Source organism: Rhinopithecus bieti, unplaced genomic scaffold (assembly GCF_001698545.2).
Source record: "Rhinopithecus bieti isolate Rb0 unplaced genomic scaffold, ASM169854v2 scaffold_29928, whole genome shotgun sequence".
NCBI lineage: Eukaryota > Metazoa > Chordata > Mammalia > Primates > Cercopithecidae > Rhinopithecus > Rhinopithecus bieti.
The window spans coordinates 5,005,589-5,125,933 of NW_016814053.1; the positions used below are offsets into that span (position 1 = coordinate 5,005,589).

The 120,345-nt window shown below is 39.7% G+C and overlaps 1 long non-coding RNA gene across 1 annotated transcript; it reads left to right on the top strand.

The window, feature by feature from the left end:
• The first annotated feature begins 49,073 nt into the window (after nucleotides 1–49,073).
• LOC108513642 (uncharacterized) lies at nucleotides 49,074–86,928 on the top strand. The gene is made up of 3 exons (XR_001880966.1): nucleotides 49,074–49,145; nucleotides 72,342–72,462; nucleotides 86,662–86,928. It is a non-coding gene; the product is annotated as an uncharacterized LOC108513642 (long non-coding RNA).
• The last annotated feature ends 33,417 nt before the right edge of the window (nucleotides 86,929–120,345 follow it).

Consider the following 120,345-nt stretch of genomic DNA (forward strand, 5'->3'; position numbering starts at 1 on the left):
CCCCCCCCCCCCCCCCTTATAAAACCATCAAATCTCTTGAGACTTATTCAGTACCAGAGAATAGCATGGGAAAGACCTGCCCCCATGATTCAGTTACCTCCCACCAGGTCCCTCCCACAACACACAGGAATTCGAGATGAGATTTGGGTGGGGACACAGCCAAACCATATCAGGTGATATTTTGGCTTTATAGAATGATTTAGGGAGGATTCTTTCTTTGTCTATCTTTTGGAATAATTTCCAAAGATTGGTACTAATTCTTCTTTGATTGTCTGACAGAATTCAGCTATGAATCTATCTGGTCCTGGACTTTTTTTTGTTGTTGGCGATTTTTAAATCAGTGTTTCAATCTTGCTGTTGTTATTGGTCTGTTCAGAGTTTCTATTTCTTCCTAAATTAATCTAGGAGGGTTGTATATTTCTAGGAATTTATCCATCTCCTCTGGATTTTCTAGTTTGTGCACATAAAAGTGTTCATAGGAGTCTCAAATGATCTTTTGTATTTCTGTGGTTTTGGTTATAATGTTTCCTGTTTGTTTTTGGATCTTCTCTCTTTTATTCTTGGTTAATGTTGCTAATGTTCTATCATTTTTTTTTTATCTTTTCAAAGGACCAGCTTTTAGTTTCAGTTATCTTGTGTATTTTTTGTTGTTGTTGTTTCAATTTCATTTAGTTCTGCTGTGATCTTGGTTATCACTTTTCTTCTTCTGGGTTTGGGTTGGTTTGTTCTTGTTTCTCAGCTCCTTGAGGTCTGACCTTAGATTGTCTATTTTTGCTGTTTCAGACTTTTTGATGTAGGCATTTAATGTTATGAACTTTCCTCTTAGCATCAATTTTGCTGTAGCCCAGAGGTTTTGATAGGTTATGTCACTATTATTGTTCAGTTCAAAGAATATTTAAATTTCCATCTTGATTTCATTGTTGACCCAAGGATCATTCTGGAGCAGATTATTTAATTTTTTTTTTGGAATGGAGTTTCACTCTTGTTGCACAGGCTGGCATACAATGGCACGATCTTGGCTCACCGCAACCTCCGCCTCCTAGGTTCAAGTGATTCTCCTACCTCAGCCTCCCAAGTAGCTGGGATTGCAGGCATGTGCCACCACGCCTGGCTAATTTTATATTTTTAGTAGAGATGGGCTTTCTCCATGTTGGCCAGGCTGGTCTTGAACTCCCGACCTCAGGTGATCTGCCCGCCTCAGCCTCCCAAAGTGCTGAGATTACAGGTGTGAGCCACCACGCCTGGCAGATTATTTAATTTCTATGTATTTGTATAATTTTGAGGGTTCCTTTGGAGTTAATTTCCAGTTTTAGTCTACTCTGCTCTGAGAGGGTACTTGATATAATTTCAGCTTTCTTAAATTTATTGAGACTTGTTTCGTGGCCTAACATGTGGTCTATCTTGAATAATGTTCTATGTGCCAGATGAAAAGAATGTGTTTATTCTGCAGTTGTTGGGTATAATGTTCTTTAAATATCTGTTAAGTCCATTTGTTTTAGGGTATAGTTTAAGACCATTTTTTCTTTGTTGACTTTCTGTCTTGTTGCCCTGTCTAGTGCTGTCAGTGGAGTACTGAAGTCTCCACTATTAGTATATTGCTGTCTATCTCATTTCTTAGGTATAGTATAATTTGAGACTCCAGTGTTAGGCACATATATATTTAGGATTGTGATATTTTCCTTTTGGACTGTTATTTTATCATTATATAATGTACCTCTTTGTCTTTTTTAACTGTTGTTGCTTTAAAGTCTCTTTTGTCTAATATAAGAATAGGGACTCCTGCTCACTTTTGGTGTGTGTTTGCATGGAATATCATTTTCCCACCCCTTTACCTTAAGTTTATGTGAGTCCTTATGTGTCAAGTGAGTCTCTTGAAGACAGTAGATACTTGGTTGATGGATTTTTATCCATTCTGCCATTCTGTATCTTTTAAGTGGAGCATTTAGACCATTTACATTCAACATTAGTATTAGCATGTGAGGTACTGTTTTACTCATTGTGCTAGCTGTTACCTGAATACCTTGTGTGTGTGTGTGTGTGTGTATGTGTTTTGTTCATTGTGCTGTTGTTTTATAGACCCTGTGAGATTTATGCTTTAAAGATATTCTATTTTGGTGTATTTAGAGGTTTTGTTTCAAGGTTTAGAATTCCTTGTGGCATTTCTTGTCGTGCTGCTTGGTAGTGGCGAATTCTCTCCGCATTTTTTTTTTTTTTTTTTTGTCTGAAAAAGACTGTATCTTTCCTTTATTTATGAAGCTTAGTTTTGCTGGATACAAAGTTACTGACTGGCAATTACTTTTTTTGAGGAAGCTAAAGATAGGACCCCAGTTACCTTCTGGTTTTCAGGGTTCTGCTGAGAAATTTGCTGTTATTCTGATATGTTTTCATTTATAGGTTATCTGATGCTTTTGCCTCACAGCTCTTAAGATTCTTTCCTTCATCTTGACTTTAGATAACCCGATGACTATGTGCCTAGGTGATGATCTTTTTGTGATGAATTTCCCAGGTTTTCTTTGAGCTTCCTATATTTGGATTTCCAGATCTCTACTGAGGCCAGGGAAGTTTTCCTTGATTACTCCCTCAAATAAGTTTTCCAAACTTAGATTTCTCTTCTTCCTCAGGAAGACCAGTTGTTCTTAGGTTTAGTGATTTAACATGATTCCAAATTTTATAGAGGCTTTGTTCATTTTTTAATATTCTTTTTTCTTTATCTTTGTCTGATTGGGTGAATTCAAAAACCTTGTCTTTGAGTTCTGAAGTTCTTTCTTCTACTTGTTCTAGTCTATTATTGACACTTTTCAGTGTACTTTTTTATTTTTTCTGAGTATGTCTTTCATTTCCAGAATTTGTGATTGTTTTTTTTTCTCTATGATATCTGTTTCTCTGGAGAACTTTTCATCCATATCCTTTATTATTTTTTTTTAAATTCATTTAAGCAGGTTTTCACCTTTCTCTGGTATCTCTTGAGTAGCATGATAATCAACCATCAGAATTCTTTATCTGGCAATTCAGAGATTTCTTCTTGGTTTGGATCCATTGCTGTGGAGCTAGTGTGGTCTTCGGGGGGTGTTGTAGAACCTTGTTTTGTCATATTACCAGAATTACTTTTCTGATTCCTTTTCATTTGGGTAGACTATGTCAGAGGGAAGATCTGGGACTCAAGGGCTGCTGTTCAGATTCTTTTGTTCCAAGAGGTGATCCCTTGATGTGGTGGTATCTTACTTCCCCTTGGGATGGGGCTTCCTGAGAGCCAGACTGCAGTGATTGTTGTTGCTCTTCTGGGTCTAGTCACCCAGTGGGGCTACTAGGCTACGGGTTGGTGCTGGGCAATGTCTGCAGAGTCCTATGATGTGATCCATCTTCAGGTCTCCCAGCCATAGATACCTGGACTGCTCTGGTGGAGGTGGCGGTAATGTTCTGAGTTGGTTGGCCTTCAGCCAGGAGGTGGCGCTTTCAAGAGAGCACCAGCTGCAATAGTAGAAGGGAGACATAAGCTCACCCTAAGTTGGCCAGGATTAGTATTTGGGTTATGGCAGGGCCATAAAGTTCCCAAGAGTTTATGTTTTTTTGTGATCAGCTACCAGGCAGATAGAGAAATACCATCAGGTGGGGGTAGGGTTAGGTGAGTCTGAGCTCAGACTCTTCTCGGGCTTACTATGGCCACTGTGGGGGCTGGGGAGTGGTTCTCTGTCCAATGGGGTTATGTTCCAGAGGGGGTTATGGCTGTCTCTTTTGCCAGGGATGTGGGGGAAAGCCGGTAGCAATAGGTCTCCTCCAACTCCCATGCAGTCAGTGAGGCCAGTCTCGCTCCTGCAGTGCCCAAGTAACAGTTTATCTCCAGGCAGCCTGCATTCTGGGCTCAGACCTTGCCCCAGGCACAAACTTCCCCACTGACAAAGCAGGCACAGCTTTCAGGCCTTGCTTCTCCTCCTCAGCCCCCGTTGTTGGCCACAGCTCCTGTGCTCCTCTCTGCAGCAGTTCCCATTTACTCCTTGCATTCTGCTCAAGAGAGTTTGTGCCCAGCTGAAATTATTACAAAGTTCAGTTGGAAGCTCCTTTCACCCTGTGACCCCTCCCAAATTCCACCAGCTGCCTTCCCCAAGGGCCACTGTGAGATACAGTCAGAGATGGCTTCCCTGGGCTAGAACTAGAAAATGGAGTGCCTATAAGACTCTTCCCACTGCTGCTTCTACTTTTATATTTCACACTAAATCCATTTCAGCTCCAGGTAAGGTTAAATCCTTCTCCCATAGTCTGGATTTTCAGGTTCCCCAGTGGGGGTATGTTTTCAGAGGCAGGGTTTTCCCTTCTCACACTTTAGAAACTCAGTTTTTCATCTGTCTTGTGGAATTTGCAGTGGTGTGCTGCTTCTTTCAAAGGATGTGTGAATTCTTTCAGTTTTCCTGGTACGTTCCTGTGGCGGTTCTTGGAGCAAAAGTCCATGGTGTGAGTCTCTTCATGCTGTTTTGTCCATCCAAATGGGAGCTACATGTTAGCCCTTTCTTCTATCGTCCATCTTTTTGAAAATCCCCCTCTTGTATAGGTCTTAAACTATAAATTGTACCTCTGTCTCAAGCTCTTTATCCGTAGATCTCTTGAGACACACACTCTCACACATAGAAGTATTTGACACATCTGCCAGGTATTTATTAGCACTTTATGTACATTCAGTCCTCAGATGGTCTCTAGGAGATGATATGAAGGATTTGAGGACTATGGTTGCCACTGTAGTATCCATTCTGCCCCTCTTCTATTGCAGTTTGTTCTAATTCCCAGATCCCATTTATCTTGCCAGCTGGTGGCATATGAACAAAGATGACCCAATTAAAGGGAGGTCCAGAACTTTTGTTAGATGGTTAGGGAAGACACCTCTGTTTATTAAATATGAATAAGGAAATATGAAAGTCCAGAAGCTTCTGACAGCCAACTTTTCCATCACAGTACAGCCAGCCTTGTGGTGGGTAGATGTTCCCAAGAGCAGAGCAGACAATGGAAAAAAGCTGGTTATTTAGTGAGATTGTTGAGCCACTGAAGACTTCCATACTACTGGGCTTTTCAGTTATATAAGACATTAAATTCCATTATTCATTTGGGTCTTATGATCTATTACCCAGGGCATATTAACTGAAACATGTAAACATTTTCTGCATTTTACTGTGAAACCAAATCTCAGAAAGGTCGAGAGTGGCTAGATACACTGATCCTTTAGAAAATGTCCAAGGCACCATTAAGGCCAAACTGGGATTGAAACCCAGGATATCTGACTCTAAAGTCCATGCACGTAACAGCTACCTTATTTTTCTCTTCAAGAAAACTGTTGCACAATTCGGATGTCAGCCATTTAACATTGGTTTACTCTCTGCTTAGGGATGACATCTAGAATCCTAAAAGTGAAGCTAGGCAATTAGAAAGAATAAGACTCGGGCTGCCTGCTACAGGGGCTGTTGTTTCTTCCTGCCCAAATCCTCTTCTCCCCTTTTCTGCTAACAACCCTCCCACTCTCCTCTCTTTCTGCACTGCCTCTCCTTGGCTATGTGCAGATTCCTAGCCCCAATCCCTCAGGAATCTGGAGTCTCCCTGTAGGTAGAGAGTGAATGCAACAGTGATCTGCCTGAAGTATCTCAGAGAGGGACCCACACACTGCTGCAGGTGCAGCTGAGGCTGTTCATGTTCTTCCTGAAGCCTGGTCATTCATCTGTTCTTATAGTTCTGTGAACTCTTGCCACATCCCTTTCACAAATCCCTTTTGGCCTTATGTTAGCCAGAGTTGGTTCCCATTACTTATAACAAAACATCCTCAGCTTATATGTATGGCAATATTCAAGGCATCATTCTCAAGGCCACTTAAATATTTGACATTTGGATAATCAGTAGACTTAAGGACCATGAGATTTTTTTCCATACACCAAGAAGATGATATCAGCTGGCAATTCAGTCTATCTATCCTCAGGAGTTTCCATTTTAGTAACATTTGAAAGGATTCTTTTAACATGGATTGTGAAAACTTCAAATTCATTGAAAAGACACAAAATTACAATGAATGAATTATATTTTATACTTAATAATCAATGTAGCTATATATCACTAATGAGTGAATCGTGTATTTTATACTTAATAATCAATGTAGATGAACTGTCATTAATTATAGTATTGGGAATTCTTATTTACTTTTTAACTTATTTTAGGTTCAGGGGTACATGTGCAGGTTTGTTATATTGTGTAAATTACATGTCATGGGGCGTTTGGTGTACAGATTATTACGTCACCCAGGTAATAAGCACAGTACCTGATAGGTAGTTTTTCAGTCCTCATCCTTCTCCCACTCTCCACCCTCAGGATGAAATTGTGCTGCCACCAGGGAGGGATCTAGTGAGTAGGGATGAGCTCTAGGAGCCTATAGAGACTTCTGATTCACAGTGTTAGCCTGGTTTAATTCCCTACTCTCATAGAGGATGTTTTTTTCAGGAGACTTGGTGGTCTTTACTGCCATCTAGCTTCAGTAAGGGGCACCCTAGTCTCAGAGAGATTTTAATAAATTTAAACCTCAGAGTAAAGGGATTGGGGTCTCTGTTTCTTTTATCTTTCAGAAAGTCCCTCTATTTTTACCTACATTATTGGGAGCAAACTGAAACTGAGGTAAAGCAGCTCTGTTGACTTCCCCAGGAGCATCTGTGCTCTAAGTTGAATTAAAAAGTCCTGTTATACCAGTGCCTTGTAGCATTAAGTGAACAAACTATTCTTTACTGCAAACATTCTGATGATGTAATTTCCTATAACACACATGCCTCATCTCACATAAAAGGGCTAACTCCTTTTATTTTAGAAGGTGAATAGATGATATCTAACATGAAAACATTCAGAAATATTCATACAGGCATATTAGTTAGAAATACGAAGGTAATTAATAAAATTAGCTAAAGGAGCTAAAGATGCTTGCTCCTGAAAAGTTATTTTATATATCATGAATTATTTTAGTTTTAAACTTATAACTTTTAGAAAATTAACTTTTAAAACAGCATCTTTTCTTTTGATGAATGCAAAGTTTGCATTGGCTCCATGGAGTATGTATGTGGTTTCAGAGCCACATACATACTTTTTCAATCTCATGCTTCCATGTTTGTAGCTTTCCTTAAATATGTGATGGTTCATGGATCTTAGCTTTTATTCAAAAGCCTGATGATTGAAAAAAAAAAAGAGGGCTGGATGTTAGTTCTGTGTGGTATGGGTAAGCCTTATTGGGAGGTAGCCTGACCTGTGGAGTAATTGAAATGGACTTCCTCATTGGGGTCCTCAAAATGACATTACCTATAGGGTTTTTTTCTTTGGGCTGGTCAGTTTTTTTCAGAGAGGTTTTCTCTCAGAAAATGAGCGTAGCTACCAGCATTCTGGGAACAAGGAATGAGGAATTGGGAGTTACGGGTTTCACTATTCATCATATAAACTTCGCTTGGTTTTTTGTTTTCCATTCAGCATCTCTACCTTCAACTTAGCCTGCTGTCCCTGAATCCACAGACCCTCTCCAGAGAACATCTCATTTTTTCCTTGGGTGAATGAGTGATGGTTCCCTGACTGTAGGGGAGCGGTCTAACTGCCTGTGGCATATGTTCTTTTCTAAAATGGCCAGAACAATATTTCTCATTCTATATGCTGTGTGTTGTATGTTGGGTATTTGTGGGGGGCAGATTACTTATCTCTATAGTTTACAGATCTTCAGTTCCAGAGAACTGAGTTTAAGAAGCTGTACCTGGGAAATTGTGCCTGAAGCTGTTCCTGAGGAATCTATACCTGGATCTAATGCACATGCTGAGATCCTGGATTTGAGCTGATGCTATAATGGGACGAGACTTTGCCGTCTTGGGTGTGGGGTGGATGTATTTTGCACTGGGAATGATGTGAAGTACTGTGGTTAAAAGGTGGACTGTAGTTCTTTGCATTTTTCAACAATGGCCACAACAGCATCTCTCATCCTATGTGCTCTTCCTCCAATGTGACTGTGTCCTCTCTCATTAAAATGTGGAGTCTATTTCTCCACTCTCTCAAATCTGGTGGACCCTGGGACTTCTTCGACCAACAGAGTACAGTGGAAATGATGCTGGGCCACTTCTGGGTTTGGTTTTTAATTAGTCTGGCAACTTCTCCTTGCTGCTTCTTGGAAGGCAGTAAGAAGTGCAAGTATCCTGAGGCTTCTGCTGTGAGAAACCCAAGCCATGGGAGAGGCTCTGGAGAATAAGATTTCACTGGGAGAGTGAAGAGAGGAGCGAAGAGAAAGAGAGAGGCACCAAGGATCACTGAGTTGCCAGAATGTGAGTGCTAAGGCCATATTGGAAATGGATTCTCCTGCTTCAGCTGCCCCAGCTGATGCCACCAGGATCAGAGATGATCTGGCCAGCTGAGCCCTTCCTTAATTCCTAACCCATAAAATTGTGTGCAAAACAAAATGGTTGTTTTCAACCACTAAGTTTTGGCGTAGGTTTTATGCAGCAGCAGATAATGGAAATACTGCTTTGTATAGACTTTCAACAAAATCCATTTGTTTTCAGGCTTGTCTTCACTGCTTCTTTAAGAGGTGCTAAGACACTCCAGTTCTTGAGTCCAGATCAATGTGTTTCTGGCTTTTTCCCACTGCTAGCTTAGATTTTATTTTTTTCACGTCTGCTAAGACAGTAGTCCATTTGCTTTTCAGCTTCTAAAACTTAATTATTCTAATTTTCCTTATTGTTCTCTTCCTTGGGGATTTACGCATTTTATTTGCTCCTTTCTGTAATTTTTGTGGCATTTGGCAAACAGTAAAGGTAAATATACACATTCAATCTGCCACATTTAACTGAATGTCCCGTATGCCTTTTATTGACTACTTAGAATGGCAATGGTAATTTTGGCCTCTAGGCACACAGAAATAAGAGTTGTTTTTTTTTTTTTTTTGTGAGTCACATTGGCCCAGAGCTCCTCCACTCCTCCACAAAAGGTGAGAACTTTGTAGGGCTGACTCAGAGACCAAGCCTGATTCCGATTCTGGCTGGAACATGCCTTGGGGGTGTGATTACTGTGGGGACATAGTAGGTGCTACAGCTGGCTCTGGAAAATAGGCTCTGGGTTGCCAAAAATGGACACACACACACACACACACTCTAATCTCTTCTCTTTCTGTCCCTCTCCCTCTCTCCATTATGTGGTCACATTTGGGTAAGTTCATGAAGATTCTTGAAGAAAAAACTAGTATGGTGAGGCTTTCTAGTGTCGAGATCTCTTGATATTCAAGTGTGAGCTCACTAGGAGGGAGGGAGACATGACATGTTAAATGTTACCATGGAAAAGAAAAAAAGTCACTCCCAATTAAAAGGACTGAAAAAAGAGAACCAAAGTAAAATAGGATTTTGTAGGTCAATGAAAAAGCTGACAACAGCTCTGTCACTTGGACTGTTCCAAGTTCTCAGGCAAGGATCTGAGAAGTTCCCTGAAAATATGGTTTAGGGTTCTGAGAGGAAAAGGAATCAGGCTTTTGTTATTGAAATAAACAAACAAAGATCTGAAATGGGTCATTTACAATTTTTTTAATACTTCAAAAAGCAAGACTGAAACTTCCATTGAATTTCTGTAAAAAAGCCCTTCACATTGGCTGGTTGAATTGCCTCACAATAAAAAACAAATCTGCCAAACTGAAGACATTTGCAGCCCCCAGTGTTACTAATTTTTTCCCCAATTTCACCCTAGCCTCTTCAAGATGAAGGTCGTGTGGACCTAAGTTAGAGCAATTTTAAACATAAGTGTTAGGTTTTAAAGGTGTTATTTCTCAAGGGAGAAAGAAAAGTAATAGATTGCAAGACAGAGCCTTAAAACAGTGTTTCAGGAAGAGAGTGAGTAGGAGAGATTTGTGACATCTCAGTGTTTGGGAGAGCTCTATGGAAAGTGACAGGACATTTTGAGAAACCTTCTTTTGGACAGGCTCTAAGTTTAACAAAAAATATATTCAGTGACTCAGGCAAGTACATTAAGAAAGACTTGGGTGTGAGGAGCAGCCCCGGGGAGCTGACCTGGGGCTGTGCATCCAAGAAATGAGAGAGCCCAGTTTAAGGAGGTTTTGATGAGTGGGAGATCCAGGGATCATTTCATGGAAAGAAAGAATTGGCTTCAAGCAACAAAGGAATTTTATAGACCCTAGACAATTCCCAAACTAGGGAGTTCCAAGTTCTGTGGTGAGTAGAAACTTCTCTGGCAGTAAGATAAACAACTCAAAGAGGAAAAAAAAACTAATCAAGTCACTATAGCCTAACATAATGGAAGCAGTGTGGAGTAGTGCTGGAGAATGCGGGCTTTATGGTTAGATAGTCTGGGATTTTAGCCCTTGTTTCTTCCTGGCTACTCAGGTGATTTTGGGCAATTAACTTATTCTTCTCTGAGCGTCAGCCTACTTGTCTTTAAAAGTGGGATAATAAAATATCATAGGGTTATTTTGACGATTCAGGGAGAAACCATTTCTCTAGCACTTATCAGGGGCCTAGAACACAGTAAATGGTAGTTGCTACCACCAACTACCGCTGTCTTCATTGTAGCAGATCTAGATTGCTGTCCACACATGACGCATGCTTCTCTTCCATGGAGTACTGTTTCTGGGAAGTTGCTGCTCAAATGGGGACTGCATTTCCCAACCATCTTTGCATTCAGGTGGGACCAGGTGACTGAGTTCTGGCCAATGGAATGCCAGGTGAAGTCATGTACATCACTTCTAGGCCTGGCCCATCAGTGCTTCCTAGGTGACCACCATCATCATTCCCCCTCTGCTGGCTATATGTCAGTGGTCAGGGTGACTTTGGAAACCAGGTGCTGAAGTCAGCAGAGCCTTTGACAGTCTGGTTCCTGAGTGATTGCATGGAACAAAATTTCTGAGTTTATCAGTCATAGCAATTACCTTAATAACACAAATAGCATCATTGTGGCTTAGGACTGCAGTAGCCTGGTTAAGTCCGAGCTCAAGAATAAACCCTGGAGAAATCAGCCAGGAGGAATATTACCTTACTAGGGACCAGAATGGCCAAGGAAGGGGCTGTGGCTCATACTGAAAGATAAACCATAGTTGATCTGTATACTTGTACGTTACTCATTGTAATTAGTGTTTTGTCGTGAAATTTCTCTATACTGTGTCCTAAACTGGTGACTGAATGTTTATCTGGTAGATCTATCACTATAGGTAAGCCCCAGAAGAACGTAGTGAGGAAAAGGTCAAGACCTTTGTGGAAGAGAGCCCAATTTCCTTGGGTATTTGAACATTTATTGCTAGTGACTAATGTCAGGGAGATTTCGATTTTTAGACCTCCCTTGGTTGATTTAAGGGCACTGCAAGTCTTTCTACTCTGTTGGTTGACCGTTCAGGTTTTCTTAAAAACTAAGCAACTTTTGAAAGTGTTGAGTGGGCAGATTCCATATCTAGGATCTAGCTAGGTCAGATTACCTCAAGGAAAACTCAGTGACTAGATGTTCAAGCCATCCAAAGTTACGACTTGCTTTTTTTCTTTTGTTATTCATAAAGGTTGTTCTCTCCTCATTATTTTCTGGCGGGGGGGAAACAAAAAAAAAAACCACTCAAAATACAGGCCACTTCATAAAGTCAAGTGTCTAATTATCCTCTTGCGTAGTCTGATCTATGTAGCAGAACAAACTGAAGTTGTTCTTTAGGTGGGAGTGGGTGGCGTTTCTTAGCTTTCATTTGGGGATGGTGGCTAGGATGTGGGGAGTGAGTTGTAAGACAAGGAATGTCTGAAACTATGCCAAAGAACTGCGGCATGGCTGGGGAGATTGGCATTGTTGGCAGACTCCATTGTTATTTGGTTTTCACCTTCTCATCACTCTCCCTCATATCTTCTCCATCTTTCTGTTCTCTCTTTGGGTTTATGTGATACTAGTGTTAATGGCCAAGCCATAAAGCCAGGTGGGAAGAAAGCAATGGCACAGGACTCATGACCATGGTTTGCCGCTGGCAGGGTCAAAGCTTAGTCCATTAGAGTGGGAGGGAGAGCATTCCAAGAGCAGTGGTCAGGGTCTTGGGAGATCTCAGAATCAGGAAGTGAGTCTGTGAAGTCCTGACTCAAGACTCCTGAGGCATGTACGTCAGAAAAGCCAGCTCTATCATTTGACCCAACCTGAAGGCAAGTGTTATTTTTACAGATGTGAGTCCTGCACCATAGTCTTAACCAGAACCTTCAACTGGGCTGGGAGGTGAGAGTCAGTGACTGTAGGTGCTTGGTAGAAAAAAAAATTGTTTTAAATCCATTTCTCTCATTTATCATCTTTTCTCCAGGTCAGTATTAATGCAGATTTAGGTTTATAGACTCTGATCAAGGATGCTGAGGAAGAAAACCCTTTTTAGTCCTTTTAGAAAATAATTATAGTCAGCTCTTTTGACTTACATGACCGGGAAGAAAGTAAAAAGTATTGAGGACTATTCACTAGTTAATCAATAGTGTAGTTCCCTCAAATGCTATGGTGTGTCATGATTGAACAAGAAAATGATACTGTTTTGGATTTTTTCTCTCTAATGAGTCATATTGATACAGAGTGAGACTCATGATCTGAGAGGTCCGAGCAGTAAAGGTAGTTTATTCTGTGTATAAAGCAGAATTCTAAGATGACATCTAATGACTCATGTCTTGTATAATGCCCTCCCCTTGCGCATGTGAGACACCTATGGACATTATGGGATATCAGCCTTGTAATTAGGTTTCTAATCAGATGACTTTGAGTTAATCAAAAGTTTTCAGAGTTTATCTGTTATAGCATTGGGTGTTACCTTAGCAACACACATGGCATCATCGTGGCTCAGGATGGAAGAGGCCTTGTCAAGTCCAAGCTCAAGAATAAGCTGTAGAGAAAGCCAGAAAGAATCCCACCTTACCACTACCCAGGGGGGCAAAGAAGGGGCTGTCATCCACATTGGAAGACAAACTGTGGCTGATCTGTGTACTTGTACATTACTGATTGTGTTCAGTGTTTTGTCATGAAATTTCTTTACATGTTGCCCTAATCTGCTGCCTGGACATTTGTGTGGTGGATTTGTTACCACAGACAAACCCTAGCAAAGAGGATGAGGAGAAAGGCCATGACCTTTGCAGGAGAAAGCCCTGTTTCTTAATCTGTGTGGGTTCAACCTAATCAGGTAGACACTTAAAAACAGATAAAGCATCAGAGAGCTTTTCCTGATGGGCTGCAGGGGGAGGCATGTGAACTGCCTATGGAGGTCTACAGGGTGAGGACTGAAAGGACCTCCTAGAGGATTCAGCAACATCTAGGATCTGAGGGTGCCCTGGCCCATCTTCAGGGAACTTAATGCCAACAACCTGAATGAGCTTGAGAGAGACCTTCCTCTCCTTGTGAGAATGCAGACTCAGTCACACTTTGAATCCCGCCTGGTTTGAAATCCTGAGCAGAGAACCTAGTTACACTGTGCCTAGATCCCTCACTCACAGAAACTATGAGATAATAAATATGCATTGTTTTAAACCAATGAACTTGTGGTAGTTTGCTACATAGTGATAGAAAACTAATTCACTCTGTTTATCAGCATACTTTTTAAAGTCCGCAGAAGCAACATTTGACTCATACAGTGCTATAGGTCATTTCACTGTCAACATCATACTTTATGACATGATGAAAAGGATGATATTCTGTTTTTCTTTGAAGAATTCACCCAAGCTCTATGTTTCTCATTTAATTACTCCCCACAAAACAATGTGTGAATTTACTTTAAACTACTTTAGTATATACTGCCTTTAGTTTTCACTTTTGAATTACTGTAATGAAAACATTGCATTTAAGTTTTTAGTGTTTTAAAATTTTGAAATAATTTCAAACCTATTGAAAAGTTCCAAGAACTGTATAGAGAACTCCCAAATCCTCGATACCCAAGGTTCCTCACATTTTCTTTGTTTATTTACCTATTTATTTTGTTTTGACATGATGGCTCATAATTCTTAAACACTACAGTGTGTACCTATTAAAAATAAGGATGTTCTCCTTCTTAACCATCATTCAACCCTCACAAATCCTGATTACATCAACAATGACGCAATGTGGCTGTCTGAGGCACAGACCCATCCAGAATTTGCAAACTGTCCTAACAATGTGTCTTTTTATTTTCTGGTCCAGGACTTTATCCAGGAACACACATTGAATATAGTTGTCAGGCACCGTCACTCTCCATCAGTCTGGACCAGTTCTTCTGTCTTAAAGATGACAGGCCTTCACTATGTATGCAGCATGTCCCTCGGCCTGAGTCTGTTTGCTGTTTCCACATGACCAGACTCAGGTCATGTATTTTTAGCAGGAGAACCACAGAAATGATGCTGTGCTCATCTGGAGAAGTCAGATTTTCCCTCTGCATTTGATTAATATTTTGTGGCAGAATTGCCCAATATTATAAATAATATACTGTCTCTATGCAAACCTGTGTCCAGCTTCCATTGGTGACTCCTGTCTATATCAACTACCAAATGGTGCCAGATGGTGATTATCCATTCCCATCATTTGATCTACATTGATTAATTGGCATTATACTGTAAATAAGTGGTTTCCTTTCTACTCATTTCTTTATTTACTCATTTGTTTCTGTAAGTGCAATTTTATGGTTTTCTATTTTGCTTCATGAATTATAATTAGATATGCTAATTTATTTTGATGTACAAATTGTCCTAGATTTGGCCAGTGTGAACCCCCTAAACCTGGCTTCTGTGTCCCTTTGACAGGTCCCTATCATTCCTTAAGCATTTCCTACTTCCTAGCATAACAACGTATTCAAGGCTTACCTTATACTTTCCCTGCCCCGAGCCTGTAATCAGCCATTTCTCCAGAAGTCCTTGTTCCTAGCAGTGGAAGATGGTATTTAAAAATGTAGGTCTGGATGGGATGCTAGATATACTTATTACTATTGGGGTGTTACTGCTCCTAGCCACTCTCAGTGGACAGGACAAGCTCTATATGTAGATATACATACACATACATGCAAATATATACTCACACACAAACATATATTCTATTAGGGATGAACAGAGAAGCAAAACCGGTATACTACACACACACACACACACACACACACACACACACACACACAGGGAATTGGCTTATGCAGTTGTTGGGAGCTGGACACCTGTGGGCACAAACTGAAGTTTTTTCTACATAGGGAGCAGTAAGGAAGGAAGATCAGGGGAAAGGGAGAGGAATTGCGGACCGGATGCTGTTTGATCAGGGTAGGCTTAGGCCTTCTTTTTTTTTAATTAAGAGACATTATTTTTTAGAGTAGTTTTAGGTTCACAGCAAAATTGAGAGGGAAGTACTGTGTTCCCATATGTCTCCATCTCCATATATGCACAAACTTTCTCTCTATTGACATCCTGCACCAGAGTGCTATATTTGTTGCAGTTGACAAATGTACACTGATACATCTTTTGTCACCCAAATTCCATAGTTTATATTAGGGTTCAGTCTTGGTGTTGTACATTCTATGGGTTTGCACAAATGTATAATGACACGTATCCATCATTGTGGTGTCATACAGAACAGTTTCACTGCCTTAAATTCCTCTGTGCTCTATTTATACCTCTCTCCCTCTCAACCCTGGGCAACCACTGATCCTTTCAGTGTTTCCACAGTTTTGCCTTTTTCAGAATGTCATACAGTTGTAATCATAGGCTATGTAGCTTTCTCAGATGGGTTTCTTTCACTTAGTGATGTACTAAGCCTTCTTTTAGACACTTTTCAACTGATTAAGTCAGGCCCAACAAGTAGAATCTCCCATTTGATTAAAGCCAACTGATTAAGGACTTTAATCACATCTGCAAAATTCCTTCACAGCAGCACTTAGCACTTAGATTAGTGTTCGAATAACTGGGAAAAGGTATATATATGCTTCAACACGACTCTGCTTTCTGTCCTTCAATTCTCACAAGAGAATAGCTCTTATAACCCACCCTAATCAGAAACATAGTAGAAAGGGACTTCTGGGGACTGTAGTTTAGCTTAGCCAAACTGATCCATCAGAAAAAGCCATCCCCCCCACACACATCTATGACAGTTTCTCCACCTATCAATCTGTTATTCTATCTATCTACATGTCAATAAAAATTCATGAGTATCTGTCTACCCATCTATAAAAATTCATGAGTTCACACCTAAAATTTCAAACTTATACTCCAGGGTTCATTTTAGCCTGTACCTTTTTCACATTTCAAAATTCCTCCTCAGACAGTAAGAAACCTGGTTCATATTACCCTCAATATATTCATTTATTTGATCAATCAGTTACCTAATCTGCTCAGTATTACCTGTCTCCACATACTTCATCCTCCTCCTCCTGCCCTCTCTTGCTCACCATTTTGCTTCCTGGCTCCTGGGTAAGCTGCTGCACTCCTCACTGCCTCTTCCTTGGATGCTGACATATTTTCACTCTTTCTTGCAATGAAAGAAAGAATTGGAAGAAAGGATGGGAAGGGAAAAAAGGGTGTTGGTTTGACAATATTTTAGAGTTTTCTTTTCACGTTTGTCTTCAATCTTACACCCGTTCAACCAAAGGCCTCCGTTACCTTGGGGAAAATTCAGACCATTTAAGCAGTAATGAAAAGAGGAAAAACAACTCCATATTCAGCCACTGACTTCCAATGTGAGAAGGTTTGCATTCACAGCAACACCACACATCTTTAAATCTTGCTTTTATCAAGACAGCCAAGTGTTTTTTAAAAACTCCAAATACCCGCTTCAAATATTAAGGGCCCAGCTTCGTGGACTATGTGTCAAAGGGTAGAGGAGACAGTTAATATCATGTAAGAGATGTGTCTACCAAGTAGGAAGAAGTGGAAAGCCTTCTTCTACAGAAGGAAGGAGGAGATGAAACAGGGTCAAGAATGGGGTGAAGATGTTGCCTTATATCTCAGCCTGTGTGTGTAAGAGCCAGGTGGTGTTGGAAATAAAGCAGATATATCAGATAGTTGAGGGGATAGCTAGAAGGAGAGGCTACCCATCCCCTGATTCCCACTGATAACTATGAGGAGACTGCCTTCAGGGTTCTCCTTGCGTCTTCATGGGCAAGTGCATTAGGGCAGTAATGGCAGTGTGAAACGCTCAGGCAGAAAGAGGCCTGAGATGGAACCCCTTGTTCTCTAATGCTCATGAATGTCACCTAAGGAATGCAGATGCTCTCACTGTGTCCTGGCCTCCTCCATGATGCATGTAGGAAGTGGCTGAAAGTGCTTGCTGGTAACCTTGCCAACCAGATGACTGACGCAAAAAAAGAAGGAACTTCGTAAGTGGTCTTCCCAGGGTGGGGACTGAGTGGGAGTGGCAGCCACAACTCAGAGGAGCCATGGCACCAGGGAGAGCTGAGAGGGGGCCTATGAGTCCCCTAGAAGCAATTGCCATTCATTGCCTGCCCATCCTGAGAGTACAGGCCTCATATCATGGCAGCTGATGTGACCTGCACAGTGGCAAGAGTGCCAACAGAGACCAAGGCCCAGAAACATTCTGGCTAAGAAACCTTGAGCAGAGAACAACCTGTATATCAGGGGTTCTTTCAGCTGTTCCATGAGGATATTTAAGCTTAGCTCTGCACCAAGATATCATCTTCATGTGGTTGGGACAGGGAGAGGGCAGTCCTCCTAAGGCATGAAGAATCCACTCTATTAGGAGGTTAGCTTTGAAAAGCTAGTGAACCATGAGATTGAGTTGACCAGAGATTCTTTTAAGTGAGAGATTATCATTAATGGATGATTTGAAAATCCTTTCTTTGCCATCTCCTTTTCTCCACCACCACCACTACTCCATCTTCCTTCTCAAGGATTCAGGGAATGAAATTGCAGAAAACAGCTTGAGATTGGTAATAGAAAATAAAGGTACGTTTTAATCATAGTGTATACATTTGGATTCCAACAAATTGCTAAGCAGCCCCATATTCTAGGCCCTGCCTTGGGTTAGTGAGTGCCGTATGGACGCCATGTTGTTCTGTGGAGGCACCAGTTGGAATTCTTTTGGCCAGATTTTAGTCGATTCAGCAAATTGCTTATGAGAGAATGATCCATTGTCAAAGAGATTGTTCTTTCAGGGAATGCATGTCTGGCAAACGTAGCCCTCAATTTGCAGATTGTTGTGGTACCTGTGGTAACGAGGATTCTGTATCTTTTTCCAAGTTAAGAAAATTTTTTGCTGTTCTCTGTGACAATGATGTGTAGTTCTTGACATCCAAATGAGCTGATATAATTCTTACAGTATGCTGTGTATTCCTATGGTGCCAGTGGGTGTTTTGTTTTGTATTGCCTCACAGTTTTTGAGGTGAATTTGACATCGTAAGATGACTAAAATATCAGCTTTACATACCAGGGAACTTTTCCTAATATGGATGATTATCTTAGTTACATTTCTGCTTGTTCTTACAATGGCAGTTTCCATGTGCAACATCTGAAACCATCTCTGCAGGGATTGGGACCTCCTTGGATCCTGTAGCTTCTGTTTGTGCCCTGTGGTGATTTCTAAAGAATGCTATCCTTACCGTGAGTGTCTAGAGAAACTCTATGGACAGTCCTTATTATTTCCAAGGTCACAGAGAGGAGGAATTTTGTCACAAATGACCCAGAAAGTCCCTAGCACATTAGGAATGCCTAACTATAATGAAAAGCAACGAGAGAGGTGAATAGGCCCTGAAATGAAGAAAACTCAGTTCTCCTGCCCCATCAAATCATCTGTCCAAATCTAAATGGAAGATGTAAAAAAAAATTGAAGGGAAAAATTGTTCTGGATTGACATCTTAGGGATTTGTTCTTGAATTAACCAATAAAATATTGTAGGTTTGATTTCTTAAGAAAGTAGGCACTGTTGTTGGGAGATGTCTTAGTAGATGAATCACCTGAAACTTAAATTCTACTTCTGAGAATAAATAAAAGTGGTAAATAAGTTGACTTCCTGTTATGTTTGTTTCTTGGCAACTCCAAGTCCCCTTACCAATCCAGTTTCACTGAATATGAGCTAATTTCCCCCTTTGATATTTTCCTTAAAGGCTTTAATTTTAATGGTTGAATCATCTTGAATAAAAGAAATATTGGATAAAAAAGTATGGCGAAGGCTTTAAGAGGGAGGGGACAAAATGTAGTTTTCCTGGATGTTGTTCAGAGTATTTGTGAAGAAATGATAAACACCATGGCAACAAGAAAAATAATGATTTGTACGCAAAGACTGTTCCATGTAGTCATGTACTAAGACATAAAAGAAAAAAAAAACTTAACCAAATTTTCCCTTGGAAAAGCTTATGAGGCAGAGGGAATAGTTGAGAATCTATTATATAGCCCACTAGAAAAATACAGAATAGATGAACATTTCTAAATTTTACTATCTGCCAGCAAAACCCATAGCACTGTTGTACAGAGGGAAGAGTAGAGCAAAGGGCTTCTGTGTGTCTCTGACCATGTCAGTGAAGAAGGGATGGGGTGTGCGATCACAGCCGGGAGGGTCATGCCAAGTTGGGAAGAGTGAGTCACTCCACAGGAGGGTTAGGCATTTGAAATAACGTGGTCTCAGAGGGTTATGGTTCCACCGGCTCCTACTCTTCACTCTCCTCTAGCCTCTTTCACTTCATATTTTCACCTGGGACTATAAGACATAGAATAACTACTTGATATTGAGCGTTTATCACCCACTTGACACCATTCCCAGTGTTTTATGTCTTTTTCTTAAATAAGAAATTAAGTTATTAGGATGTAGACATGTTGAATAGTAATTAATGACAAACTTTGAATTTACACAGGGTCTGTTCTCCAGGGATTAGCACAGGAAGACAGTGAAATAAGCAATGAGATTCAACTTGAGATCTCAAATTGTTCAGGTTCAAGTTTATCTTATTTGGGAGACTTGAACTCTAGGACTACTACTTATTTGTGTAGAAAAGCTGTCTAACAGATGGCAAAGAAATGAAACATCTGAATACATGACTGTAACTTCTATTCAGAGGGTGAGGCAAGGATGGGTAGCTGTTCACAGGTGCTAGGAGTGGCTTCTCAGCCTGGGGCCAACTACTTTTCCTAGACCCTCTTGCATCGGAGTGGGACCATATGTCCAATGAGTGGAACATGAATGGAAGTAACATATCCCTTTCTTTTTAATGTGGTAAAAAGCCTTTGTGCCTACTCCCTCCTACTTCACACACAGTCATGTACACTGAATAGGAACATCTGTTTTGTTTCATACATAAAATAAGCTCACATAGGTTGGGCACAGTGACTCGTGCTTGTAATCCCAGCACTTTGGGAGGCCGAGGTGGGCAGATCACCCGAGGTCAGGAGTTTGAGACCAGCCTGGCCAACGTGGTGAAACCCCTCCGCTAAAAATACAAAAATCAGCCAGGTGTGGTGACGCATGCCTGTAATTGCAGACACTTGGGAGGCTGAGGCATAAAAATTACTTGAACCAGGGAGGTGGAGGTTGCAGTGAGTCAAGATAATGCCACTGCATTCTAGCCTGGGTGACAGAGTGAGACTCTGTCTCAAAACAAAAAAAAAAAAGAAAAAAAGAGGCTCACATAAATAAACAAAACGTATTAAGTCGCTGAGATTTCTGGGTTTACCTCTTACAGCAGCTAGAACTACCCTAACTAATAAGGAAAATTACCTCGAGCCATTAAAATTATAAAAGGTTATGTTGGTTTCCTTTCCAACAGAAAATTTGGTTGCGAAAGACACAAGTTAGAAAGAGCTCTTTTTCAGATGGATATAAGGCACATTTTAGAAATTTCAGCAAAGAAAAACAAAAGTAAACTTTTATTTTTTCTTGGAAAACTAGCATTTAAATATTTAATTATTTCAAAGAAAAGCAAGGTGATATCGAGTGGTAGCATTTGAGAGTGAAAACTAACAGGCAGAATATAACTTTGATTTCCATAGACCTTTATAATTTGGTGGAAGGTGCCTGTGTGCCATGTTCTGGGCTCTGTGTTAAGAGCTTTACATGTACACCTTCTTTAATTATGACAACCCCCCAGATTGGCACTATAATTATCCCTAGTTTAAAATGAGAAAATTGAGACCCAGGGATGTTAAATAACAAGTTTAATGTCGCACCCTAGGAAGGGGTAAAGTCAGGAACCAAGCATGAGGCTGACTGCTGAGCCTGAGCTCATCACCACTGCACCATGTGGCTTTTCATTTTGCACACGGCATCGTTGCCACTTGTGGATGAAAGTGCTAAGGCCCAGTGAAGGGAAATGAGTAGCTCGGGTCCAAACTGCCAGATTTGTCAAAGTTGGATTTTCTGACTCTGACTTCAGTACTCTCTCAATTTGGAATACCATAAATTAAAGCAAACACTAACTTGGTTATGGGGCAGACAGTCAATATTTTTAGAGTGTTTATAGAAAGGAAGTAATTTTGGCCTGGCAAAAGAGCAAGCTGAAGGTAGTTTTACATTTCTATTTCAAAAAGAATCATTCAAATTGGGAAAATTCGCATGCTCTGGATCACTCTGTGGGATATTCAGGGAGAGCAGACCCCTTCGGCTTCCTCTCCAGCCCTTTTAAAAGCAAATTTTGTAGATTATCTCACCTGGCTTGTTGCCCTCTGAGTCTGATGCACAAAACTGCTTGGTGTTTGGCACGATTTGATTGGCAAGAAAGTGTTCCTGTGGTTAGTTTTTGTGTCTGACCCTTGCTGGGAGGTTAAGGCTAGTTTTTATGCTTGTACTCTCGCACAGGTGAACAACCCTGTTCCCCTCCATTCTCCTCAGTAGGAGAGAAGTGTGCCCAGGAGGAGGGGCACCCAGGGGGGTGGACCTCACAATGGCAAGAGGGCTTTGGAGCCACATTTCCTGGGTTCAAACTCCATGGCCATCATCCTCTGGGAATTGACCTTGGACTCTATGCCTCAGTTTCCTCATCTGTAAAACAGGGATGGGGGTGAGACTTTTGGTTTATGTGATTGAAAAGATAACACATGTCAAGGTCATAGCCTTAGAGCAGATACACACTAGGTGCTCAGTTGAATTTAGCTATAGTATAAATGGCATATTAAAGAAAATACCTGAAAGAAGGTGTGTAGCATTAACGAAGAGCAACATAGCTTTCTTGCTTGTTGTGAATTGTCTAGTCATATTTTCACCAGTGCCTGCTGATACTGAATTTGGCCTAGACACAGTGGTGTGAAAGAACCAGTTGGCAACAGTGTTTGGAAGGAATAGGTCCACATCGAAGATGCAGCATCTGGCCTCCAAGTTCCTGAGAAGAAGCAGGATCCTTGGATGGAACAGCCCATTAAGCATGTAGCTTTGACCACTCCTTCCTCATTCTTGGAAAAAGGCCAACAGGTGACTCCTGGGGAATGTTTCACACTAACCAGGTTTTTCTTTTTTCTCCCTACTCTCAAGTAAAAAAAAAAAAAGTTTATGTTGGTTTCCTTTCCAACAGAAAATTTGGTTGTGAAAGACACAAGTTAGAAAGAGCTCTTTTTCAGATGAATATAAGGCACATTTTAGAAATTTCAGCAAAGAAAAGCAAAGTAAACTCTGAAGTTAAAAAAAAAAAGTCCTGCTGTGGTCATTTTGATCTCATCATGGTTTTTCATGTCGGGCTGGTCCATTCAATATCTAGTTAGTGGTAGGAAACCAGTTGCTTCTCAGGCTGAGGAAGGAAAGCACGAACCTCCAAGTCCTGGTTCCCTCTCTTCCCAATTATGTAGTCTCTTATCTCAAGATTGCCTGGAGGAATGTGGCTGCAGGCACTGAGAGCATCTAGGAAACAGGATTGCTCAGGGGGCCTGAGAAACTGAAGGCAGGCACCCAGTAGGTCTGAAGAGGTGGGAAGGGCTGGTTGTGAAGCAAGGTGGAGGGAAGTGAGTGATGGGGCTGCAGAGCTTTGTCCCAGATGTGGGTGGAAGGTTAGGCTACCTATGGGCCTAGGAGAGCACTACTTTCAGAAAAGGACTGGCACAAAGAATGTAATGAAGCATCAGCACTGGAGCTTTCTACTCCACATGAATGCAGTTGAGCGCTAACAGGTCTTCTCTTATTCCCCATTCTCTTTCTGTGCATCTATTCTGGAAACCCAGGTCCTTGTGCTGTCTTTGAATTTCCTCTTGGCTGATGAGTTTTTAATCGTAGTTCAGAGTCTCTGGGCCTTTTCCTCAGGCTCATTCTTAAGCTTGTAGGATTATCTGGCCAGATCAGTTATTCTTGCTTTTGAACTGTGTAAATTATAAATAACTTTTCTGAGAAAAGAGCACTGGATGGGGATGCAGAAGCTCCAGCATTGTCCTTAATTATGTGATCTTGTAGTCACTGTCCTAGATGCCCCTTTTAGGACTGAGGCACTTACTCTCCCAACTGTTGGGAAGATTGGCTGTGATGGCTTACAGCTGAATTTATTTGTAAGCATTGCCCTTGGCCTAAGGCATTGATTGCTAGTGGGGGTGATTTTGCCCCACAGTGGATATTTGGCAATGTCTAGGGTCATTTTTGGTTGTTACAACTGAGGGGCAGCCCATGCTACTAACATCGAGTGAGTAGAGCTCAGGGATGGTCCTAAAATCCTACAATGCACAGTATCCTACAATAATTATCCATTCCAGAATGTCAAAAGTGCTGAGGTTGAGAAATGCTGTCCTAAGGGAGCCACCATACCCAGGATTAAACCTCCTTCTCAAAGGCAGTCTGGATCCTCTAACAGGTTAATGCAGTGGGCAGGGGTTACAAAGATCTGGCCCCTTGCTTCAATTTAGGGCCATCATAAAAAAGGCCAGCTCCAGAGCTCTCCATGGGATCATCAGAGGCCTCTGTGACTGCATCACACTTCAATTCCTCCCCCTGCCCAATCCAGCTTTGTTCCCTCACAGGAGCTATTCCTGAGAAACACTTCCCAGCAAACCTTCTGCACACAAATCTCTACCAAGAGTCTGTTTCCCAAGGTACTCAAACTAGGACAGTTCATAGCAAAAACAATCCTGAGAAACAGACTGAATGTTGCACTCTTTTGCTCCTTGTTAAAACTGAGGCAGACTTCATTTCACTTACAGACTTCTATTAGTAATGTGTGACAGAAATTGCTAATTGTATCCAGTGTCGCTCCTCTCCCATTTTATCTCAATAATAAAAATTCTAATGGGACATATGCTGCCTATATATTAGTTAGGCTTGATAACATGACCATGTTATCAGGGAGGTAAATGTTTGTGATGTGTGGCTCAATCCAACTTCTGGGTTGGGTTCTTATGGAAAAGGACCATGTCCTCTCCTCCCCTGAGCCCCTTGCCACTGGCTGGACTGCAGAGGTAATGGAGAGACTAGAGCAGTCACCATGAAAGCCTCAAGCAGAGGATATCAAAGCAGCAAAATGGGAGGAACATAGGTCTGTGATAATTGTGGGGTCAGCCAACAAACCCTGGGCTACTTTTCAGGATTTTTTTTTTTTTTTGCTTTTGTTTTTGAGACAGTCTTGCTTTATCGCCCAGGCTGGAGTGCAGTGGTGCGATCTCTGCTCACTGTAACCTCTGCCTCCCGGGTTCAAGCGATTCTCCTGCCTCAGACTACTGAGTAGCTGGGACTACAGGCGAGTGCCACCATGCCCGGCTAATTTTTTGTATTTTTAGTAGAGACGGGGTTTCACTGTGTTAGCCAGAATGGTCTGGATCCCCTGACCTTGTGATCTGCCCGCCTCTGCCTCCTAAAGTGCTGAGATTACAGGTGTGAGCCACCGCGCCCGGCCCACTTTTCAGGCCTTTATGTGAGAGATAAAACTTTTTTCTATGTTACTATATTTTGGAACTCTCTTTTACAGCAGCCAAACTAGTACCTGATAAAAGAAAAACTTCAACTGAATTAAATTTAAAGGCGTTTAATTGATCAATGAACGATTCGCAAATCGGGCGGCCCCCAGAATTACAGCACATTGACAGCAACTCCAGCACAGCCACGTGGTGGAAGATTTATAGACGAAAAACTGGAAATGACATGTAGAAATCAGAAGTGAGGTACAGAACAGCTGGATTGGTTACAGTTTGGCTTTTGCCTTATTTGAACACAGTTTGAACACTCAGCAGTGTATGAATGGTTGAAGTATGGCCACTGGGATTGGCCAAGACTCAGGTATTGTTACAGGTGCATACTCCTAGTTAGGTTTTCAATATAGGTTGCAGTTAGTCCACAAATACAAGTACGGAGTCCTTCTCAGGCCATATTTAGTTCACTTTAACATGCCTAAACTATGCATAGCCTTAGCATACCAAAATGAGCGTGATAAAGCCTATAAAAAGATGTATTATTTTTAATGATGTTTCATTAACCATGTTTTTATTTTCCATTCTTAAGATAGACCACATAATTTTATGATTGAATCTCTATTGTCTGCATCATAGTTCTAACTAGCAATGGAGAGTGGGGCTGGGAATGAGAGTAAGAATATCAGAATCCTCTAGAAAATTGTTTTGAAAATGCACACACTCAGGCCTCTCTTTTATAGAGATTTTAGTATACCTTTGGGGTGGAATATATTTCAGGTAGGTGTTTTGAAAACTTAGGATAGCTTATAAAACTTGGATCTACTCTTATATGTCACCTTGCTCCATAAAGGAAGCACAGAGTAGAAACTCAATTTTTGTCTTTTGAATAACTAAATGAAATTTCTAGGACTAGGGGCATAGTAGTTGCTATGGAACTTTTTCTTCTTCTAGTTGCAAAGCTAACAGCTCCTTATGAGAACTCAAAAGGCACGCCTTATGTTCCCAGCCAATAAAGATCTAAGGCCCAACAGATTTGTGAGTATCCGAGAGAGTAAGAAAGAGTAAGAGGAAAGATAGGTAGAACCCCATCATTTGCTTTTAGTAGGTATATTTTCAAATGGTGTTTGAAATCTAAAACTCCTCATAGACATTCAGATGTATTTCAACTGGGAGGTTATATTGTACATAGGTTGTAGGTACATTAGGTGACCCTATTTTCTTGGCCAAAGAATCACTGGGCATTTATGTAAAATATTTATAGGTGGATGACCTTTCGCTAAAACTTTATAGCCTATAATTTTATTTACTGACTAGCTTTAGTAGAAGTATCAATGCACATTGATTAAAAAGTTATGTGTAGCTAATTCAAATAGCTATGTAAATCCAGATTAGAAAGTAATGAGCATCCTCATGCTACACAGATATTTACTTGTGACTTACTGAGCTCAAGTAGTTGGGTAGGGTGATGCTAACTAAAGCAAGAGTTCTGCCTAGTGCTCATTTGAACTGGTGTCTCCTGCTTTCGGTGCCTCACAGAAGTCAGTGTGAGGGCTTCCCTGCTGTTGTCACTGTGCTGGGGCCCAGGACCCCTCAGCCTGCAGCCCGGTGGTCAGGACAGTGATAGCAGCCCAGGTCCCAAGCTGCTTTTAAGACTTTGGATTTCTCCTTTATGCTGAAGCCCTTTCCTGCATTGTGCTACATTATCAGGGGTTTTCAGGGCCCTGCTGGTCCCTCTAGGCTCTCTATTACTCATAAATATTTTGCTTCATCTCTTCCTGCTAACAGCTTCAATCTTTACATATTCAAATAAGTTCAAAATCTTGAGAGGAAAATTGGCTCATCTTTGTGTCCCAGGCTAGGCCAGAAAACGCCAACTCCCCCAGGGATGAACAGCCCTTGGGTCAGTGATCACCTGGCAGGGGACCCCCGTCTGTCATTTTCCTGAGCTCAGGCAAAATGAAGGGCAGTACTAGCTTAAAAAAGGAAGTTGGGCACTTCTAATGATGTGTGCAGTTCCTACAGAAAGGCTTTCCTGTTGTTCAGAAATCAAATTCCATTGTGCTATAGAGAAAACTATTTATTAAAAAGTCTGTGTTAAGGCCGGGCACGGTGGCTCACGCCTGTAATCCCAGCACTTTGGAAAGTCGAGGTGGGTGGATCACCTGAGGTCAGGAGTTCAAGACCAGCCTGGTTAACATGGTGAAACCCCATCACTACTAAAAATACAAAATTAGCTGGGCGTGGTGGTGCATGCCTTTAGTCCCAGCAACCTGGGAGGCTGAGACAGGAGAATCACTTGAACCCGGGAGGCGGAGGCTGCAATGAACTGAGATCCCACCACTGCACTTCAGCCTGGAAGAGACAGAGGGAGACTCCGTCTTAAAAAAAAAAAAAAATGTGTGTTGAGAGTTATAAGCAGGTCTGTAAGAGGCCTGTACAAGCTGTCCCTTAATTTAGTTGAAGATGGTCTTTCTTGATTCTGCATGTATTTATCAACTTCAGAAGAGATCTAGATGTAAATTCCAGACCTCTGTTATCTATGTGGAAATCCTATGAGGGAAAGCAGGGTCTATGAGCCTTTTAGTATTATAAGAATGTGGAATGTTAAATGGGAAAGGTATCAGAACTAAGAGATTTCACATTTTAGGGATAATAAGGATATTCCCATGGGTTGTCATGGTGATTAGATGAAGTGATCCATGTGTGCACCTGGCATTTAATAGATGATCAGTGTTTGATGGTGGTTATTATTCACTGTGGGATCAAACATCCTGAAATTTTAAAAACATTTATCTTGAGTGGTTTGGTTTTTCTGTTTTCATTGTTTTATTTGCTCAATTTTTGTCATGAAAAAATGCAATCTCTCTAATCACTGAGATACTAAGAAACATGTCCAATATCCAAAGGAAGGTTGAACATCCCAAAAGCTTTCAAGTTCCCCTTAGATGCTTTGACTTTACCGGAAGTTTCCACCAGACAATTCGTGATCTCTTATTAATTCAAAGCGTACAGGCAGTATATGCAAACTTGAATATGATTGGGAATAGCACACATTTATGTGTTTTATCAAAATATTGAGTGGGCATAAGTTAACCTCACCTTCTCCTCCAAAATTGCAAAATATATAATATTCTTTGGCCATTTAAAAGAATGAGGTATAACTTCTACATTGTGAGAGGAAAAAATGTCCACAAAGTATTGTTAAAAATCAAGTTACAGAACAGTTTTATAATATGTTGCTATTTTTATGTAATTGTAATAGTATTATAAAATATATGACTTGTGCATAGAAAATAATCAGAAAATACACAAACTTCATTACAGTTGTCCCTGAGGGCATGGGGATTTTACTGAAAATATTTCAGTGTGGTTTAAATTTTACAAGGAAAGGATATTTTGAGATTACAAAATAAACTTAAAAGTAGATGAGAACTTGCAAAATAGTTTATTTGAAGCAAATCTTGTAAAGTATACAAGGTGATTAAACACAAATAGTGTGTTTTTGTTACTGACTTAAGTCAGCTCTTCTACCACTTGGTTTAGTGTTTCTAATATTTTGGCCACCTCCGGCAATTTTTATTACTTATAAGCTTTTCGCTTTCAGTTTGTTCTCAGCTTCTAGAATACAAGGTGTTAAATAACATCTCATTGCACTTTTGATTGCTCACTCTCCCAAGACATGCTCTCAAGTTATGCTTAAATTCTCCATCTCAAACTATCTGCTTCCCAGCCTCTGGAGACTCTTCTCCCTAGAAGTGATTCTGGGCTGGCTTTGAAGAAGTGTAAGGACCCAGTTGCTCCTGAATCTATTGTGAGGTGATCGCTGTTCTCCTTTCAAACTGTTTTCCTATTGCTCAGGGCCATATGGTGACCCTCAAAATGTAGCGTACCTGAGTATTTATTGAGGTTTGCTTGAAACTCAAAGTCCTAGCTCCAGGGATTCTCCTTCAGTGGGTATGGGATGGGGCCCAGGAACCTGCATTTTAATTAATAATCTTACAGAATTCCATTCTACCCCAGGGGTTCTGTGGAAATGTTTCAGGCACTGCAGTCAGGGAGGGTTCCAGGGTTCATTCACTGTCAATCAAAACATATCTGCTTTTATCTTTTTAAAATGAGGCATCTCGCCAGGCGCAGTGGCTCTAACCTGTAATCCCAGCACTTTGGGAGGCTGAGGCAGGCAGATTGCTTGAGGCCAGGAGTTTAAGACCAGCCTGGCCAAGACATGGCAAAACTCCCCTCTATACTAAAAATACAAGAATTAGCTGGGCATGGTAGTGCATGCCTGTAATCCCAGCTACTCGGGTAGCTGAGACATGAGAATCACTTGAACCCAGGAGGTGGAGGTTGCAGTCAGCCAAGATCGTGCCTCTGCACTCCAGCCTGGGGCAACAGGAACAGACTTTGTAAAAATAAAATAAGATAAGATAAGATAAGATAAAATAAAATAAAATAGTAAGGCATCTGGTAAGATATTACTTGTAGAAATCTGTTCATCCACATCTACAGATCTAAATCTCCCAATCTTCTCCTCTGCATCATGATTTGAAAGGCCTTCTTCAATCCATAATTCTAAGAATAATCAAGCATGCAAACAAACAAGGCTCATCAAAACTCACTTCTTTTTTAGCTTTGTTATGGCTTCCTTTTTTTACAGTATAGCTGGGATTTTTTTTTTTTTTTTTTTTTGGTATTAGGTATAAGGTAAGGATCCATCTTAATTCTTATCCCAAATAATTTACTAATTATATTTATAATTCAATAAGAACAATCTATTTTCCCACAGATTTGAAATGTAGTATTTATCATATGTCACATACCTACTTGGCTCTATTTCTGGGTGTCTTCTTCCCTTGATATAGCTGCTATTCTACTGCTGTCATTCTTTCTTAATTATGATATCTTTATAGTACAATTCATTATTTCGTAGAGCTGATTGTCTTTCATTATTCTTCACCTTGAATATTTTTTCATTGGGTTGACTTTTATATCTAAAAGAATAATGTTTGCTTGGTTCTGGAAAAGTCTTTGAGATCTTAGTCAGATTTTCGTTCAATTTACAAATTAATCTGGTAGAGGAAGAAGCACTGACATTGAGTATTCAGCATGTCCTTCCAGGAATATAGTATGTTTTTCAATGTAATTGGTCCTCTTTTATGTCCCTCAATTAAGCTTCTTTTCTGCCTTTTGGTAGGATCTGCACATTTCTTGTCAGTAATCAGTATAGAGTAGTACAGAGCATGTTTGCTCTGGAATCAGATGCCTGGGTTTAAAGCCTGATCAATCAAGAGACTGCGCAAGTTGCTTAATCTTGCTTGTCTCAGTTTTCTCTTCTGCAAAATGGGTATGATATTAATAGTACCTAGCTCATACAGTTCCTTAAGGAATCAGTAAATCTCATGCAAAGCACCTAGGACATTTCTGGCATACATTAAGTGCACTTTACATTTCAAGTTAAGGTCTCTTTCCATAGCTGTAGCTGTCTTATCCAGAAATTAAGAATGCTCCTTAAGTGTCCTTCACTTGAACACAAGTGAAGTCTTTGAAATGAGAAACACGTAAGCATATAAAGTAGATAGGTTAAATAACAACTCAGAGATGAGTATTTAAAGCACTAAGGATTCAATGGTATAGAAAAGGAAGAACAGCCTCTGTGGAGGCGAACTCCTTGAACAAAGGCAAAGTCAGGGCTTATAATTATAAAAAGCTAAACCCACAACTTTTCACAAGAAAAAGGGATTGATGTAGGCAAATCTAGTTTAGGGTCAGCTGGTTGCAGTGATGCTTTACAGGCTGTTTACTGGCCTATCATCGTTCTGTGGTTTCGGTAGGAATTGTGTTGCCACTAAAGCTCATGCTCTTTATTCAGGCTCCTGCCCAGAACTACTTTCTTTGATTTTAGACAGTCTTCAGTCATTCCCTAGTCTGTACTCCATGGTATAAATGATTGTTATCCTACATTTAACCATAATTTTATTTTTGCAGTTTTAACCCCATAGATTCTGAACTACTCACCACTAACCCGCTGTCTTATTTATCTTTGATCTAGGTGCTTTGACTGGATTCTAGCACACAGTAAGAGCTCAACGAATGTTCCAGTGAATGAAGTAATCTCCTGGCTTATATGCAAGTTGGGGACAAGGATCTTTCAAAGAGGCGTGGTACACTGACTACTGGAAGTTACGTGCTCCTATTTTATACAACCTCTGGATTTGTTTCCTCATCTTAAAAGACAAAGTTAGAGTCCTATCAATGATTTTCAACCCTTGTTGCATATTAGAACCACCTGCCAAAACTAAAGAAAAAAAAAACACCAAAAACCTCTAATGCTCAGGCCACACCTCACATGGATTGAGTCAGAATCTTTGGTATCTTGGCACTGCCTTTTTTTTTTTTTTTGAGACGGAGTCTTGCCCTGTTGCCCAGGCTAGAGTGCAGTGGTGCTCTCTCTGCTCACTGCAAGCTCCGTCTCCCTGGTTCATGCCATTCTCTGCCCCAGACTCCTGAGTAGCTGAGACTACAGGTGCCCACCACCATGCCCGGCTAATTTTTTGTATTTTTAGTAGAGACGGGGGTTTCACCGTATTAACCAGGATGGTCTTGATCTCTTGACCTCCTAATCCACTTGCCTCGGCTTCCCAAAGTGTTGGGATTACAGATGTGAGCCACCGCGCCCGGGCTGGCACTGGTATTTTTAAAAACCTCTCCCTGACCCCCAGTGGGCAATTCTACTCTGCAGCCACATTGAGATCCACTGGGCCAGGTAAACTCATACATCTGTGACTGCGAGGAACAGCTGATAATCTTAAAGAGAGGGAGAAGCTAATTCAAAATCTCTAGTCTTCTGGGATCATCTTGTGAGGTAGCACATATTCAAACCCACTTTGATACTCCCTGAGAGGACATCGCTGTACTATGTAGTCCAGAATATAATTGCTGTCCATAATATGATTCAGAAAGTAGAGAATCAGTTAGTATATTTTGGCAAGACTTACAAAAAAATGCATAAAAACTAAAATATTTAATGCGTAGTAGGGTAAACTAGTTGTCTGCCAAAGCTGTGTATGTGGAATACCTCACACTTCATGGATGCCTGGCCATTGAGCCTTATTGTGGTCACTTTCACATTTTCAGTAGACCGGTATGTGTATGAGGCTTTGTGATTTCTTGTTAAAGGATGGAGATAAAAAAAAAAAAAAAGACCAAAACTAAACAAAACCTTTCTTCTTTGCTACCATAACTTCCTCTATCTGTGGCTGCATTTCTCTGTCCCCACTTCACAGAAAAACATCTTAGATGAGATTTCTGTCCTGTTTTCCACTCTTTGTTGGACTGACTTCAATCTCGTTTCTTTCCTACTACAGGATGGAAACTGCATTTGCAAAGTCATTACCAATCACCTCCAAATCAGTGATTTTTCTTTTTTGTCAGCTTACCTGACCTTTCGGCAACTTTTAACTCCCTTTTAACATTCTTCTTTCCTCTGGTTTCCTTCCTACTTAAGGCTGTTCCCCTTGAGTATCTTTTGCTGGTTTCTACTTCTCTATCTTCTTTCCTTCTCTACCTGATGACTACATATTGGAGTGCTTTGGGGTACCACCCTAGACATTAGTTCCAGGAATTTTTGTCAGAAATAGATGCTGAATACCCTGACTTGCCCTACCACACCACAGTTTGATGGCTTAGCAATAGCATAGTTTTATTGCAATTTTTCAAACTGCAATTGAAATTTTCCTGAACAAGAATACTTGTCCTGAATCACATTATTGAATGTTGAATGGCTTCAAAAACCTTGTTGCAGATATGATAATGTTTCTTAATGGATTTAATCTAAAATTACATTATAAGATAGTGTTTCTATGTGAAATTTATACATGGAAAAGTCATTTTGATGACAACTAATGTTGTTTCAACAATAAGTAATGGCAAGATCAAATACATTTTCCATGCTGTCAAAAGTTAAAATAAGAAGCAGGATCTCTATTTTCACACAAATTTGTGGCAGATATATTTTCTGAGCTCAAACTGCAGTTCCAACAGTGTTTCAGGACCTCATTGCAGTGCACGTTTCACATTTTGAAATCCATTTAATGGGCAGTTGAGGAACTGCCACCTAACCTTCAATTAATCTGAAATGCAAGAATATGCCAAAAGGCAAATATCAAGAGAAGAATCTAGTAGAATTCCATAAATTCTTTCTGAGTGGTGAGTATGCTCAATGAAAATCATATGCTTGTGGGAGATATCGGTGTTTGTTAATATCTTTGTGAAATATATTTTCAAAGATGAAGTATATAAAATCTCATTACAGATCAACAGTAAGAGATGAACACCAACATTTCAACCGATTTTGATAAAGAACACTAATTTCGAACCCCAATTAAGTAAAATGTTACCCCTCCCCAAGAGAATTCCATTCTTCTCATTAGTAGACCTGTATTACAAAAAATTATTCCCAATTATTATATTTTGAATTTCATCAGTAAAAAATTTGTGGAGTTTTATCTTCTCTGTTGTAGAAGTACCTACATAACATCCTTGATTTTGCCTATTGGCCTGCAAAGCCTAAAATATTTTTTATCTGGTACTTTATTGTTTGCCAAACCCTGGTCCACCCCATCAATATCTTTTCTGTGCACAACTCAAAAGACTCCAGGCCATACTTGTTCTGGCTGCTACTTCTTCAACTACTAGGCCTCTTTTCTCTTCCTCAAGCATATCACAGGCTCCCCTGGCTCAGGCCTTTTATTCTTGCTGCATCTTCTGCCTTTAAATGTTTGTTCTCATCCTTCAGGTCTCACTTTGAGTATCACTTTCTAGAGAATTGCCCACACCCAGTTATTCTCTATCACAAATCACCCTCTTTATTTCCTTCATAGTTATCTCACATAGTTTTTACTTAGTCATTGTCTCCTCCATCAGAATGGAAGCTCCACAAGACCAGATACCTTGCTGTTTAGTTCATCAATGACTGGGACAGAGTAGATGTTGAGTGATTATTTTTTGAATTAAAGTGTCACAGTGGTGGCTGGTCAGGCATGAGCAAGGCCGGAGAGGGCTCCCCCACTCTTCACATCAGGACTGTCAGGCAACCATCAGGTGATGGTCAGGTGGTTGTTAACGGTCTCGCTATAATAATTGGTCACAGCTGGCGCCAGGGAAAGACGGGCTCCTAATAGATAGAAAACACCTGAAACTGGTGATTAGCCACTTCCGGAGAAGATCTCAGCAGTTGGGTGAGTGGGCTCAAGCACATGCATGCGGACAACTTACCCCAAGGGAAGAATCAGGACGAAGTAACGCGAGACCCTGGAAGTATCCAACGTATAAAACCACCACGTCAACAGGTCACACTGGGCACTTGATCTCTCAAGTTGCCCATTTGGCCCTCCCCCTTCGGAGTGTACTTTCTTTTCTTCCTTTCATTCTTGCGCTAAAGCTTTTTGACAAACTTTCACGCCTGCTCTAAAACTTGCCTCAGTCTCTCCTTCTGCCTTATGCTCTTCAGTCGAATTCTTTCTTCTGAGGGGGCAAGAATTGGGGTTGCTGCAGACCCCGTATGGAAGTGAATTTGCCACTGGTAACAAAATAGTGGTGCAGGAAGCTAGTGGGTTCTAAAGTTCAAAGGCCGTCTACATAGCAGCAAGCCTCTAAGTCTACCATTCTGACTACTCTCTGCTCATGTTCTCAGTGCTTTTTAACTTTACTATGATGTAGTTATAAAGCATTAAAAAGATGATCAGCCGGGCACGGTGGCTCATGCCTGTGATCCCAGCGCTTTGGGAGGCCAAGGCAAGCGGATCATGAGGTCAGGAGTTTGAGACCAGCCTGGCTAACATGGTGAAACCTCGCTTCTACTAAAAATACAAAAATTAGCCAGACGTGGTGATGCCTGCCTGTAATCTCAGCTACTCAGGAGACTGAGGCAGGAGACTTGCTTGAACCCGGGAGGCAGAGGTTGCAGTGAGCCGAGATCACGCCACTGCATTCGAAAAAAAAAAATCATTTTGTGTTCACTCTTCTGATTCTGAGATGGTTGGATATTTAAGTGTAGGTAGGGCCACTGTTTGCCAGCTTGGGGTTGCAAACGCCTCACCCTTAAGTTCTACAAAGTACAGCAAGTTAGAGTTAATATTTCTCTAATAAGGACCTTAGCTTGTCTTCCCCTGGGGTTGTCCTCCCTGGATATGAATCCAGGGCACGCTTGGGCATGCTTACTTGTGTCTTACCGCCCGTCTGGGTTGTCCTCTCCGCTGGCCGATGAAGCTCCTTCTTAGACTTGAACCTCAGGGCTAGACCTTTGTTACAGGTGTGTGAGGACCAGCAAGCAGCATTAGTATCACCTGGGATCTTGCTAGAACTGCAGACTCTTAGACCCTAATCTAGACCCACTGGGTCAGAACTGGCTATTTAACGAGATCTTCAGGTGAATCTTATGTCCCGTGCAGGCCTAGATGCTGGGTGATCTAGAAGGTAGTTCCAGCTGGTAGTGGTGGCTACCATTATTATCTCTGAGGACCCTCCAGAGATCCTGCCTCATGCAGCACAGCTGGGTCCTGATGGTGACTGCTGCATCACTGTTCCTGTCATTTGGGACAGGGCCATACCTCTTGCTCATCCAAGTCATGGGTGGGATGTAGTTCAGTAAAGTCCAAATGGTAACCTTCAGCAAAATATAACTTGATGAGGAGATACTAGAATATCTTAGAACCTCCCTGAGATGCTCTCAGAACTCTCAGTCTGTCCCTCCTGTGGCCTGGGATGGCTCCACCTCTATTACTGGAACTTCTCCAGGCAGCTCCCTGCCACAAGGTCCTGATCAAACCAAAATTCTGAATGCAGAGAGAGAAGAAAATTATTCCCTGACTTCAGCCTTAGGACTGCTTGTCCAAGCCCTTGTTTCCTGACCCAGAACTGACCCTTGCCCAGGATGATTGATGGGGAAAATAGCCATTCTCTTCAAGGGGAAACCCCACCTCCCACCCACAGAGGTGTGGTCCAGTATAGAATTGATTGACATAAGCACATTCCCTAAAGTCTGGGTTATATGGTCTTGAAGGCACATGTGGGATCTCAGCAGCCTTGGCAACTTTCTTTACAGTTTTTCTCATAAAGTGTTCTGAAACCTGGGAGTGTAGCCTCATTCTGGGTTACCTGGTTACATAAGAATTTACTTGAAATGTTGTTTAAAGCTCATTGAGAACAGCTCATATGCTTACAGGGGAATCTAAGAAGGAAAAGCTGTGATTAAGAACTGGCTGAGATATAAATAATAGTGAGGTGTAATTTTCTCTTGATCTCTGTAAACAACAGGTATTAGAAAGATTACCTGCCACTTTCCAGTTACATATACACTGACACCGAAGAAATGGGCTATTGATGGATCTGAACACAGCTTATAGAATGACTCTGGATCACTTACAGCTGTCTTTGAAACCACCTGATGGCAATTTTTAGCTTTACTTTCCATTTTAGAGCTTTCCTATGTACTTTCAAAATAACCAGTTATGGTGGTTGGAAGGCAGCTCTGCAAAAGATTTTCTAGAGGTTGAAAAGCAGAAAGAACAAATAGTAAGAAATGTTTGCTGCTTATTGAATTTAATAAAAGTATCTTATTTGTATAGCTAACAGGCATTTCATACACACGATCTCATTTTATCTTTATATCAGCCCTGAAGTTATACAAAGCAGTATTTCATTCCCATTTTCAAGATTTAGCAAACTGAAGCCTAGAGAAGTTAAACAGCGAGAAAGTGGTGAAGTTCGGTCTGAAAACTGTCTTTCGAATCTAAATTCAGTCCTCTATCTCTGGTTGAAGTTTGCATTCACGTTAAGGGTGTAGGCAGTAACAAGATGGGGTGATGTACCTAAACTGCTTACATGGTTTATGGAACCACCAGTTTCTTAATACTAGGTCATTTCTGACTCCTTAAGACACTGAGAAAAGTCTCTGGATCAGAGCTCCCCATGCGCACTTCCTTTCTTTTTCCCACTTCCTCTTCTTTCTTCCCTCTCATTTATTTCTCTGATTTGCTTCCTTTCCTCTTCACTCCCTCTGGCTTAGCTTGATTCTTAAAGGACTTCACTATTAACATCCAGGATGACTCAGTGTGAAGGAAACCACAGCAGATGTAGAGAAGGGGAGGAGGGGGTGTGGAAGGAGTGTGGGGAGATGAAGGCCAGGGCAGGTGTGGAGAGCAGCTTAGCACAGATACACTAATTTCCACGTCCAGACTGGTATTCTGAGATGTTCCCTGCTGCTCTGGAATCTCTGTAAACACAGGGATTTGTCTGGAATGACTTTACAGCTCAGCAGGAAGCTTGCTAAGTGCCAGGACTTTCAAACTGTGAGTGCTGCTCAGAAATGGAGGAGGAAGTGCTCTCAGCCCAGGCCCACAGCCCTTGCCTGGGCCTGCCAGGGCCCATTTAGACTGGGAGAGGGGCGGGGAGGCTTGTGCATGCTCCCATCCTTCCATGGTGCCTGCTGCACTCACAGGGCAATGGGCCTGGAAGGAACCTTGCAAAGGCATCAGCTACATCTTTGAGCTGTTATAGTGAGCCAAACCTAAAATGTCCCAGAAAGCCATGAAAAAAACCAGCCTTGTTCTTAAATTTCTTTTAAGGATAGAAACTTTCATGATTTTACTCAGCAATACTTTTTTTTTTTTTTTTTTTTTCCAAAATCCTTTTTTGCAAGAAGACTGTAAATCTTCCCTGCAGCAATTTAATTCTTTCCTCTTTTTTTTCCTTAATGGCACGTGGTTTCCCAAGAGTGACAGGTAGTGTTTCTGTCTCATTGTTGTGATTGAGTAAGCAAAGCTATCGGGAGGGCAAAAGAAGAAAACCATAGAAGATTGTGTCTCTGGGAAGTGAAATGCAGAGTTTCATTTTTGTCACCATCTTGTAAAAGAGGGCACTGGAAAGGGTTTGGGAACCAGGGTAAAGCCATGGGGAATCACTGTTGTGCCGAGGGAGGGCAAAGGGAAGGAGGTCATGCTGAGCTCTCTGCTGCTCAACAACGCCCACAACTGCCCTGTGCCCAGCACAGCTGAACTGTCCTCCAGCCAAATGGCCTGCTCTGTAGACAAACTCTTAGATGCAAGTTGGTAATGTAGCTTATTCTGGTAACAGTTATAAGCAGTGGCTTTACAGAATTCAAATCCTGGTGACACTACTTATTAGGTGTATTAGAGTTTTCCAGAGGAACAAAGCTAGTAGGATCTATATATCTATTTTTGTATACCTATATCTATATAATCTCCACACACAGTCATGTGCTACATGATGACATTTTGATCAATAATGGATGGCATATATTACAGTGGTCCCATAAGATCATATTGGAGCTGAAAAATTCCCATCACCTAGTGACCTTATAGCCGTCATAACTGCATAGCACAACCCATTACTCACATGTTTGTGGTGATGCTGGTGGAAACAAACCTATGTCTAAAAACTGTATGAGCTATATGTTTATACAACTATGTATAGCACATAATACTTGACAATAAACACCTGTTACTGGTTTATATATATACACTAGTATAAATTTTATGGTTATTTTAGAGTATACTACTTAAATAGTTAACTATAAAACAGCCTCAAACAGGTCCTCAGGAGTTTTCCAGAAGCAGGCATTGTTATATAAGATGACAGGTTCCATGTGTTTTATTGCCCTTGGGATGAGATGTGGAGGTGAAAGACAGTGATATGGATAATTCTAATCCTGTGTAGGCCTAATGTGTGTGCCTTAGTTTTTAACAGTTTAAATAGCTGAAAAAATTAAAATGAATAAAAGCTTATAGAACAAGGATATAAAGAAAATATTTTTGTATAGCTGTATAATGTGTTTGTGTTTTAAGCTAAGTGTTATTATAAAAAAGTAAAAAAGTTAAATGTTTATAAAGTAAAAAAGTTATGGTAAGCTAAGGTTTTACTTAGAAGAAAAAAATTAAACGTGTTTAGTGTAGCATAACTAGACAGTGTTTATAAAGTCAACAGTTATGGACAGTAACAGTCCAGGTTTTTATATTCAATCACCACTCACTCACCCAGAACAATTTCTAGTCCTGCAAGCACCATCCACGGTAAGTGCCCTATGCAGGTTTACCATTTTAATCTTTTATACAGTATTTTTACTGTACCTTTTCTATGTTTTAGATACACAAATACTTACCATTGTGTTACAACTGCCTACAGTATTCAGTGTGGTAACAGATTTGTAGCCTAGGAGTAATAGGCTATATCATTTAGTAGGCTATACCATCTAGGCTGATGTCAGTATACTCTGATGTCCACATAACAAATTGCCTAAAGATGCATGTCTTAGAGCATACACACATGTATCTCCTGTTTTTATATATATCCTCTTATATAGTCCATAAATAGATATATACTACATATATAATATAGAAACATAGAAAACATATACAATATCTATACTATGTATAGATACAAATATATAGTAGCGAAAGAGAACGAGCGTGTGCACTGTTGAATCTGAAATCTGTAGGGTAAGCCAGTAGGTTAGAGATTCAGGTAAGAGTGGATATTGCAGTCGTAAGTCTGAAGGCCAGAAACTCAGGCAGAATCTCTGTGTCAGTCTGGAGGCAGAACTGCTTTTTCAGGAAACCTGAGTCTTTGCTATTAAGGCCTTCAACTGATTAAATGAGGCCCACCCACATTATGGATGGTAATTAAAGTCAACTAATTTTAAGTGTTAATCACATAAAAAAAACTTTACAGAGATATCTAGACTAGTGTTTGTCCACACAACTGGTCACCATGGGCAAGCCAAGTTCACACATAAAATCAATCATTACTCTAGCTTTTAACTTACTGGCAAGTCACTCAACTTCTTTACACTGAATTTCTCTTTTGTAAAAAGGAGGTAGTATATCCAGGCACTGAGCAAAGTTTTATTCTAAGTGGTCAGTACATGTTGCCTGTATTATGATTGTTGTGAGTTCTTAAGTAAATTATATTATGTATTGGAAATCAAATAGAGCAATCAGCTCTATCTATTGTGTTTATTGATTTGCCATCAGAACAAATGTTTAAGTTGTTAGATGTTGGCTGATTAATATTAAAAAATATTCATTAGCACAATGGTATGAATATAAATATGCTAATACTAATATAAAAATAACATAGCTCTTCTATGATTTATGTCTATCATCCCAACAGATCAACTGTGTTTTTCTGTTCTCTAGTCCTTCCCCCACATACATAAACATATTATTTACAGAGCTGTATTCAAGATGGATTAATGTTTGCATTTTGCTGTTTTCCAGTGAACACAATAGGTGTTAAGATATTAAACTAGCCAAATTAATTTGTATTCTGGTTGAAAATTACAGTCCATCATCTCTAATTTTTACTAAGGAGCTGAGCTGCTGGAATGATGGTTTTCATGGTGTGCCAGCTTGGCAGATAAGCTGTCTAGGTGTTTTGCATCTCACTGCTTTCCTCAAAAAGGGTAGTTGAAGGACTAAAACTACTGAATGGATTATAGGTGTAATCTATTATTGAAGAGAAAAGGTTAATCCAATTCTGCATCATTATGTTTTTTATTTGTTATTCTTTCATTAATTTAAAATGTGATGGGCTCTTTCAATGTATTGTGCATTGGCCACTGAGCATCTATCCAACCAGCAAACGCACCAGAGACCTGCTCTCCAGAGTTGCAGACTAGAAGGTAAGGCTGGCAGTAGGGAGACACATAAGGTCCACAACAGAGTGGTTCATTTGAGGGTTGGGGGAGGAAAAGAGAGGAAGCATCCTGGATCTTCTAAATTGAGTTCTGAAGGATGAGTAGGAGCTAGCCAGATGAAGGAACAGCGAGGGGGTCAATATCTTTTGGTAGAAGGAAAAAAAACCTGCTTTTGCATAAAACAGAATCCAGATGATTTTCTATTCATTTAGGCAAACCTATGAACCTCAGTGTATTAGTCGGTTTTCATGCTGCTGATAAAGACATACCCAAGACTGGGCAATTTACAAAAGAAAGAGGTTTAATGGACTCACAATTCCACATGGGTGGGGAGGCCTCACAATCACAATGGAAGGCAAAAGGCACATCTCACATGGTAGCAGACAAGAGAAGAGAATGAGAACCAAGGGAAAGGGGTTTCCTCTTATAAAATCATCAGGTTTCATGAGACTTATTCATTACCATGAGAACGGTATGGGAGAATTGCCCCCACAATTCAGTTATCTACCACTGGATCCCTCCCACAACATGTGGGAATTACGAGAGCTAAAATTCAAGATGAGATTTGGGTGGGGACACAGCCAAATCATATCACTCAGGTAAGGCTGTGGGAACATCATGTGCAAAGACCCACTGACTGCATACCAGGGTTTGCAGAACTGAGAATATTCTGGCTATAGGAAGAGTGTGAAGGTGAAAGGCGTCTATAATAAGGTGTTTGGACTGACTTCTGTGGTCAGTGGGAAGCCACTGAAAGTTTTTTTTGTTATTGTTCTTTTGAGACAGGGTTTGGCTCTGTTGCCCAGGCTGGAGTACAGTAGCACTATCTTAGTTCACTCTAACCTCTGCCGCCAAGCTAAGCCATCCTTCCACATGTGCCTCCCAAGTATCTGGGACTAGAGGTGTGTGCCACCACACCCGACTAATTTTTACTTGTTTTTGGTGGAGACGGAGTTTTGCCATGTTACCTAGGCTGGTCTCAAACTCCTGGGCTCAAGCAATCCACCCACCTTGGCCTCTGAAAGCATTAGGATTACTGGCATGAGCCACTTAGCCTGGCTCACTGAGATGTTTTAAGGATGGCAGTGACATGACAGGATCTATACTTTAGGAAAATCACTTAGGCCACAGCATAGAGCATCAGTAGTGAGGGCAGTGCTGGCTGCATGGAGACGTTATGTCACCATTGAGGTAATCCAGGCAGAAGATGCATGATCAGGAATGTAGTAATGGCAGTGCAGATGGAAAGAAATAGATGGAATCAAAAGATATTTAGAAGACAGGAGAAGACTGTAACATGGTTATCAATCAGGTGTATGGAAGAGACAGCAGTTAAAGATGAAGCCCAGGGTCCTTCTAGTCTGTATCTTCATGTTCTTGAGAATGGTGTGTGTGTGTGTGTGTGTGTGTGTGTATGTGTTTAAATCTCAAATTATTTTGACCAGGGCAGTTGCTGTCATGTCATCTAGTCAGACATTCTATCATGACATAGAAATCCTCATGGCATGATGGAAAAAGTCCTTGTCTGGAAGCCTGGGGGCCAGTACAGCTTTACCACAAAACCCCAAATAAGATCCTGGGTCAATCATTTGAGCCCCTTGTGGAGAGAGTGAACAGTTGTAGTGTAAGATAGCATAATTATAAGCTGGGGTGGGGCTTTGAGTTATGATGCCTATACAAAATGAACATGACACTTGGCATAAACTGGGTGAGCCTGCTCTTGGACTAAAGAGACTAGCTTGGGGTTCTGCCTGCCCTAGGTCCTGCCTGATTATTCCAGGGACTGAGAGGAGGATCCATATTTTGTCCCACCTATAACAAATGTAGAGCATACCAGTATGCCGAAGAATACCTTTAAGGAAGCTCTGGCATAGTGATTAAATTCTTGAGTCATGAAGTTCAGACTAGAGTCTTTTTTCCACCATTTACTAGCTGTTTGACTCCAAGAAAATTAATCATTTTGCTTCGATTTTGTCATCTGTGAAACAGGAATAATAATACCTATCCACCAGGATTGTTGTAAAGATTAAGTAATATATGTAAACATTTGAGCTCCTGGATAGAGTAAATGCTCAATACATATTTGCCAGTATTTTTTAATATAATCTTTTCTCCAATGTGTACAATTCAATAATTTTTATTATTTTCATACATTTTTGGGGCACAAGTGGAATTTTGTTATATGCATAGATTGGGTAGTGGTCATGTCAGGGCTTTAAGATATCCCTATCCTGACTAATGAACATTACTCATTCAGTAATTTCTCATAATTCATGCCCTGACCCTTTCACCCTTCCAGGTCTCCACTGTCTATCATACCACTCTCTATGTTCATGTGTACACATTTTTTAGCTCCTACTTATGAATAAGAACATGTAATATCTTTCTGTGTCTGACTTTATTAGTCTGTTTTCACACTGCTGATAAAGACATACCTGACACTGGGAAGAAAAAGAGGTTTAATTGGATTTATAGTTCCACATGGCTGGGGAGGCCTCAGAATCACGGTGGGAGGTGAAAGGCACTTCTTACATGGTGGTGGCAAGAGAAAATGAAGAAGCAAAAGCAGAAACCCCTGATAAACCCATCAGATCTCATGAGACTTAGTCACTATCACAAGAATAGCACAGGAAAGACCAGCCTCTATGATTCAGTTACCTCCTCTGGGTCCCTCTTACAATGTAGGAATTCTGAGAGATACAATTCAAGTTGAGATTTGGGTATGGACACAGCCAAACCATATCATTCTGCTCCTGGCCCTTCCAATTCTCATGCCCTCACATTTCAAAACCAATCATGCCTTTTCAATAGTCCCCCAAAGTCTTAACTCATTTCAGCATTAACCCAAAAGTCCACAGTCCAAAGTCTTGTCTGAGACAAGGCAAGTCCTGTTTGCCTATGAGCCTGTAAAAATCAAAAGCAAGCTAGTTACTTCCTAGATACAATGGGGATACAGGTATTGGGTAAATACAGCCATTCAAAATGGGAGAAATTGGCCAAAACAAAGGGGTAACAGGGCCCATGCAAGTCTGAAATCCAGCAGGGCAGTCAAATTTCAAAGCTCCAAAAATGATCTCCTTTGACTCCAGGTCTCACATCCAGGTCATGCGGATGTAAGAGGCGGGTTCCCGTGGTCTTGGGTAGCTCCTCCCCTGTGGCTTTGCAGGGTACAGCCTCCCTCCCAGCTGCTTTCATGGGCTGGCATTGAATGTCTGCGGCTTTTCCAGGAGCATGGTGCAAGCTGTTGGTGGATCTACCATTCTGGGGTCTGGAGGATGGTGGCCCTCTTCTCACAGCTCCACTAGGCAGTGCCCCAATAGGGACTGTGTGTTGGGAAGCCAAACCCACATTTCCCTTCTACACCTCCCTAGCAGAGGTTCTGTATGAGGGCCCTGCCCCTGCAGCAAACTTTTGCTTGGGCATCCAGGCATTTCCATACGTCTTCTGAAATATAGGTAGAGGTTCCCAAACTCAATTCTTGACTTCTGTGCACCTGCAGGCTCAACACCATGTGGAAGCTGCCAAGGATTGGGGCTTCCACCCTCTGAAGCCACAGCCCAAGCTGTATGTTGGCCCCTTTCAGCCATGACTGGAGTGGCTGGGATGCAGGGTACCAAGTCCCTAGGCTGCACACAGCATGAGGACCCTGGGTCTGGCCCATGAGACCACTTTTTCCTCCTGGGTCTTCAGGCCTGTGATAGGAGGGGCTGCCATGAGAGTCTCTGACATGCCCTGGAGACATTTTCCCCATGGTGTTGGGGATTAACATTAGGCTCCTTGCTACTTAACGTAAATTTCTGCAGCTAGCTTGAATTTATTCTCAGAAAATGGGTTTTTCTTTTCTATTGTATAGTCAAGCTGCAAATTTTCCAGTTTTACACTCTGCTTCCCTTATAAAGCCAAATGCCTTTAACAGCACCCAAGTTACCTCTTGAATGCTTTGCTGCTTAGAAATTTCTTCTGCCAGATACCCTAAATCATCTCTCTCAAGTTCAAAGTTCCACAAATCCCTAGGGCAGGGGCAAAATACTGCCAGTCTCTTTGCTAAAACAACAGAAGAGTCACCTTTGCTCCAGTTTCCAACAAGTTCCTCATCTCCATCTGAGACTACCTTAGCCTGGACCTTATTTTTCATATCGCTATCATTTTGGGCAAAGCCATTCAATAAGTCCCTAGATAGTTCCAAACTTTCTCACATTTTTCTGTCTTCTGAGCCCTCCAAACTGTTCCAACCTCTGCCTGTTACCCAGTTCCAAAGTCTCTTCCACATTTTCAGGTATCATTTCAGCAATGCCCCACTCTACTGGTACGGATTTCCTGTATTAGTCCGTTTTCACGCTGCTGATAAAGATATACCCAAGACTTGGGAAGAAAAAGGTTTAATTGGACTTATAGTTCCACATGGCTGGGGAGGCCCCAGAATCACAGTGGGAGGCGAAAGGCATTTCTTATGTGGCAGCAGCAAGAGAAAATGAGGAAGAAGCAAAAACAGAAACCCCTGATAAACCCATCGGTTTTCATGCGACTTAATCACTCTCACCAGAATAACATGGGAAAGACTAGCCCCCATGATTCAGTTACCTCTCCCTGGGTCTCTCCCATAACATGTGGGAATTCTGGGAGATACAATTCAAGTTGAGATTTGGGTGGGGACACAGCCAAACCATATCACTGACTTATTTCACTTAAGACAACGATTTCCAGTTTCAACTTTGATGCTGCAAAAGATGTGATTCTGTTCTTTTTTATGGCTGAATAGTATCCCTTTGTGTACATACACTACATTTTCTTTATCCAACCATCTGGTGATGGACATTTAGGTTGATTCCTTATTTTTGCTACAGTTTGATGATATTTAAAGTAAACTTAGAGTTGGGAAATCATCACAATCCACTTGGAACATTTTTATATCTGCAACAAGATTGTGTCCATTTGTAGTCACAACCTGTTCCCACCACAACCCCCAGGCTGCCAGGAATCTACTTTCTATTTCTATAAACTTTTTCTGGGCATTTTATATAAATGCAATCATGAAGTCTTTTGTGTCTGGCTTCTTTCACAGTATAATCTTTTTGAGGGTCATCTGTAGTACTTGTGTTTCCTCTTATTGTTGAATAGCAGCCCATTGTATGGGCATACTGCACTTTGTCTATGCATTCACCAGTTTGTGAACACTTGAATTGTTTCCACATTTTGGCAACCATGAATAATGCTGCTATGGACATTCGTGTACAAGTCCTTGTGTAGACATATTAATATATAATCTTGTTCTAAAAGTCTAAAATTCTAAGAATTCATTGAACTTGTGAAGAAAATGACTATTGAAACTAACCTTGGTTCTTATCCCTTGGATATAACTACTTTTTGTCAGAATGTCATGAAGAAGCATAATTATTTATATCCAAGATAGAATTTAACTTTCAATTAAAAAATTTAAAAGTTGATTTTTAATAACATACATGGACAAAAGTAGATCGGGGATTAGGTTGATTGCTTTTAAATTTTAATGTAAAATTTCAAGAAAAGTTAGACTAGATTCCAATGGCTGCAATGCTGCACAGCTGCATTCTGCTTCCTCTCATTGGAGTTATGTGTGCAGGTGTGCCCTTCATGTGGGATGCAGTGGGAATGGTGCTGTCCAGACCTATGTGTGAACAGGTGTCCATACTGTGCTAGTCCTTGAGTCTGGGTAATCTCCACTCTGTCCCTGGAGGGTGGGCCCATTCTGTTTCTAGAGGTCAGTGACAAGTCAGAAAGGGAGTCAAGGCCCAGAATGCCACTCTGCAGACTACTCTAGTTCCAGACTCTAGGGAGTCCTGGGCAGGGGGCTTATCTTAAAACCTAAGGAATTTCAGACTAGAAATGTAGATGGTGCCCTTGAAGAGCTGATGGGACAGTTTGAAAGTCCTGACTTCCAGCTAAAGCAGTATCCTGCACACCCTCCCATCTGGAGAGATTTTGGGCTAGATGCCCCCAGTCTGAGACCCTGACTTTGGAGGGTTGTTCCAGCCCCTGCAATAGTACCTTTTTGTTTAGGTGGGAGTGGATTACAACAGTGGGTAAAGTTTTGGAGTGAAGGAAGCCAACTGGGACATATGTCTTAGGGGGACACATGCTTAGTCCATCCTTTCTCTAAAAGTACTGGGCTGAACCCTCTCAGCAGAGAGTTGTGGAAAATTAGAGACGTTCTGTGGAAAGACCAAGTTAATGTTCAAGTCTCAGAATCTGATCTTAGGTCAAATATCTCTTGCTTTTGCCAGTAAAAAGAGCCCAGATGTTTTTCTATTTACTTAGGCAAACCCTTGAAACACAAGTTAGTCATATAAAACTTTACATTTGCAGTGTTAAGAGCCCATATTTGGAAAGTCACAAGCATAAAATATATACTGTGAAATGGGAGGTCAGGATGGTGAACTCATTTCAGAACCATAGTTTTGACTCAAGAATTTTGATGGGGTCTTCACGTTGGTTGAGCTTCTTGGTCCTAATATCATTGAGAGAATTAAATCATGATATTAAAACATTGAAACACTAATGCTTTGTTTTTATTGGCAAGAACCAAAATGATCTAATACTAATGCCACGAAACATCAGTCACTTTTTTCCTGATGAATAAGATGAACTTTGGCTGCTTATGATAGTAAATTTAATAATGTCAGTGATTTGAACTGTTTCAGTTCTAAATGTGCAGAAATGTGTTTTACTGCATCTCTCTTTCTCTCTCTCACTACTGCTGTCAGGAAGTTTTGTGGCAAATGAGCCCAAATGCATAGATTAGAGCATATCATTCACATGTGCCACGTGTGTGCCAAAGTATGCGTACCCACTGCTAGACTCCCTCTCACAGGTGGTCTGAATTTGCTTCTAGCTGGTCCTGTAAGCAGATTTAATATTTCATAAGCACTGCTCCATCTCATGCCTCCATTATTGACACCACATGGAAGTCAGGAAATTGGTTCTTTCTGGGAACAGTTTGCAGAAATATGCAGCCTGTCAGCCCCTTTCTCATGGGTGCATTAACAGAGCGGCTCACGATTACAAGTAACGAACCTTCTCCAGATGTGTGTAGCAACTCAGCTCCAACTTTATCTTCGGCCCCGAAGATGGACTTGACAAGATGGATTATTTGTGGCTGTATTGTAATAACTTTGTGAAATTGGAATTCCCAGTGATTGTAATGGAGGGTGAGGAAGCGGCAGCAGAGGACAGAGAATTTCTTCTTGCAGTAAACAACGCAAAAGACCAACAACAATAAAAAGGGCAAATCAGCTGTGGCATTTTCCTGCTTTGGACATTTACTCTTCCAGACTGTTCTAATTCTTTCCCTTTTATGATTCTGTTTATGTTACACACATTAAAGTTAAGTCATGTCTTAAATAAGATGGAAACTGGAAGTGAGATTTGGAAATGACTGAATCAGGCTTCTTAACCTTTTTCTTCTCTTGGAGAGCTCCAAAACAACGGACAGAAAGGGATATACCAAAGAAAACAATTTTAATTGTCGGCTTCCATGGAAAATTCAATCCAGTCTTTCATTCATTCTCTTCCCAGTGCAGTGCTAGCAGACTTCTCTCTATATGGCTAAGGGCTTAATTTAGCTGACAAATTTCTGAAGGATAACTAAGTTTTCAGAAAGAAAGATTCTAGCTATAAATGAATCATGTGTGCTCTCTCTCACAAAAGACAGATTTTTCCAGGATAAAGTAATTTGGGGTAAATTTCTCCTGTATTTTATTAGCAGTGATGATTTCAAGGGAGTATTCTTTTAAAGCAAGGCAGTATTTAAATCTTTCTTTTAAATCACAAGTCCCTTGAGCTGATAGTTATAAAACTGGCTTCCGCTGGGAGTTATTTGTACATCTTCAAGGTTGGCACCCTTAGTTGTTTGATGTAGATGTTCTAGATAAAATTCCTAAAGTCCAGCTGTTATGATTTAGCTTAATATGTTTGTACAGAGGGGTTTCCTTTGTCATTGAAGAGATGGAGTCAAAACAGAATTAGTCATTCTTGCATCTTCTATTTATAGCCCACTATTATTCAGATGCATTGTCAAAGAATGATGTGGACAAGAATTTTTCTTCCTTTCTGTTTTTTTTTTTTTTTTTGTAAAAAAAACCTTTTTTATACTCTGGGGATTTAACTTTGGTTGCTAACTTAGTCAGACAAGGCACTTAACAAAAATATTACTTCTTAAATGAAAAATTACCTATTAAGTCATCCCATCTCTATTTGCAAATTAAAGGTTTGTCAGTACAAAGTATGTGGGATGACCAGAAGTCACGGATGACTTACACTGAAGTGGCAAGGGTAGAAAAGGTCAGTCTGAAAAATTATTTGTGTGGGTTGCTCATGACTAATAGTCCAAATCTGGAGAGTTTATAAACAAAATTCTATTCTGTTTATTTAGTTTATGCCAGCATTAAAGCTAGCCTGAAAATTTAGTGAAAGTCATTTAAGGAATTTTTATTTGGAGGAAACTTTAATTATTTTCTTCTTGAGGTCACTGAATAAATGTAGAGGACTTTGTGGCCTGTACTGGAACAAGTAGAACCGCGAAACACGTAAAAAGCAAGTTTAGCGTAACGACAACTGGTGGTTTGACACTCAGCGTCGCTTGGGACCCAAACTGCAGTTTCTTATCATTTTTTATTTTTTTTTTTTAAGTACGAGAGCTGACTTCAGCGGGATCAAGAATAGCTTGCTGGATGAAGGAGGTAAGAAACAGGACTATCAATGTTTTACTGATCTGAGCTGTATAATAATTTGGTGTAGATAATTAAATGAGATGAAGTATGGGACAAGTGTCTTAAACATTCTCAAATCCTCTGCTATTATTGATTACTGCAACATCTGAAACAGCAGGCTTTGTTATGTGATAGCCCTCAAATCAATGTTTGCCAAGTTGTAGTAAGGTTGGACAATTGCAAGTAATAAGTGGAAGTGGAAGGCTGAGAAAGTTGACACTTAGCACAGTTTTCCACAGAGAGTGCTATTAGCAGTGTTGGGTCAGCAGATGGCTTATTTTGGTTGGCAACTCCATGGAAAAGGATTTGCTGGATACAATAATAGTATATTCCCACAAAAATTCTGAAATTTTATTTTTTTGAGAATGTTGACAAGCCAGCAAATTAATGAACAGCTGCCAGGTGTTGAATTTGAATGTCACTCCTGGTGATCCTAAGGGTGAGTATGTCTTTGTTTTTCCTCTGTGCTAAACTCGCCCTAGGGGTCCCATTGTTTTGAGGAGCTATTAAAGTAGCCTTCAGGAGAATCTGAAAATCATCCAAATCCAGTGTATAAGCATGAGAAGTCTGAGCTGAAGACTAAAACTACTCTTCCTGCAACCTGTCAGACATCTGGCCCAATGCTAGCTGTAGGCAGTGGGGCTTCTTGATGGTCATTGGTGAGGATTCAATCTTTGGTACCCAAAGGGTGGGTGAAAGTTTCAGGAAAAGAAATCTCAAGCCTTGAGGCCTCCCATGAAGGCAAGACCAAGATTTCTCTTCCCCAACCCAATCTTTACAATTATTCTGGAGATGGTTGCGAGGAGAGTAGTCATCCTCTTAACTAGAGGATGAGAGACTGTGCAGGAGAAAGCTCTGGAGGAGACTTCACCCTTTGTGACTAGGATGGTGTGCCTCGTTCATCATGAGATGGTGGGTGATGGAGGTGATGAGTTAAAGATAATTAAGCCCATGCTGTGGAATCCCTGGGAGAAGCATGTAGTAGTAGTAATATCAGCAAGGCCTTCCTCAATTCCATGCAGAGGAAGACCCAAAAGGAACAATGGACCCAGGGCCATGGGATACCATGAGAAGGGAGTCCATGGCAGGGATTTAGGTTTTGGGGTTCTTGGAAGGAAGGTATCAAATAGACTTTTGGTGAGGCCCTAGCCTATCATTAGCCAAAATGGCATGACTCTGAGGCTGCTCAAATCACTACATCCAATGAGTCCTGGGGAATGGTGGGAAGGCTCATAATTTAGTGAGTGGTGGTCAATAGCAGAGATCCCTGGAAAGCAGCAATACTTGTACTTACAGAAGCTAGCACTGTCATCAAGGGAGATCTGTTTGGAAGCCTGGAGGAATAGTGACAGGGTCCAAGTCCTTGCAGAAGGGTGCCTGGTGAAGACTAAGTCAAATGTAGGCCCCCAGTCAAGAAGGTGGCTCAGAGCAGGAAGAACTAGAGTGCAAGTTGGGAAGAAGGCAAAGTCATATAAATTGGGTAGAATTTTTCAGCAGGTCTTGGCAAGGAGACTACAGTCAGCAGACATGTGTCTCGGTGGTTCTCTTCAGGGACACTGGATATCATGCTGGCAACATCAAATCAAATCCTAGGCCCTTACATACTGGTGGGAACGAAGCTGCTGAAAGATTACCATGCTGGGAGGGTTAGAAATGGCTCAAGGTCTGACTGGGGCTAAACATGTAGGTTAAATCTTTAACACCTTTGGCTGGATAGAGTGGGGGCAAACATTCTCTCCCTGAAGGTAGTAAAAGGTCTTTGTGACAGAGAACAGCTAGTATTAATGGGGAAAGCATAGAACTATTATCAAGGGTAGATTTGTGATATTTCTGGGTGGCTTTTATACCAAGAAAAGTATGCTGATGTTCCAGAAAAAATTATGGGTTATTTATTCTGGGAAACATATACTTTGAACCAAAAATGAGAACACATGGTGTGATAAGTATGAGCATACTGATGAGGATAATTGGATAAGATACCTGCAATCAAGATTGTTTTGGTAAATAGGAGACTATGTGGTCACCAAGATATGCCTTGCAATTATCAGCACAGAAGGAAGAAGGTATGAACATATGAGAGTAATAGAGGCTGCATGTGAGAAGATTTTACCATAGGAGATTAGGAAAGGGAGAGAGCTCACCCATTTGGAGTAATCAGGGAAGAGTCTGTAAAAGTGGCAGCACATAATTGGATTTTGGTGGTCGTATAGGATTTGAGCAGGGAGCTGTAAGCATGAGGGCCTTTCAGGTGGAGACACAGAATGAATGAAACCCTGAAGTTTGGAAGCAAAAACCATAGGAAGCACAACTGTGAGTACATAATTCATTTGAGAGATGCAGATTTAATCTAAATTCATTAGTGATGTCATTTGTGGAAATAGGTGAGATAAAGGACATTCAGAGAGACAAACTAAGGGCAAAATCTTGTATTTTGTATTTCTATAGGCATAAGGAGATACAGAGGGAGATTTGCTCAGTAATTAGGAGGAACTCTGGGTGGTTCAGCATTCAGGCAACTGAGAGAGGAGTGGGTATGAAAATGGAATGCCAAGTACGACTGAGAGGCCAGGGAGAGCAGAGCAGAGACAGAGCAACCGTTGGAATTGCTGTTTTACAACTATGTGACCCTGAAAAACATGGTTTCAGGTGAGCAGGCAAAGGAGGAAGGGTGAGGCTGGAGTCTGCAGTGCAACAGATTATGGCAGTGGTTCCCAAAATGTAGCCTTTAGATCAGCGGTGTCAGTATCACTCATTTCTGCAAATTCTTGGGCTCCACCCTAGGCCTACTGAATCAGAAACTGAGGGTGGAGCCCAGCAATCTGTGTTTCATCAAGCCCTCCATGTGATTCTCATGACTGACAAAGTTTGAAAACCACTGTGTTATGGGACTACACAGGAGACTCTGAAGCCCTAGAGCTCTTAGGTGTTAAATCTGATTGTTGAAGAGTCTATAAAATTTGCCGGGCATGGTGGTATGTACCTGTAATCCCAGCTACTGGGGAGGCTAAAGTAGGAGGCTCGCTTGAGCCCAAGAGGTCAGGGCTGCAGTGAGCCGTGACAGTACTACTGCACTCCAGCCTGGGAGACAGAGTGAGTCCCTGTCTTAAACAAATTATATATATATATATATATGCACATATATATACACAAACACACGCACATGCACACACACCCCATATATGTGAAAATGAAGGGTCTATACACCTAGGGGACAAAGTTCTTAAAGATATTCCTATTTTATCTTGGCAAGCATAAACTGCCTCTTCGTTAGGATGATATAATTTGAGGGGCAAAATGGCAACCTTGCTGCTTGTTATTTTGCATGCTATTGTCCAAGCCCATTGAGTCAGTGGAGACTTTTGGGGTTCAAGAATTTCACCTCCAGGCTACTTTTTTTTTTTTTTTTTAATTGTGATGCTATCTTAAGGCAGGGATGGCAAACAGTTTTATTTGTGTGGTATGTTGATGAGGAATACTTGTCTGGAGTTCTATATTGATGTAAATTGTGAGGCCACATCCCTTGGGGAGACAATTGTGATTGGCAATGTCTGCAATAGTCACAGGAGGCAGGGAGTCGAGGCACACAGGTTACGCATTTGCCATCCCTCCCATGAGGATTTAGCAGGATGCCTGGGACACAAGATACTTTTAAAGGAAACAGAAGCCTGAAAAAAGCACAGAGGTGTTGAGGAGGTGCTGAGATATGGGAAAGCATCTCATAATTTTTCCTGGGGTTTGCCATGCTGGCTTCTAACATTTGTTACGGATACTCGACACCAACATGAATACCTTGGCAAAGTTCTGGGAAATGTCAGAAACCTTGGGATTTAAGAAAAGAGAGGGAAAACCTGCTATTGCTCATTATAAATGTGAAAAACTATGTAGCTGGGGTCTGCTGTTCTCTTCTGGAATCTACTTTCTGCCATTTGTTTTGCCTGCTGTACAGATACAGCATCCAAATGAGACTGTGGCCAGGAACAATAGTAACTGTTCTCCTGCAGGTCCTCTGGGCTCCCCAAGACACAGCAGAACAGCCCTGTACCCAGAAAGCTTTGTGTATTCATCCACCTATATAAACAGTTGAGTTGGCTCATTGAGTGGTGTTCTTTCAAAGACAGCCTGTTATCCTACTTACCACCCTAGTCAGGGGAGCCAAGTTATTTTACATATTTTTTTTTTGCCCAGTGGTAACATAATGACTATCTTAAAACAAAAATCTTAATGGATACCATGAAGAGTAAATTAAGACACCTGGCATAAAGAAGAACCAAATAATGTTATGCAAAGCGTGAGGTTTAGGCTTTTTTTTTCAGTTATATATGAGCAAATGTTTTCCTATCCAAGCTTTAAAATCGGAGTCAGTGGCAAGTTTTTCAGTTTGTATGGAAGATCATCAATTCAACTGGCAATATAAATAATGAACCTGAGACACAGCTGGAGGAACAAGGAATTTTGGGGGGCAGGAGAAGTGTATTTTAGTCTTGGCTGTAGCACTTGTTTTATGTTCCTGAGAAAGTCCCTTAATCTCTCCTGGTCTCAATTTCTGAATCTGAAAAATAAATGGATTGAACAAAGTACTCAATAAGGTCCCTTCCAGTTCTAGGATATTTATTGTATATCTGGGTTTGTCATTTTTCTCACCTAAGCATGCCTAGATTCAATTGTCCTAGACTCATTAGGTTTAATGTCTAATCTTGCTGCTGGTTCTACTTTGTCTCTTCTTGCCAGGGAATGTTTATTGTCTAAGTCCAATTATCTGAGCCAATGTCTGGCTCCATTTAATCCTGCACACTACTTTGTGATACATGACCTGTTGGGAGAACACGTAAAAACTCTTCCTAGTATAAAAAAATGAAAAATAAAGATCCTATCCATTTCAAGTGTCATCCAGAATACCTGATAGTTTTACTATTATTTACTCCTTTGTCTTAAGCATTCAAGTCTTGTCTGTACATTAATTTACATTTTTCAGGCCATACTATATGAAATGCATTGTGCATCCAATTTCTGCTTTTAGGAGCTCACAACCTAACAAATACATTATCTGAAATAGGTCACATGATAACATTTCTAGAGTTATTTTTGAGCAAAGGAGTGACCATTGAAGGTAAAATGTTAAATGAAAGCAAGCCATTTTGATAGGAGATGGATTTCATTTTGGGATCTTGGCTTTGCATCTGTGGATGGAACCTAAATGAATGACACATATGGTTTTTCCAGCGCTGTTGGAAGTAGAGAAAGTCTGAATTCCCATATGAAAAGCAATGTAGTCTCCTCTGTTCCACATGTAATTTGAATTAATTTTTAAACACATTCTTTCAAGGAGAGATGCTACCAAGTCTGCTTTAATAAATACATATGTAAAACACTTTGGACAAAAAAAGGATGTATTAGTTCTCAGGCAGCGTTATTCTTTTATATATGCCAAATGTACCACCCCTGCTCACGTAGTATTTATTTGAATCTTCATCCATGGAGCAAAGATAAACTTCAGCCCAGGCAACATTACATTCTTAATTAGTGGAATTCAAATGAATGAGATATGAGTATACCTCATGCAGAAAAGTTAGTGGGTAGAAACGAATGCAAAATGCTCAGTCACTAATAGCGTTGAGAGAGTGCATGTGGGAATCTTGTATCTTGTGTAAGTACTAATATTAAGAGCTACTGAACTAAGTACTAATATAGCACTAAGTAGTAATACAGTACTAAGAGCTACTGAATCTTATAAAGAATACTGTTCTAAAGATTAAAGAATATCTTATACTTTTAGCTGGGTTTGAGAAAACATACAAAAGAATCAGACTTAGGTTTTGCTTGGAAATCTGCTGAGCCACTGGAAGGCATGTAAAGGTAAAGATTAGCCGAGGGTTTCAGAAATAGTTAGGATACACTAGCAGGACTCTGAAAAAACTTGTGCACTTGTAAACTTGGCATGAGCTGTGAATGGTTGCACCAGACCAGATGAACTGTTGGGAATGTTGAGAGAGCCAGAGAAAGAAACTTGGTTATTTCTGCCGCCTGAGAGAGGGAAAAAATAATCCAAATGACAGACATCCAACAGGACAGTGGTTCAGTACTTGGAAAGCAGTGAGACTGAAAACCACCTGTGGTTGGTAAAGGAAAGTAAATGTCTTTATTTTTCTTTTTTAATTTTAAGTACTATTTTGGGCTTCACACCCCAAGTAAAATGCCAGGGGTGCAGAGGTAGACAGTAGCTTATGTGACATCGAGAGTGAGTCCTAGTGACTCATACACAATTTGGGGTCTTCATGAATTAGAAAGAATGAATGTACTGGACCAAATTCAAAGAACAGAAATGCAAAAGTGTAAGAGCTGGCTTTAGAGGACAGATTAAGAGGCCTAAATATGTTTGACTTGGATGAAGAATGAAAAAACGGAGATATAATAGCCACCTGCAGGTCCTTGAGGGACTGAAACTCAAACTAAATAAGGAGAGGAACTATTTGGGGTGGTGCACAGAGGCACAGCTATGCCTGACATGATGAAATTGAGAAAAGGAAAACTAAGCCTGAATGTCAGGAAAATATTTCTACCCAAGTTCCATAAATCTGCCAAGGGAAGTGGTACAGTCTTGTTATTTGAAATCACTTAAAACTAGATTGAATAAACCACTCACATTTTTTAGTCCTCCCCCACTCCACTATTTCTCTGTCTAAAAAATCGGTGATTTCTTTGTTCATGCTTGTATTTGTAAGTTCCATAAATTAAATGCTCCCTGTGAAAATCTTGAAGGTATTTTATATCTATTTTAATTTAAAATAAGTAATAAGGGTGAGATTCACTGAAAAAAATCACCAGGATGTTGATTACATTTTTCCTCCTTTGCAGAGTTCATTCCTTAAATTGCTTTGTTCAATTTGGGTACAGGCTTATTGGGGTACAGGCTTTAGTTGTTTGTTTTTACTTTTAGAGTGGAATTGCGACAAAAGTAGTTTTGATTGGATACTTTAAAAATACTTAGAAATGAAAGGACTCCAATGGAATTAAATTAATTAGAATTTAATAACAGAATTAAACTTGGAAAATTCACAAATATATGGAAACTAAACATACTCCCAAGTAATCAATGAGTCAAAGAAATTTCAAGGGAAATTACATAGCACTTTAAGATACATGCAAATGAAAATACAACATACCAAAACTTACAGGGTGCATCCAACACAGTGTTCAGGGAAAACTTATACCTATAAATGCTTTTAAAATGATACAAATCTCAAGCTAATAACCTCACTTCTCCCTTAAGAAACCAGAATAAAAAAGAGCAAAGTAAACCTAAAGTAAGCAGAGGGAAGGAAATAAAGACTCGAGTGGAAATATGTAAAACAGAGAATATAAAACAATAGAAAAGCAATAAAACCAAATGTTGGATATTTAAAATGATCCATAACGTTGATAAACCTTTAAATATATGGGCCAGGAAAAAAAAAAAAAAACTTGAAGACGCAAGTTACTAATATCAGGAATGAAAGAGGGGAATCATTTACTGATACTGCAGAAGTAAGGAGAATAACAGAGAAATACTATAAATGACCATAGGCCAACAAACTCGGTTATTTAGATGAAATGGACAACTTCTCTGAAAGACAAAAGTTTTTGAAACTGCCTCAAGAAGAAATAGAAATTTGAACAAACCTGTAAGAAGTAAAGAGATTGAATTAGTAATCAAAAAATTTCCCACAAAGAAAAGCCTAGGACCAGACAGCTTCACTGGTGAATTCTAACAAACATGTAAAAAAGAGTTAGCACCAATTCTTCACAAATTCTTTCAAAAAATAGAAGGGGCCGGGCGCGGTGGCTCAAGCCTGTAATCCCAGCACTTTGGGAGGCCGAGACGGGCGGATCACGAGGTCAGGAGATCGAGACCATCCTGGCTAACACAGTGAAACCCCGTCTCTACTAAAATACAAAACTAGCCGGGCGAGGTGGCGGGCGCCTGTAGTCCCAGCTACTCGGGAGGCTGAGGCAGGAGAATGGCGTAAACCAGGGAGGCGGAGCTTGCAGAGAGCTGAGATCCGGCCACTGCACTCCAGTCCCGGCAACAGAGCGAGACTCCGCCTCAAAGAAGGGAGTATTTTCTAACTCATCCTATGAGGCGGTCATTACAAACTGAACCAGACAAAGTTATCACAAGGAAACTACTTTTGAATGTAGAAGAACAATTCTCAACAAAAATCCTTTCCCAAAGATCAGGAACAGAACAAGGATATCCACGATCATCACTTCTGTTTAAAATTATACTGGAAGTGTTATCTAGGGCAATTAGGCAAGTAAAAGATATACAGTAGTCACCACTTATCCGGGGTACACTCAAGACCCCTCCAGTGGATGCTTGACAGCATGAATTGTACTGAACCCAGTTGCTGTCAATTGAAACATGTTTCCGTTCATGTCTTTCATTCACAAATTTAATCCCTTTTGAATCTTAAATAAGCACTTACTACACACTATGGCCATACCTTTTGGAGTTTGAGATGTGACAGCAAAACTTGCACAATTTTTTTCTTCACGTGGTTAGATTTTTTTTTTTTATCCATAGATCTTAGCAACCTCAACATACATTTTTTTTCTTTCTTTTATTAAGTCAAGAACATTCACCTTCCCACATAAAGGAAGCACTTTGTGGCTTCTCTTTGGCATATCTGAACTGCCAGCATCACTACTCTTGTGATTTGGGGCCATTATTAAGTAAAATATGGGCTGCTTGAACACAAGCACTTTTGATACCACAACAGCCAATCTGATAACCGAGAAGGCTACTTAAGTGGGTAGTGTATACAGTGTGGATATGCTGGGCAACAGGATGATTCATGTCCCAGGTGGGACAGAGTGGGACTCTGAACAGTTTCATAATGATACTCAGAATGGTGTGCAATTTAAAATGTATGAATTGTTTATTTCTGGAATATTCCATTTAACATTTTTGTTACTTTCTTGACTTTGTGTAACTGAAATTGTAGAAAGTAAAGCCACAGATAAGGGGGAACTACTATAAAATCCAGATGATAAAGGAAAAGGTAAAACTATTTCTGGTTGCAGTAGAAATAGTTGTATATAGAAAATTGTGTTGTATATAGAAAACTCGAAACAAGTTACTAAAAGCAAACAAACTAAAAACACTGTTAGAAATAAGTTTGGCAAAGTTGCAGGATATAAGATCAATATACAAAAATTAAAAATATTTCTGTAGAATGGTAATGAACATTCTAAAATGAGATTAAAATCCATTTATGATAGTATCCAAATAATAAAATTCTTAGGTATAAATTTATCATAAAAGTGCGAAACTTGTACATTGAAAACCATGAAACATATTAAAAGTCATTTAAGAAGATCTATGTAAATGGAAAGACAGCTCATATTCATGAATTGGAAGGCTTAATATTGTGAAGATGACAATATCCCCCAAATTGGCCTACAGATTTAATTCAATACATATCAAAATTGCAGCTAGCTTTTTTCTTTCAGAAATTAATAAGCTGATTCTAAAATTCATATAAGCTGATTCTAAAATTCATATGGAAATGCAAGGGACACAGGATAGCAAACACTCTTAAGAAAGAAGAACACTACAATCAAAGTTGGGGGATTCACACTCCCTAATTTCAAAACTTACTACAAAGTACAGTAATCAAGATAGTGCAGTACTGGTGTAATGCCTTTTGAATTGAACTGGTATAAGAATAGACACATAGATCAATGAAACATAATTGAGTCTATAAATACACCCTTACATTTATGGTCAATTGATCTTTGAGAAGGTGCCAAGACAATTTGATAGGGGAAAGAATAGTAATTTCACAAAATGGTACGGGGACATCTGTATATCCACATGCAACAGAATGAATTTGGATGCTTACCTCACAGCATACACAAAAACGAACACTCAAAATGGGGTATGGATATAAATTTTAGAGCTAAAACTGTAGAGCTCTTGGAAGAAAACATAGGTGTAAATCTTTGTGACCTGGGTTGAGCAACAGCTTTTATTATTAATTATTATTATACTTTAAGTTCTGGGGTACATGTGCACAATGTGCAGGTTTGATACACAGGTATACATATGCCATGTTGGTTTGCTGCACCTATCAACTTGTGGTTTACATTAGGTATTTTTCCTTATGTTATCCCCCGCCCCCAGCCCCACATCCCCTGACAGGCCCCTGTGTGTGATGTTCCCCTGCCTGTGTCCATGTGTTCTCATTGTTCAACTCCCACTTATGAGTGAGAACATGCGGTGTCTGGTTTTCTCTTCTTGTGTTACTTTGCTGAAAATATGACACCATAAAGCATAAGCAACTAAAGAAAAAATAGATAAGTTAGATTTCAGTGAGATTAAAAAGTTTTGTGTTGCAAACAGTACCATTAAGAAAATGAAAAGACAGCCCACAGAATGGGAGAAAATATTTGCAAATTATGTATTTGATAAGGGACTTTTACCCAGAACATGAAAAACATTATTAAAGCTCAATAATAAAAAAGACAACCTAATTAAAAATGAGCAAAATATCTGAATATATATTTCTCCAAAGATTTACAAATGGCTAATAAGCACATGAAAAGATGTTCAAACTATTAGTCATCAGGGAAATATAAATTAAAATCACAAGGAGATATTGCTTCAACCCACTTGGATGGCTATAATGAAAAACACAGATAATAACTGTTGGTAAGGATGTGGAGAAATTGGAAGCCTCATACAAGGCTAGTGGGAATGTAAAATGGTGCAGCTGCTATGGAAAACATGTTAGCAATTCCTTAAATGTTAAATACAGATTTAGCACGTGATTCAGTGATTCTACTCCTAGGATACCACAGAGAATTAAAAACATATGAACACAAAAACTTGTATATGAATATTCACAGCAGCATTATTTATAATAGCCCAAATGTCCATCAGCTGATGAATAGATAAGCAAATATGGTATATCCATATAATGGAATATTATTTGGCAATAAAAGGAATAGAATATTGACACATGCCACAACATGGGTGAAACTTGAAAACATTATGCTAAATGAAAGAAGCCATTCATAAAAAAACACCTACTGTATAATTCCATTTATGTAAAATGTCCAAAATAGGCAAATCTACAGAGACAAAAGTAGATTAGTGGTTGCCATGAATGGGAGTGGAGTGGGGGTATGAAAATGTTCTAAAATTAGATTGTGATAGCATAACTTTGTGAATAGACTAAAAACCATTGAACTGTACATTTTAAGTGGATGAATTGCATGATATGTGAATTATATTTCGATAAAGCTGTTTTAAAAAAGGAAAGGATTCCATTATGCTGGGCATCACTAAAGCTAAATAAAAATGTTGTTCTTTTGATCTTAAAAGAGCTCACACATTTTTTTTTTCAGCCTCTCTCCTCCTACCTCTGTCTGTCTCTTTTCATTTGTTTCTCTCTCCCTTGTGACTTATTCCACAAAAGACATAATTTATGACTCATAAATTTTATGATTGACTCTTAGGTAACCAACTTGAAACTGAGAAAAGGAAAACTCAACCTAGAAATAAGAAAAAATATTTCTTACACAATTTCTATAAATCTTTCAAGAGAATTGGTAGAAGTCTTAGATAGCTGAATAGGTAACTGGGTAAGCCACTCACCCATTCTAGTGTTTGGGATGGGGAGGAGGGGTGCCAGCATAATCTTAAAGTGGGGTGGACTCAGATTCGGGTACTGGACCAGAGGCTGGGGAAGGGACATTGCCACTCCCATCAAGAACAGATACTAAGTTCCTTTCTACCCGGCAGAGGGTTGGAGAGAATTTAGTAGAGCAGCAATACCAGTCCCCAATATTGCAATGAAACAATCCAAATAAGGTCCTAGTATTCGAGATGAAGAAAACCTTTTGGTAACTACCCAAAACATAAACATAAAACAGGAAACAAAGAGGTAATGGAAAAACATAAAATCTGACAGTTCATTAGAAAAAAAACCCAACCACCTCTAGACATTGTAAAATGCAAAATCACACAGGGGAGAGGATGGGGAAGGGCAGGACAGAAGCTAAACACAAGGTGTCTTTTCCTATTACTGTGCCTCAGGTGGTGCTTCACTGGGCGACTTTGTCAGACCACACATGAGACTGGGCAGTCAGAAGAAGCTTTGCTCTCATAAAATCTTGCCTCCCTCCTTTGTTGATGCCTAATATTCCTTAGATAAAAAACAAGGTTGCTTGCTTTATAATTAAAGCTAACAGGCTTGAACATGTGATATAATTGGGAGTTAATACTCACGAGTAAACGTTTTTATCAAGAGGTACCCGATGGTTCCATGCTGGGCCTGAAGGGCTGAAAAAGCGTGAAGACCGTAAGTGCTAAGGAGACAGAGATGAGAAAAGAAGATGGTGGCAGGCCTTGAGTGTTAGGACAAGAAATTTAGTCACTGGTAGAAAAAGAGGAAGATTCTTACAGAGGAGAGTAACATGACGAAATCAATGGCTGAGGTCATTTTGACAGCATAGCCAATAGACAAGCTTGGGCACGATGACAAGGCAGCCACTTTGAAAGATGTTATCATAATCCAGACAGGAGAGATGAGAAATGTTGCAATAAGATTGTGTCTGCAGAAGTGGAAAGGAGAGAGGAACAAATTGAGGACAGATGGTGAAAAAAAACTCTACCTTAAAGGTGGTTCCAGAACCTCATGGGCTCTAAGGGTAGCACAAACCCATAGTAATGGGAAAGGGACTCATACTGCTCATTTTTCTCTTCTTGGCCTTAAGAATTCTCCAGTAGTTCCTCAGTGTGGTCAAGATAAGGTCCAAATTCCACAATAAGATTATGAGGTTCTTCCTAATCTGTTTCCTGACTGCCTCTCCGAACACCCATGTCTCCTTGCTGCTGCCTCTCATTCTAGCCACCCTGAAGAACTCTCTCCACTTCTGGATTTTGTAAGAAATGGCTCTCCTGGGACATTTCTTCTTTTTGTACCTACCCTCTACCTTTTCCACTAAATAGGGGTAATTCCTGTGTATACTTGAGATCTCAATTTAGACATCACTTGGCAGAAAATCTCTCCTGACAAGCCTCCCTTCCCTCAACTAGGGCTAATGTTTTCTTTATTACCCAGCCCAGCACAAGTGCATCCTACTTCAGCACAAACTATTTACTGAATGTCTCTTCAAATTTTGGTGGGCACAAAATTAACCTCCAGTGCTTCCTAAATGCCCACTTCCAGGCTCAGGCTAAAGACTGATGTAGTAGAGCTTGACCAAACCCACACTTTTGGAAACACTGCTGTATTGTAATTGGTTGTTTACTTATTAGTAATCCCAACTGGACTGCAGCTCTGGAAGGGCAGAGGCCATTATAATCCTAATACCCAGGACAAGGCCTAATGTGATACAGGCAGCCATTTAGGTAGTTGTCAAATAAGTGAATAAACAATGTGAGAAGAGGAAGAGCAAGAAAAACCAACTGAGATCTGCAAGCTTAGGAACCAAGAAACTAACAGAAAAAAATGAGAAGAAGTATCTGTTTATGGGGGTAATGATGAAAACCAGTATGCAAATTTCAGACAACAGGTTGGGATTCTAAGGCAGTACCTGGGCCTCCGTGCCTCCTGTCTCGCACTGACTGTAATGTGGAAAATGGCCTGGCTCTTCTTACATTACCTGTGTACTTCCGAGGACTCCAAAATGTGTTTTACCCAAAGGCAGTATATAATTTTGAGAATTGCAATCATTTTTCCATGTTCTTTTGAAGGCTGTAAAATAATTTTAGATGCAATAGTAATTCTAGGTCCTTGCTTACCCTTGACCTTTGAAGTTTTATTCAAAACATCACAAAGCTCCCAGCCCAGATGTTGGCAAGTTAATGATATATTGCTGCAGGAAAGAACTTGGTTTTGTTTGCATGAGGAGCTCGGAATCTTTGGTATATTACCTCAACATTTTTTTTTTTTTAGGATACAACTGAAATATAATTTTGTTAGAGTAAAGGTAAAAGATGAAGTATTAGGAAAAATAATAAAACTTCCCAATGTTTTTGGAACTGAGTGTTATGCTATTGGTGTAAGAACTCTTCAAAACCCATGGTGACTCTTCTAACTTGAATAAAAAAAGATAATTTTCAGCAAAGTGAGTCCACAGTCTTTTTTTTTTTTTATAGAAGAGGTTGAGCTCCTTTTACCCATTTCCTACATCCAGCCTCATTCTTGCTTTCGAAATGGTAGGATTCACACAGAACTAATTACTGAACCCACCCTGCCAACTACTCTTGAAAACTTCTTAGCTTTTTAACTAGCAAAATCAACCTTAAGAAGAATAAGGCCTTTATAAGGCAAGCAGTGAACTAATCCAGCTTATACCATTTGGTGCATCTCACAGAATACCGTAACTCATTGTGATTTACTTATATTTCTTAAGATTCTCTACTGTGGAGCAAGCATCTTGAGGACATGGGACAGGTACCCTTCTCTGGACCTAATCCAATGTTCTACATTGACTAAGTACTTACCAAGTGGCTGTGGAATGGACAAATTAATCCTTAGCACCTTTCTGATCCTGGTTAGCTGGTTAGCACACAGTGCTGGACATGTCCAGTGCAGCGAATACTGGTGAATTAAATGCAATGACATCATTTTCTAACACCTCTTTGTATTTATTTTCTTGGGGATGGGTGACTAATTATGCTCTGGAGAGGTTAGACACCTTCTCCTGGCAGGCATGTTGCAGGTGTGGACAGTGCTGGGCCTGGAGGCATTATTAGCTTCTGTGTGTAGATGGAGAATCTCAGGTTACAAGAGATCAGGAGACTACACCTGAGGTTCCAGGTGGCATAGTGGAGGCCAGAAACCTTCCAGATCAAACACATGACTTCTTGAAGCAGTAACAAATAGCTGCTTTTCGATGAGAGGATGTTTTCTTACATGAAACTTAGTCTTTATCTTCTTTTTCAACTTTTGGAATTGGAAGATGTTTTCCATCTTCTTTCCTTTCACTGGCGTCATATAGGAACCCTGCTTACAAACACTCTGTTCTTTTAAAACTAATTTTCCAGTAAGGTTTCTTCACCCTGGGGAGCCCAACAACCCACACTATGCTCTATTTAGACTTCTACCATCTCCCGGCCTCCCCCAACCACCTCCTCCACGACACACACGTAACACCACACATTCCCAGCCAGGAAGGAGATGCTGTTTCATCTGGGTGTTTGAAGATGTCATCATTTCTTTCCATAATAAATTAATGTTTTTTCCTCCCCACTGTGATCCTTTATATATAACCTCCTCAAAACTCAGAAAATTTTCCGCTGATGTTTAAATATATTTATTTGGTGAGTGTGTGTGTTCTCAATGATGAAGCTGTCTTGACTGACGACTACAATATTATGAGAAAGGCCTCCTCCTAACCCTGATTATGTGTCCATGCTTAAGATAGGCTCACAGTAACATCATAACCCGACTTCTATCTACCAACACAGTGATAAGGCACATTGGCACATTGATAGAATCACTGCCCCTTAGCTGAAAATTTGTCTGTGTAATATTTTCTGGCACTCTTCTTTTCCTGAGACGGTGCCAGAGCAGCAGCCAGCACCTGCAGTTACTGGCAAGGTGTGTCGACAGCTAGACCAGCCAGATGCCAAGGTCTAGCCTGCTCCAATAATAGTTTAGTGTCTGGGTGGCAAGCTGGCTTCCTGCTGACATATAAACCTGCCACTGCCCCATGGAGTGCTCCTGGAGGCTTGCATGAGGGTTGGCTGCTAACTACCCACCTCTAGGGAAGAGAGTGGACTCCCCTTGACCCTTTTCTAGAATGTGGTAACAGTGTGGTAGAAATCTCTCTTAGAATCAGAGAGGTTTTCTGAAGGGTGAGTGCCTGCTCCTTTCAGTGACTGCTGTCTACCCAAACCACCGTGATTCTTCTCTTGGTGCCTTGTTAGCTCAGGCAGAAATGTCCCCCAAATCAGAGCTTATGCTACCATAACTGTGCCTTGCTATGGGAACAGTGGGAGCCCAAGTCTACTGGCCAAGTGACATTGGAAAGGCAGATGGCTCTACTTCTGCATAGATCTTTCACTTCAATTATTCATTTCCCATGCCTAGTAGATACCATAAATACGTATTCTATGGCATTCCTTTGCAAGTGGGCACTTGTCCAGGCAAGTAAGTTCTCTTTAAGCAGATGTTAAATGTGTCTATCTCGTAAATTCTATTCCATTATAATTCACGTTGGGAGGCTGGGCAGTTGATAATGGGAAGTTGAGCCGTTTGGTAGTGAACTATAAGGTATTAGAGTCAAGTGGCCCAAGTTTGAATCCTGCTTGTATACTTACCATGTGGCTTTGGACAAGTTATTGAACCTTTTTGAGTGTTGGTTCCCATATCTATACAATGGTGATAATACAGCTAATCATAATTTTTGAAGGTGTTACATTTGAAGAGAAAATGTGAAAATGCATGGAATGCACTTAGCATAGCACCTGACTTGAAGGTTATACTAATAAATGCTTTAATAATATATATTTTTTTCTGATCCCTTTGCAAAACATCAGTACCAATGTGTGTTTAAGCTCTTCAGGGTAACTGGCAGTTGGCATGGATGGCAGAAGTGCCTTAAGTTGGTTTGAGGTTGAATTCCCTTGTTTGAGCGGGATGCATGGGCCCGTCTTACTGTTGTGTAATTCAAATTTTTTAGCTTCAGCCTTGATGACAGGCTCACATAACATGCTGCAAGCCCCCCTGTAATTGTGGCTGGATGAAAAGAATATATGGGATAATGATATGACTTTTTCCTCTCCTTGCTCAACACTGTGGTATAGAAGGAAGAGGCCTCTTCAGAAAACACTTTCAGAATGACAAGAGCACGTGTGTTGGTTTGTCTTAGAACACATAGTTCTCAGATTCTGTTCCTGATGGACTTGGTTAGGCCTGTGGGGTTGAGGTTCACTGTATAGGAGGTGGTTAGAATTCAGTGCTATGCAAGAAAGTGTGATTCATGGCCACTGAAGCCTTTGCAGAAATGTTAATGTTTGTGAAGTCCTCCAAAGTTCATATTTTCCATGCATCTGGAAATTCCACTTACCTTACCAAAATTGAATTGTTGCTATTTGACCATAATTTCCATTCCTTTCTGAATGGAAAGGACTTTCTGAAGGGTGAGTGCCTGCTCCTCTTAGTGACTGCTGTGACTACCCAAACCACCTTGATTCTTCTCTTGGTGCCTTTGTCAGCTCACACAGAATGTCCCCTAAATCAGAGTTTATGCTTCCATATCTGTGCCTTGCTATGGGAACAGTTGGAGCCCAAGTAACTAGCCTGGGATTGCACTTGATTGAGGGCTCAGACCTTGTCTCCAAATTTCTCCTTCTTCAATCTTCTTTCACTTAACAAACTGAGGAGCTTCCTGGATTTTTTATTGAACTCTGAGAAGGCAAGTTTAGGTATCTGTTCATTCTTAAGTCTAGTGCTGAGCCAGCCACTACTTCCCTTCCTTCCACCCTCCTTGTCAGTGATAATTTTAAAGGCAACAGACTCTTTCATCAGAGTTTCTCAAACTTTAGTGTGCACACAGATCCTCTGGGATCTTTATTAACATGCTGATTCTGATTTAGGAGGTTGGGGGTTGGCCTGAGATTCTGTATTTCTAATAAGTTTCCAGGTAATTCCCATGCTGCCAGTAAACAGATCAAGAGATCAAGTATAACCTCTCTATATATGAGGTTCTATAGGGATTTGATTCTCCAAACATTTATTGAACCTTTCAGCAAATACAGCCATTTTTCCTCCCTGAATCCTCAGTTTGAGCTTTCTGATCATTTTATCTTTTGGCAGTGCTAAACACTACAGCCTTAATCAGCTCCACTCCTCTTGATTAGTTCGTCTTGTATTGGTATTTATCATCCACTTAGAATTTCAATCCTCGTATATGTGGCTATTGCTGTGACAAGCGGTGTATACTATATATAAATGTGAAGTCGGCTGCAGTGACTCTCTTGGGGCCATTTTGCTTGCACTGGCTTTTGGCTCTTACTCTCCCTTTTGTTGATCTCACATTCAGACGCACGGCTTTGTGAAACTCAGTGATACATATCTATCTATCAGAATCCCTTTTTAGGGTATCTACTCTTGACACTTTCCTGGATAACTCTAACCTCATGAAAAATTGGTTAGCATCAATCTTTTTGTCATCTGCTCCCTTGTTTAATAGGCACACAGAAGCAAGCTAAGATTTCTTTGGCTACCTCATGTGATGAAACAATGAATTAACAAAAACCAACCAAGATGCTTAAAAACATCTACCCACCTTTCTCTATTCAAAAACTAGGAACACATCTGAGAGCATATAGGAATGGAAATTTGGGACAGCTAATTTTTTGGAATTTATAGAAAACATCACGTCTTTTGGTTGGAAGCATAAGCTATAGCATCGGACATTTCCTCCTTCCCTGGCTGTCTATTCATAATTCCCATCTCACAAGCACTTTACTAGATTACCTAAAATTAGTGACACAATTAAAAGTACTTTACTAAATTATGACAAGAAGGTGTGTCATTGAGTGCAGGTCTAAGTTTTTCAGTTGTTCCCAAGCTCAACTGTATATTACCATAGTTGGGGAGCTTGTTAAAATATAAATATCTAAACTCAAACTCCCAATATTCTGACTTAGTAGGTATGGGGTTAGGATTTTTCTGCTGCCTCCTTTTCATCTAAAGGTTGGAGAGTCAGCAGGCTCAGAGGTCTTCTGTTCTCCAGCTGTGCTTGCTCCCTAGGTGATTGTATCTGGACTCAGAGATGTAAATACCAGGTATACACTTACACTTATATCTTCAGCCTGCTTCTCTCCCTCACACTTCAGACTAACACATCAACCCCCTTCCAACACCTAAAACTTAATTTGTCTTGATTCCCTTCCAAATCTGTTTTTCCTATAGTCTTCCCCAACTCCGAATATACAACTCTGTGCTTCCTGTAGCTGAGGTCAAATTTTTTTCTCATACACTCCATATAAAATGTGTCAGCAAATTCCCAACTTTCAAAATATATCCCAAATCTTTTTATTTCTCACTGTGGCCACTCCTTCTTACATGGTCTAAATTTGCATAATTTCTCTCCTGAATTATGGCAATAGCCTCCCAACTGATCTCTTGGCTAGACAGTCCACTACCACCTTGCTGACCTTGTCTCCTACCACCATCTCCCTTGCTCCTGCCACTCCTGCCATTTTGCTTTCTTGCTCTTCCTGGAGTACCCAGAGCTTTTGCAGTAGCTCTTCCTTCTGGCAGGAAGGCTCTCTCCTGAGATATTTGCATGTCATACTCCATCACTTTTTTTTAAGTCCTTGCTTACACATGATCCTAGCAGAGGAAGCATCCCTGACCAATCCACGTAGAATAATCAGAGCTCTGCAGCCCGACTTTATTTCTCTCTATAGTATGTATCCCTGCCTGAGGGGTTTTACATTTTGTTTGTTGTCTGGATCCCCCTACCACAATGTAAGCTTCAGGAGAGAAAGACATTTATGCCGGTACTTAGTAGGCACTCAATAAATATTTGGTCGATGAATGAAAGAAAGAAAACGATATTTTCCAGAAAATAGCTTCTTTTCTTTTTCTTTTCTTTCTTTTTTTTTTTGAGACAGAGTCTCGCTCTGTGGCCCAGGCTGGAGTGCAGTGGCCGGATCTCAGCTCACTGCAAGCCCCGCCTCCCGGGTTTACGCCATTCTCCTGCCTCAGCCTCTGGAACAGCTGGGACTACAGGCGCCCGCCACCTCGCCCGGCTAATTTTTTGCATTTTTTTAGTAGAGACGGGGTTTCACCATGTTAGCCAGGATAGTCTCGATCTCCTGACCTTGTGATCCGCCCGTCTCGGCCTCCCAAAGTGCTGGGATTACAGGCTTGAGCCACTGCGCCCGGCCGAAAATAGCTTCTTTTCTAAGCCTCAGTGCCACATTTACAGTTAGAAGTTTGTTGAGGTCAAGTACCCTATCTTGCTCATGTCTGTCTTATGCGGCTGCACTAGGGATTCAATAAACATTCATTGAGTGAATGAATAATTGTAGTGTAGAGGAAATGCCACAGACTTTAGAGACAAGTGAGCCAGACTTAAGTTTCAACTTAGCCTTGTCTTAATCATGTGACTCAGACCGAGTTACTAAGCCTTCTTGAGCTGTTGCTTCCCCATAAAATAAGTTCTGTCTTTATATGATTGTTTTAAGGATTAAATGAGATAGTATATAGAAATCTTTTAAATATAGGGACTTAACGTATTAAGTGGTAGGCACCTGTAATCCCAGCTACTTGGGAGGCTGAGGCAGGAGAATTGCTTGAACCCAGGAGGCAGAGGTTGCAGTGAGCCAAGACCGCACCATTGCACTCCTGCCTGGGTGGCAGAGTGAAACTCCATCTCAAACAAACAAATAAACAAACAAAAACAACAAAAAACATTAGGAACTCAGTATATTGATGCTGCAGTTCCTTATCCTGACCAATATTAACTACTTATCTCCTTTCTTTTTCATTAAACTCCCTGCTTCAGTTTCTTTAAAATCAATAAAAGACACTAACCAAATCCAACCTTTGGTAACTGAGCTCCTCACTGGTCCAAGTTCCTGGACCTTGGATATATGAACATCGCAGATTTAGCCTAAAGACTCAGGGAAAGAATGAATGGCCATAAATTTGTACTCTGGAGGATCTTAAAAATTTGTCTCGAATATATGCAGAATCTGACCTTTTATCGCCTCCAACTCCATCTGTCCTCTGGATTATTGCAATTGATTTCCTTGCTTTTGCACTTGTGCCCCTCCATTCCTTTCTCCATCCACCAGACAGAGCAATCCTTTTTAAAAAGCAAGTCAGAGCATGTCAGTCTTCTGTTCTACTGGTTCCCCATCTCACTCAGAGTAAATGCCAGAGTTCTTAAAAAAGCCCAGAAGGCCCTACAAAATCTCATCTCTCTCACATTTCTGAGCTCATCTCCCACTATTTCTTTCTTACCCTCACTCCACTTCAGTTACCGTAGACCCTTTGCTGTTTGTGGAGCATGTTACAAGGCATGTTGCAACCCGAGGGCCTCTGCACTTGCTGTTCATTCTGGCTGGAATGCTCTTTCCTATTTGTATGCCTCCCACTCTCACCTACTTTAGAGCTTTCCTCAATAGTTCATCTTTACAAAAAAGCTTTCCTTGACCTCTTAAAAAATGTCAGTTATTCTCATCCTAGGAAAATACATGGCCTTTCCTTATATTATTGTTGTTTTTATTCATAACACCATAGTATCATTGGATAAATGATATATTTTGATTTATTTTGGCTATCCTCTTAGACTAGAATATAAACTCCATGACAGTGGGAATTTTTTTCTTTTTAAAAATTCTCTGCTATATCCCTGGTGCCTGGCACACAGTAGGTGATCAATAGTGTCTTTTGTTTGTTTTTTGGGTTTTTTTTAGACAGGATCTTGCTCTGTTGCCCAGGCTGGAGTGCAGTGGTGTGATCATAACTTACTGCAACCTCTAACTCCTGGGCTCAAGCGATCCTCCCACCTCAGCCTCCCAAGCAGCTGGGACTGCAAGCACATATCATCGTGCTTGCCTAATTTAAAAAATATTTTTAGTAGACATGAGGTGTTGCTATGTTACCCAGGCTGGTCTCAAACTCCTGTGCTCAAGCAATCCTCCAGCCTCGGATGGGATTAAAAGTGTGAGTCACTGTGCCCAACCAATAACTGTTTATTAAGTGAAATAATGGATGAATGAATGAATGAGGGGAGAGGGATGGATTAGGTGTGGCCTGTGTGTCCGTGTGGGAGTGTGAGCTGGAAGGAAAGAGAATTTAAATTCTGCATGTTAGGGCTTCCTAAGCCATTTCTTCCTCATAAGGAGGTAGAAGTTCTGTCTTCATATGATCATTCTAAAAATTAAATGAGATAGCACATAGAAGCCTCTTAATTTAGGGACTCAGGCTTTGGTTGCTCCTGTCATCCAGCCCACTGACAGCTGATGCCACAACAAAGCAATGTGCTGGAATGAGGCAGGTTCCAAAATGTTGGAAAACCTCCACATGTCAAGGTGACCTTGAAAGTGGGAATTCACACTCCCTTGTTGCATATTCCCCCTAGATGGTTAACAGTAGGGCAGAGACTCTTTCTGGTATCCCCCTGTCCCCTAAGGAATAGATATGAAGAATAGTGGGTTTCCAAAAACACCTCACTGGTAAATAGAATTGATTTTTCTGTTTCCTATCTTTCTGGATCATACTTTTGCTGGCTTGAATGGGGAAACTGACTGTGTAGGTTTAAAACGTTCCTTTAAGAATTTCATTATATGCCAGAGAGTGACCAAAGGATTAATTAAGCAAAGTAGAACTTGGAAGGTGATTTAACTGCAGTTAGTCATCATCTTTAACCTTGGCATTTTCATTATGCTCAGGAACCACACTCCTCTGGGTCACCTTGTCATGTGATGGCTCACTCCTCATGCAGCTATTCCTAACCCCAAAGGATAAGAGCGATTGACTTAGATCAGCACCGTTGGATGGCTTCCTTCATTTGGAGAGATGCCTGGGGGGTGAAGATGAATTGGATTGCAATCAAAACACAGAACGGGAAAGATAGGGTGGAGTTGGGGAAGAGTCATTTCCTAATTTAAGTTGACTTTCTCTTACCATTTTTTTGTGGTTCTTGAGGATAAAGTTGAGACTGAGTCTTTTCCAAGACTTCAGACCCCACTGGACAGCTTCTTCCTCTACAAGCCTGGTCCTTTGCCGGAAACACCCTTCCTGGCCTAGCTCTAGGGACACCAACTCCTCCTGCTTACCTCCAGCCCAAAGAGTGGCCATGCCTGCTTGCAATTGCTCATCTGGGGGAAGTTGCACCATTTGTTGAGATTCTCAGCTTTTTTTTTTTTTTTTTTTTTATCATATATGAAACCAATTCTCTGTACCAAAAACACTTTTGTTTTCAAAGATACAGAATGATTTTCGTTTTATTGACTGTACCCTCACTGGTCTGCTTAGCTAAAGCAACTTCTAAATTTTATAAATTAGATATTACAAATTATCACATTGTTTTTGAGATTTTTTTTTCAATATATGAAGCTGAAAATATTGATGTTAGTCTGTATGGATGTATATACCTATCCAGTCATGACTTTAATACTTATATACCACTCTGGATTTTCCGCAGGTGGGTATTGGAACATGGAACATTGATTTTCCACTCGTAGATGGAAAGCTCCTAGAGAATGTCTGAATAGTTTTTGACTTGGTCTCCCTTTGTGTCATCAAATCTCTGCCACCAACTAGAGGTATGATTTTGGAATTTTTTGTAACTTCTCTGTGCCTCAATTTATTGTGCATCTGTAAAAGAAGAAATGTGTAATGGGTCATTTAAAAACTTAGACTCAAAACTCCCTTTTTTTTTTTTTTTAAATCTGACCTGAACCTCAACATGTAAAGTGGGACCCCTAAGCTTGCCCGCCTGACCTCCAGATGACCTTCCTCGGTCTCCTACATTGACCTGAGTCACCACTGCCTAAACCTGGAGCACAAAATGACTGGGTGCAGAGTGCTCACATTCTGCTCTGAAAGATTTTGATTTTTTGCTTCTTGAAGGAATCCAGAAATAATGACTGTTTTGCCAGGATTGTATTTCCCAGTTTTTAAATTAAGATATAAACAAGCCCAACATTTTTTAACCTGTTTTCAGTTCTCTTAATTGACTGTGCTGTGAAGGAGGAAAACCTCTATTTCTGCTGTGAAGGAGGAAAACCTCTGTTTCCTTGGAATACATAAGGTGTTATTAGAAAAAGAGCCAACAGATAAGTATCTTACTAAAAGTAAAAAAAAATTGGGCCTGCACTCATAAAAGGATGTTCACGTTTCCTAAGTGTAGTGTCCTATGGATATAGCCATGGCTTGCCCTAGTGCCTGACCACAGGTCTGCTCCTCCTGCTCAGAGAACTTCTTAGCCTCAACTCTGAAGCTAGTAGAGATGGGTTCATGCATTTTAAAAAAAGAAGCTGTTCTTTGTAATGTAAAAGTGCAAGGTGAAGCAGCAAGTGCTCATGCAAAAGCTGCAGCATGTTATACAGAAGATCTAGCTAAGATAACCGATGAAGGTGACTACACTAAACAACAGGTTTTCAATGTAGATGAAAATTTCATCTAGGACTTTCCTAGCTAGAGAGGAGAAATCAATGCTTGGGTTCAAAGTTTCAAAGGACAGATGGACTTTCTTGTTAGGGGCTAATGCAGCTGCTGACTTTAGGTTGAAGCCAGTCCTCATTTACTATCCTGAAAATCCTGGGGCCTTTAAGAGTTATGCTAAATCTGCTCTGTACTCTATAAATGGAACAACAAAGCCTAGATGGTCGGATATCAGTAAGCATGGCTTACTGAAAAAAAGATTTCTTTCAAAATATTACTGCTCATTATCTATGCACCTAGTTACTCAAGAGGTCTAGTGCAGATATACGAGAAGGTGAATGTTTTCATGCCTACCAACACAACATCCATTCTGTAGCTCATAGAGCAAGAAGTAATTTTGACTTTTAAGACTTATTACTTAAGAAATACATTTAATAAGGCTATAGCTGCCATAGATAGTGATTCCTCTGGGTGGATCTTGGCAAAATAAATGGAAAACCTTCTGGAAAGGAGTCACCATTCTAGATGCTATTAAGGACATTTGTGATTCATGGAAAGAGGTCAAAATATCAACAGAAGTTTGGAAGAAGTTGATTTCAATCCTTATGGATGGCTTTGAAGGGTTCAAGACTTCAGTGGCAGATGCAACTTCTAGATGTGTTAGAAATAGCCAGAGAACTAGAATTAGAAGTTGAGCCCAAAGATGTGACTGAATTGCTGCAATCTTATGATAAAACTTTAAAAGATGAGGAGTTGCTTCTTGTAGTTGAGCAAATAAAGTGGTTTATTGAGATGAAATCTTCTCCTGGTAACGATGCTGTGAACATCATTGAAATGACAATAAAGGATTTAGAATATTACATAAACTTTGTTGGTAAAGTAGCAGCAGAGTTTGAGAGGATTGACTCCAATTTTGAAAGATGTTCCACTGTGGTAAAATGATATGAAATAGCATCAGACACTACATAGAAATCTTTTGTAAAAGGAAGAGTCAATCGAAGTGGCAAACTTCACTGCTGTTTTATTTTCAGAAATTGCCACAGCCACCCCAACCTTCACCAGCCGCCACCCTAATCAGTCAGCAGACATCACTATTGAGGCAAGACCCTCCACCAGCAAAAAGATTACAACTTGCTGAAGGCTCAAATGATCATTAGTAATTTTTAGCAATGAAGTATTTTTTAGTTAAGGTACATACATTGTTTTATACACTTAATAAGTGCACACATATTAAGTGTGCAGTAGTATGACTAAAGAAACAATGTGTGCACCACTTTTCTATGTACTGGGAACCAAAAATAATTCATGTGACTTACTTTATTACAATATTTGCTTTATTGTGGTGGTCTGGAACCAAACTGACAATATCTGAGGTATGCTTGTGATGAATTATCACTATCAGATTTGTATTTTAGAAAGGTTCTTTGGAGGAGGGCCTAAAAAGGGGTGAGATTGTATTAGGAAGACCAATGGGGAGAAGCTCTAATGTAATAAAAGAGGAGGCAAGAAATGGTAAGTGCTTAAACTAAAGTAATATCAGTAAAGATGGGCTGGGGTGGGAGCAGAGTTGTAAAGTATTTGAGTTAGAATACACGGGATTGGTGACCAGTTGGAAAGAGAAGTGGTGAAGAGGAGGGAACTGCTGAGGATAATTCCCAGGTTTCTGCTTTGGGAGTTGGATAAGAAGGGGGATACCAATCCCTGAGATGGGGAGTGCAGAAGGAAAAATAGTGAGCTTTGATTTTGACATTTTGTGTGAGAAGTGTTTGGGGGATGCCAGGTGGAGATGTTCCATTGACACTCCACAGTCTAAAAATCACATCCAGCTCAAGAAAGACTTCTTGGCTTGAGATTGATTTGGAAACCATAAATATGTGCAGATGGCCATAAATTCTGGAAACATAGATAATAATATTTTGTCAGGTATTTTAATACTGTATCAATAAATCATTTCTTATGTATTCACCTATGTTTGCAGACTTTGGAGCCATCATTTATAAATTGGCTGGAGCCAGATAGAATACAGATCAGCCAGACAGAATGTATAAAGTGTGAAGAGAAAGGGATTGGATATAGAGTCTTGGGAACAACAATATTTATGGGACAAAGGCAAGTGAGAAAAAGCAGTGGAGATGGGGTGGGGTGGGGTGGGGTGAGATTTAAAATGCAGAGAAGGCTCAAGAGGACAGCAATTCTTCCGCTGAGATGGAAGGGAAAGTGGTGAGGATGAATAAGGATGGGCAGATGTCAGCCAACTTTCCATCAAAACTCCTTCAGACTTGCCCCCAGTGGCCAAAAAGATTACTTTCTCTAGAATGGTGGTTCGTAACCTTTGTTAGGGTAACAAGCTCTTTGAGAATCTGGTAGAAGCCATGGACCATCTTTCACACATGAGTAGTGAGAATGGAATGCTATGTAGCGGGGGTGAAAGACCCAAGCATCCTAGTTGAAGACTCTTGATATTTTGCAACCAGCTTCTTTCTGTAACTACTTCTACATACTCACAGGAAGATCTTAGTTTCCACTGCTTCATTTTCGTCTGAGAAAGCGGAAGAAAAAGAATCAATGTTGTGTAGCACCATAATGTCCATAACTTTGGCTTTTCTTAACACTGTACCTGACTTTTTCGCCTCCTGCCACTTTTGAAATTACTTCCAGGTTTCTGTTTGACAGCCGAGGGGACCTTCTAAAGCTCTTTCCTTTAACTCCCTGCTTTTGTTTACTTTTTATCAACTGCTTTTCATTCAGTTTATTCTAATATTTATTGAGTGTGGACTATGTTTGATACACTTGCTCATTCTCACAACGTAAAAATCCTGTCTTCATGGGGATTTATCCCTCCAACTTATGCCTCAAGCTCTGACATGGTACAACTACACAATTCCCAGAGCAGCCACTCATGTCCCTTGGGGTACACAGTTCTCTTTCCTCTGACTCTTACAATTTGATTCTTCCATACCAATCAGGGTCTCATTCATTTTCAATTTCTCAGCCTGGAAGTCTGGAATTTCTTCAATCTTCAATAATATCTGAAGTGAAAACAAAACAAATCAAGAATCCTTAATATAACTCTGCCAAAAATCCCACAATCTTGTTATGTTTAAAAGCAGTATTTTATTCTGTGAACCTATCAGTTGATCTTTATTTTCTCTTGTGTCTTTAGCAATTCCCCTTTTGGTACTGGTGTTGTTCTGTGTTCTATTTTTTGTGTGTGTGTTGTTTCTCTTCCTCTTCCTTTGTTCCTTTTTGCACATTGTATTTGATGTTCTTCTATGCCATTATTCTGTACTGCTGGATCTCAAATTGCTCTTCTTATGTGCTTTTGTATAAACATATTTTATGTGTGGACTATCCCCAATAGATGTCAATCTTTCTATTCTTTTGCACATAGCTCACATGTTCATTATTTAATGTCATGCATTGGAATTATCCAGTCAGTATCTAGAATTTCTTTTTTATCCAACTGCTCTTCAATACCAGCTGGTTAAGCATGGAAAATTTTATACAGGAAAATTAAAAATGTCAGTGACATCTGGCTGCAGACCTGCTTGTCATGTACAAGTTTTACAAGTTTTTACAATGTTTACAAGTTTTTATGTCACAAGTAAATTTCTCTTCCCATTGGTTCTATGATTTTCACTCTTGAGCATGGCAAAGTTGAGGTCAGAATCACACTCTGGACCTTCTAGACCAACCAGATATCCTGGCAGAAAGCACACACGTTATTGAGGTCCTATTCAGCACATTACAGGCTTGATATTCTGAAGAGGGGCGACTTTGGAAAAGGTGATCAATAGTCAAGAGTCTCATTCCATCATTTTGTTCAGCTTTTGGCTTTTCACTAAAATATATTCTTCATAGGGTATTTATCATAATAGACATATGTTTTTAATGTATCAATCAGGAGGATGTGTGGTCTTGTTTGTTCTTGATTAAAAAGCCTATGTCAAAAAAATTATTTCAAAGTTGCAGTAATAATTGGAGCAATAAGATGGTAAGGGGTAATTAAAGGATGCAGCTTTCTTTTAGAAACAAAAACAAATCTGGTGACCACATGTATTCTTCTTTTCTTCCTTAATGAATATGATGAAACATGTTATAGTGAGATTATGGACACTAGAGATATACCAACTACATGTTAACGTGTCAGATTTGAGCCCAGGTTCCCACATCAACTATACTCAGGAATTTGTACCTCCTAACATTGTAAACTGACTGGTGATGTGTACATTTCATACCATTTTGTGTCATGGTGAGGCCTGGATGTAGTGGTATTGCTAGTTCCCATATCATCCCTTCTCCCCGCCCACCACACACACACAAACATTGTAGATGAGAAGTATATTGCTTACCCTTCCCATTTTGAACTCTTGGACTAAAAACCATAAATTACCCAGGTATTGCTCTTGAATTATTGCTCTTTAATTTAAATACTTTCTATTTCAGCGAATTTGACTTGGAAAACTCAGACCTACTGAGAAGAAGGAATTGTCCTGGGACAAACTGTTTTTACTATATATCATACTGTTTTCTTCTTTCCATAAATATCTTGTTGGACCTACTGGCCAGCAAGGAAAACATAATCCAATGCCAGTGGTCGGTACTGAATGACTTGGCCCTATGTCTTTGTGCCTTTTAAGAACTGTCCGATGGGTCCGTCATAACGCTTTAAACATCTGCTTCTCAGTCCTAGTTTGTGCTTTATAAGCCAATTCCCATTGGTTTAAATAGTTTCTGTGCCTTTAATATGACTGTCTATTTGGATTAATAGTAATGAACACAGTGATGTGGTGATAATGACAATTTTCTACTTAGAATTTGGTTAAATTCAATTGAACTTGATAAATGTTCCCTAAAGTCTAGGTTAAGAAAAATAGAGAAATGAATGTGGTAGTCTGGCAATTGTCTTGCTCACTGGGAAAATAAGATGTATAAACAACAACAAAAAAGGAAAAATTGGGTCAGACATGATGGCTCCCATCTGTAATCCCAGCACTTTGGGAAGCTGAGGTGGACAGATCATTTGAGTTCAGGAGTTCAAGACCAGCCTGGACAACATGGTGAAACCCCCATCTCTACTAAAAATACAAAAATAAGCGTGGTGTAGTGGCACCCACCTATAGTCCCAGCTACTCAGGAGGCTGAGGCATAAGAATTGCTTGAACTCAGGAGGCAGATGTTGCAGTGAGCCGAGATTGTGCCACTGGACTCCAGCCCTTGCAACAGAGTGAGACTCCACCTCAAAAAAAGAAAAGAAAAGAAAAAAGAAATCATACTCTACATGTGGTATAGGAAATAAATTATATCAGAACAACAAGAATAGGTTGTAAGTAGTAGATTTGGATTCTTTCTGCAAGCCTTATAGGAAAGGTTGATGGTATATTGCCACTGCGCAGATGAGGAAAGAATTAGGGGAACACTTAGTCTTCAAAATAAAATGCTTTGCCTCTGACCAGTTACTTATGAGGCTACTAAGTTAAACATTGTTTCTTGCTAAGTATTCTGCTAATTGACTACAGCATATTTTTAACTGTTGAACATTTTTTTAAATTTGAAAACTTATTTAAGAATTAATCGAGGGTAGCATATGCTTTTATTTGGGATATTTCAAGGTTAATTATCTGACTCATGAGAAAATAAATTACAATATTCTTTTTTATATACCCAACATTTGTACTGTATTTTATTCTGAAGTGCTGAAAACACATCTATATCTGTTACCTCATTTAAAGCAGAGAGGCAGGCATTCCCTTTGAGCAGTCTAGGAATGCTTATATTTTAGAAAACTAGATTTCAAAATAATAGGGACACATTTGAGAAATGGTTAATGAAAATCAGGAATGAATACTTTGAGATCACAATGCACAATCGGGAGCAAAGGGTAGGCTTGGCCAGAGACATCAGATGCAAATGGGATTACAGCTGTAGTTTTGTGTCTTTCATTTATACTAGGATAACATTTCTACTTCTGGTATCCCCTAAATCCCCTTGCTTTATAAGGTCCCCCTCCAAACATAATTTTGCAGCACCATCTCACCTCCATTTCTCCAGGTTTAATTGTGGGCCCTGTCTTGTAGAAGGCACCAGTTAACATCTGCCTCTAGCTATGTACAAGTAGTTTTATGGAAGATGTTCTTGACTTCCAAATACAATTCAAATAGCATTCAATTTGAAATGGTTGCTGAATGATACAAACAATTGGAAGAAAAACCTAAAATCAGACTTGATGGGGAGCAAAATGATGTGTAAAAGTAGGTCTAATGGCCCTTTAAAAACAAGTCAACAAAGGTAAGAAGATGTCACAACTCTTTGTTCTACATCCCTCTACCCACCTGTCTCAGCCCTCAAGGTGTCACACAGCTATAGGGTTAGAAATCACTTAGACTGCCCCCATTCCAGGCTAAGAGGAGACAATCTCTCCATTCAAGAAAATCAGCTAGTTTGTAGAACAGATGAAGAAACATAGTTCTTGAATGAATATCAACTTTACCCCGCTGATTTGTAGTACCCAAAACTTCTCAAACCCATGTGCTTCATCTTACATAACTATTTAACCCTCCACATTCCTCCATTATTCATTCTCTAGGATATTCTTAATTGGAATTAAGGACATGTGTTCTAAGACTTTAAATGTTGACTCTTTCAAAAACTCATGCATCGCTGACTTCATTTACTTAGTTTTAAGTAAAGAACATCTTGATTATTCCCTTCAATGTGTGAAGATGAAGGATGAAGAGTCATGTTGCTGGAGTGTAAAAATGAACAGAACTCAGGCTCTGATTTCAGATCTTGATACGAATTCAGGCTTTCTATGTTGATGTGCCCTTGGACAAGTTACTTAAACTCTCTGAACTCAGTTTTACCATCTGTAAAATGGAGCTAATGCACTACTTCGTAGAGATAAAGAAAAGCAAAGTATATTAGTGTCTGGAAAATAGTAAATGCTCCAAAAGACTATTAGAATTAAAAACACATTTACAGGCAGCTAGCATTGCAACAGCACCACCAACAAAACCGCTCAAGGATTGCCTACTGTATTCTAAACACTGTCCTAAGAACATTATATGTGCTATCTCATTTAATCCTCACAATGATTTTATGGGCTATTCATTGACTCCATTTTATGAATAAGGCACAAAGAGTTTAAAATGCCCCATAGTTATTTGCCCCACAGTGAAGCATAGTGTCAAAAACACTATGCTATATTGATTCCAAAGGTCCACATTGAAAGCAGTGTGATTAAACGTTTTAGGAAGTGGCGCCATCAACAACACTCAGAAACTCAAGAAGTTGCTCAGTTCTTTCTCATTGCTTAGCCTATCAATTTTCGGTACATACCCTCTGAGCCGACTGGTATTTTTGACATCGGGGGCATGTATATTCTTTCAATGAACTGGCTCTTTATAGGAAGTACACAACTTGTTTTTGTAAAACCTAACGATAGCCAAATCTAATTGTTATTAAAGAATTTGTTTAGAATTTTAAATAGAGGCAGAGTGTGACTATTGATTGATATTACAATTTGAAATGCATTTAGATTTTTGTGCTCATTATTATGCACAAATGACATTTAAATCTATGAGCTGGTATTCTTATCTGCTTCTTTTATTATTTAAAAACAAACCTGGTTTAGAAGTGAAGGCCTAAGGCCATTGAGTAGTTGTATTTTTTTGCTTATATTTTATTTTCTACTGAAACAGTAGAATTAAAAACACATTTACAGGCAGTTATTTTAATTAGGTAATAATCACAGTTTCTGTTTTTTCAGAATCAACTGGTAGCCTGAGACATTTAAAATTTCTTACCATAAAATTTAGATGGGTTAATATTAACTTTCATGGTTTTAAAGTTACTAAGCACATAACTATTTTGGTTAAGGTTACAAATAAGGATAATAAAAGCCCAAAGGAGAACTTTTGTCTAAAATAGACTGAGAAGTTAAATATACTTCCATGAAATGTATTAGTGTATATAGTACATTTTATTATTAGTAATGTGTACATTTTAACACATAAGCAATTTTTAATTCTCTCTGGAAATAAATTAAAGGTTGATCTGCCTTTTTCTTAAACATTCCAGGTAATGTAATCAATATTGTACTATTATAATGGTAATAAATTGATTAACACAATAACCAATTTCTGATATGTAGTGTACTAATGTTAGTTTGCAGTATTTAGGTCATGGTTTCCTTATTTTGACAGATCACATGTTTAATAATCTTATGTGGCTCATTTCATTTTTAATTATTACTGCTTTTGCTTTAAAGGACTCCTGGAATACTTTGTTTCCTGGGAAATGGAAGTAAAGTTTCTTAATTACACGCAACTTCTTAATTACAAATGTAAGCGGAGAAGATGTCAGCAGAAGTTAACTTCTCAAAGAAGGATCCATCACACCAATGTTTTGCTGATGTTCCAACTCGTAGAGAAAGGTTCAGCCTGTGATCTCGATTTCTTTGAGGAGAACCCTCTCAATCCTACAAAAGCTTGCGTCAATCTAATTTAAATGGTCTTGACGGTCTTAAATTATTGAGAAAAATACAAATCCATGTACTAGATACCTATCCAAATTTCAATATATTTTATAATAGATGAGTGACATACTCACATGCAAGCCATATCTGTACGCTCTTGCTGCTAGATTTTATGTTTCAAATTACTTGTCTTTTTAATTTAACTTTATTTTAAAACCAAATTTAGTAAAGTATGATTACATAACTGAAATTCATCCTTTTTAGGTGTACCATTCAATGAGTCTTGGCCAGTGAATACCATCATGTAACCACCATCACAATCAAGGTGGCAGGGTGCTTCCATCGCCCCATCTCCTGCCCCTTTGTAGCTAGTGTCGTCCTTCTACCCTCAGCCCCTGGCAACCCTAGTTTGTTCTTTCCCTGTAGTTTTTCCTTTTCCAAAATAAATCTTATATAAATAAAACCATACACTACAGGAGGCTTTTTATTTTTCATCAACAAAAACTAATATAGAAGGGCTTATAGCTGCTTCCACCTGTGGTGTATTTATATTCATTTCTTGACTACTTTTGTTTTGGGTGCCAGGAGAGAATAAGAAAGGCAGTAATAAAACCAGAAAGGACTGTCTAAGTGGAGTGGAGAAAAGTGGTATCATAAGAAATCATGATATCATGAGAAATGAATGAATGGAACAAATTCATTCTGTCTACTTGCCCCTGAGGAAAGAAGTAGATGCTTAATTTTTGAAATGTCCATTCAGTAGCATTAGCTTTCCCTCTGTTGTGTTACAATAATGTGATGATATTCTCTTGTTTATGTAAAGGGGAATTCATGGCCACTATGGTCTTAATGCAGCCCCCAAAGTTTATGTGTTGGAAACGTAATCCCCAGTGCAACCGTGTTGGGAGGTGGAGGCTTTTGGGAGGTGTTTAGGTCGTGAGAACTCCACCCTCATGGATGAATTAATGTCATTACAAAAGGACTTAATGGGGAGAGTTTGCTTTTTTCACCCCTTCTGTTCCTTCTGCCATCTGAGGATACAGAGTTTGTCTCCTCTGGATGATGCAGTAACAAGGCACCATCTCGGAAGCAGAGAGCAGCCCTCACTAGACACCCAGCTTGCCGGCACCTTGATCTTGGGCTTCCTAACCTTTAGAACTGTGAGGAATAAAAATGTGTTCTTTATAAATTACCCAGTTTCAGGTATTTTGTTACAGCAACACAAATAATTTTACACAGTAGCCAATGTAGAATTTCAAAATATTTGAATCTTTCAACATTCTGGACCTCTCCAGTTGGACTAATTTTTATTTTTTCTGTAATAAAAGGCACTTATCTTCTTTGGACTGTGTCAGAAGAGAGACCATGAAGCACAACAAAAACGCTGTTTTATTAGCTGTGTGACCTTGAGCATGTCTCTTACTCTCTTTGAGTTTAGTTTACTCTCCTGGAAAATGTGGATTAATAATAGTGTCTTTTTCATAGGTTGTTATGAGCATTGAATGAAATAATGCAAATTCTATGCCCTGTGCCTGGGTATAGAAAGTCCAGAGAAAATGTTAATATACTTTGTTCCTTTCTCTTTTTTTACATGTAATGAAGGATAAAAATAGAATATTTAAAAATAATATATGACTCTTGTTGGTATATCATAACAGCCATAAAATGACAGAAAATTTTAAAATTTGTATTAATCTTTTCTTTGAGACATGGTCTTGCTCTGTTGCCCAGGCTGGAGTGCAGAGGTGTGATCACAGCTCTCTGTAGCCTCAAACTCCTGGGCTCATGCAATCCTCCAACCTCAGCCTCCTGAGTAGCTAGGACTACAGGTGTAAACCATCATACCCAGCTAATTCTTTAATTTTTTGTAGAGATGGGGGTCTTGCTATGTTGCTTAGGCTGGTATCAAACTCGTGGCCTCAAGTGATCCTCCTACCTTGGCCTCCCAAAGTGGAATTATAGGTGTGAGCCATTGTGCTTGGCCAATAATTTATTTAGTTAAGATGCAATAAATTAAAAGGTACAGTATTTATCTTTATGGTACACATACTTTAATAGAAAAGATAAAAAACTCTCTTGAAACAATCATAGAATGGCTATAAATCAACATAAAAATAAGAATGTGATAATTTGGTACAGAATATATAGCATAAAGCTGAAGAAATGGGGCTAGGATTAGGCATTAGAAACTTGCCTGCCACAAAAGATTTTGGATGTTCTTTTGAGTCTGAGGAGGAGACTGGCTCAGACCGCCATCCAGGCCAGCGAAGAAGTGATAGCATGAGTAGAGGTGGGGAGGTGGGAATGGTTGAGGACTGTAGAAGAACAATGAGATCTAATAACTTACACAGAGGGAGCAATAGAAAAGAAATTGAGGACCTAAGTATGAAAGTGAGAAAGGGAAGAGGAGGGGCAGTTAGAAAATGTAATCAATTGATACAAGACTTAAAATAATGCCATAATTGATACGCAGTGCTATCTGGAGCTACTGTGAATTCTGGAAGAGGATAGTGACATGATAGGAACTGTGTGTAAGGAAGACTGTGCTTACAACACCATGCATAGTGGTTCAGGCTATGGACACCTGTGGGATGTGTGAAATGTGCACGTGTCACCACTCCTGCCTCCCTCCTCCACTCCTGCCTCCCTCCTCCACTCCTGCCTCCCTCCCCCACAGCAGACATCAACAATAAACTAGGACTCTGATCTCAGACGCAACCTCAGAACCCTTCTCGAGACAGCACTCTTGACCTTCATATTTGTTGATCAGAATGGGCAAAAGATAAAAAGCAACTGCCACCTCAGACTCTTGAGTTAAGATATTTAACAGCTGTTAATGAAGCATCATCTAGTGCACATGTTTTGCAGCTCTTAGAGTCACTATGCGGAACTCATTCAGTTGCAAGAGCTCCATTAGTATGTTGGCAGAGTCTGTCACAGAAATGCTTTTCAAGGGCATTATTTGAAGTATGATATGACATTGCCTCCCTTAAATATTTTTCAGGCTTTGCCAACTTAGAGGATAACTTTGTCAAATCTTGTAAGTTTTTGTTTCCCATTATTGATTTTTTTTCACAAATAGTCATTAAACCTTCATTTGTTAAAGGCTTAACACATTCCATTTTTCTACCAAATTTATATTGCACCCAAACTATGTTTCAGCAATTTAGAATTAAATTAATATAGTAGCTCCTGTTTATCAATATGGCAGACCGGCTGCTGGAGGACAAGGGATGATTTACACCCGACTGTGAGGCTGTGTGTGTGTCTGTACACGTGTGTGTGTGTATATACATCTTGCATAAACCTGTGGGCTCTTCCCTGGTATTTATTTCACACTGGAGAATTCCTGATAAAATAATCCTTTAAATATCTTGACATGTGGTTTAAATCATCAAAGAGAAAAAAAAATGTGTAAAAGCACATAGAGGGGACCCCAAAACACGTACATCTTACCAGTTATCTCCCTTTGTAGTCAAGGTCAATCATGAGAGCCAGTCATTTTGAGTCAAATCCGAACCTAAATATCTATTTTAAAGTATCTTGCTAGTTCGAATTATGATAGGTTCTTCAATTAAGGGTAACATGGTAAGAGCATTATACTTACATTGTGTGCTTAGAATATTTTCTGAAAAAAGATCAAAACTGTTTTGAATGTGTGTGTTGTTGCTATGGGATTTGTTTGTCCTAAGGGTTGATACACAGGAATAAGTAGGGCCAATCATTTCAGATGCTTACTATGTGACATTCCAGGGGTGTGGCATCACACAAAATAATACGAATTAAATGGCAATTAAATCCAAAGTTCAGGAGTTTGTGGCCAAAAAAGATGTTGGTACTTTCAGTGTTTTTGCAGTGTGAACATGAAACCACTCAGTGTCGGACCTGGTGGGGCCTCAGAGGTTATCTGCTAACCTCCTCATTTTACAGATGTGCACACAAAGCATCAGAGAGGGTGGAGGAGTTGCTTATGGTCACCCAGTTTGTCCAGGGTTGTTACTGGAATCCATATTTTTTGGTTTATAGTTCTATGTCTTTAGGCATTTACTTATTCTTGCTGCTTCCTCCATCCCTTTAAAAGCCTCACACTGGGAAATTTATAGCAATTTAGAATTAAATTAATATAGTAGCTCCTGTTTATCAATATGGCAGACCGGCTGCTGCCGGTCATTGAAAAGTTGTACCTGTCTTGATGAAGATCATTCCTGGCTGTCAAGAAGGGCTGGCAAGAAGGGCTCTAAGAGGTGGTGAAGAAACTTGTATCTATTCCCTCCCTGGTTCTGGTGAGCTGGCTTATAGGGGCAGGGAATGGAGGGCCCCTTTACCAAGATTGGAGCAAAGGAGGTTGGAGAAACCACATAACTTCTTTTTTCTCTGAAGTTTTCACTGCTCACTTGGGGTTGAGTCATGGAATGACCACTCTTCTTATGTCATCTAACATTGTTGATAAATGTCATCATTTTCTGTTGATGTGTTGTCCTGTTTATGCAGCATAGCAGGGATGACCACTGCAGAGCCAAAAGACTGGCATGCAGGAACCATGAGCCCTCCTTTGGCATCCCCAGGATAGGTTGACAGACTCAGGGGTCTGGTAGGCTGGCCAGGGCAAATCCAGGGAGATGATGTTTTGGTGCGTTTATTGTGATAATGTTTCCTCCTGCCTATTTCCTCCTCGTTTGTCTGGCAAACTGCTGTTCATCCTTCAATACTGAACACTTGGTGGGAATATAAATTAGTACAACCTCTACAGAAAACAGTATGGAGATTTCTTAAAGAACTAAAAGTAGATTACTACTTGACATAGCAATCCCACTACTGAGTATCTGCCCAAAGTAAAAGGAGTAATTACATTAAAAAACCCGTATGTGTATGTTTATTGCAGCACAACTCACAATTGCAAAGATATGGAACCAACCAAAGTACCCATCAATGGACGAGCAAACAAAGAAAATGTGGTATATATATACCATGGAATACTACTCAGCCATAAAAAAGAATGAACTGACGTCTTTTGCAGCAACTTGGATGGAGCCAGAGGCTATTTTTCTCAGCAAGTAAGTCAGGAATAGAAAATAAAATACTGTATGTTCTCACTTATTAATAGGAGCTAAGCTACTGGTACACAAAGGCATGCAGAATGATATAATGGACATTGGAGACTCAGAAGGCAGGGGTGGGTGGGGGTGAGTGATAAAAATCTACATACTGGTTATAATGTACACTGCTTGGGTGATGTGTTCACTAAAATCTCAGACTTCACCAGTATACAATTTATTCATGTAACAGAAAACCACTTGTACCACAAAAGCTATTGAAATAAATTTTAGTTTTTAAAGAAAGTCTGAGTACTAACACCTCCTCTTTTTTCCATCCTTCCCAAGACTACCTTCCTCCCTTATCTCTCCCATGTGTTCCCAGAGAGATATATTTGAAATGAGGTATTTGGGCTGGATCGTTTCTGAGATCACTTCCGGTTTTTAAACATTTCCTGGTTCTTTAGCAATGCCTGCCCCCAGTGATTAAGCCCTCCAGCTGGTGACCAGCCTGGCACTGGTTTGAATCAGGATTGGGAGGAATTTGTTTTCTCAAGGCACGTCTGCTAGGGGGTGGGTTGCTTGAAGATGCCGGTCCCACACACCCAGAACACTGCCTGTCCAACGGCTCCACAGCTGGGTCAGGAGAACTGCAGTCGCTGTCTCCAACAGCTGTGCTCCTTCTTTGCCTTCTATAAACAGATGACTGATTGGGTTGGTAACTTCAGAGGCATTCTTCTCTCCCCTCTCCCCTTTTCTTTTCATGAGATGTGTACTAATTGTATCTGCTGCAAAATCTGGGAGCCACCCCTTCAACATTTTTCTTCTCTAGAAGGGCGAGTTTCTTAGGTCTCCAGTGTTTGGATCCTTCACCCCGTCATCATTCCCGCTCTCCCCCACAACATCTCTCTCTCTCTCTCTCTCTCTCTCTCTCTCTGAGGCATCTATAGTCATCTTTGTAGTATAAATATTAGCTGGAGAATAGCTGAGTCATCTCCAGTTTAATTATATGTGATCCACTGGCTGAAATCTACCTCTTTCACATTCTAGACACCTTTCTGCTTCATTTTTTCTTCTTGATACTTGTGTTAAACTGACCATGGCCTGTATTTTGTATATATTGGCTCTTCACTCTCCACCATGAAGAGAATGTAAACTTCAGGGGACTGAAATCATTTTGTTTGCTATTGTATCTTCAAAGCCTAGAAGCGTACCTGGTACATGGTAGATTTTCAACAAAAGATGTCAAAGGGGAATGGATTATCAGTTTCCAGGAGCGAATTGTCTTGGACCCACCACTACATTCCTCTTTGCCTCAGCCAGGGTTGGGCGTGGGAAGGGAAGTGTGGCAAAAAGAGGCAAAAACTCCAGATAAACTGAGGATAGGGTTGACACAGAAGAATTTTGTTTCTTACTTCCTTTTCAGAATTCAGTGAGATGGTCTTGCTGAGACTTTCAACTCAGTACAGCCATCTGCAGCTAGAAAATTGCTGCTTGGGGTTTTATAAAGAAACTTGATGAGACAGGGCCCCTTAGTTTTCTGTGTCTTACAGTATGGAAATGACATGAAAGGGACCTCCATGTTCTTGCCTGTCTTGGTGAGACACAAAGGTCTTGAGAACCGAAGAGCCAGGATTAGGAGAGATTGTAAATAGCAGAGATTTCCACTTGGAGTCTGAGACAGGGACCAAGGGCTTCAGTAAAGGGTATCATGGTTATGTCTCAAGAACCATTAGGGGACAACTGTACCTCCAGTGCCAAGATGAGCCACTCCATTTCAACCCTTGAGGTCCTTCCTTCCAGTTCTCTACACAGCCATGCAACTTCTCCTTCACAGACACCATCTTGAGAGAGAAAGAATAAAGAAAGATATCCCAAGAAGAAATAATCAGCCTTGCTTCAGATTTCTAACTTTGAATTGACTGAATATTTAACCCACGTAAGACAGAATGAGACCAAGAAGGGGCTGAGATAGCTTTCATTGGCATATACGATTTTTTTTCTTTTCCCATCATTGGCATATGGGTAAGATAAGATCTGCTGTAGCTAAGGCATTTAAAAAGCATATCCAGTAACACCTTTTTAAAAGCATATCTAAGCACAGGTTAAACTTAAGCTATCCCTCCTCCTTCCCTGCCATCATCAGCTCCAAATGATGTTTTAGGAAAAGATTCAATGAGTAGAAAACAGGATCAACATGCCTAGACCTGCAAATTGCATAGGAAGACAGTTTCAGTCTTGGAAACTTAAGTATCACTCTTAGCCCCCAGCAAAGAGCAGGCTCTCTTTCTGTCTTTGAGTGTCAGGGGCGTCTAGCACCATCCCCAGGGACCATTGCCTGGGGACTCCTTTTTTTGGACCTTTTCTGGTACACACTCTGTAGATTTGAGTCCTCAGAGCAGAGGGTCTAGCTTATCCCATGAGCCCTTGGCCTCTCCTGCAAACTCAGGGACACAGAGAAAATGCACTCCTCTGGGTATACTTCCATTCTGTTTGGTTATTAATGTATCATGGTGATAACCTTATTATCCTAACACCCAAAGCCAAAATTATTCATGGTTGCTTTGTGTAGGAGAACATTTGCTAAACTCTCAGGGGTAAACACTGAGAAGTTGGGTTAACTGTAGCAAGGGCAAGCAGAGAGATAGATGGCTGGCTCTGCTCTTGAACAGAATAGGGCTGTGGGTTGAGGAGATGGGGTGAGAGGTGGGGGAAGGGTAAACAGCTCTGTGGAGTGATGCAGGACTTTGAAGAACAATGATGTACATTTTATGTTTATGGATTGAAACACACCCACACAAAGCTTTTTGTCAGCATTTCTGCTGTTGCTTGTTTGGTATGGAAATAATGAAAGGTAGCTGATTTCCCTTTCTGGATTGGAAGATGAGAAAATGATCCAAAACCAGAAGGAGTTCTTCAGGTGACTGTGAGAACATAAGAAACCCAGGAATTCACGGAAATCTGGACATTTCTTCAAATGGTGGAATAGTGGTTTCAAGATAATTGTATCTAGATTGTAGACTGACATCTGGATTACATTAATTGAAAGTCATGGCCAAACTTAATATCTTTCCATCCTCTCTCTTTGCATCTCAGTGAGCTCTGAGGCATTTTAAGTTTTCATTCCTTAGGTGAAGCTGTTTTCTATTCTCTTCAGAAAACATGGAGGAGAGCAGAAGGGCCCATATTCTCTATTTGGGTTTCTCCTTTCCAGGGTGGAGCCACTGACCAGTTCAAAGAACGCCGCATGAGAAACAGAAAATTCTCAACACAGGTCCATATCAAAATGATATTTTATTGATTTGGCAGTGAAGATATTATGTGTGCAAATATTGAAAGAATTCTTAAATGGAAGAGACTGAGAAGTACAATTTTTAAATCTGGCTATCCTTGCCTCATTCAGGATAGGTCTGCTGTACACCCACATCAGTGTCTGGGCACCCAGATTGCTGCAGATTTCATTTTCTCTGCGACAAAGTATCATTGTTCTTGTCCCTGTGAAGTCAGTATCTTGCATTCCACAAACCTTCCACTATGTCATGCTGCATCCAATGGCCTTTAGCATCACTGTGCTATAGTAGTTTTTTATGTAGAAACAAATAAAATTTAGATCCCTTAGGAATAAAAGGAATGATTTTTTTACTCCTATGGTGGAATAGGCATGGGGTAGAGGCCTGCCTCAGGCTTGCTGGATCTAAGGGCTCCTATCACACTGTTACGGCCAATCTTGCTTTATATCTCTTGGTAACTTGATCGTCAGGTGATGAACAAGTGGGCTACTCAAAGGCAGACTCATATTGTATCTGTGTAGAAAGTCTAGGGTGAGAAGAAAGTCTTTTTTGATAGGTTTTGCAGTTTAATCTCAGGGAGGAATATGATCAGCTTGGTTTGCAATGATTATTTCCCATGGCTGAGCCCATCACTGTGGCCAGGTCATGGAAGAGTCTGATTGGCTAGGGCTGGATCATGTGCCTGGTCCTGTGGTCAATAAGGGTGGGTCAGCCTCACCGGGACCAGGAGAAATCAGTTCCCCATAACAAAAATAGATTCTGGTGGCAAAGCGGGAAGGGAGTGCAATAGGTATAACCAGCAGATATATACTTCCTACAGAAGCATTAGAACTCAGAGGTCCTGTGTTTTGACAGGCTGGGAGATGAGACGCAATTTACTCTAGGGGAGAGGCAGCCTGCACTGTGTGTTGCAAGGGAAAGCCGTTATAGATACAACAACATAGTCTCTGACTACAGGAATTTTATGGTACAGATACATAATTGTATAAGGAGGTGACTGCTATTAAAAGAACCAGTCTGAAGAAATATACATTTAAAACATAAAGATAGAATTTACATGAGTTAAAAAAATGTTAAGAACAGCTGAGGTGAAAGAATTGGGGTTAGATTGTTTATACTTAGAGTTCATATGAGCATGCACGTTAAAAATCCCATCAAAATATTCTTTCTCATTTGCTTACATATTTATCTTCATGTTTCATCACTGTCTATGACTTGCCTATTGTCTATTGATAGGTAACACACACACATTCACACACACACACACACACACACACACACACACACACACACACACACACACTCTTCTGCTTGGTGGAGTTATTTAGGAGCCTGCTCACAGATCTGTAAATCAGACAGTTGGCCCAGCTGGTTTAGAGTATGATATAAATTAATCCTCCCCTAAAATGCATTACTTATGCTGGTACACACAGGTGCCAGTGGAAAGCTGTCCTCCCAGGAGTTGTGAAATTGCAACAAAAAGTCAAGGAAAGAGAAGATGAGACACACAGATACCTTATTAGTTAAATGTAGCTCGGGCCTTCTGGCTTCATAAATGAATTTCTCGTGGGCAGATAGAGAAGATCAGTCATTTAAACAACCAAAGTAGATAGCACAAGCAAAATCACTTACCCACCTTCAGAAATCTGAGGCATGCAGCCTGCCTGCTTTGTTTTTGATTTCCAAGAGATACTAGTTTAAATGTTCAAATTTTATTTGCCTAGCATCCCAGAAGAAGGTAGCACAAAATGCCGTTTCCACTACAATGATTTCCTGTGGAATTTTAATGGTGAAATGTATCATAAATACAACTGTTTAAAGTGTATGTATAATTTAAACAGTGGAATATCCAACACCTAGCTTAAGACATAAAATATTACTGGTAATTAGACATATATTTTGTGTCCCTCACCAAAAACATCTTCCACTCTCTCCACCAAGAGGTAACCATGGTTCTCAACTTTGTGTTAGTCATTCTCTTGCTTCTCTTCAGAGTTTTATTGCCTATTTATCATCCCTAAGCAGTATATTATTCAATTTTACCTATTTATGACTTTTAAATATGCAAGATAATATTGAACATATTCCTCTGAGACTTGCTTATTCTGCTTGGCATTGATTTGAGATGTATTTATGTTCATGCGGGTAGCTATGGCTTATTCATTTTTCACTACTGTAGAGTAGTCCATTGTCTGAATATGCAACAATATATTTATCTCTTCTATTGCTGAACATTCTACCAGTTGAGACTATGTTGCTGGGAACACTCTTATCTCCTGGTACATGTGTTCAAGCATTTTTCTTGTAGTTGTTGAGTCATGTTAATTGTGTTTACTCTCCTCAAAATAAAGACAGTCATTCTCAGAGTTAACCATTCTAAATCAATTTTCCCAGGTCCACAATGGGCTTTTTAATGTCTGCTTATATTTTCTCTTCTTTTCATAAAGTGTTGTATTTCTTCTTCAGGGACTCCAGTTTTCCTGGCTCTTACTTGCCAGTCTTCTATTTCAACCACTTTCTCTTTGACCCATTTTTACTTCTTTATTATCTGATTTTTATGATCTTTCTGTTTTCCTGCCTTTCTGCATCTGAAAATACTTTCCTTTGGGCGGCTTGTAATTTATTCTCCATTTCTGATTAGTTTTTTTATTTTCAACTTTTTTCTTGCATTAAATTAAATCTCGTCTCTTTCTTCCTCTTTTTGTACAATTTCCATTCACAGTTTTGAATTTCTAATGTTACGTGTTTTTTAATACTCCAAATAAATGTTTGAGGGTATTTAGTTTTATTTGGAGTGTTGTGTTACAATTTTCTTCAGATTTGGAGTTTTTTGGGAAGATTTATCAGGTGAAATATGTTTATTTGCATTTTTTAAAAATTTTAGTGGCTTTGAATAGAGGTGTTCTGATTTCTACTAATTTTAGGTATTTTATAGAGGTTCCTGGTTTAAAATCATTCTCTTCTGACAGTATAGTAAAATGCAGTTTTTTAATGAATGGCATCTTTGTGGTGGTTGGGAACTGGAGCTGTTGGCATATCTTCTGATTCTCTTTTATTTGTGCAGAATCACTACTTTTCCCCTCTTACGTCTTTTCTTTCACCTCCACATCTCAGAACACTTCCCTCTCTCGATTTATCTTTTTAATCTTCCAGAAGTTTTTTTGTCTTCAAGACTGCCATGTCCAGTTTTACTAAATCCCCTGTAACTAGCGCTGTGATGTACAAAGTTTCAGACTTGTCTTTATCATTTTAGTTCTTAGTATTTGATAGGGTTTGGTTCTGTATCCCCACCCAAACCTCATCTTGACTTGTAATCTGAATTGATATCCCTGCATGTCGGGAGAGGGGATTAGATCATAAGGGTGGATCCCCCATGCTCTTCTCATGATGGTGAGTTCTCAGGAGATCTGATGGTTTTATAAGGGGGTTTCCCGGACTTTGCTCTGAACTTCTCTCTCCTGCCACCATGTGAAGAAGGATGTGTTTGCTTCCCCTCTGCCATGATTGTAAGTTTCCTGAGGCTTCCCCAGCCATGCAGAACTATGAATCAATTAACCTCTTTCCTTTATAAATTACCCACTTTGGGGTGTTTCTTCATAGCAGCATGAGAATGGACTAACACAGTAAATTGGTACTGTAGAGAGTGGGGTGCTGCTATAAAGACACCCAAAAATGTGGAAGCAACTTTGGAACTGGGTAACAGGCAGAGATTGGAACACTTTGGAGGACTCAGAAGAAGATAGGAAAATGTGGGAAAGTTTGGAACTTCCTAGAGACTTGGAGAGCTCAGAAGACAGGAAGATGTGGAAAGTTTGGAACTTCCTACAGACTTGTTGAATGGCTTTGACTAAAATGCTGATAGTGATACGGACAATGAAGCCCAGGCTGAGGTGGTCTCAGATGGAGATGAGAAACTTGTTGGGAACTAGAATAAAGGTGATTCTGGCTATGCTTTAGCAAAGAGACTGGCAGCATTTTGCCCCTGGCTTAGAGATGTGTAGAACTTTGAGCTTGAGAGAGACAATTTAGGGTATCTGGTGGAAAAAATTTCTAAGCAACAAAGTGTTCAAGAGGAAGCAGAGTGTATAAGCTTGGAAAATTTGCAGCCCGATGATGTGATAGAGAAAAACCCATTTTCTGGGGAGAAATTCAAGCCAGCTGCAGACATTTGCATAAGTAATGAGAAGCCAGATGTTAATCACCAAGGCAATGGGGAAAATGTCTCCAGGGCATGTCACGACAGCCCCTCCCATCACAGGCCTGGAGGCCTAGGAGGGAAAAATGGTTTCATGGGCCAGGTCCAGTGCCCCACTGCTGAGTGCAGCCTTGGAACTTGGTGCCCTGCCTCCCAGCTACTCCAGCTGTGGCTAAAAGCAGCCAAACTACAGATTAGGCTGTGGCTTCAGAGGGTGTAAGCCCCAAGCCTTGGCAGCTTCCACATGGTATTGGTCCTGCAGGTGTTTAGAAGATAAGAATTGAGGTTTGGGAACCTCCACCTGGATTTCACATGATGTATGGAAATGCCTGGATGTCCAAGTACAAGTCTGCTGCAGGGGCAGTACCCTCATAGAGAACCTCTGCTAGGGCAATGCGGAAGGGAAATATGGGATTGGAGCCCCCACAGAGTCCACACTAGGGCATTGCCTAGTGGAGCTGTCAGAAGAGGGCCACTATCCTCCAGACTCCAGAATGGTAGATTCACCAACAGCTTGCACCATACACCTGGAAAAGTTGCAGACACTCAACAGCAACCCATGGAAGCAGCCAGGAGGGGAATTGTACCCTGCAAAGCCATGGGACTGGAGCTGCTGAAGGCTATGGGAGCCTACCTCTTGCATCAGCATGACCTGGATGTGAGACATGGAGTCAAAGGAAATTATTTCAGAGCTTTAAGACTTAATTACTACCTCACTGGATTTTAGACTTGCATGGGGCTGGTAGCCCCTTTGTTTTGGCCAATTTTTCCCATTTGGAATGGGTGTAGTTACCCAATGCCTGTACCCCCACTGTATCTATTAATAGGAAATAACTAACCTGCTTTTGATTTTACAGGATCATAGGTGGAAGGGACTTGCCTTTTCTCAGATGAGGCTATGGACTTGGACTTTTGGGTTAATGCTGAAATGAGTTAAGACTTTGGGGAACTGTTGAGAAGGCATAATTGTGTTTTGAAATGTGAGAAAGACAAGATTTGGAAGGGATTAAGGGCAGAATGATATGGTCTGGCTCTGTGTCCACACCCAAATCTCATCTTGACTTGTAATCTGAATTGTAATCCCCATGTGTTGGGGGAGGGACCTCATGGGAGGTGATTAGATCATGGTGGCAGTTCTCCCATGCTGTTCTTGTGATAGTGAGTGAGTTCTCATGAGATCTGATGGCTTTATCAGGGGATTTTCCTCCCTTTGCTCTGCACTTCTCTCTCCTGCCGCTATGTGAAAAAGTATGTGTTTGCTTCCTCTTCTGCAATGATTGAAAGTTTCCTGAGGCCTCCCTAGCCATGCAAAAATGTGAGTAATTTAAACCTGTTTTCTTTCTAAATTACCCAGTCTTGGTTATTTCTTCATAGTAGTGTGAGCACAGACTAATACAGCACTGGACCTTCTCTTTTGGGGAGTGATTTTGTCTGTGACTTACCTATGATCTCCACTTGTCTTTTCTCTTTTCCATGGAGTATCTTAGGACTGCCCTCCCACTATTCCTTACATCAATTGTCTTGTAGTGGCAGCAGAAATCTAATAATAACTCTGTTGGAATATAGTATTTTTTCCTCTACTTATAAATAATTTTAAGTTTGGAGTATTCTGTCTTATGGGTCATGTATGGTTTATTCTTTTTGATCTTGTGATTTCGGGAGAAGGGATGCACGAATTTACATTTAAGCATTGCCATTATTCTAGTACCTATCAGAATTCCTGTGTATATCTTATTGTGAAGAAAAGTTCTTAAACATACAATAACAATGCCCACATAGAAAATTGGGCAAAGTCAAGTTGCAAAGAAAAAAAAAAACCCAGTAATCAATAAATATATAATAAATGTTCAATCTCACTAATAATTAAAACACAAATAAAAACCATACCAATTTCTCACTCTCAGAATGAAAACTATTTATTTTAAAAAATAATATCTAAACCAGGCACGTTGGTGCATTCCTGCAGTTTCAGCTACGCAGGAGGCTAAGGTGGGAAGATCATTTGAGCCTGAGAGTTCAAGGCTGCAGTGAGCTATGATCATGTCTGGGCGTAGCCATTGCACTTCACCCTGGGCAATATAGTGAGACCCCATCTCTAAAATAAATAATAATAATTAATCTTGACAAGGGAGTAGGGAAGCTGACAGTTTCTTCTATTGCCAATGATAGCATAGGTTGGCATAATCTTTCTTAAGGGTAGTTTTTCATATAGACAATGATTTTTAAAAGGCACGTATACTTTTATTTAGTTATTTCACTTTCAGATATTTATGTAAAGGAAATAGTTATCAAGCAACTAATAATGTAAATCAGTTATTAGGTAATTTTTTGATTTATAAAATTTGTTATCAGATTAAATAGCCATCTGCAGAGGTTTCTTCAACATTAAAAATGATGAAAATTTGTGTTTGCTGACATGAAAAAAGGTAATTATAAAATAGGATTATGTATTAATGTTGTATTTAAGTAAATGTTTGCAAATTCACACACAAATATATACCTGCACACACACAGAAAAAATTCTGGAAGGAAATATACCAAAATTTTAGCCATTGTTGTCTTGGTGTGGTGAGATTATAGGTTATTTTTATTTTCTTCTTTCTAAATACTTTTCTAAATAACTTTCTTGTTAAAAGGCAGTTGGAACCAATTACTTCTGCATCAGAAATTTATTTTTATTAAAAAATTATGCTGCGTATCTTGAGATGGCACTGAATTATGCTGATCCAGTTCAAGAACAGTCTCTGAGGCATGGGTATCTATGCTCCATCTTTCTTCAGAATAACCTTAAATGGATCTTTCAGGCAACTTCTTGACTCTAATAAATTCCAGTAGATTCTTGATACACTTGAGAGTTTGAATTAGTTGTATGTCTCTCCTTTTCCCACTCCCATTCCACTTAGTATATGAACCAGCTTATTGGCTGCAAATATTGCTACAGAGTGGCTCCAAGCACAGCAGTATCATTTATCAACGCTAGTATTTCTAGAATATATCAAAAGTAAAGCAGTGTTTACTTGGTAGTGAAAAATACTTTATCAAATTTACACTGAGACATACCCCTCCTCCCCACCAAAAAGAAACATCATCTGCTGTGATTTTTTACAAGCCAAGTTGGGTAACGTTAACACCTGATAAAAAATAACCATGGTTTTTAACTAGTACATACAAAGGTAGAGAGTACTATTTGGCCCTCTACAGCAAAACCTGTTTTTCCATTCTATCTTGTGGCTTCTTCCTCTTCCAAGGTACACTAGGAGGAGCCCTAGATGGGGATCAGGAGCTTTCTGTTGAGTGGCCCTATGTGATATGAGACTTAAGACAAAACACTTAATTTCCTTTGGAAATTTTTAAATGAAGCAATATATAGGAGATTGATGAGTGGATCTTTTAGATTTCCTAACAACTCTAATGTTCCTTGGGTCAAGAAATCTCTTTCATCTACTGGTGTAGATGCTGTAATACAAATAGTCACACTTGTTCGATTTGGATTTTCTTTACTTCATCTGTGTGGGACTTAAGGATGATAAGTACAAATCATTTAAAAATTACTTCTCAATGCACATTGAATTATTAGAATGCCATGGATTAAAGTTTTACAAAGTGCTTTCAAAATTGTTTTAGTATGATTTTAACATTTGCAAAAGAATGGAAATTCCCTTTCTCAAGACTACAGAATATATGTTGATTTCTTGTTCTGATAATTTTTTGCTAAGATGTAATGTGTAGGCACAGCTTCATGTCCATCTAATTTACCACTGTGGGAGGAGGAAGACAAGAAGCAGAAGGTATACTCATGGCTAGATAACATCTTTTCTACAAATTTATCTCTATTATCAGCCTGGAAATAAAATGAATGTAATTTAAAACATTAATATCTTTTTATTTTATTTATTGATTCTTTCTAGTCCTTGCTATGTAAAAGCGTTTTCATAATAAGCTTGTATTCCCTTTAATTATTCTAATTGCTTCCCTGTGTACCTTGGAGAAGTCACTAAATGCATTGGCTTTGTTTTAGTCATCTGTTAAATCTATTGGATGAGATGATCTAAGATACCTTCTTGCTCTAAGACTTTTATTTATACATCAAAACTGGTGATGTTGATAAAAAGGAGTTGGTAACTTTGTTCTTATTCCATATGCCCATTGTAGGATAATTAGCAAATAGCAATACAGAAAAAATGATGTATAATCTGAACACCCAATAATAACTATTGTTAATGTTACTATAGTGATGGCATATGAATCACTTAACTCTAGTATAAAGGTTCAAAGAAAAGATATTAAAAATGACAATAGCTGAAACACTTTATTAATGGATACACAATATAAAAAGATGTAAATTGTGACATCAAAACATAAAATGTTTGGGGGGAGTAAAATGTAGAGTTTTCTACATGATCTAAGTTTTATCGCCTAAAAATAGACTGTTTCAACTATAAGATGTCCTATGTAAGCCCCCATGGTAACTACAAACATAAACCTATGGTAGATACACAAAAGAGAAAGAGAAAGGAATGAAAGCCACTATATAAAATCAAATCACAGAGGAAGTCAGCAAGAAAGGAAGAAAGGAACAAACAAACTACAAAAAACTCAGAAAACAATGAACAAAATGACAATAGTAAGCCGTTACCTAACAATAATTACTTTAAATGTAAATGGAATAAATTCTTCAATCAAAATAGAGAGTGGCTAAATGGATAATAATTTTTTTTCTACCCCTTTGTAGTTCTTAACTGGACCTTCCTTTAATAAAATTAGATTAACAAGAGAAAAACAAGTTTATTTGCATGGATATTTTATACATGCGTAAGAGAAAATCTAGAGAAATGAGTAAATCTCTAGAGTAGATGTCAAAAAGGTTTTAGACTTCAGGCTTAAATCCTCTGCTCTCTGAAATGAAGAAAGATGGCAAAAAAACAAAACAAAACAAAAAAAAACCATAAAACAAAAGTAAGATTTGTTATGCAGATTAAAGTCTATACCTTCTCCATTACCTATAAGTAACTAATAATTTGTTTAGTGATACATTGCCTGTGACTATCCTTGTCTTCCTGATGCAGAGAGGGAGACAGCCTTACCAATGGAGGTTTTCTTTATAGATGCAAATTTCTTTGACAAAAGGGCAACTTTTCAGAGCTAATTCTGTGCCTGCAGTTTCTCTAAATAACCAGTTCAAAGTAATCAGTATGCAAAATAGTCATATTTTGGGGTGGCATATTCCAGTCTCCTACAGTCATATTTTACAGTGGTGTGTCTCAAGCCCCATCAATTTGTTTGCCCAATCACCAGTTAAATGACATGTATATGAATTTTTTCCAGTTTTGGAGATTATGACTAAAGCCACTATAAACATTTTCATTCATATTTTTGTTTGAACATATGTTTTCTTTATTTTGTACCTAGGAAGGGTTTTGATGGGTCATGTGGTTGGTGTAAGTATAATTCTTAAGGAACTTCGGGGGTGTTCCAAGATGGTTGAATAGAAACAGCTCCAGTCTGCAGCTCCCAGCATGACTGACTCAGAAGATGAGCGATTTCTGCATTTCCAACTGAGGTACCAGTTTCATCTCATTGGGACTGGTTGGACAGTGGGTACAGCTCACGGAGGGTGAGCTGAAGCAGCACGGGGTGTCGTTTCACCTGGGAAGTGCAAAGGGTTGGGAGATTTCCCTTTCCTAGCCAAGGGAAGCTGTGACAGTCTGCCTGGAAAAATGAGACACTCCCGTTCAAATACTGAGCTTTTCTCAAAGTCTTACAAACCAGCAGACAAGGTGATTCTCTCCTGTGCCTGGCTCGGTGAGTCCCAGGCCCAATGAGCCTTGCTCACTGCTAGTGCAGCAGTCTGAGATTGATCTGCCAGGCAGCAGCTTGGCTGGGGGAAGTGGTGTCCACCATTGCTGAGGCTTGAGTAGGTAAACAAAGCAACCAGGAAGCTTGAACTGGGTGGAGGCTGCTGCAGCTCAACAAGGCCTACTGCCTCTAGGCTCCACCTCTGTGGGCAGGGCAAAGCTGAACAAACTATGCCCTGTAGAAGTTGTCTGCTGTATCCGACATCTTTATCTGACAGCTCTGAAGAGAGCAGTGGTTCTCCCAGCATGGCGTTTGAGCTCTGAGAACAGACAGACTGCCTCCTCAAGTGGGTCCCTGACCCCCTTGTAGCCTAACTGGGAGACACTTCCCAATAGGGGCTGACAGACACCTCATATAGGCAGCTGCCCCTCTGGGACAAAGCTTCCAGAGAAAGGATCAGGCAGCAATATTTACTGTTCTGCAATATTTGCTGTTCTGCAGCCTCTGCTGGTGATACCCAGGCAAACATGGTCTGGAGTGGAACTCCAGCAAACTCCAACAGTCCTGCAGCTGAGGGACCTGACTGTTAGAAGGAAAACTAACAAACAGAAAGGAATGGCATCAACATCAACAAAAAGGTCATCTACACCAAAACCCCATCTGTAGGTCACCAACATCAAAGACCAAAGGTAGATAAAATCACAATGATAGGGAGAAACCAGAGCAGAAAAGCTGAAAATTCCAAAATTCAGAGCACCTCTTCTCCTCCAAAGGATTGCAGCTCCTCTCCAGCAACAGAACAAAGCTGGATGGAGAATGACTTTGATGAGTTGGCAGAAGTAGGCTTCAGAATGTCGGTAATAACAAACTTCTCCGAGCTAAAGGAGGACATTGAAACCCATTGCAAGGAAGCTAAAAACCTTGAAAAAAGCTTAGATGAATGGCTAAGTAGAATAAACAGTGTAGAGAAGACCTTAAATGACCTGATGGAGCTGAAAACCATGGCATGAGAACTTTGTGATGCATGCACATGCTTCAATAGCCAATTTGATCAAATGGAAGAAAGGGTATCAGTGATTGAAGAGCAAATTAATGAAATAAAGGGAGAAGACAAGGTTAGAGAAAAAAGAGTAAAAAGAAATGAACAAAGCCTCCAAGAAATATGGGACTATGTGAAAACACCAAATCTACATTTGTTTGGTGTACCTGAAAGTGATGGGGAGAAGGAACCAAGTTGGAAAACACCCTTCAGGATATTATCCAGCAGAACTTCCCCAACCTAGCAAAGCAGGCCAACATTCAAATTCAGGAAAAACAGAGAATACCACAAATATACTCCTCGAGAAGAACAACCCCAAGACACATAGTTGTCAAATTCAGGAAGGTTGAAATGAAGGAAAAAGTGTTAAGGGCAGCCAGAGAGAAAGGTCGAGCTACCCACAAAGGGAAGCCCATCTGATTAACAGCAGATCTCTTGGCAGAAACCCTACAAGCCAGAAGAGAGTGGGGGCCAATATTCAACATTCTTAAAGAATTTTCAACCCAGAATTTCATATCCAGACTTCATAAGTGAGCTTCATAAGTGAAGGAGAAATAAAGTCCTTTACAGACAAGCAAATGCTGAGAGATTTTGTCACCACCAGACCTCCCTTACAAGAGCTCCTGAAGAAAGCACTGAACGTGGAAATAAACAACTGGTACCAGCAACTGCAAAAACAGGCCAAATTGTAAAGACCATTGACACTGTGAAGAAACTACATCAAGTAACGAGCAAATTAACCAGCGAACATCATACTGACAGGATCAAATTCACACATAACAATATTAATCTTAAATGTAAATAGGCTAAATGCCCCAATTAAAAGACAGACTGGCAAATTGTATAAAGAGTCAAGACCCATCAGTGTGCTGTATTCAGGAGACCCATCTCACATGCAAAGATGCACATAGGCTCAAGATAAAGGGATGGAGGAAGATCTGCAAAGCAAATGGAAAGCAAAGGAAAAAGCAGGGGTTGCAATCCCAGTCTCTGATAAAACAGACTTTAAACCAACAAAGATCAAAAGACACAGAGGACATTACATAATGGTAAAGGGATCAATTCAACAAGAAGAGATGACTATCCTATATATACACCCAATACAGAAGCATCCAGATTCATAAAGCAAGTCCTTGGAGACCTACAAAGAGACTTAGACTCCCACACAATAATAATGGGAGACGTTAACACCCCACTGTCAATATTAGACAGATCAACAAGACAGAAGGTTAACAAGGATATCCAGGACCTGAACTCAGCTCTGCAACAAGCAGACATAATAGACATCTACAGAACTCTCCACCCCAAATCAATAGAATATATATTCCTCTCAGCACATTGCACTTATTCTAAAATTGACCACATAATAGGAAGTAAAGCACTCCTCAGCAAATGTAAAAGAACACAAATCACAACAAACTGTCTCTCAGACCACAGTGCAATCAAATTAGAATTCAGGACTAAGAAACTCACTCAAAACTGCATAACTACATGGAAACTGAACAACTTGCTCCTGAATGACTACTGGGTAAATAACGAAATGAAGGCAGAAATAAAGATGCTCTTTGAAACCAATGAGAACAAAGATACCAGAATCTCTGGGACACAGCTAAAGCAGTGTGCAGAGGGAAATGTATAGCACTAACTGCCCACAAGAGAAAGCAGGAAAGATCTAAAATTGACACCCTAACATCACAATTAAAAGAACTAGAGAAGCAAGAGCAAATAAATTCAAAAGCTAGCAGAAGGCAAGAAATAACTAAGATCAGAGCAGAAGTGAAAGAGATAGAGACACAAGTTCTTCAAAAAATCAATAAATTCAGGAGCTGGTTTTTTAAAAAGATCAACAAAATCGATAGACTGCTAGCAAGACTAATAAAGAATAAACAAGAGAATAATCAAATACATACAATAAAAAATGATTATGGGAATGTCACCACCAATACCACAGAAATGCAAACTACCATCAGAGAATACTATGAACACTTCTATGCAAATGAACTAGAAAATCTAGAAGAAATGGATAAATTCCTGGACACATACACACTCCCAAGACTAAACCCAGAAGAAGTTGAATCTCTGAATAGACCAATAACAGGCTCTGAAATGAGGCAGTAATGAAGAATGAGATCACTTGGACACAGGGCAGGGAACATTACACACTGGGGCCTATTGTGGAGTAGGGGCCTGGGGGAGGGAAAGAATTAGGAGAAATATCTAATGTAAGTGAGGAGTTGATGGGTGCAGCAAACCAACATGGCACATGCATGCCTATGTATCAAACCTGCACCTTGTGCACATGTACCCTAGAACTTAAAGTATAATTAAAAAAAAAGAAACTTCTACATTCTTTTCCAAAGTGGCTAAACCATTTTTCATTTCTAGGAGAAATGTGTAAAATTCAAATTGCGTAGCATCTATGTCAGCACTTGATATTTTCATCTTTGTTGCTTGCCAATCTAATAGATACATACTGGTGTCTCATCATCGTTTTAATTTGCATTTACTGAATGACTAATGATGTTTAACGTCTTTTAATGTGTTTATTTGACATTTGTATATCTCCTTTGGTAAAGTGTTTGAATCTTTTGCCCATTTTATATACTTTTATTATTAAATTTTGAGAATTCACATATTTTGGATTCAAGCTCTCTTTCAGATATGTGTTTTGGAAATACGTTTTTTCCAGTCTGTGGCTGGTTCTTTCATTTTATTTACAGTGTTTTTGATGAATAAAAGTTTTAAATTTTGATAAAATTCAGTTTATCAGCTTTTGTTTTGTGTACCATGCTTTTGTGTCATGTCTTAGAAATCATTGCCTAACCCAAGGTCACAAGATTATTTCCTGTATCTTCTTTTAGAAGTTTATAGCTTAGTTTTTACGTTTAAGTTTATGGTTGATATTAGGTGAGTTTTTATATACATATGGTATGAAGTATGAATCAAGATTCAGTCTTTTGTATATGGATGTCCATTTGTTCCAGTATCATTTGTTTAAAAAATGATACTTTATTGCATTGTCTTTGGTATACTTTGATAAATAACATAAACCAGTAGTCTGCATATATTGTCAAATGCTAGTTCACATGCTTCTTGTTTTGTGTCACATGTGTAGCTCAGATAACAAACTATGCTTGAAGAGGATAATCAGTGCTTCTCAGGGCAGGGTGAATTTTCCCATTCTTCTCCAGTGTATCAGCACACATTCCACTGTATTTTGCCAGCTGACCCATTGAGAATTCCTGACCTCCATTATGAAAAAAGTAAAATGGAGTCTTTACTTTTGGGTTTGCTTAGTTTAAAGCTTTTCATAATTTTCAAAACAAAACTACAATACATTCCTACTTGATGGCTCTTTGGAATTTAGAATGCACTTTTGCATAGAAGTAGTGTTTGTAAATAATGGTTACTGATAAAAGAAAAACTTCAGCAGAATTAAATTTAAAGGAGTTTAATTGAGCAATGAACAACTCGCGAATCAGGCAGCCTCTCGAGCCAGAGTAGGCTCTGAGACTCCAGCGCAGCTACGTAGGGGAAGAAGATTTATGGACAGAAAAGGGAAAGTGATGTACAGAAAATGGAAGTGAGGTACAGAAACAGCCAAATTGGTTGCAGCTTGGCGTTTGCCTTATTTGAACACCATTCAAACAGTTCACTACAGTTGATTGGCCAAAACGTGGTGATTGGCACAGTGTAGGCTACAGTTGGTTTATACTTCCTCTTACTATAGTTCACAATGTACAGCAAAACCTTTAGGCCGAATTTGAAATATGTAAGGAGGCTTAGCTTTAGGCTAAGCTTGATTTAACATTACATTCCCAGACTATCTTATAAATATTTGATTTATCTATCATGAAGAAGAAATACTATTTATAACAAGGAGAAAATCAACAAGTAGATGGACCCTTTTGGAGGTTTTGATGGGAACTTATTGAAAAGATTTTAAGTATTATAGACACTGGTTCTTAAGTAGAACAAATTTAGTCCCCAAGAATATGGCTTTCCTTTTTCTTGATACAGCAGCATGATTATTTTATGCATTACTCATGATGGTGTGGAAATGAGTGATATTCATTAAATACTGATTATGTGCAATTAGATAATTAAGGCTTTTCTTAAGTCATCTCATTCCTATAAGAACTCTGTGAGGTAGGAAATTTATCTCCATTTTATGGATTTGAAAACTGAGATTTAGAAAGGCCATACAATTTGCTCAACATCTCACAATTAATGCAATGGCTCTGGAATTAAAATTCAGTTCTGTCTGACTTCAGAGCTCACTCTTCTCTGATGACTGGAGTCAACATTTTGGCTAGTGAAATAAATGATGAAGGGAGACAGATCCTCCTTCAAAGAGAGAGGATGAGGAGAAAGGGAGCTAAAGGAGAGGAGTGTATGTAAGTGAAAAAGATTAAGGGCAAATTGAATGAACCCTGAGTGATGACTTAATAGTGGTAGATAGATTCTGCCAAAAAGTCCTTGAAGAGGAATAAAGAATAGGGTGTAGAAAAGGGAAGTCAAATAAAGGAGTTCTACCTTCTGACCACTAGGTGACACAATTGACAGAAAACACCTTGGCTGCTGTCTGGAGGTGGTGGTGAGGGTGGTGGGGGGTGGTGCGTGAGGCAGGGAGCCAGGGAGAGACAGTGAAGAAGGTTTTAGGAGTAAGTTGCAGGTCATCCGCATAATGGACATTTGAAGCAGTCAGAAGTGATGTCAGTCACATGGAGAGTGCCTTATGGAGAAAGGCATCTAAATTATATAGTCTGTTCAGGTGTCACTTTTGATCTAAATGTGAATCATTTCTATTTCTACCCAACACCAAGTCAGGAGGCAGTGTCAGTATAGGGATTAAGAGCAAGGAATCTGGAGCTTGGCTTCATAGGTCTGGAACCTGGCTCTGCCACAACTAAGGCAAGTCACCCAATCTTCCTAAGCATCAGTACCCTTCTCTGTAAAAGGGATATAACAATATCTACCTCAAAGAGATGCTGTGCTCATTAAATGAAATAATACATGTAAAGCCCTTGGTATGGTGCCTTCCTCAAAGTATACTTGTTTAATGCGATCATCTTTGTTATTATTGTTGTTAGGTAGAAGTTTTTAAAAAGACAGCTAAATTAAAATTAAAATGAATTAATTTAATACATTCCCAAAACAGTAAGAGACAGGTTTTTTAGTTCAGATAATGCAATTTCTTTTGCTTTTGTTGATTGTGCACAAAACACTGTCAGTTTAGATGAGCACTGCATTTTAACTTCTTATATGCCTTTTAATTTCTTAATTGAAAAAAAGCTCTATTCTTGCATATTTTGCTAAGAGATCACATAAATATTGTAGCATTCATGGTCAACTCTGAGCACAATTTCAAGATGGTCAAATTCATCCTTGATGCTTTCTCAGCTCTCACTTCCATCTTTGTGCCCTTCAATCTCTCTTCCCCACCTCCATTCTTCTCAACCTTCCTTTCTCTTCTCCTATTTCTAATGATCTTAATCTGGTCTTCAGCTACCCTCGACCACTCTAAGAAACACCCCAGAAATGCTTTTCCTCTCATGTCTTCGTAATCCAAAACTTTAGTTACTTATTTCTTGTTCACCTCATTCCCCACAGAACTCCAACTCAGTCAATCCTTCTATTTTGGAGATCAAAACTGGATTTGACTAATTAATAATAAATGGAGAATGAACAGATATTTTACCATCCCCAGGAATGTTCACAGTTTGTAAAGACTTTTAACTGAGATAAATCTCTAGTAGATGGTGTGTCAAGCCATGTGAAAACTGAAAAGAAGACTTTTGGGTACTCTGAAGGAGGGCTTAGGAATGGAGTGACTTTCCTTAAATCATAGCACTAAGGTGGCCACCAAAGAAATACAGATCACTGAAAATTCCCCAAAACTCAGAGATTTTCATTTACTCAATAATTTAAAATTCTTACTGAAGCTTTTTGAAAGTGTTGTTTGCAATTGGAAAAATTAATTCTCTTTAACTGCTTTGTCTCTCTTATTTTACAATTTCTCAGCACCAGTGGCAGAAGCCCCTGGTTACTTTCCCATAGCCATTCTCTTTTCTTTCCACAGTAATACAACCCTTAATTTTATGGCAGTCATAATAAAAACCACATTCCCCAGCTTCCCTTGCAGCTAAGAGTAACCTTGTGTTTACCTTTTGGACAACAGAATGTAAACAGGAATGTCATTTGCAACTTAAGGAGTATCCTGACAGGAAAGGGCTTAGAGTTCTTCCCCTTTCTCTTTCCAGTTGGCTGGAAGGTAGATATAAAGACTAGAGCTCTAGACAGCATCTTGGACCAGGCTACTGAAGTTCATCCCTTAGAGGTGACACAACAGTAAGTGGACATGATCCTGGTTACATGATGAACTAATCAAGTTACTGTACCAGCTTTGGACTGCTCATCTCTGGAACTTGGAAATAATAGAAAACTTGGTGTGTTTAAGCCACTATTGTGTTTTTGTCACATACAGCTGAATTTAATTCAAGCTACCTGTTGCTGATAGAAAGTTATAGGTGAGGCCGGGCGCGGTGGCTCACACCTATAATCCGAGCACTTTAGGAGGCCAAGGAGGGCGGATCATGAGGTCAGGAGTTGGAGGCCAGTCTGGCCAACAGTGAAACCACGTCTCTACTAAAAATACTAAAAATTAGCCAGGTGTGGTGTTGGGCACCTGTAATCCCGGCTACTTGGGATGCTGAGGCAGGAGAATTGTGTGAACCCAGGAGGCGGAGGTTGCAGTGAGCTGAGATTGTGCCACTCCACTCCAGCCTGGGCGACAGCTCGAGACTCTGTCTCGGGAAAAAAATAAAAAAAGGAAAAGAAAGTTGCAGGTGAATTAAATAACCTGCTCATGGATAATTCTCAATATAAGAAAAGAAAAGTTTAACTCAAATTCACTAACACAATTAGGTGGCAATTTTTTTGCAGTTAGTATCTGTAATACATGGCCTTAACCTGTTAGTAGTGGAATCTTCTTTTCTGATGCTATTCAATAGAACTTTTATGGTGATGGAAATGTTTATGTCCTGGTCATTCCTGGAAAAGCCACTAGTCACACATGGCTACTGAGCACTTGAAATGTGGGTTTTTTAACTAAGGAACTAAATTTTAAATTTTATTTGTTTTAATTAATTTAAACTTAAGTAGTTACATGTGGCTTGTAGCTCTGATTCTGAGAGTTTGGCACATACTCAACGTACTCAACTTGTCCACAGTTTTTCTTCATTTCAGCTACATTTTAAGCAAAGAAACAATACTGTAAATGATCAATGGGTTGGTGAAGGCAGTTACAGCTAACGAAAGCTGCCTCTTAGATGGAGTGAGAATTGAAGGAAGGTTAAAACAGTTTCCGTTTTCTCCCACAAGAAGAATATGCCAATTACATTGACCTTAAATGTTTCACACTGGAATATTTTAGGATCTTAAAACATGGAAGGCTCAAATACAGATGTGTTCCTCTGGTAGCAGCCCTCAGAAGCCCTCAGAAATGCGTGGTAGATTTTGTTTCCCCTCCACCCCTGACAAAATTGACTCTTGACCTTGTGCTATTGTGTTAGGGGTCACACTGATTCCCAGGCTTATCCCCTTGCTTCTACTAAATAATAAGACCTCTTTCATGTATTTCAGGTGTTTGTGGAGGTTTCTGGACTCTGCTATAGGTGGTGGCATAGCATGAGCATGGCTATTTATTCCAGTCTCCCTGCAGTCAGTTGTAAAACTGTAAATGGCTAAAACAAACACCTTTTGCTATCACCTATTCTATTAACAGCGCTTAGAACCAAGGCTGTCATTAGCAAAGCAGACCCTGCTTATATTCTAACTTTGGACTGCAATCAGAAGATTTGCAACAGTTAATGAGGTGAAGCCAGGTATTTTGGTTTCTGTATGGATATCAGCGAACTTGTCTTTGAAGACTGCTTCCAGATTTAGAAAAGAATGCTGTCATTCCAAAAAAGTACAAGCCTTTACTAAAGATCGTACCTACTGTACATATGTGTACAGTGCTGTGCCAAATGCTGTAATTTTCTGAGCAACTGGATTTTCTGGCTTATTAATTATTCAGTAGAGGGGTCTCTCTGAGTCTCTGCTTGGATTCTAGAGATTAATGCTTGACAGATAATAGAGAAATTGTGAGTGGCTCTATTTTCCAAAGGCCAAAAAATGGAGTTCTGAATTGACCTTGTTTTTCTTATGCCTGTCCTTCCCTCCTTTCCTATCCAAACAAGGATTGACTGTGTAGCTCAGGGCAGGCTATCTTTGTTGCCACAGTTAAGATACACCTGGAAAATTTCTGTTCCCTTTGTGGGCATTGAGAGTTTTGGTGTGATCCAGACTTATGGTCAACTCCTGACTCTACCACTTACTAGCTGTGTCATCCTCGGTAATTTGTAAACTTCTCTGTGCTTTGGTTTCAATAAAATGTAGGTGATAACAGCTCCTTTGTGTAGGGTCATCATGTGCTTACGTGTGTTAAGGTAATATAATGTGGTTAGTATTATATCTACAACATAGTAAGCATTCAGTAAATGGCATAGTTATTGTCATACACTCTTTCAAATTAGTGAACAAATGCATTATTATTATTCTTTTCATCAGAAAGCATTCGAGTGCCCACTGAGACATAGTCTCCTTCCTGCTATCCCTCTTCACTGTGTTTTGGAAATGAACAAGGAAGCTGGAAACGGAATTGCTACTGACATCCAGCTTTCAATTGGAGAAGAATCAGTCTAAGGAAAAATTTGACATACAAGGGAGAATAAATCTGAGAGAAGCAGAGCCAGGGTTCTGATCAAACTATACCTTAAGCCCATGTTACTGCTGATCTACTCCCTTAGTCAACAAGTAAATTATTTTTATTGTCAGTTTGGCTTGACTGATCTGTCCTTGCAGCCTAAGTGATGCGTGAGCGAATGGAGATATGAACTAGTTGCTACGTAGAAGCTTGAGGTCAGGTTGAAATTAGGGGCTCGAAACTAGATATGAAACCCAGGGCATGGAAATGGTCACAGTGCTTCTTGAATAAGAAGCTCTACTTCAAATTGGAATGTTGATGTTACAGAATCAAGAGATAGCACTCTCAGGGCTTGATTAGCAGCAAGGTCTGAAGGTTCAAAATGCAGCTCTGTTGTAAACTACTGAGAAAGCCAGTGGGGAGAAGAGATTTCCCTAGGACTGTCTGACAACTATGTTCCCTCTCATGCTACAGATGTCTGGCTGCTAATCAAAGGCCTTCATAGAAGGTGCTAAGAGAGTAAAGGGATATCCAAAAAAAAAATAATAAAAATAAAGAGAGGTAGTTAAGAATTCTCAATTATCCTCAGAAAAGAAGTAGTAAAATATGAAAAGAGTATGGACTTTGTAGTCACACTTGGTTTTAAATTCTGGCTCTGCCATTTTCCAGCAAGTTATCTAACAAGTTGAACCTTATTTCCGTTTGTAAAATAAGAGAAAATACTAACAACTTATTTGAGGATTGTTGCAAATAGTAATGTGATACTTTTATGTAAAGTCTGCAACATAGAAAAAATCAATTAAGAACAGTTATTATTATTATTAATAGAACTAGGACTGTGCCTGTTGGTAGAACTCTTGGGCTATTTAAAAGATGGGTGGGCTGCATGATTTTGCAACTTTAGCTGGAAAGCGTCCTGGTGTGCAATGATCACGTGATTATTCACCATTGGAATTCTCTTGGTAATTTTTATACCCCTCGTGCCAACCTTTAGGGAAGAGAGAGAAACCGTTCTTGGTTGCAATAGTTTCTAATTTCCACTTGACCCAAACTTTGCAACAGTTGTTTTACTGGAGTCATACTTGGTTCTCTGGAAAGTCATGGGAACAAGTACTGAAATTGCAGTACCAGGCACATAATAGGAGCTCAATAAGTGCTACCTGAAGTCTGGGTGTCAGCAGAGATGACAATTAAAGGATATTTTGGGAAGGGCTCTGGAAGATATAAATATTCCAGATTCTGTTACTGTTTCCACATTTTTAAGACCTTTGGGCCCTGAGTTCATTTATGTTCTGAAGTAGAGTCTGACCTCCCTGTGAAAAAGACAAATAAGTTGATTGTAGCCTACCTCATGTAGCAATGGTTCTGCTCAAAATTTCTCAGTGGTCAAGCCTATACGGAGGGCCAAGGTTAGTGGAAAGTTTGCTGTTGTTGTTAGCTCACTCTGTGGCCTAAGGCAAGCCATTTAACCTCTTGGTGTCTGGATTTCCTCATCTGTGAGCCAGGGATAATAATACTTCCTACCTCACAGGTGTGTTGGGGGCATTAATTAATGTTTGTCTAGTGCTCGGGGATCTGTGATGAAAGGCAAGCATCATTACTGTTGGTTTGCTGCAGGCAAGACTAGATTATAGTCCTCCAGATGGGTTGCATATGGGAAGTGGTTTTAGCAAAAGATTTTCCCAAATGAAATGCAGGCTTTAAGGTTTGGGGCCACTTCAAAAGAAAAGGTGCCAGTAGAACTTCATCCTTTCTCTCTTGCATCCCAGCACTATCCATTACCGTATTCGACAAGAAGTATTTAGCTAGTTTGTTTCAGAAGTCTCTGCTCTGCATAGAATTTTAAAGATCCAGATTAACTAGATGCGGTTATTTTTACGGAAAACTCTTAATTCCTTGTGAAGACTATTTAGTGTATAGGGATCATTTAGTGTGTCTATCCTATGATAAACAAGATTAAAAAGCCATTGTTTTAACAGCACCAGTGGACAAGTCAAATATGCAAGATGTTTCAAGCTTTTCATTCTGTTTTGTTTTGTTTAGCTCCCTCTTCCCTGCTATTTTAAAAATAGCTTTCTACACTAAAGAGCATTGAGGTGTTCCTGAAAACTTTTAAAGAGGAACATTTTGAGAAAGGACTTCTGGTAAAATAGTGAGTCGCAGAGTGTCTGGATACATTAAAGCCTGGAAGGAACTGGCAAAGAAGAAATCTCTTCTCTGAGTGCTAGACAAATTTTTGTTTTCCAAATATTTGAAAAATTGATACAATTAGTACATATGTCAGGTTAAATGTCAAAGATAACTTTTTTTTTTTTTACCAAGAACAGAAGTGTATTTTCTCTTATAGAAGAGAGCAAAATGAAATATTTTATTAATATTATCAATTTAGATAATATGAGAAATAGGAAGAATCTTCTTGTTGGTTAAATTCATGCTGCTGAAAATCTGCTGGAGCAAAAATTCCAAGGCAGAAATGTAAGTGATGATAGCCTGCTCTACTGCATTTACTTCTGTTATAAAGCAACCGGCACTTTATTCAGCACATATTTATTGAGTGTACTCTAAGTTTGAGGCACTGTTCTGGGCAATAGGAAATGAGCAGTACAGATAGGGTCTCTATTCTCATGGAGCTTGCATTTTGGTGGAGGAACACAAGAGCACACCAAAAAACAATTATAAATGCAGAGAACTAAAGTGATGAGACAGAGAGTTTGATGGATTGACTAGAAAGCCCTCTCCAGGAGGTGGCTTTAAGCTGGTAAGGCCCCTAGGTGTGAGACAGTGTGAGACAATGTTAGAAGACAACTTTGTTGTAATAAGGCTTTCAGTTGGTGTGGGATACAGCTTGGGATTCATATTAGTCCATTTTCAATGCTGCTGATAAAGATGTACCTTTATCATGGGGTAATTTGTAAAGAAAAAGAGGTTTAATGGACTTGCAATTCCACATGACTGAGGAGGCCTCGCAATCATGGTGGAAGGTGAAAGGCACAATCTTACATGGTGGCAGACAAGAGGGGAGAGAGTCGAGCAAAAGGAGAAACCCCTCATAAAATCATCAGATCTGGACTTATTCACTACCATGACAACAGTATGGGGGAAACTGCCCCCAGGATTCAATTATCTCCCACCTGGTCCCTCCTACAACACATGGGAATTATAGGAGTTACAATTCTAGATGAAATTTGAGTGGGGACACAGACAAACCACATCAGGATTCTAGCATATCCTTCCAATGTGGCGTCCAATTATTTCTTCTTAATTTAGATTCCTCCATCATCTATTGCATACAAAGGAAAGTGGATTATGTTTAGAATCATCAAACTAGGGTGATTGACTGGTGCTCTGAAAAGGACTGAGGACCATGTTGGGAGACCTGGTTCGTCCTGGATCTTCCACTACGTTTCTGTGTTAGTCATGCAGTCTCATACTTTGGCTGAAAAAAAAAAAAAAAAAAAAAAAAGTGAGGTGTTTAGGATGATATTAAAGCATGATTCAATTTTGTAACCTTTGTTTTCATAAATCTGGAAAAGAAGCTGCAAAAACTAAAAGTGCTTTATTAGTGCTTGAAAATTTAGGATAATTAGTAGAGAGCTAAATTCAAAGTTGATATTGTCTTTTTAATGAGTTTTAAATTCTTTGTCTTTTTAGAAAATGGAGTCTTTTTAAAACCTCAGTAGAGAGTTTTCAAACACATTAGAAAAGTCAATAATCAATACTAGTATGTTTGTAATTTCTTTACTTTTAAGTTTTCCTGCTTTCACAAACTTCCACAAGTAAATAGATGTGAAATGTCTTAAAGTTCTTAAAGTTAAGCATTCCTTTTGCAACAAAATTGAACTGTTAAAATAAATTCAATAAGTAAATTTAGAAAATGATTTATACTCTAATATCCCAAACTCTTCACAAGGAATTAAGAATTTTCTTCAACAATAATATCCCAAACACAATTTTATGAACAAGTGAGATTATGCATATTTTGTCTAGAAACTAATAAAAGGCACTAACAGCATTACCTTCTGTAGTGCTTAACACTTTTCAAAACAATTTTATTTCATTTAATCCTTACAACTGCTTTGGAATTAAATTGGACAGAATTTATTATTCCTGCTTTAGACAAGAAGAGGCTCAAGAGTTAGAATTTTCTTGGAGTTGTGGCCGGGTGCGGTGGCTCACGCCTGTAATCCCAGCACTTTGGGAGGCTGAGGCAGGCAGATCACAAGATCAGGAGATGGAGACCATCCTGGCTAACATGGTGAAACCCCGTCTCTACTAGAACTACAAAAAAAAAATTAGTCGGGCGTGGTGGGGGACGCCTGTAGTCCCAGCTACTCAAGAGGCTGAGGCAGGAGAATGGCATGAACCCGAGAGGCAGAGCTTGCAGTGAGCTGAGATCACACCGCTGCACTCCAGCCTGGGCGACAGAGCGAGACTCCATCTCAAAAGAAAAAAAAAAAAAAGAATTTTCCTGGAGTTGCATAGGTTTCTCTCTCTCTCTTTTTTTTTCCAGATTCCAAACTACTTTCAAGAATTTTCTAGAAGGCTTTGAGGCTGATGTGTGGCACATGAGTTTATAAATAAGTTTGGGCAGCTGTAGTGATTCTGCCACTTGCATTCCTTCTACTGTGTCCCTGCTCTTTGGTGTACTGCATGTCTGTCTGGCACATCTGTCACTCTTGTGGGCCACCTTATCCATGGCCAGGGTGAGACCTGTGTTGGATGCATTGGATGTTTGCTTTGATTTTAGAAAAACCTAGGCAGGAATGGTACATCTCATTTTGAGTTCATTTAAACATATTGTGGCAATGTAAAACTAAGACCAGACACTTTTGAAAACATTTTTTTCAGTGAGTATCAAATTTTAACAGTATGATTTTTAGTATCTGATTACCTTTGGCTTATTATCAGTCAGTAAACGTGATGTTTAGAGTGATGAGGAACAAATAACATTACTTTGAACCACCCTCCAGACCTTATATTCTACCGTGGTCACAAAATATTAGACCTTTCCATTAGAATATGATGGAATGATTACGTGCAAGATTGTAAGACACTATTATAAGACCTGCTAAATACATCTACAGGTCAAAGACTGGGGGAGGGGGAATAATCTACTTGAAAGCTGTGGAGAAAAGATGGACGAAACACGAGGGAATAAATAAGAGTTGGGTTTAGAGAGAAGAACCAGACATGATTTTGTTCAAAACTTCATTCTTTATTCGCAATAAATTAAAATAAGGTGGATTTTTTTGATGAGTCATAAGATAGATGTTGCATGAAAGGGCACTGGAATCAACAGGCACAAAATAAGATGGCCAAATACGGGAAAATGTTCATAGGTAGAGCATTTGTTCCAGTTGCCTTTTATCTTTTACACCTGTGTTTGAATTCATCCAAACTTGCGTAAATCCTTTACACAGCTGTCGAAATTGCACCTGAAAAAAGGCTGAAGTAGTCTCAGACGGGCTAACATTTCATCATCCTGAATACTTAAACCCAAACAGGTTTAAACACTTTGCCAAACCCAAGGATAACGGGCTTCCCATTGATCTTCGCTCTGCTCAAATGTTCAACTGTGTGTGCCAAAATGTACACTGCAGCCTGCATTGTGTAGATTTCAACAATTTTTAGCTGCAGACAAGCTCAAAAACAAAGTTTTAACGATGGCAGTTCTCCTTTAAAATCTACAAGGAAACACATACTTTCATATATATAATTAGATAAAGAGCAGTTGGCCATTTGTACAAACAGGTCTTCTAAATTTATTTTTTCTTGTAAACAAATAGTTTAATTTTGTATAATTCTGAAAAGAGCTAGTCACATTTCTGGTATTTTCACTGGACTATTTCTGATGTGTAATCTGACCTCCACAATCTTATCACCTTTAATTTGGGGTCTATAATTAATTTTTTCCATTAATAAATTATAAAGGTATATATCAACATCGTAATAGAATTCACACAGCACAGAAAGATATAGAACTAACAGTACAAGTCCTCCTTTACTCTGTTTCCTCCAAACTCACCTCCCCAGTGGTAACCTCTTTCAACAGTTTGATGTATATCCTTCCAGATCTTTTGTAAAATGCATTAATTTGCATATGTGTGTCTGTGTAATTTTGAATAAGTTCTATCATAACATACTATGAATAAATACTATCATAACATTCTGCCATGATCTTTTCCTGTATTATCAATCTTTAAAAATTTGTCCAGCCTAATCAGTGAAAGGTGGTATCCCTGGGTATAGGATTTTCTCTGGATGGGGACTAGATGCACTTAAACTATTTTCTTCAAACTTAATTCTCCACTCTCTGCTTCCTTGTTCATACTAGCAAAAGTTGGGAGGCTTTTTTTCTGGCTAAACATGGCACTAAGAGGAAGTGAATCTGAAAGTTGACCATGAAGAAAATTTGGGGCTTGCCTTCATTATGGAAAAAAGAAAGGAAATTCCACATAAGGGAGCTTTTTTCTCTGTGCAAAGCCATAGGAACCTGAGTGCCTTCCTGTTTTCTTGGTCCAGACTATCTGGAGCTATCTTTATGGCTAACCTGATCCATGATTTTTCCATTGTTTTTTCCACTGTGCTCTCACTAAGGACTACATTCAGTTATACATGTATTTTTTATTTTTTGAGACAGAGTCTTGCTCTGTCGCCCAGGCTGGAGTACAGTGGCAAAATCTTGGCTCACTGCAACCCCCACCTCCTGGGTTCAAGTGATTCTCATGCCTCAGTCTCCTGAGTACTTGGGATTATAGGCGTGCACCACCACACCTGGCTAATTTTTGTATTTTTAGTAGACATGGAATTTCACCATGTTGGCCAGGCTGGTCTCAAATTCCTGACTTCATGTGATCCACCTGCTTCAGCCTCCCAAAGTGCTAGGATTACAGGCGTTAGCCACCAAGCCCGGCCCAATTCTACATTTTAATGGGCTTCCCCTTTGGCATGCTTCCATACCGCTACTGGAATGTTTATTTCTCCTCCTCAAAAGGAGTTTCTTTGTAAGGGAAAAGATGGATTTCCCTCAGTTTGGCAGAGAAATCCCCAGAGCAGACCCTTGCCTGAACTTTGTAAGTTGATTTGAAAATCGTTATAAAGAGATTTGGCTGCTGGGGGGGAACTTGAGAGAAACCTGATTGGCAAGATAATCGCCAGGCCATTGAAGATGGCATTGGTGGGAAGCTGAGGGTTAGTGGGTTTGATAAATTCAAAAGACAAATTGGTGTAAGCAGAATATCTCCAATGTTGAATAATGAGGTTGAAAACCTGACGATGTAACAGTGCTTTTAGTATTTGGCTTTTGGATCTGAGCCAGAATAAATTAAGGACAGAGTCCTGATAAAATGAAGTGACCTTCATTAATTATGTCACCATGTGCCATTTATTGTCTTTCAGCTTCAAGCCCACCCTTCTATATTCTTTAATTGATGCTGAGACTGGGCCCTTGCAAACAAGTTGGCTTTGCCAACTGGCTCCCTATGAGTCTTTGCCATTGGGGGATGCTAAATGGAGAAGACATGCCACTTCCTGTTTCCTCTGGGCTTCCTGTTTCTGTGACCATCACCCAGCCTCACTTCTTTCTCAAACCTGGAACCAGTACTTGATTCCAGGAGCAGCCACGGACTCCAACCAGCAGTTTTTCCAACACTCACAGAATCTGTTTTCTCTCATCCCCAACTCCTGAAATACCAGCCCCACAGCTGAGATGCTCCCTTGCTCAGAGATTTGAGTTTTTCAGCTCCCTGCAGGCTTACTTTCTAAGTTTTAATACATCTAGTCTCTTCTCTTTGCTTCCAAAGCCTTAAGGTTGGTAGTTGCTTCCTGTAATTGTAACCTCTGTGATATCTTAATGTTTCCCTGTTGAATGTTCTGCTGTTCAATATCTAGTTAGCAGTTCTTTATGGTACCCTATTTCTGTCTTTTTACCAGACCCTAACACAGGCTCTTCCAAGATGAAGAATAAAGGGGAAACTCACAAGTTTCTATGTCATTCAGGAATGACACTGAGGTCTTCATTATGTGGGAGTGGTGAGAATATAGGGGAAGAGGTACATTTGACAAATGTCAGGTGGGAAGGAACCAATAGGACTTGATAATTAGAAACAGGGAGTGAAGACAGAGGGCAGTAGAATAGGTGAAGTTTCCATCCTGGTGCTTGGGAAAATGATATTGCTTTAGAATACTGGGGAAGTTGGGAAAAGAAATAAAAGTCCAGGTAAGGGACATGCAAGTGGAAATATTTTAAAGACATGTGGTAAAGTGGAACTGAAATTCAAGGGAGAACTGGAGAGGTGACCTCAACAGTGAGTGTGGAGACAGTGGCTTAGTTCTCTGAGGATGTGAGGATGGAACAGCAGTTGGCAGGTAACTTGCAGAAAGGGGCTTAGTCTAAAGTCCAGCATGTAGCCTCCTGCCCATAACAAGCACAGATAACCTTCTTTTTAATAACCTGTACAGGTTAGGAAGAACAGGAACTACAGGACCATTATTTTAACTAGAAGAAGGTATTAGTGATTATTTGAGATTCTGTTATTGCTTGCATGAGAAAACTTCACTTCTGGGTGAGTCAGTCGAATGGAGTGTCAAGGAACAATGTTGCCTTTAATTTTTTATGATGGAAGCAGATGAGCAAGCTACATAAACAGCCACTTTACATGAGGAGAAGACTATGAAGCTTGTTGTCATCAAATAAAACACACAGCAAAGCTCATCTGACACACGTTTGATAATATTCACAGTTATTATTGTGCTACATTGTAACTAGGCACAGGTGCTAAGAAGTTCTTGTAAAATATTGTAATTCATATTGATGAAAGTCAAACCAACTTTTTATACTTTCTACTTTTTAACTTTATCTAAAATGGATCTCTCAAAAGTTTTCATGGGTATCATGTACTATCAATTAAAATCCATCTGTCAAACATGTATTGAGTTGTTATTATTTTCCAAGTATTGTGCTGGGCTCTGGGGGATAAAAATATGAACAGAATTGCCAAAAGTTGAGTTTATGTGTGCACTTAAATTGAATCACATGTACGCTCCTGAGTGATCCACACATGTTTCTGCATAATGGTCCTGTATCCTGTACTCTGCATTCTCCTTGAGTAAAAGTATGACTTCTTCTGATACCGTTTCTTTCTTCAGTTGACAACCTTACTCCTCCCATGCCTGCCTTTTTCCAGCCCTCTGTGGGGCATGGAGGGGTTCTCCACCAGCATTTCCCATTCTAAGTTTCCTGGAGGGTAGGTGTCTTGACACGAGAGAACTCGGGCTCGTGAAGTTGGAATAATAGACACACGGTAGACTGGACGGCATAGGCAGTTGAGAAACACAGGAAGAAGGGGCTTTTCCTCCGTAGAAATGGACTGTCTTAACAGAAGGGAGAGGTAAAGGTTAGGAGGAAGAGCCTATGTTAGGGCTAGGAAAATAGCAGGGAGCTGACTAGGATAGGACATGTGCTTGAGTAGGATGGTTTCCTGCCAGAAGAAACTCTCACCCAGCAACTCTATGGGAGGGGCCCTGAGTAACAGAAGCTGGTATAGTCTCTAACCTGTTCCCCCAAATAAGACAGAAAAACATATTTGAGAGAGATGCTGAAGAATATTGCCCCCTTATTTTGGCCCCTTGTGAGTCAGTCCAGATAAGTTAAATAATGTCGCTGTAATAAACAACCTTCAGATCTTAGTGGTGCAGCACTACAAAGATGTATGTCTCCCTTAGTTTGCACGCCCATCATAGGATGGCTAGGTGCTTTGCTCCACGTCATCCTCACTCAGGATGCAAGCTGACAGAGCCTCCACTATCTGGGAACATCATTGATTTCTCAGTCAAGGGGAAGGAAAGCACAAATCACACACTAGCTCCTAAAGGATCTGCCCAGAAACTGCATAAGTCACTTCATATCCATGTCATTAGTTAAAGTAAGTCACACATATGATAATGCCATTCTTCAAGGTGGCAGAGAAGTATACTTCTACTATTTGCCCAGAAGTAACAGCACTAGAAACATCCTTCCTAAGATACCTATGCATTATACAATGAGTTACTGTTGACTCTTAAGGAGCAACTCTGTGGGTAGGAATAGTGTGATTTTCCAGGGTCACTGGAATGCGAATCTTCCACTGTCCTTGAAATATCTTTTTTACCTATTTAGGGATGCATGGAGTTCCTTTAATAGCACATAGTATTATATGTGTTAAGTAAGAAAGGCTTAAAATATCTAATAAACGAATAATGCTTGTTTATATGGTTACAAATCTGGTCCTTTGCGTTTTGCTAAAAGGGAAGGACCCTCTACAGGGCATGAAAGACGAGGTGCTCTGCTGAGTACTGAGCATCTCTAATATGGGAGGGAGCTTTGGCCGGGCGCGGTGGCTCAAACCTGTAATCCCAGCACTTTGGGAGGCCGAGACGGGCGGATCACGAGGTCAAGAGATCGAGACCATCCTGGCTAACACGGTG